This window comes from Penicillium manginii, assembly GCF_028828005.1.
Source record: "Penicillium manginii strain IBT 31320 chromosome Unknown utg000008l:1.0-3226943.0:1.0-3228205.0, whole genome shotgun sequence".
NCBI classification, from domain to species: Eukaryota; Fungi; Ascomycota; class Eurotiomycetes; order Eurotiales; family Aspergillaceae; genus Penicillium; species Penicillium manginii.
The window spans coordinates 1,784,182-1,895,179 of NW_026643109.1; the positions used below are offsets into that span (position 1 = coordinate 1,784,182).

Sequence of the window (110,998 nt, forward strand, 5' to 3'; positions counted from 1 at the left end):
GCCTCGCCCTCTTTCAACATTGCCATTCACGCGTGACCACGTCTTCTTATGTCGTGACATACTTCTTCGCTAGATACGCAAGAAAAGCTCCATCCCGGGGTCGATTAAGTACGAGTCCCACCATCTCGTAGCTATCCGCTCGCAAGTAGAAGAAAATCGCAACTTGCCATCGATTATTTGTATTGAATCTGCTCCTAATCACCTGAAACATAGTCTTTTTGTATTTATGCGAGTAATAAAGCCCGGCTCGAGCAAAGCTTCTGGGACATCGGGGGCTAGGTTAGGATCCCAGGCAATCAGTATCTAAAGGTCAACAGATCCAGATAAACCGAGAATTGGCTACGAGACCACAATAATGGGAAACGAATTTGTTTTCTAGATGAGTTCCATGATGACGAGTTCCTTTGTTCACCTTCGATGGCAGAGAAAGGAGCTGCAACCACCGAGTCAATGAACATCTTGACAAAACCACCAGTAGAATACTTTCCCAGAAGAGGGAATGGGTCTTTCATTATCACAACTCAGAAAAAAGAGATTGCGTTGAAAATGGTAGATCAAAAGAGCCCTATTGAAGTGAAGATCGAGGTTGGCGCCCACCACCACTGCAAAGCTGACTGTTGTATGGGCATACCAAGCGATGCTGAATCGGTCTCAAGTCATGATCTGAGCTCTTATGGCAAAGTTGTTAGGGAAATTATTAACCTCCAGAAAGCTACTTTATTAATAAGATGTTAATTTTAATAGTTAGAGTCCGAAGGCCTAGTCTCTAATCATGATAGTTCTTGAATATTACTAATATGAGATTTTAAAGATTGTTTTGAAAAACCTGTGATTTAATATTGATATTCAAGATAACCGAGGATATGGCGTAATTTATATGGCTGTGATATACGATGACCCTCTTGCAATGTAAATTCTCTTGGATCACAAATATATTGACGTTCATTGAAATTGGTCGATGGATTTCGCTCCATAACGGGTTGCCAGGAATTAAAGCGTGTATGTCTGAGGGGGTATCTATTTTCGACTTCTACTGTATGACCTTAAAGATAAGGTATGGCAAAGGAGGGCTAGGGCATGAGATTTCATTTGGCTTTGTCCAGCGGGGGCGACGGGAGCGGTGATTACACCTCTTCAGTAGGCGAACCTACTGGATGAACTGAGTGATTAATGCAGGATTTCCTTGAATTATGCATGTCAGCCTCGTAGTTGCATGTCACATGGCCAGGTTGCGTCCAGCTACATCATGGATTCCCATGTTCACACCGCCCGAAGGTCACCGTCTTTACTAGGCACTAGTGCAAACTTGCTGCGTTGAGCCGCATTAGGTGGAGCAGACCAGCTGCCAAGAAACTATAGCCTTGCCTCCAGCACACTAGCCTCCGGCGTGCTCCTACTCGGCCCTCCAAGATGTCTATCGTGGCATTTAGACATTGGCCGTTACTGCAAGTACTAAGCCTTTTTTGTCAGATGCGGCAATCGAGATAAAGCGGGGTATCTTTTTGCTTTTTCAACCTTTACATGTTAAAAGTCGTGTCCTCTCAAGATTGGTAGAATTTCTGCTCTAGTTCATCGGTTGACCCCCGGATTTTGTTTTCAATCAGCCACACTAGACAGTCAAGAGTAATTGCGATGGACAAAAAAGGTGAGATAAGGCAATACCCTACAGAATGTTGGGGCTTAGCCGCGGTGATTCAGCCCAGATCGAAACTAGTAGCTATCTCTTTGGCTCCACCCTTTGTCTATCTAATAGCCTGTTTTGATGACAAGCGTGGGTGGAATTCAAAATTTTCGCTTTTTCCATAATCTCCAGCGGTCTCTGTGCCTCTCCAACGGTTCTAAAGACCGCGCAAGCACGAGCTGGCAAAATGGCGGACGTGGTCTCCCCTATTGGCAGAGATCTCATCAAGCTTGGGAGGAAGTTGAAAAGGCTCCTTCAGCAAATCCGCAATGCGAAAAATGATCTATCCAATGTGATCAAGAGAACAAGATCAGTGGCCCGAACGTACGACTTTTTCAAGGACACCATCAAGGTTGCGGGGGGGATTCAGGAGCTAGCGCCCATGTTCAACCGCCATAAACAGCTGATTGAGAGTGTTGATGAGGAATCAAACCGAACTATTGAAAGACTGAAGCGTCTCACCGGCAGATTTCGCTCTCTCATAGATGGTAAACCTGTCAATACAGTTCAAAGATGGATCGCACAGTTTGAATGGTCTAGAGAGAGCAAGAAAACTGTCCCCTCACTTTTCCAAGATATGAAGGTACTAGAGAGGTCTATGAGAACAATTGGAACCCTAATAAACATTCAGTTGTTATCTCAAACCTACCGAAGAGATGGATCAGATGTAGTTCTGGCACAATTGTAAATCTTACATATTCCCCCAATTGATAGATGAGTGGAATTTTGTACTGATCATTTGCTGGCAGTGAATCTTTGAAGAAAATGCTGAACATCGAATTCGATAAGCTTCGGCAAGCTCAAAGGATACAAAAGAAGCTCCTGGCGCGGCAAATAATCTCGCCGAGTCAACATCTTGAGGCCAGCGAGTTTGCCCAAAAGATAATGCAGATTTTGAAAAAGGAGATTCCTCAACTAAAAAATCACCCAGCTGCTGAGAATCAGTCCACGTCTGATTCGAGTTCTCCACCAACCTCACCAATATCAAACAAGACTTCGCCCATTACAAGCCCCTCGCCCTCTCCCCCTAGCAACCCTGGAAGCCAGACGTCTGTCATCAATCTACAGGAGCAGTATGAGGATGCCTCATCACCTAGGAGGCGGATTTCGCGAAAAAGAAGAACCCATTCAGCCCCTTCCGTGAGTCAGACAGTCCTGAAAAGCTTCCCAGCGCAAACTCATCGTGTGGGTAGAGAATTCCTTCGAGATCGTCGCCCCATTCGCTATCTTCAAGTGACGGAGAACCTGTAAACCATGATGGTCGAGTTTCTGGGCCAGGAATGCAAAATCAAAATGCAGGTCAAGATCAGGGAGGCACATATGTGCAGATGCCACCTTTTGGACCCCTAGAATTGGTTTCTCACACATCCACTAGACGACCCTCTCCTGATCGTCCCGATTCATTCAGTAGTGCATTTGACCAGCAACGAACAACGAATCGTGGTGGCTCACATCCGGCTCGAAGAAGGCGAAACAGCAGCAAAATATCTGAATATGGCGATGAAGGTGAGGTCACTGCTACTCATAAAACTGGCAGTATCGGGCTACGATCAGGGAGGAAGGGAAAACTCTAGGTCGCAGGTCCGGTCCGATCCAAGAACCGAGCCTTAAAAAATGTATGGTCGTTGAGATATCGAATTATAATTTATCGCTTTTTAGTATGGTGTTCTTGAGTGGCCGGCTTACACGGGTAGCCGGATTACCCATGAAAAACGTTAGTAGGGCTGCCCACAGTAGAAAATATCTATTTCCCACATTATACAATATAATCTCTTTAGTACACTATCTCCCAAACTACAAGATTGAAAACAAGATGGAATCTAAAGGTAAAGTAATCTTTCTAGCTGAAATAACTGATATACGAGATAATTTGATATAATTTCATCAACAGGTTGGATCGAAATTAGTTTCACCACTTACACACAGGCATTCTTTCTCGTACCTTGTTTCGAAACCATTAGTTTCAAGTATTAAATCGTATTGAAAATATTTATCACGTGATATGGATATGATAAATTATTTGTATTTTGAGCGTCGCTCGGGCGTCGCCCTGCGAGCTCCGTAGAGATCACCCATGAAGAAGCACCACGACACGCGCCAAGCCCCTTCGAGCACACGTCCTCACGTCCTCACATGAGGGGAAGGATTTGTTGGATAGTTAACACGTAAAGCAAAATTGCTAGGTAAACATCTGATATTGAAGTATCTAGCTTTCTAGGCATGCATGCTCAGGCCCTCCATTTCCCATTCCAACATTATCTTAGAATTAGATAAGGTAGTTGGATGGTTGATGCCTATTTTTTGCTTTTGCTTGGTCAAGCAATCTCGTAGCAAATGAATGGCATCAGCATCGCGACCTGAAGATTTCCAGGTGAAAGCAAGATTAGCCATACTGGTTAGCGTGGAGGGATGGTCCTCGCCGAGTTTCGTGAAACTCATCACCATCACCTGCGCCTGGAGCTGCTCGGCTTCATCCCGCCGGCCTTGGTTCCAAAACGTCGACGCTAGGTTGCCGATACTCGTAAGTGTGGAGGGATGGTCGTCACCGAGCTGAGCCTTGCGAGCCTCCATTACCTGCACCTCAAGCCTTTCGGCTTCATCATATAGGCCCTGACATTTGCATGTCAACGCCAGGTTAGCTATACTGGTCAGTGTGGAGGGATGCTCCTTGCCAAGCTTCATCTTGCTTGTCTCCATCACCTGCACTTCGAGCTGCTTGGCCTCGTCCCACCGGCCCTGGTTCCTGTATGTTGACGCGAGGTTGCTCATACTGGTCAATGTGTTAGGATGGTTACTGCCAAGATTGGCCTTGCTCCTCTCCATCACCTGAACAAAGAGCTGCTCAGCTTTCTCCCACCGACCTTGGCTCCAAAATGTCGCCGCCAAGTTTGTCATACTCACCAACGTGTCGGGATGGTTGTCACCGAGCTTTGTCTTGCGAGTCTCCATCACCTGCACGTCGAGGTGCTCGGCCTCCTCCCACCTGCCCTGACACCAAAAAGTCGATGCTAGATTGCCCATACTCACCAACGTGTCGGGATGGTTGTCACCGAGCTTTGTCTTGCGAGTCTCCATCACCTGCAAATCGAGGTGCTCGGCCTCCTTCCACTGGCCCTGATACTTGTATGTTGTCGCGAGGCTGGCCATGCTGGTCAATGTAGAGGGATGGTCGTCACCAAGCCTTATCTTGCGAGCCTCCATCACCTGCGCCTGGAGCCTCTCAGCCTCCTCCCACCGGCCCTGGCTCCAAAACGTCGCCGCCAGGTTGGCCATGCTTGTAAGAGTGTCGGGATGCTCCCCACCAAGCTTCATCTTGCGAGCCTCCATCACCTGTAGCTCAAGCCTCTTGGCCTCCTCCCACCCGGCCCTGGTTTCTGTATGTCGATGCCAGGTTGGCCATACTGATCAGGGTGGAGAGATTATCATTGCCGAGCTTCGCCTTGTGCGCCTCCATTACCTCCACTTCAAGCCTCTCAGCCTCTTCCCACCGGCCCTGGCTTCCAAATGTCGCCGCCAAGTTGGCCATACTTATCAGCGTGTTAGGATGGTTATTGCCGAGTTCCATAAGACTCATCATTATCACCTGCACCTGGACCTGCTCGGCTTCATCCCACCGACTCTGGCTATTGTATGTCACCGCTAGGTTGTTCATGCTGGTCAACGTAGAGGGATTTCCGTCGCCAAGCTTCATCTTACGAGCCTCCATCACCTGTATCTCGAGCCTCTCAGCCTCCTCCCACCGGCCCTGGTTCCGATATGTCGATGCCAGGTTGGCCATACTGGTCAAGGTAGAGAGATTGTCATTGCCGAACTTTATCTTGCGAGCCTCCATTACCTCCACCTCCAGCCTTTCAGCTTCCTTCCAGTTTCCTTCAAGAGACCATGCTGTTGCTAGCATCGCAGTACTATCAAGGGTCTCTTCATCATCTGGACCCAGCAGTTTTATCCTCTCTTTCCTTGATTTTGACGCCATGTCCCTCAAGTCTGTGGGAATACCGCTACGTGACGCGTACCATGCACCGTTATAAAGCAGCGTAGCCCAATTCCGTAGGGATTCATCTGATTCTGGCCGCTGCAACATCGCTGCTTTCACATGAGGAAATAATGGTCGGCATATATCCCAGTTTTCGTATTGGCCAGTGGGGAAGTTGTGGTAGAGGGTACTGATAAACTTCTCCTTCCATTGTTCTATTTGACCATGAACTTTCAGCCATGAACGTGTAGTCAGTTGCACTAGCCGATGCATCGTGAAGACCCCGTTCTTGCTAGCACAGATGAACGAAAAAGCCCTGAGAGTTGCAATATCATGTTCAAAATCGTCGATCGTATCGGATTCGGAAATTTCCCCATCATCACTAGAGTCATTCAAACTCTCTGAGCTTTGTTTTTTTAATGAATGGCTGCTCTTAGGCTGTACCTGAAGAAGTTCTTCTGGAATCCCTTGCTGGTCGAAAAAGCTCATGAGAGAAAGCAAATTTGCTGCTGACCGTCTTGTTCGGCGAATGTAATCGAATGATATTTGCCATGTTGCTAATATTGAGTTCTTTGCCTCCCAGTCCCGGTATAGGTGACCCGCCTCGGTTTTAAGAAGCTTTATTGCTTCACGGTCACTCTTTTGGAAGTATCTCAGATACTGGGATACCGAACAACGAGGTGCTCGATTCTTAATGTAGCTTGCTGCCTGTAAGATCGCAAGTGGCATAAAATCAAGCTCTTCCACTAAATGCTGACTCTCTTGGATTTCTCCTGGTTGCTCAAGCTTTCTTTGGAGAAGCTCTAGCGCCTCGGACTTTTCCATTGGTGTAACTTCAATAAGGTTCTTGTGATCGACCAATTTCATCATAATTTCTCGGGTCCGGCTTGTAATAATGATAGATCCATTTAAGCTTCTAGGGAGGTATTCCGATAGTGGCTTTGTGGAGATGTTCATTAGACTGTTCTTCAAGTCTCCCTGTCCTATCACTGGAGACGTGCGAAGGAACTCATCCTCATCAAGATTATCAAGAATAAGAATCCATTTTCTTCTCTTTTCATCCCGGAGCCAGTTTTCGACTAGTTTGAATATATTGGCTTGCGGATCTTGACGCCCCGTGATTTTAACCTGGTCTGCTATGTCCCGGAAACTTTCTTCGAACCGGACTTTATTGCTCGCATGGACCCAGAAAACCCATGTTGCTGGAGATTTGGATCGAACCTGGTACGAGTATTCGATGGCAAGTTGCGATTTCCTTTTGAGTCAATGAGTAATGAGCCAGGTACCTACTGGTCAGGCTACACTCACCCGACACCACCGAGGCCAACTAACGCTATCCGCGACCCTGGCACTGAGCATTTCTCCTGGATCTGGTTGAGTAGCGTGTTACGACTGACAAAGTCTAGATCACGCGGGAATGGGACAGTAGATAGAGGACTAGGCGGGGTTTCCGGTCGCTCTGGGAGGCGGACATCAGTAAGTCAACCTTGTCGATGATCTCTGGTTCCTGACTTACCCGGCGGCAGATGGAATTCCGCGTTGATCGGGCCATGGCTAACTCCGACCTGGAGCGCATGATTACTGCCGCTAAATGATATCGATGCCATGTTCAAGTAAATTTGCAGTGTATGGAGTCTATTCAAAGCGCCGTGGGGCTTCGCCCCAGCTCAAGGAGGGGCGTGTTGCGACCTCCAAGATCAGGTGACCTTGTGGCGCCAAAATCCAGAAAAAGATATCAAAAAAAATTTTAAAAAATTTCAAGACAGCGGATCAAACTCAAAGTAAGATTAGCAGGCCCAGTGGAGTGGGATTAGCACCTTCCTTGGAAGCGGATCAACCCGAGCTAGCAACCCAGATCAAGCACAGCACGGATAGCCAGCAAGCTTCCTCGGGGGGGGTTGGTATTTTTCACCAGTTCACATTATGACATTTCCCTCTGCCAAGCGACGCCAGTGAAGTCTTTCGATAGCCCATGCATCTCCGAGAGTATCTTCACCACGAAGGTAAGTATAATGTCTAATATAAATATACTTACAATTGATCCTAGCTATAAAACAATTTAAAATAGAAAAAAGAGAGATTAACTACATAGCTGGGGGTTAATCATGGATCTTTATCGCCGTAGTTGCCAGCAGAATCGTTCTTTATCTCGATAAATATACAAACACCGGGAGCAGAAATTTCTTGAAGTGACAGTCCAATCCATAACTTGAAGTTGAATCCGGTTCCAAATTTTTGCTCTACATATCAAACTTTCTAAAGAGACAGAATCTTCTCCTTATCAACCTTCCCCTCAGCACGAATCTGACGGCGTCGATCGCGCACAATAACCAAAGCATACAATAAACTCAGCACCACTCCAGCCAGCGTGATACCCATCAGAATCCAATAGCCGCGTCGATACAATGGGGCATCATCTTTGGTAAAGCAAAAGACAGCGACGATACCACCGGCATTACCAACACCAATCACGAAGCCAGATCCAATACTCCGCTCTTTGTGACCTCGCATATTCATCAGGACCCAACAGACGATGACGGCTCCGGAACTAAATGCACCCATGGTGATGAAGCAGATGCCGAGATACTCGGCGGAAAAGTGACCCTTTCCGTGCGTTGTCAACATGATGGCTAAGCCAATTATGATGAGTAGTTGACCAAGTAGAATGAACGGAAGCCGAATATTAAAGCGGTCCGAGAAATATGCTACTACAATGCAGAGTCCGAGGGCAGAAGCAAAAGGCGGCACACTGTGCAATTGGGTTTGAATCGTTCCGTATCCCAGGGCTTTGATAATGGTCGGGGCGAAGTAAGAGAAAGCGTAAATCGGGACCACGATCGCTGTTCACTTCAGTTAGATCATGAAAAAACAGATAACCCGACAACAATAACTCACTGAAGTACATAAACCCCGCCAGGTACATCTTAAGGTCCTTGGAAGACGCAACCAAATCAGCCTTTGTAACCGAGACATCATCGTCTTCAAAATTACGCGTCTTCGCAATGACCGCGACCTTTTCATCTTCCGTCAACCAAGATGCCTGCTGCGGAAAATCTGCGCAGAAAAACAGCGCGAAAATGCCGACTAGAATGGACGCAATGCCCTCTAGCAAGAAAATCCATCGCCAGTTTTCTAGACCGCGCATGCCGTCCATTTTGGCAATGCCGGAGGCAAGAAGGCCGCCGAAGGCGCCGGCGAAAATTACTGATGACCAGTACATGGTGAAACGCTTCTGGGCTTCGGCGCGTTTGTACCAGAAACTGATTAGGTAGAAACTGCCGGGGAAGATTCCGCACTCGGCGAGACCGAGGAAGAAACGGGTTGCTATTAGGCCGCCGTAGCTTTTGACGAATGCTTGGCCGAGCATGACGATGCCGAAGGCAATTATACAGCCTGAAAGCCAGATGTGCGGTTTGAGTTTCTTCATCACGATGTTTGAGGGGATCTCGAAAATGATGTATGGGATGTAGAAGATTAGAAGTGCGATGTTTGCCCGGTCACCGTACAAATTTAAATCAGTCGGCATGCTCATAGTAAGTGCGTTCGATATGTTTACTCTGAGGCGAAATCAGCGAGATCAGCATGGATGAAGGCATGAATTACAGAAGTCCAATTGACATACCTGTCCAGAAACGCGACGAAATAAATGATAAATAGCATTGGCAAGACACGCATGTCGATTTTTCGGACAAGGGCGGCATCATCAACGTTTGGCGGAGGAATAAGGCCATCCTCGTGGCCATCCTCATGGTTTTGCTGGCTCAGAATCGGTTCCGGCTTGGTATTATCATTATTATACTCTATCAATGATGAGCGGTTAGCCTATGGAATAGCAAGAAGAAGCGGCGTAAATACCAGGAGTAGAACTCATTATTGCGATGTAGTCGGATGCGTTGAAAGAGGCAAACCGACCGCAATGCGGTCGAGAGGAGGGAAAAAAGGGATAAACAGGGGGGGCCAGATCAGCCGAGCGCCAGGTTAGTAACTAAGTCAGGAAGCACTTAAGCAGCAGCTGGAACTCCTGTGGTTATAATCCTACTTATGCGCCTCACAACCTAATTTTTAAGAAATATCAGCAACAAGTGCGACTTGCTGCGTTTTAAAGGGGGCCTGACCCATGTCGATCAGTGTCTGAGTTTGAACTCTGCGTCGACTCACGTATGCACATTGCGAAATTATGCAGCCCGTGCAGCCCGTGCGACCCGTGGAGGCTCCCTGTTGGCACTGGCTGCGCGCTTGTTTCCCCGTCGGGCCTTAGCTTGAGCCCTAAGATGCTAAGCATTAGTCCCCGAGGTCAGCTAGCCGAGATGCCCACTCTGCCCGGGCTGAAAGATGATATTTAATTCTTCGGTTTCAGTTCATGCAGGGACTTTATCTTCAGGTATACTCCCATCGGAGCTGGGGTTTTTGTGAATAAGAGCGTCTTGTTATGCCTTTCCGGGCCACATCCATGCGGGAATGGGTGGCACCCCACTAGAGCTATTGTTTTCGTGGGTCTTACATACAGTACTAGTTTCTCGCTCTGGATTGACAACGCGCGATCCGTGCCGTCCGGGCGATCTTCTATCTGCGACCGACCAATTCCACACAGGGATCAATCATTAGCCCGTTGCTTGGTAATTGTGGACCAGTGTTTATTCATCCCGTCTGTACGGAGTACTCCGTCGGTACAGACTATGCTCTCAAAGCAGTAACAAAACGCGCTAGCCCATTTTGTATATCAAGTGGCCAAGGATTGCATTGGGCAGCTCGTGGAGACTGCGGCCCACTCCCCACCTCCCAAGCAGATCGATGTGGAGACAGCCTTTCAGCTGTTGATGACATCCAGGCTAGTATAAGCGAGCGAAACCAGCAGATGGCAGGACTACCATTGAACTAATGTTACGAACAGCTGTAGGCTTTGGGTGAACTATCTATACTCTTTAATGCCCCTTTCCGAGCAGCAGAATTCAAGGAATTATTCTGATTGAAGTTTAATACATCCCAAAGTCCGAGTCCACAGGTCATACTAAGCAGCCAACATTTACTATGTGTGCTTATCGAGACCAATGCACACTATAAGAGCGCATCCGAAAAATAGATAAATAAAGAACTTTGGAACACCGAACTTGACTCGGAAAAGCCGACGATATACTACTAGTATACTTTTCCCTGGGCCCGTCTCTCAAGAGAGCCACAACTTGGACTTGAAGTCCGAGTCTACTACTAGTGCCGGTCTTTCAAGGTTGGATGAATGCTGTCAGAAGACAAAATACGCCAACGGATTGAAGGAACTTTCCTGAATGGATGGCGCCGGGCCATCATCTAATGCGCGGACGAATCAGGGCGAGTTCAATTCCGCCATAATTATGCGGGGCGTGGACTAGTATCAGGCCCGGGCCGGGGCCTTCAAGTTCTCGACTTTTTGCGCCGGTCGGCCAATACTGCCTTGGGTACTTCGGCGATACTCTCAAATTCGGTATACCAAGATTCTGATAGAAGTGTTCATGTTATACCATAGTGGTAATAGCCAGCGGCTCCGAGCCCGATCAAGCTCCCAGTGTCCGGCATCAATGTGAGACGATCTCGGGATATATAGAGTGCCCAGGTGGACAGTGGACGTGGTGCCCAGGTGACCAATTTCAAGTTTTAAGTTTCCATCCATGGATCTTGAAGGTTCAAGCCTGAGTTCAAGTTGTTTAATGAAGTTAGGGCCTCGCATTGGAACTTGAACTTTTCTCAATCTTCCGAGTCAAATTCTAAAGGTCATCTAAGGTCCGTCTCAAATGTTCACAGTTCAAGTTCCCCGCGTGACGATAAAACCACGTGATATAATGATGACTAAGGTCTTGGCAACCTTAGAAAATGAAGCCTTATGGCTACCTTTGACACTAGTGAATATACCGTCAGAAGGTTAGGCTGTATATTTAAAATAAATTTCTACTAAAGTTCCTGATAGAATCCATTACCCAGTTTTACTAGTGCATGGGAGTTCCTGCTATATTATGTAGGTGTATACAACTTGGCAGTAGAAGCATAGCCCTAAGCTCATTGATTGGAGTATCTATTTGAGCATAAGATATAATATAGTATAGTTTACTGTAGAATACGAAGTATTAAAGTGATAGACAATATCAAGTCATAGGCTATACCAAGACATAGAGCTACCTTAAGGTACACTGTGTAGTCTTCTATGTCCAGCTTATCTTATCTTAGCGCGAAAATTCCACACACAAAGACGGAGTTGGTTGCCTCAGGCTCACATCGAGGAAAATTGTCCCTCCGAAAGAGATCTTCCAGTTCGGCTTCGAGACTCCCTCCACCATCCACCACCTATACACCTCACCAAAATGGCCGATTCTTTCCTCCACCTCGCCCGTCCTTTGGGCCCTATCTCTGCGGGAGTTGCCCCGACCACCGCCCCTTTGAACGTGGTCATCCAGCCCCAGGTATGTGACATGTGGAGGGGCATTCAATAACACCCAATCTCCAGCACCCAACATCCAAAACCCGGTCGCTGTCAGCCAGCTCGCTGACACAACCCTCCCCCCTAGGCCGTTTTCTCTATCCTCGATCACTCGCTGCGCCGCAATGCCGACCAGAACCGTGTCATCGGTACCCTTCTCGGAACACGCTCGGAAGATGGAGGTGAGGTCGAAGTGCGCTCCGCCTTCGCCGTCGGTCACTCCGAAGCTGAGGACCAGGTCGAGGTCGATATGGAGTATCACAAGCAGATGCTGGCCCTACACCTCAAGGCCAACCCCCGCGAGGTGCTGGTCGGCTGGTACGCCACTGCCTCGGAGCTCAACACCTTCTCCGCCTTGATCCAGAACTTCTACAGCGGCCAGGGCGATGGCACATGGCCCCACCCCGCCGTTCACCTTACCGTGTCCACCGAGGCCGGCAAGGACCTCGAGACCCGCGCCTACATCTCCGCCCCCGTCGGTGTCACCGCCGAGCGTGCTGCCGACAGCGCCGCCTTCATCCCCGTCCCTTACGAGCTCCGATACGGCGAGGCCGACAAGAGTGGTCTCGAGGCCATTGCCAACGCCAAGGACACCGAGGAGCGCTCGACCAGCATCGCCACCGATGTCGAGGCTCTGGAGCGTGCCATTGAGGAGGTTCTGTCTATGATCGACCGTGTTTCGCGCTACGTTGAGTCCGTGATCGACGAGGAGGCTCCCGCTTCCACCGCTATGGGTCAATTCCTGCTTAACGCCCTCGCCTTGGCCCCTAAGGTCGAGCCCGCTGATATTGAGAAGGACTTGTATGTGCCACCGCATTCCATTGAGCTAGGTTGAACTTGCTTACTGACTTTTTGATTTCTTCAGCAACAACCACATCCAGGATGTCCTTGTCGTCTCTTACCTCGCCAACACCATCCGCACACAGATGGAGCTGTCCAACCGACTAGCAACCGCTCAACTGACCCTGGGTGGCGGCGAGTCCACTGGTGCCGGTCAGGGTGGTGAGGGCCAGCGCAACAACCAGCGCGGCGGCAAGGGTGGTAACCGTCCTCGTCAGGACCGCGCCCAGGCCGAGGAGGCTCGCGCATGAACAGCTACGGAGAAATGATGCATGATGTGAATTCCTGTGAAGCTATACCTGCCCGATGATGTTTCTTTATGTCTCCCCTTTCCACCTCTTTTCGACATTTATTGGGTCCGTCCTTTGTTTGTTCTACCTACCATTTTTCCTTTTTTTTTTATTCCAGTTTTTCTCTCCTCTTTTACCCCCCTTTGCGAGACAACATCTATACTCGGGCATATTCTTCTTTCCTGTCCTCCGCATTCTTGTCTCCGGACTGTCCTTGTGCGGATGACCTTTTGAAAAGCAATTGGCGCATCGGAGTCGATCTCGCTTGCTCTGGAGGATAGATGGAGGTGATGGAGCAATGTGATCAGCAAAGCAGGAGCAGGAGCAGAGAAGATCAGAGCAGAGCAGAAGCAGACCCCAAAAGTATCAAGTCTGCCGACTGTGTAGTCACCGGGTCCGACTCGGTTTATGAAGTCGCATCTACTGGGCGCGGCGTTAGTTATGATGAATGGACATAAAATGTTAGACGTTTGTCAGTTTAAGTTATGCATGTAGTGCGAGTATTCCAGTAGCAAGTTTCAGACTTTACCAAGTGCAGTCCAGCTGTAACCGTGGGTGTTGGTCTCATTTTTGGGTCAACCCAAACTCCAAGTTTACCCCGGAGGATGAGATAGTCACTGGTCGTGTAAATATAATACGGCAATACCCGAAAAGTGGGCGGTGATATGGTGTCTATTACCATACGAATGGTAATACAGAAACCATGCCTAAGATATGCCGAGGTGTCCCTATTAGGAATGAGTGTGGTGTCAATAGCAATCCTTTCCTCCCACCAATTCACCAACTGACCAACTCCTCAATTCCACGTCTCTCCCCGCATTGACATCACTCAGATCAAACCCGGCCACTAATTTAGGTCGAGCACCAATTTTTCTGACGTCTCCACTACCTTCCCACATCGTCTCACCCCCATCGTGAAACCGCTCTATACACTCTATGGAAGGATGCCAAGGGTTACAGCTGGGTGGAGCAAATAAGGTTGATCTATCAAAAGGGCATGCACACCAACCTACTCTCCTCCACCAAGGTTGACTTTTGGAATGGAGGGCACAAAACCTCCGGACGACGACAGATTCCCAACATCAAGTGCGCATAACGCAACGCGCAACACGACGTGCCTGGCTGCCCCCACCCCGGCATTGGACGAGGCTTGAATTAAGAATAAGGGTCTGACCCACATCTCTGCACAGTTCACAGGCAAGACCTGCTCGAAGAAAATGGAATATCTTGACAGAAAGAACCAACCACCTGCCATGACGAACAATCATGACGGCAGATTTATTTACAGAAGCATTCCGGCACATTCTTGCCCGCTTCTCGATCGCCGATCTTTGCTCCGAACGCGCAAGAAAACTCTCGCTGTCCACGGGCCCGCGGCATGCGAAGAACCCCTTGTGGGTCCAGCGCGCCAACGAGAGTGTCTGCAGATGAGCTGAATTTCAGGACCTGTATCACAAGGCGGATTAAGGGATGGATCTTGCCGCAGGGGAAAATCGTAATTGAGTCCGGACGCGCTCGTCATACATAGACAGCTCAACACCCCCCTCTCTGCTACGATGATGGCTCGTGTTCTCGATGACCACCACAATACCGCGCCAATGCCGTTGCATACGTTCTTGGATCCGCCGGACGAGGAGGATCTCGAGTTGCAGCGTTTCGACTCGCATCGGCAGGACTACGACCACTTAGACTACGACACGAAACCGATCTTAGCGGAGGAGCCTATCTCGCCCGATTCTCCAAACCCCACTACAGCCCACGGCAAATCTACCGAGCAAGTCTCCTATACGAAGCTAGTACCCTTAACGATCTGTTTATGTCTGGCTACCTTTTGTTTATCCTTGGTGAGTTATCTCTGCTGTTCACTCCTTTCCTGAGGTCGATGTAGTCACAGGTGTCCCCGGCGCGCGCGCGGCGCATCACATCAAATCACATCCGCATATTACCCCTTCCTCCACGCGCAACACGCGACATCTAACACGCCTGCAGGACGCAACCATTTTAGCAACAGCGATTCCGAAAATCACCAATTCTTTCAACTCCCTTGATGATGTGGGTTGGTACGGTAGTTCGTTCCTGTTCACGAATTGTACCGTGCAGCTCTTTTTCGGCAAGCTGTACACCTTCTACTCGGCGAAATGGGTGTTTCTGAGCGGACTGGGCATCTTCGAAATTGGCTCTTTAGTCTGTGCCATTGCGCCTAACTCGGTCTCGCTCATTATTGGCCGTGCAATTGCTGGTATTGGTGCTGCGGGTTTATTCTCCGGTGCTATCATTATCATCGCCAATACGGTTCCGCTGCGCATTCGCCCTATCTATATCGGTATCTTGTCTAGCATGCACTCTATCGCCAGTGTGGCTGGCCCGATTCTGGGCGGCGCTTTTACTGATCATCTGAGCTGGCGATGGTGCTTTTGGATTAATCTACCACTTGGTGGTTTGACTGCTATTGGAATCTTCTTCCTTATGCCGACTCGGGCTGGTGATGTGCAACCACTCCCTTGGAAAGAGCAGGTCAAACAGTTCGACCTCCCTGGTACTCTCACCATGATCCCTTCAATTATCTGTCTACTGCTCGCCTTGCAGTGGGGTGGTTCAAAGTACGAGTGGAAAAGCGCCCGGATTATCGTATTGATGATCCTATTCGGTCTCCTCTTCGCGGCCTTTGTGGGTATCCAAATCTGGCAGAAGGACAGAGCTACCGTGCCTGTCCGCCTGATGAAGAATAGAAGTGTCTTCGGCGCTTCCTGGTACGCATGCTGTATCTCAGCACCAATGTTCGTTGTCGCATACTACGTTCGTCCTCCCCATTTCCACCCCAGCAAACCCCAACTAACCATTCACAGCTCCCAATCTGGTTCCAAGCCATAAAAGGCGTATCGGCAACAACTTCCGGAATCGACAATCTCCCCAGCCTAATCGGCATCGTCGTCTTCGCAATCATAGCCGGCGTCCTCGCCTCAGTAATAGGCTACTACACCCCCTTCGTCCTAATCTCCTCCGCTCTCACGGCCATCGCAGCAGGAATGTTGACAACCCTCACCGTCAACTCCGGCATGCCAGAATGGTTCGGCTACCAGGTCCTCCTAGCCGCGGGCGTTGGCTTCGGCGTGCAAAACGTCATGCTAGTCTCACAGGTCGCCGTCGACGCAGCGGACATGGCGATCACAACCTCAATCCTAACCTTCGTGCAAACTCTTGGCGGAACGATCTGTCTCTCCGTCGCGCAGAGCGTGTTCCAGAACAGACTTATACAAAACCTTCTCCGTTCGCTGTCGAGCGAGAACGCCGCGCTCGTTTTGTCCGGAGGCGCGACGGGCTTTAGAAATAACATGCCGAAGACTTTGTTACCGCCTATCATGGCGGCGTATAATGATGCCGTTATGCAGGCGCTTTATGTGGCTGTTGCGACGGGGAGTATTTCTATTCTTGGGCCGATTTGTATGGAGTGGCTTTCTTTTAAGGAGAAGGCTGGAACTGAGAATGTTGAGAAGGAGGGTAAGGTGCAAACGCGTGCTGAGGCTGTTAAGGCTGATGCTGAGATCGCGAGGAGGAGGACTATTCGGATGAGTTCTCTTGGTGCGGGTGGGAGGTTGAGTACCCTTGGTCCTTCGGCTGCTGGTCATCGGCCTGGTGAAGGGGGTGGGTGGGTTTAGGTAGGGTTGATTGGATGAGCTCAATGCTCTACTACCTCATCCTCGTCCTCATCTTCATGGCGGCGGCTACGGCTGCTGCTGGTCTGGTACCTTTTTAACGGCCTAAAGTTTTCCTTGTACGTATATTGTATGATTATGATATTAGATTTAGATTTCCGGGAAATTGGAGCTTTGTTTCCGTGACTTTATTCATTAGATGCTTCGTGTGTACATGTTGTGTACTGTATGCAGATCCGGCTCCAAGTTACTCACATGACTTATGTAAAGCCTCTTCTCTTCCTCCAGTCCATTCTGCCCAGTCCAGGTTTATCTTATGTCCGGCTAGCCTAGCCTGCTAGTAAGCTAGAGGTATCCTTCCTAATCCAAACTCTCCCTGGCTAACCGCCTACTTAGTTCATCCTGCACCCACGCCTCGATCAAGCTAACCGTCTCGCCTACAAGAGGATCATAGTGCGCGCCGGATGGAATGAACATCGACTGATGGGCTTCCACCTCGTCGATATCCTGCATTACGACGGCGGTCCAGTGCGCGTTGTCGTGGTATTTCCAGTGGTTCTTCGGTAGGAGGATGAATTTCCGCAGTTTTTGCGTGGCATCCGAGGTGGGGGTTGAGTTTGTGCTGGATGTTGTTGTTATGCTTGCGCCGCTTGCGCCGCTTGTGCTGCTGGTGGTTTCTGAGAGGTGCAGGCTGGCTTGTCGGAGGGTTTCTGTTGGGGAGAGGGTTGTTGTTGTCTGTTCCGGGGATTGTGTTTCTGGGGTTGTTTCGGGGATGTGATCGGTTTCGGGGATGGGCTCGGCGTCCATTACTGCTAGTGTTGAAGTTGATGAGGATTTGGAGTGTGATGATTCTCCGGCGTCAATTTTGGGCTCGACTTTAGAATTGGGGATGACTGATTCCGATATGCTCAGATTATCTAGTGATTGGTTGAGAGTGGGCGTTTGCGTAGGAGTGGACTTGTCATGGTCGATTATTTCGTTGTCTTTGTCTTTGTCGGCGTCAAGAGATGGACTTTCTTGCGCGGAGTCTGTCTGAGTAGTACTTGAACTGGAACCGGAATCTTCCTTCTTCGACTTCTTGCGACCCGTGCTGGCTGTGTAGTAGTTGATGAATTTGATCGAGTGCGGCGGCACACGATTCGAAGCCTCTAGCTCCATCAAATCGCGATATCGCCTCCGAAGCTCAGAATAATTATTCACGCAGCCGGCGAACTTCGCGGACGAAACGACGCGGTCAAAGACCGATCGCGCAAGATTATCGGTATTCTTATTGACAAAGTGCATCACGCCTTTCAGGAATCCCCGATTCGGGAGTCTGATATCGTTTCGCCACGGCCGGTCGAAGTTCGGATCCGGCACTGGCACTGGTGATCTGGGCGGTAGGGCTGGTTTATAGGCTGGATGCATGCCTAAAGATTCTTGCTCGTCTGCGAGAGTTTCTTCTGGGGCGAGGTCTTTCTTTGGCATTGAGCTGAGGATACCTGTTGGTACGACACGCGGATGGAGGCCCAGGAAGGGTACGTCGAAATTGATTAGACCTAGGATTTGATGCTTTTGCAAAAGGGCCACGTCTGCGGCTACGATTCCGCCCAGACTGTGGCCCAGGAGGATTATGTCCAGATCATCTGCCTCGTGAGGGGCCAGCCTGGGTTATAGATCTATATCAGCCAAGGTACGGGGGCTTCAGGACGAATGCGGCGGCCGGTGCAACTTCGCTTTCTTTCACATGGGCAAACTTGAATTGAAAGGACCTACCAGGCGCTGAATTGGGCTGCTGCAGACTGTATCTCCCCGTGCGATTTATACCGAGGGTAGATGCGCGTGTACACGATGTGGGACTCACTCAGTAACGCGGTCAACATGTCATGAATATGAGCGGGGAAGTCCTGGAAGCTAGCCTCCGAGCCCATGAATCCATGGATATAAATCAACAAGAGCCTTCTCTTGTCATTTTGCTCGAAAGCGCCCGGCTGGGGCAGCGACAGCGAGAGGCTATCGCAGGAGTGGTTGGCGCCATTGCGGATCGCGCCGTTCATCGCGAAGAGGACGGTGGGTTGGGGATAATAGACATGCGGTCATAATTGAAGCAGGTTTCCACCTCGTCTCATGAGGTCCGCACAGCCACAATTCGTGGAGAGGGGAAAGATGGGGATCGTCGTTGAGCACGGCCCGGTTGCCACTGACGATTGCCCTGGACTTTAACCTTAGTGGACAAGGGGGCACTGGATTAAGTGGGAAATGACCCGCTAATCTAATTTTAGCCGCCGTAATTGGTTGTTTGTTAGTGCTTTGTGGCTGGAGTCTGCGATATTAAGCAAAGCTAACGCCAAAGCCAAAGCTCGTTGGGACATCGCGGGGCATGAGATTCGCCACCGTCAACAAGTTGCACGAGACGTTTCTTGAGACTGTGGAACCTGGCATTATTCTTGAAGCTATTTTCTGTCTGGTCTGCACTTGTTGATTATTTTTTTTTGTTACATGCAAATTTCCCCCTCACTCTGACCAAAATGGAGAAACCTCCACTGCCCGACCGCACAGGCACGAGCAGAGAGTCCAGCCCCCCCACCGTACACTCCATATGTTGACCCTCAAGTGACCGCCGAATCAGGCGATGTCAAGAGTAAGTGGGAGAATATGAAGCTATTCGGATATTGGGTCTCACTGCTAACTTCAGAACAGCCGATGGTCGTATCGACGTCAACCTGAACTCCAAACTCGCCAAATCACTAGCCCAAATCGCAAGAAAGGAACTGAATGAGCTAAAAGACAACTATCCACTGCCTCAACCAACAGAACCTCAAGCATCACCAGTCTGCGACGTAAAGCTAAACATCGTTATTCAAATAGTCGGCAGTCGCGGCGACGTCCAGCCCTTCATCGCACTAGGAAATGCCTTACAACGACACGGCCATCGAGTCCGCATCGCCACACACGGCGTCTTCGAGAAATTCGTCAAGGACTCATTCCTGGAATTTTTCCCTATTGGCGGCGACCCCGCACAGCTCATGGCATACATGGTCAAGAATCCCGGACTAATACCGCAAATGCAAACACTTCGCGATGGCGAGATCAAGAAGAAGCAGCGAATGGTGGCGGAAATGTTGGACGGGTGTTGGAGATCTTGTATCGCGGATGATCCTACCAGCCAGGAACCCTTTGTCGCTGATGCCATTATTGCCAATCCACCGAGTTTTGCCCATGTGCATTGTGCGCAGGCGTTGGGTATTCCGGTTCATTTGATGTTTACTATGCCTTGGAGTACGACGCGGGCGTTTCCTCATCCGTTGGCGAACTTGAGTCAGAGTTTGAATCCGGAGATTATGAATACGACTACGGCTAATTGGGTTTCTTATGGGATTGTCGAGTGGTTGACGTGGCAAGGGTATGTTTGAGTCTGCGTTTCCGCGGATATTGCGATGATATTTGAAAAGGGGAGATGAACCTTTTAGCTGACAGAGTGGCAGGTTGGGCGATGTTATCAATCGGTTCAGGTCCTCTATTGACCTCGCATCGGTTCCTGCTACAGAGGGCCCTTGTTTGGCGGAAGCTCTGGAAATTCCATTCACCTACTGTTGGTCGCCGGCATTAGTTCCACGCCCAACTGATTGGCCATCATATATCGGTATTTTATGAAATCGAAGAGCCTACATGTGATCGGCAGCTAATTCAGACAGATGTTGTCGGATTCTTCTTCGCTGATACCCCTGACTATACACCCCCTCCAGATTTGCAGGAATTTCTTCAAGCAGGGCCACCTCCTGTGTATATCGGCTTTGGCAGTATCGTTGTTGATGATCCTCAAAAACTGATCAATACAGTTGTTGAAGCAGTTAAGCTAGCCGGCGTACGAGCCATTGTTTCGAAGGGCTGGAGTGAACTAGCTGGAACCTCTGATGAGAGCATCTACTATATCGGCGACTGCCCGCACGGATGGCTTTTCCAACAAGTCGCTGCAGTAGTCCACCACGGCGGCGCTGGAACGACGGCCTGCGGACTCCAAAACGGAAAGCCTACTACTATTGTTCCATTTTTTCGGCGAGTACGTTTAATTTCTGCTCCATTCATTGGATTTCCATACACGATGCCTGAAATATCGCTAACTCTACCAACCCAGTCAACCCTTCTGGGGCGATATGGTTGCCAAAGCCGGCGCTGGCCCTGAGCCTATCCCACATAAAGACCTTGAGCCCGAACTTCTTGCCGTTGCAATCCAATTTTGCCTTACGCCAGAAGCATCAGCAGCCGCACAGGAAATTGCTATCAAGATGCAGGCGGACTCGGGCGTATCCGCAGCAGTGGACTCATTCCATCGCAATCTACCGCTCGACCGAATGCGATGTAGCATCATGCCCGACCAAGTCGCTGTGTGGAAGTATAAGAATGAGAAACACCGTTTAATTTTGTCGAAGACAGCAGCAGAGATCCTAATCGAGCACAACAAAATCAATTCCGAAAATATCAAATGGTCAGTGAAATCCTACTCCCCCGCCCACCAGAAACGAAAACGAATACTGACGACGTGAAAAATAGTTACCCAGTCAACCCAATTCTCATAGTTAATCGACGCTGGGACCCTCTAACCGGCGTCCTATCCGCAGCAACAGCAACAGGCGCAAACATGGCAAAATCAACAGGCGAGATGTTCTACAACCCATACAAAGAATTCAAACGTAGTCGCACAAACGCGACTGGCGAGCCATCCGAGTCTCGATCGCTCGAGGGCCGTCAGAATTCCTTCGGGACTGCGGGCAGAATGGCCGGTGCAGGCCTGCAAGGCTTTGGAAAGTTCTCCGGCACGTATCTGCGCGGCGTGATCGTTGACATTCCACACGCGGCGGCCGAGGGATTCCGACGTGCGCCGCAACTTTACGGCGAGAAGCCGAAGGAATATGGGCATGTCTCGGATTGGAAATCGGGTATTGCTGTTGGCGGGAAGAATTTCGTTGGCGGTATGGCTGGGGGTGTGGCCGGCATGATTACGGAGCCGTTGAAGGGTGCCTTGGATGGAGGGAAGGATGGTGCCATCAAGGGCCTTACGAGGGGGGCGCTGGGGATGGCGACGAAAATGCCTTCTGGTGAGTTGAATTGCTTTGCTCGTGGAAATGCACTGCTAATATTCTTTTTTTTTTCGTTGAAGCTGGTATTGGGTTGATGGCTTACCCGTTCCATGGTATTTCGAAGAGCATCGAGTCTGCGTTTAGAACGAAGACTCCTAAGGCTATTGTTGCGGCGAGATTGAGAGAGGGTTATGCGCATGCACAGCGATTGAATTTATCGAAGGAAGAGCAGCAAGAGGTTGTCCAGATTTTTGAAATTTTGTTGAGCTCAATGCATGCATGAGTCGTCGAAGACGCATTAATGAATACTCAAATAATGACTATATATCGGAAATCCATCAGCGAAGCAATGCTTTTAGCTGTGGCCTTTGGGCCATGGAGGTCTATACGTATTGATGTGGGAGCCACGCACGATTCTAAACTACTTTAGGTTCAGAATGGTACTTTTGAGACAACCTCTAGCTTTCATTGGCTGGCTCATCCTTTCGGTCTTCCTCCGGTTCTATCCTCTTCAGATTCGGCCCAGCAACCTTGGAAACAGTCTCGGCACTAAACCATCTCTGAATTCTGGAATTACCTCATCCAATATGAAGATCTTAATCACTGGTGCCGCCGGCTTCATTGGCCAACAACTTGCCAGAGAGCTCCTCAAGAATCCAGAGAACAAACTGATTCTGACCGACATATCGTACTTCTCTACCCCGCCTTCGTCAATCCACCCCGAAAACGCAATATGCATCCAAGCAGACCTAGTGAAAGAGCCCCAAGCTGTTCTTATTGAGAAAGTGGATGCCGTATACATTCTGCATGGGATCATGTCATCCGGCGCAGAAGCAAACCTCGATCTGGGGCTAAAGGTCAATGTCGACGCAACACGCAACTTGCTGGATTGTATCAGGAAGAAAGGACCGCATACACGAGTTATTTATGGCTCGAGTATTGCCGTATATGGCCGTCCTTTTCCTGAAATAATTACGGAAAATGTGTATCCTACGCCCGAGGGGTCCTATGGCTGTGAAAAGGTAATATGCGAAACGCTCATCAATGACTACACTAGACGCGGGTATATTGATGGGGTTTCGATTCGCTTACCTGGAGTGATTATCCGACCGGGACCACCTGCTCAAGCTGCAAGTGGATTTCTTAGCGGAATTATCAGGGAGCCTCTAGCAGGCAAGAAATGCATCGTGCCCACGAAAGATCGGTCAAAGGCATTCTGGGTCTGCTCGATTAATGATATAGTATCGAATTTAGCTTATATTCTTGGCTTTCCTGTTGATATATTACCTTTGCATAGGCGGGTTTTGAATGCACCGGGTATTTTGGTCACGATTCAAGAGATGAGAGACACGTTGGCGAAGGCCGCTGGCCAGGAAATGTTGGATTTTATAGAGGAGGTCGAGGATACCACCTTTGCGGATTTGGTTCAATCGTGGCCTTGTAATTTTGATGTTTCCTTGGCCGTCGGCATTGGCCTCTCGACGACGGGGAGTTTTGAGGATGCGGTGGAACAATATATGCGAGGCCATTGAACTTAAGGGCTAGCTTTGATAATTCTATTGATCTATGGTACTTCATAAAAGATGATTCATGACGTTGTAAATGCTTTCACAGGCTGCCTTTGGCAAATATCAAAGTCTCTTACGCCTCGCGAATATCTGCGTTTGGAGTCTTTGGATCTCTTTTCACTCCCCCACATGAAGACCTCTCATTATCATCGGCTGTAGCGATAACAGAGACCTGGGATTGCTCATTGAAAGTGTAATCGTCCGGCCTTTTGTAGCGCCGCTGCCACCACAGCATACCAAGTTGGACCAGGACCGATGAAAATATGAAAGCAGTTGCAAGAGGAAATCCAATCGGATACCTTGGAGAGTCTTTGGTTTGCCAGGCCCTGAGCGGAATGGTTGCATGGCCAATATAGACAATCGTGACGGTAATAGCCACGAGAATCGCACGAGCTTCCGGTTCCTTTCTTAGTATCTCGGCTAGCCAGGCTAAAAACGCCGGACTTCCTGCATTTGTCGCATAAGTGAGGAAATAAAAGGCCAGCACAACTTTGTAGTCAGAAGGCCAGGCACACAAAACACACAGCACAATCCCGAACAGGGTACATGGACCCACGCTGATTTGCCAGCGCCAGTGCTTCCGGTCCGATATTGCGTTCAGCACCAGGTTACTGACAATCTCTAGAGCATAGCCTCCGATAGGTATGATGTTGACCTGATATGTGCTGAAACGAAGATTCCCAGCCGAGTCTTTCAATCCCTCGAGATAAAGAGGGAAATATGAATTTGCGCGGCTGGCCCAGGCCTGCAAAGCAAAGGCTAAAAGAAAAAAGTAGGACACCGGGTGAGATACCAATTTACGTAACTTTTCTCTGAGGACGGCAGCAGGAATGATTTTGGATGTGTCGGCACCGAAGCTGGCCATACGCTCCTTTGCAATTCGTTTCTCTGCAGCTGTGAGCCAGATAGCGCGGCTGATAGCTGGGGTATCCGGTATGATAGCGAGTCCGAGCAGTCCCTGGCCAATCGTGACAGTGCCCGATATAATAAACAGCCATTGCCACCCGGAGATTCCATGCACACCATTCATATTTTTGTAAAGAGCGGCTTGCAATGCACTTATAAACATTCCTCCGGCCGCATCGGAGACATTGAAAAATGCAACCCTTTTGGCTAATTCGGCCGGTTTGTACCAATTGAAAATCAAGGAGACCGCAGTAGGCCAGAAGACGGCGGAGAAAAGACCGAGTAATATGCGCAATCCATATACTGTTTGAGCATTAGGAGCTTGAGCGATACTGTTAAGGATGTTAGCCAGTGAGCGAACTAGGTAAATTTATCAAAACCACCAACCAAGTAACCAAAATACCCCACACTATTTCACAAAACGGCAGGAAGAGGGAAGGGCGAATCTGGAACAATTAGCTCATATTTACTCGGTCGGATCTTTCTGATACACTCACTTTAGTCTGAATCAGCTGGGCTGGAATAAGACCAATTGCATATCCCACTGAAAAGAAGGTGTTGAAGTTGACAAGCTCGTTGCCATATAAACCTAAGGACTCTTTCATGCCCGAGACGTATGCTTGGGTAGTCGCACTTTGATCCATTTGCTTTAAAATTCCGGCGATAAATGTCCATGTCAATAATAGACAGTCCAGTTTGAAGAGAAGGACATTTTCTGGTTTCCTGAAGTACGGGATATAGCTCCATAGCCCCGTGGAAATAGAGTATGGTACCTCATCTGAACTTAAATGTGCCTTGGTCTTGGACGTGCTCGACATTTTTGCACGTCGCTTGGAAGAGGGGCAACTCCAAAGTGCTCGGGGATTCCCGAGAAGCTTTATAGTTTTTGTAACACAGGGCCAGATCCTTCGTGCCGTCGTAATCTTGGAGACCGATCACGAAATCTACAAGCTGCAGCTTGAATCTTGGCATGCCAAGCTTCACGTTTCGGGGCTGACTCTCTTTGTAAATTCGGTTCGACCCTTGCAATATTCATGCAAATTTTGAATATACTTGGAAAATACTGCCAAGCAGATTGATATTCAGATTCTGGCATTTACAAAGTGCTTCTTTAATGCCCGGGTGGGTGACTACACTCACCCACCCGCACACGGAATAATAATGAGCTTTAAAGTTTAATAAGATTTTTGACATGTTCTGTGAACCTGAAGAGTAATTCAAATTCGACATTTTGCACGGTCTACTACTTGGGACTACTTGTTAATGAATTAACGTCAACTTCTCGCCCGATATGACATGCGAAGGCATCATAGAGTACCGTGTCGCCATTCAAAATACCAGCTGCGTACGGGCCCTCGCGGACTATGTCTGATTAAATGGTATAATTTCATTTTCACGAAAATAATCTATTGATAATATGATTTATTCAGTACCAGGGTAGCCGACATCTCGAGTACTGGATGATCCGATGCCAAAATATTGATCGACTTACCGGTCGCTCCTAATGCACAGGAACATCCGGAAGAGCCCAATACTAGTATCCCCAGCCGAGCACGATCAAACCTTAATCCCTAAACTTGAACATGTTGGTCACTCTACATTGAATGGAGCTACAATGTGGTCTACTCGATAATTTTCTTTCAACATACATCACGAGCGTGACTATGCTAAGCAAGCCCAATACTTTCAATAAAGGGTAACTGTGCTAGGAAAGCTGCGGCCATCGTTCGAAGGATATACGTCTCATGGATGCATAGGATCAGATCAGTTACTCTAGTTCATAAATCAATGCCAAGCGAACTTCAACTTTTATTAATGAAATCTCTATTTGCCTCAATGATTTGAGCGGCCAGTAGATAGACGATATTAGTTGACAGTTTTGGCGTGTTTTTTCACACAAGAAAAAAAAAGCCTCCACGAGTGCGTGGCTATACCACAAGTAGGGCAACTTGAAGGAACAGGAGACTCTTCTGCGGCAAGATTATCGGTGGTATAACCCGTATGTGTCCGTCGAACATGATCCATGAGTTTGTCTTTCCTGTGCGCAGTCACTGTGCAGCCTGGTTTGGGACATTCGAAATTTCCAATTCTTTTTCCAAAATGTATTTCCCCAATATGACGTTTCAACGCTGCGAAGACCAAATAAGGCGGCCTTTCAACACAAAATGGGCATTTCCAAACAGTTCTTGGCTGCTTTCCAAAGGATCGAGCGGCTTCAGAATTATCCCAGGAGATTGATGCATCATTTCGACAGAGGTTGCTTAAAGCCATGTCTCTCTCAATCCCTTCCGGGTAGAGCCACAGTCCTTTCGACGGGTTTTCTTGGAGAAGCTTTGTAGTCTCGACATGGCCATATTGGAGGGCGAAATCAAGAGCTGTTCTGCCATCTCTATCTTTAATATCTGCATTAGCCCCTGCTTTCAGCAGAATATCTATCACGGCAACATAGCCATTTTCCGCCGCCTCGCAAAGAGCAGTCCTGCTATTTATGTCAAGAGAATCAGGATCACACCCCCACTGTAGTAGCAGGTCCACTATTTCAGGCCAATTCGATGAGACTGCCCACCAAAGGGGGGTTTGGCCATATTTATCTTTAGCATATGGATCGGCACCCTTTTCCAGCAAAAGTTGCACAGCTTCTCTGTTTCCTTCAGAGGCGGCCCAAGATATCGGAGTTCGATCGTGTACACAACGAGATTCGATTTCAACACCACTGCCGAGAAGTAAGTTGATAGTTTTGATCCATCCTCCAGAGGCCGCTAATGATATTGGCGATCGACACCCAATGCCCCGTTGATTTGCATCGAATCCTCTGTCTAGGAGAAGTTTAATGACCTTATCATGTCCACTATAGGCCGCCCATTCGAAGGGAGTTCGGCCCAATGAGTCCGTTTTTGACCACATATCACATCGCTCAAGTAGAGCCACTGCTGTATTTTCGAGGCCAAAATAGGCAGCAAGATGTAATCCCGTCGCGCCCAGAGGTACGTCAGTGCTGTAAGCCCCGTGGGATTTGAACCCCTTCTGAGCAAACAGAACTTGTCCACATGCGTCTGTCTTGTGATTATCTTGCAAAAAGACCATGAGAAATGGATGGATAGTAGGCTGATCGTGAACATGGTGTCCCCAATTTTTAGCTGCGTATGCGTAGAGAGGATAAGTTTCAAGTCTCGTTTCGAACTCAGCATCCGCCGAGCAGCTCCCTGTTGCAAAGGTCTCATATGAAATGTATGTGATGCAAGCTGTAGCAATAGTTTGCTGAAGGCCAGGAAGCCATGAAATCAACTTCTGCTCAAAGTATTCTTGAGCGGTATGATGAATCAATCGAACAACATTTCTTGAGCCATCGACAGTGATCGTGACTAGACCGGCACACACCGAAATCAGGTCATCGATATCAGCTATATTATCCCCATCAAACTCTAGCTCGCCTAGTTCCACAGCAAGTGCATGTTGCAGCTCAATGGCTGTCAGAGGTCTCTTGGCATACGTTATCCATGCAAGAACACCCAGAGCCGTGGTCCGAATATCGGATCTTTGATCAGTAATTCTTTCCATGGTCTTGTCATAAACATCATCGTACGTTTGAGAGCCACCTGTGAACTTTCTCAATTCTGTTCGAATGGCCTTTGGTGTCAGTTTTCCAGACAAAGAGTTCAAATACAGTCGAGCTAAAAGGAACCTGTTTCTCATAAGACATTTTCAAGATATGATAGATTGGGGTATCACTTACATGCCGTCCACTGCATCGCATATTTCTTTTATGATCTCTGGGTGAAGTCTCGGTTGTTTTGAAAGGTAAGGCATGTCCTTCAGACTAGTGCTGAGATAATTTGTCACGTCCTCTCGGGATGCTTGAATCTCTAGTAGAGGCATGCCTTCGAATCGGGTTACTATTTCCGGCATGAATCTTGAAGTTGCTAGAAAGCTCACTTTCTCGGTTCGTTGGAGGCCAAATATCTGGTCCAGGAATTTGTTCGGATCATCGAGCTCATCTAATGCATCGACGATAAGAAATACTCGCTGGAGTTTGTCTATTATAGATAAAAAGACTTCAAAAAGTTCACTGGTAGATGGACGTGTTCCTTTGCTCCTATGAGTATTGAACATCTTGAGGATGCCTGGAGGCATTTTTTGCATGCTTTGCAATAACTGCCTGGCAATGGATGCCATCAGGTAGTTGATCTTCTGTCTGTCATCATGGAGGTACTGGAAATTTGAATAGATGTATGCAATTCCGACTTCCGGGTTGTCCTTGTAAATGTTGTTCACCTCATCGATCACTGCAGAGACAATAATTGTTTTGCCTGCTCCTGGTATACCAGGGCAGAAGAGTGTTTGCTGTTGCACTCTAATCCACTCCATAAACATTTGAGAATCAAGGAGCCATTTTCCACTTCCAGGCTGTCGTAGGTCGCCGTACTTTTCTTGTTGAATTGCATGGCTTGTCGATGACAACCAATCAAGACATAGCTGGTCATGCTCATCGGACATATTCATCAGAACATCGGAAATCTGAATTCGAGCCAACCTTCCATTGAACGCATTAAGATTTCCGATATTGACGCAAACCCGATCCCGAAGACGACCAAGCTCGTCAGAGTCCCAAGTGACTCGCCTCCAAATTCTTCCGATGCGATTGGATTCTTTCGCGGAGTATTGGTTGACCACTTTTTCGATGTCGTCCAGAGTATTGCGACAGCTCTTTGCAATCGCCGTTAGATCATTTTTTTGGTTTCCATCGAGTTCAACGTCGGACAATGAGGCATCGACATCGTGTACCACGGCCTGTAGCGCTCTTAATCTTGAAAGACACATGTTAGCGAAGAGCTCAGTCATGATGCACCGTATTAAGAGTACATACTCATCTGAAAGCTCCTTAAATTGAGGAGGGGCTCCAACGACGGCCTTTCTCAGCTTGCTGACCTCGTTTATCACGGCAATGAAATCGCCGACTCCAAAACCAAAACTCATAACGGATTATGATTTTCAATGTAGTCAGATGCAAGACTAGATATTGAGGAAGTGACGGGTAGACGTCGCTGCGTGTCTCCTTGTAATGAGTCGAGTCTGCGGCCGCGGGGTTCGAAAAATCAACTGAGAACCCCCAAGGAAGGTGGTCTAATTACAATGCCTGATCTACATTTGGGCTCAAATACACCGCCTCGTTTCAGCCCCCTGCACTCCTCCCCTGTTGCCCTCTCTGGGGGTGATGACTGGATCATTCTTCCCAGATCTATCAAAGTGGCCAAGAACAATATCAAAAAATCGAGAGAAAAGGAGGAAATAGTATAAAAATCGCGATGAGAACTATCCGAGACATCTAAAGGGTCGTTGATACCTTATTGCCTGAGGCAACAAGCCTGCGGGTAACGTAAATTCCAAGCGAACCGCGCACCCAAAAACACATAGTAAATGCGATAAATTACAACTGTCTATCTTAACAACCACAGATTAGTATTATATGACTATTAAGGTATGGATTTTCATTGGCATAGAAAACAACATTTTTATAAATTCTAAGCGTTTTGAACGGCTAATTTACAACGTTACCATAAAATACACTGTAATTTAGACCTTTCAGATCTGATGATATACCTAATATCTCGACCACGCAGAATCTTCCTTTTTAAATATTTCACCAGTGCACTAATATTATTACCCTGAACACACTACTTCAATATGGCTACTAAATTAGACATGGTTGTCAGGATAGACAGTTGTAATTTATCGCATTTACTATGTGTATTCAGCTGCGCGGCTCGTTTAGAAATTACGTTATATGATCGATCCGATCAACAAACGAGGCCTATGACTCAAAGTGATCACTTTTAGAACAAATATCCTCCTTTTAAATAGAACATTTTGTTTCATACCATTGAGACTTAGATAATAGGTTGATCGAGAAATAAATGGGCAGGCAAATAGAAGTCGTATCTGTGTGGGCTGAAATTACTAGTATTATAACACCAATAAACTTGCGAACAGGCTCAATAATATGATGCTCGGAGTATCTCTGCTCAAAATTTTCTGGATATTTGCATAAGCAGCAATCAATACAATTACTCATAAGTGAAATGGCTGTAACAATTGAAGACGCCAGCTCCACCCTGTGTCGCCCGCCATTCCAGACTAGGGTTTAGTGATTCCCTTTCTAGTCAGAGGCAGTGGTTCTCTTTTTCACTCTATCTTCAAGATGAATTATCGAGTGCAATCCCTGGCAATTTCTACCGATCACCTCAGGTGGTTCCATTAGCCAAGGGAAGAAGTGTTCGTGATGGCTTGCGGATATGCTCCCTTTTCGGCAACTTTAAGCACCCGCTAACTAGCCGCCGACCCGCCAGTGTAGCTATCCTCATCACAGCCCTATTTGATAAGAAAGCGACCATAGGTAACAGTATCGGAGATGCGTACTCCGTATAGCTCTAACAGGCTCCGGTTTTTTACTTCTTTCATTAAGCCGAGGCTCTCTCAGCTCAAATAGCTGCCCGGAAGAAGTACACGCAGTGATAAAGGGGCAACGGAGCAATATCTATTAACATAAGTACTTTGTATGCGGCAGGCACGTTTATTTATCATAGGTCGAGATTTACGGATTCTCTGCTTTCTAGATCGGCGCCCATTGAAACAAAGGGTGCCTGGCAAGATTCTACTAGTGGTGTTCTAGACCAAACGGAAGAGGACAAGTTTCAGCGTGACAGCTCTGCATTTCCGAATGATTCGTAATCCTCCAGCCAAATGATCTGTCGATTAATGTAAGCTTATTTCTGGAAAAATCTGAAGTCCATGTGACGACTAGAGATATCCACAAGGAATGGATACAGTGGAGACATAGCTCTGCAGCGCATCGATGATCATGCAGTTGCTGCCCCTGAAAGTGGATACACATGGAATTCCTGTTGGTGGAATCAATTCAACAAATTGACCGCTATAAGCGTAGCTGCGTGTCAATGCCCAATTGTCTTTTTTTTTCATAACTTCGAGTGTTATTTTAGTGATCCACACCAAAAATAGTGTAACGCCAAATTCGAGCGCCCGCTGCACAAAATGTTGGGGTGGCTGGTTTGGAGGGTTAAAGATTCTAAATCAGGACAAGACGACCGGATTTGCATAAGTAAGCCGAGGGACCTGCCGAGGAGAATTCCGAGGAGGCTGTGTGGATCGATCTTCGTGAATTATCAAAAAAAAGAGTACATCCTCGTGACACAGCACGACAGAAGGAGTGGACTGATGTTTACGTGGAATCCCTTGGTATGGAGACATTGGCGGCTGAATCGCAGCAAGGAAATTCAGAAAGGAGAAACCAGTTTTGGTCGATCCTACGAAGATCAACCTTGCTTCCGGTTGGGTCCTTGACATGGACCCCCGCATGCACGATCCCGCGGCCCTTGCGCAGTGCAAAGTGGATCAGGATTCTATATCTGTGGGGTAGCAACAAGGAGAACAAGAATGGAGTTGCTTCTGATACTCGGAAAACCTTCCTAGACAGTTGTCGTATGATAGGAGGAATCGGTGGCGTGGGTGGAAAAGTGTCACCTGAGTGAAAAAAAAGCGGGTATCCACTCCCCAGCGGAAAAGCCGTGTGCATCCACCAGGACCAGGGCTCCGAACTGATTTGATGTTGAGGTCTGTGCACTACTGGGCGTGGCTACACCAAGAAATTCCAGACCAGGATCACTCATGAGTCTGCGGGGGCCATTCACTTGCGGGGTTGGCCGGAGGATCGCAAGGTATTCCGAGCATGCGTGGCACGGTATAAAGAGGGGGGGAAAGACCCTGGGCGAAAGGGGGTTCAGTCGTGTTACTTCCAATTCCCCTCTTCTTTCAAGTCCAAAACTTGTCAATCTTGATACTTTCAAGTCAATAGTTGCCGATATGAAGTCCAAGGCCTTTTTCAGTGATCCCACTCGGATTGTCGACCACATGTGTGGCTCGTTGGCCGCTCAGAACCCGTCCCTGCGATATGACGATGAAAATAAAGGTCAGTCAACTTAGACATGGTCAATTGTCTGAATGGGTTGATTGATACAGATTTACTATATAGTTCTCTTCCGCCCAATTGAACAAAACGAAAAGAAGGTCAGCTTGATCAGTGGCGGTGGCTCTGGACATGAGCCTGCCCACGCTGGGTATGTTGGCAAGGGAATGCTAGACGCGGCTGTCTGCGGAAAGGTGTTTGCTTCCCCCAACTTCGATCAGATTATTTCAGCATTCGATCGCGTTGCAACACCACGAGGAATCCTCGTCATTGTCAAGAACTATACTGGCGACAAGCTCAACTTCGGCCTTGCCTCAGAGACATATCAGGCCCAAACCGGAATTCCCACCAAAATTGTCACAATTGCAGACGACGTCTCAGTACCATACTCGCGTGGAAAGCTGGTTGGTCGTCGAGGCTTAGCCGGTGCAGTCATTGTTCATAAGATTGCTGGAGCTGCCGCATTCCGCGGTCTGGATCTCTCCCAAGTGTCCAAAATTGCCCAGCATGTCTCCGATAACATGGCCACCATTGGATGCTCATTGGACTATGCCAACCTCCCAGGTGGCCACGATCAACCTTCTATTCCCGAAAATGCCATTGAACTCGGAATGGGTATCCACAATGAACCTGGTGCCCAGCGTATCTCCCCGCAGCCCACGATTGAACAACTCGTCGCCAACATGCTGAAGCTACTATTGACGGAAAGTGACCCAGAGCACGGTTTCCTGAAGTTCCAAGGAATTCCTCAAGACCAGTCCGAGCTTGTATTGATGGTTAACAACCTCGGAGGTTTGTCCGTCCTGGAGCTGCAGGCCATTGCAAATGTTGTTCTGGAAGATCTGAAGAACCAGTACAACATCGTGCCAATCCGTATCTATGTCAACACTTACTTGACTGCTTTGGATGCGCCAGGCTTCAGCATCACGCTTGCCAATCTCACTCCTAAAATATTCCCCGATACCAACCTGCTCTCGTTGCTCGACGAGCCTGTCAAAATGGCTAGCTGGGCTACCTGCCATCCCTTGCCTAACCCGGCCGAGAGATCCAACTCCCCACAACACGGAGAGCGCGCCCGTTCTCCGGCCGTGAAGCAAAATATCTCTTGTAAGTGGCGGCTCTTATTCCGAACAAAAGTATTCATTCGCTAACTCAATGGCTTGATAGGTGATAAAATTCTTTTCGCTGCTGTTCTCCAAAAGATCCTTGCTCAAGTGACGATAGACGAGCCAAAGCTCACAGAATACGATACTCTCATGGGAGATGGAGATTGTGGCACTACACTTCTTGCAGGCGCCAAGGCTGCATTCGGTATCGCTGAAGAGAATGACGAAAACCTCTCCAACCTCGCCAAGGGCTTGATGAAGATCGCTTCTTCCGTCCGGAGCGGCATGGGTGGAACATCCGGTGCTCTCTATGGAATCTTCCTCAACTCGTTCGTGTCTGCTGTCCAGCGGAACTTCGAAGACATCAAGGAGGTCAATATTCAACTATTTGCAAAGAGCGCGGCTGAGGCCCTGGAGACCCTGAAGGGATATACCAACGCTCGGGAGAATAGCCGAACTTTGATGGATGCCTTGATTCCTTTCGTGAATGAGCTGTCAAAGGCTGTGTTCACTGATAATGCCACTACTTCGGATGCACTGCAAAGAGCTCTGAAGGCTGCCAGTGATGGTGCAGAGGCTACCAAGTGGATGGAATCTTCATTTGGTCGATCGACCTATGTCGGTGCCAATGATGATGAAGACCCTACCAAGGGTATTCCTGATCCAGGAGCCTGCGGAATTGTCTCGATCATCACAGCTATTAAAAGCGGGCTTCAATCCCCCAACTAAGTGAATGGCCCTCCTTGTATAATCTGCCGGAGTCACAGTCTCTGCAATTCTCTGCGGAACAGCTTCGTGACTACCACGAAGAGACCTTATGACCTTGACGAACCCTCTGAATTGGTATCTTATTTTGATAGCTGGGATCTTAATTATTATATTTATTCTTTCGAAGATAAGACAAAATGTTAAACTTTCTTCTAATTTTCAATATCGAAGGCTTTCTGAATAGTCGTAACATTATGAGTCTCAAAAGGTATTTCAAGTTATTGGGATAGACTTCTTTCAAGTTTTTTCAAGGTTCTATCCGCCAGTACTCAACTTAGATCACCGGAGGAGAGTCATCCGGCAATATGAGAGGCACATCCAATCACCACCATATGTAATTTCTCATGCAAAAATAATTAATCCTGTTGAGGGGTATCCTGCCGCCTTGTCTGCCACCTCTGCTCGTTCCCAGGTCAAACTATCATTTAGAAAAGCTCGGAACACCCCCGCAACTCCCGCGACCCCGCAATTCATTCCAGGGAATCACTAGCGCATTCCAACTCAAAGGTTCGGGACATTTTCCAAGGTCGAAATCTCGACTTCTAAAATAGAAAAATTACCCGAAGTGGAGACGGATATGTGTGCGAGCAAACTTGAAAGGGGGGGGGGGGGTAAAAAGATACATAGCATCGAACAAAGGTACCTTCCTACGTACCACTGACTCGATTGTAACCATGGCACTCAGGTACCTCAAGAGCAGTTATTCCCTTGAGTTCAGCGTTGTTGCTATTCCTATCCCGGATGACACATTCTCAATTTTCTTCAGGGCTTGAAGTACTGAATACTAGTACAGGTGCCGCGGATAATACTTAACTTGAATTCGCTTGTAGGTACCTACTCGGATCGCAGAGGTTACGTTGGTCGATATTGATGCCGAGAAATTAGCGTATTCGAAAGACAGGCTCTTGCATGCGCTAAGCCCTCAGGCTGGAGATATCAACCTCGGCAGCTGGATTTCCAGCCGGATACCTCAATCTGTACTAGCCAACCTTCAAGTTGGAAGCGGATTGAGGTTTCGTTACTGAAGGCAACGCAAGGGATATGTTAATGAGGTAGTCAAAGCGTTTCAGAGGCTCGATTTTGCGATCCATTTTGTGGAAATTTCATACTCGTCTACAAGCACAACATTCTCAAAATGAGTATTGATCTATGTGAAAAATTAATGCAAGTGAATTGTCAATGTGTTATGTCTCAGCGTTACTAATGTCATCCGTCGCTTGAATCATCGAAAGGGTATTTGACCTCAACTCACACATAGACGATAATATTTCTTGCCCATCGTTCGCTCTATTTGAGTCTTTCCAACCATCTGTGTAGTTTTCCTTTCTCTTTAGTGTTGTTTTTCTTCAGAGTTGGGTCTTTTCGTATGGGTCTGGCTGCTATATCCTTATTTGGGCGAATCATTTCTTCCAGCTCCTTCACATCCCACGGGGTAGTGAGTCTTCTGACTCTAGGCGCTAGAAGTTGAAATTGTTCAGTTTCGACGTGTCCGTTTTTGCAAAGGCATCGCAAGATACTGACGACGGTCGATGTATCGTATAATTCCAGCCCAGTAAATATCTTGTTAAATGGAATTTTCGTCAAAGGTTGCCTGTCCGCCAGAAGGAGGACCATGTTGAGGGGACTTGCAACTACTTCTATCTTTGGGTCCGGGTCGTGCAAAACATCTGCACTTAGATCTCTCGTCGTGTCGAAGATTTTCCGAAGACATCTCAATCTCTCCACCTTGCTGAGATTGCCTGTCTCAAGGAGATGCGAGATATACCCGGTCAGGTTGCTCATGACGGCGTACATGGTGAAGCTTCTAACTTCCAACTCCTCCCAGAGGGACATCCCTGAACCATAGCCCTCAATTGTACGGTCAAGATGTTCAAGCACGTTGTTGAGCGACTTCTGGTGATATTTCTCGAATTGCTGTGCAGAGTAAAATATACCCTCCGTTAGCCGCTTCAAAGTGTCCAAATCAGCAAGTTTCGGATGCAGCTCTTTCGCCTCGGCGAGCTGAATATGGCAAATTGCAGAGTGGGCATCAAAGCCGGCAGGTGTCCATTCTTTTAATACTCGCTGGCAGTCTTCCGTAATGAGAAAGTCTCGCATCGTCCGATGGAGGAATTCGACCATGATGTCCGAAGGAGCTTCCCACTTGGGCCTCTTCACAATCTCTAGAAGTCCTTTGAACCGTCCATTAAGCCGTGCCTCCATTTTCCGACTCTCATCTTTCCAAAAACTTTCCAGTCTGAGTTTTTTCACCGCCGGCTCATCAATCTTCTTGACGATGGCAATTTGAGAATCCAGCTCCAGTTCATCAAGGTACCAGAAACTGACGATTGAAAGCGGTTCCTTCGCTGCCAATGCCACAGAGAACCCGGTCGCTATCTGGGCCTGGTAGAATGGGTCTAGCGATTCCATTATATGTTTGAAAAAGTCGTTGAGGTCGGCCGGGTAGGCACTCACGCGACGCTTCAGATCCACGAGCCTATCCTCATTGAGTAGGCCTTGTTTCACTAGAAGTACGACTAGATATACCCAAAGAAATACGCCATTGGATCGTTGAACAATGTCTGAGACTAGCTCTATGGCATATGGATCAGACAATGCCAAGGCTTGAAAGTCAGGGCGGTCCAGCAATTTGTTTTTCACGTAGAGCTCGATGTCGGGCCTATTCAGGTTCTCCAAGTAAAGTTTGCGGGTCAGATCGGCACCTAAAGCCTTTTCAAAAACATTCCAAGGCCGACTTGCGACGCAGATCTTGATGGGTGACGTATGTGCCATCTTGGAAAGTATGTTGATCAAGTCCTCGTGCTCGCCCTCATATTCATCGAGCCCATTAATAAAAATGCAAAAGGCATTCGACAAGGAAGTCTGCTTGGTGATATTTTGCAAGCCATTTAATAACTCCTGGCGATTCCAGGATATCATGGATCTCTTGAGATCAAGACTGAGGTTTTCAGCTTCATTCCATCGTTCCGGAAATGCTTTTTGAATGAGGCCGAGGCACTTTTGAAAGATGTCAAATAGCAAGGATCGGAGTAGACCCTCCTGTGAGCGATTAATATCAGAACCATTGATCCAAAAGAAGTAGTCTATGATAACCAGCTTCTTTTTCCCTGCCCATTTCCGTAGATAAGCGGATGTTTCGGGGCTATTGACTAGGTACTTCATCAAGGTACTTTTGCCTGATCCAGGCTTCCCGCTTATCCAAAACAGAGGGTCCTCAGAAACCATCCATTCGGAGAAATTAGACATGTAAGCCCAACTGTACGTGCGCTTGTGAGCCTCTGAAACCTGAGACCGACGCAACTCCATACCGTGGAAGCGAAGATTTCGCATGATGAATAATTCGGTTGCTAGACAAGTAGTGGCAAGAGCAGTGCTCTGTATTTTCTGGGTAATTGCGTTGATATCGACCGGCTGGAGCGCTCCCAGTTGTTGGATTTCTTGCTGTCGATCCAACTGCAGCTGAGGCTTGGTTTTCTCGTTTCTATCTTCCTCTAGAGCAAGCGTAAAAAGTTTGCTTTGCCTTTCGAAGTCTGCTCTCAGTGTCTCCATCGAATCCATCATTGTCATTCTCAGGTCTTCGATAGATGGTGCCAATCCAGCCCGGATGAGGTGATTTATTTCAAGCAATTTGTTCATCACGCGTAAATTGCTGCCACTGGAGCTGTTGTCATTTCAGTATAATTGGAGCGCTGGTTTGGTGAAGTAGATGACTTACCTCTGCATTATTGTCAAACGGAGGATAAGCTGTGATCGATATGACTCAAGCTTCCTAGCCATTCCATCGATGCGATCTTGTGCCCACACTGTTCTCAGCGCTGCTCGAAAACTGCTCCATCTTGAAGTTTTGCTGTCCTGCAGATCATTCAGAACCAGAAGAAGCTCGTCGGCAGTTTGTTTGCATTTGTCGCCAAGATCGGCGAGCTCGGTTTCTTCGGCGGGTAGAGACTTCGAATCGATGGGTATCTCCAATTTCTCTGTCAAAGACCGCAGATCCTTGGTGATTCCAAATAAAGAATCGGTGTCTTCGTCATATCCTGTGGCGCTTTTATAGATTTTGTGAGACTTGGAGAACAGTGTGCCGGAGAATTCAAGAAACTGGCACACTGTACATGCCAGAGACAGTGAGCTGAGTGGATCAAGGACCATTGTCGCAACACACTTGCGAGCAGCAGATGTTATTGTGGAGAGATAACTGGCCCCTGCGCTACCAAGACATTTGCTTAATTACCCCTCCACGCTAGATGCTTAGCGCGTGGGTCAAATCGGTTATACACGCCATAGTTTAGGAGTATGATAAAGAGTCTTATAAAGAACTAAGCGGGTGTGAATTCAATATCGCCTCCAGGGATAAGATTTATTATTCGAATGATTAATTGACCCCCAGACAAGCATCATGTCTAGTTAAGGTGCCTTGCCTTAGTGGTAGCTAAGATGCCGCGCATATAATTTTATAGAAGTGTCTAACATTGAAGAATTCAAATTCATTACTTATTGGCCATTGCATTTATACAAAATTTTCTAAATTATAGTAAGTATACAGAAAATAGTAGAGGTTATATACAAGTAAAACAAGTCGCGATGTTCACGCGAAGATTATTTTACTGAGCCTTCTTTGCATCGCGGTTCTTGGTCATTCTGTCTTTCCGTTTCTGCGTTTGTCGCTCCAATGGATGCTCCGAGCGGCTAATCTTGCGCAGTCCTTTGATGATCTGATCACAGATTTTGATACCCTCATCGAATTTTTCCTGCTTCTCATAGCACTCCGCAAGCTCAATCATTGTACCGATGCGGTCGGGGTGGTTCTCACCTACTTTCAATGAAAGGGCCGCTTGCCCCTTCATTGTCGCCTTCAATGTCTTTTCTGCTGCTTTGAAATGTCCCTGTTTGGTGTAGATGACGCCCAAAATGACCCTCCCCATGAGCGTTCCTATGTGCTTCTTGCCGAGATTGCGATCAGCAATTTCTAGCCCGCTGCAGACAGTCTCTTCGGCCTTGCTGAGCTCCCCCAACCAAATGTAGACTCTTGCCAGACTGGCCATTGTGAAAAGTGTAAAAGGATGCTCTTTACCCAAAGTAGCCTTTCGGTCCTCAAGAACTTCTAGGATGCTCTTCAGCACTAATTGTTTGTCACCTTCCATCTGCATCTGAAGATTTGCTAGGTCTTCCTTTGCTTCCAGTGTATGGACATGGGTACGACCCAGTTTGGGATTATTCATCATGCCCTCCAAGCCGTCTTCATAAAGCGTTTCGGCATCTTTGAGGTTCTCGTAGAATTTGGCTAAAGTTCGGCCGAGATTAACCTTTGCGACGAGAAGGGGTTCGTCGTCTTCCAGATTGAGATCCTCGAGCCCCTTCACGGCGTCCTTTTGTAGCTCCTTCGCTTCGGTGTATCTTCCTTGTTGCCACCTCGATCGGCCAAGGGTGTCCATAGTCGTTAACGTTTCACGGCTGGTAGGGCCAAGATATGCCTGACACGCTTTCAAAACATCTTCTTGTAATTTGGCTGCTTCGTCACCCCGACCCAGATACCAGTAAGTTTGAGAGAGAAACATGGTGACGCGTCGGGCGGCAACATGCTCCAGGCCCCGGATTCTATCTGTCCATGCTTTGACATTCTCTTGGAGTATTCGAGCTTGTTCCCAATCACCGGTCTCTGTAAATACCAAGCTGAACTTGGCTAATTGGCGAGCGTGGTCGGGTCCGCGAACTTGGTCTTGTTCAAAGTTTGACGTGAAGCCGAGCCATTTGGAAATCCACCATCCGCGATTGTCCATCCTTTTGTCAATTTCTTGTCGTCTTGCGCGGACATGCATAATATGAGGAACGAGTTCCCTTCGGAATAGTGCGCTGTCTGTTATATTGGTGTGAGGCGGAAGAGGGAGGAGAATTGAGTGAGTAAGTGTTGTAGCTGCAGCTTTTGACCAGAAGTCCTGCTCCAATATAGACATCTCAGGCCTCTCGCGAACCCATTGGTGGACCAAGGAGTGTATCGAGTAGCGTTGAATGCCGTGTTTCTCATTAAGAGTGACGATAGACAGGTTGATGAGCTCTCCTAACGCGTATCCTAATCTTAAAGCAATGACCCCCCGGGGCCCAGACCCACGACCGTCGATTATCAATTGAGGCAACGCAGGAGGACTGCGGTCCGCCAGGATAAAAGCCAAGAAGGCGAACCATAGCTCGTTTCGCTTTTCAGCCCATGTGAGCGGACGTTTTCCTTCATCTGGACTTTTGAATTGTCCCTGCTCCATCTCAAGCTTGCAGTTTTCTATCGCCTTTTCCAGCACGTCACGGCGGATATTCTCACAATGAAAGAATGAAAACATCTTCAATAATTCAATCGCGTCTCTTGAGGACTGGGTGTTTTGACTTTCGATGCCTTTGTACATTATTTCAAATGTTGCGTGTGCTTTCATATGTCCTTCATCAAAAGTTGCAATGGCTGCGTTAGCTGATGTGCGCTGAAGCCGCAAGCGCAGCAAGTCGTCGTCGAAGAATGTCAAATAATTTCGTAGTGTGCATATTGAAGATCGGATGGCGGCACCAGCATGAATCACGGCAAGCGCAAGGGAGCCAAGTTTTTCGATGATTCTCGTCACCCAGGATTTAGTGTCGGCATCCGGCGGTACCGTTATATCAAAAGCGGCCGAGCGTAGAAGAAGCGTACTGGCGTCCTCTTCATCCATGCCTTTGAACTTAAAAGAGCCAGCGTTTCCGTAGACTTTATTGCCGGGTACTCGGGTCGTTATCAGGATGTGACCTCTCTTGGCCTTTGGGAAATATTCGTCCAAGTTAAGATTCTTGTCATCGGCATTGTCGATGATTAATAACCATGGTTTCTCGATGGTAGTAAGCCAGTGCATCGCAGCAGCATGATTAGGCTCCACTCCTCCATATTTGCCGATTTCGGCGTACGACTGTTTAATCAGTTCAATAGATCTACCGTCAACCCAGAAGACAGCCCAGAATCTGCCACATGTTGGATTAGCGACATTTCTCCCGCCGAGGTTCTATTTCGATTGCCTTTACACACCTTGATCGATTGTCGTCTGCAAACTTGCAACAGAACTGAGTTTTCCCTGATCCGGGCATACCGTGAATAACGAAACGCATCTGCTGCTGTGCCGGGATTTCCTTGAAGAACACATGTTGTAATTTCCTCAGGTCTTGAGCACGACCAGTGTAGAAGGTGCTGACCGGTTGGGGGGGTGTAGAAATGCCTAGTCTTGAATGCTGTGGTAACGAACTCCTGCAACTTGCGTAGTCGGTGTAAATAATCCTCCCATTCGTATTGTTGTTTCATATCCAAGTCGTGATTGTCCTGTTCGATACGACTTTGTAATTCCTCTTGAGATTTGAAGAAGGTGTCAAATTCCTTGAGTTTGTCGAATATTGTGTCGAGCTTGTCGTGGGATGCTCCTTGAGATTCTCTACCAGAGAGATATCATTAGCAACTGGAGAAAGCAAGTCAGAGTAATACCCACACGGTGATTGTAAGGAGCAAGGTTGATAAAAGATTATGATCCTTGGCCAGACCCGCACGCAGCCGCTGTAGCTCCGAATCCTTATTACTTTTGCGAATCAATATCTTCAAAGCCGTCCATCTTGCGGTGATTTCATGGCGATTATTCTTATGAATATGATCGAACAGTTTGTCGAGTTCCACTGCTTTCTCCTTGCATGCTTCAAGACTCTGCTTACAAAATTCCCACTGGCCAGCCAGAGGTATATCTTCTTTTTTTGACTGGCCTGCTGATTTGGCTCTTACCATTGCTTTTTTGTAGACATCTTCAACAGATTGAGTGACCCCATTCAGCGAGGTCAACTCAGCGATCAGCGTATGGAGGTCATCATTCGCATCTTCAACAGCATTCGAGATTTCTCTCACAAACTTGACCAGTTTCCCGGACACCTCGATCAGAGCGAGAGTTCCCACCACGACCGAGAAAGGATCCATCTTGTGAGAGGGCCTTCGAAGGGGCTTCAGGATATCACGGCGCTAAGCATATGGTTAAAAGCAGTGGGTAAATGCAAGGAAAAGTGTTCGTCCCGGCATCCATCCTTCGGCCCTAGGATCAATACGAGATCATTTCGCCGCCCTCTGCACGTTGTCTCTTCATAGGCCACTTTCTGCCTCCTCATTTGCAGCTTGTGGATTGAGGAAACGCCTCGAGGCACCTACAGCTACCAATGCAATCACTGATAAGAAACGAGGTGGTGGGGCGGACATTGCATATCAGTCCGAGGCTTATACGAAAGGAGGATCGCCCCGGCGGGGCGGACCGCTTTGGGAATTGATACCCCCGTCACTTTGCACGAGTCAGCACTGTAATGGATCCGTGCATTAGCCGATGGACGAATAGATGAGCGTGAAGTCTTGAGCTGAAGATGTAGCTGAATGCAAAGGGGGCTGAGCGTAAGTCATCGGGTACATTTTCATTGGCCCTTGATTTCTCACTGCATAAGCTACGCGCCAGCAGCACTCTAGTGAGCGCCACTTCGGATGCTTTAGGGTTAGCCGTTTGTTGAGGGGTATTTCGCCGCCATTATCCCGGTTCCCACGGTTTGAGAGAGAGGTGATACGGTAAAAGACAGTAAATAACAGTGCAGAGCCTCCTTGTAAATTCACATTGTGTGATGTGACGTCTCTCGGCGAGTAGCAGCTTGGGATTTGAATTGCTGGAATGTCAGGGGTCAGTTATTGATACCAATCTGGCTCCAATTCTCTTCTTTGATATATCCACACACAATGGTTCTTTCAGGTCAGACTCTCAGTATTGCTATCGGCGCTCTATCCCTGGTCCTGGTTTATAAGTATATCGCATCGCGGAGACAAAGCCAAGTATGTTAACCGTCTCTCCTTCCACCGCGGTAAACACTGACCTAGTAGATCGACGCCCAATTCGCTGCCGAGAAAGGATGCCAGCCGCTCAAGCCTTGGAGTGCGAAATGGCCACTAGGCCTTGATCTATTGATCAGAGCTTTCCGTTATGATGCGAGGAAACAGATCCTCCGGCTGTTCGTTGAAATTTGTGGCGAGTCAGGCACGACATTCGAGCAGCATCTTCTGTTTGCGCGGGGAGTCAATACCATAGAGCCTCGGAATCTCGAGGCGGTCCTATCATCTCAGTTTAATGGTGAGTTGCATACGGCCTGCTTCTAGTAATTCCATTCCTAATGAGCAGTCACAGACTTCAATCTGGGCCTCCGACCCATCCATTTCGATCCTTTGATGGGCAGCGGTATCTTCACTCAAGATGGTGCTCAGTGGCGCCACTCTCGCGAACTTCTCCGTCCCCAATTCATGAGCAATCGCTTCGACAATTTCGAGCAGATCAAGGACGCAGTGAATGATCTCATTGCAAACGTCCCTGAGAATGGTGTGGTAGACCTACAGCCCCTGTTCTTCCGCCTCACTTTTGAAACCACGCTCTTCCTGCTCTTCGGTCAACATCTCCCATCTCTCAAGTCCGAAGGCATCTCTAACCAGGAAGGAGAGTTCTCGGATGCCTTTAACACGGGCCAGGATTATCTTGCCCAACGAGGTCGTCTGGGCGAGTTTTATTGGATCTTCTCTGGTCCCAAGTTTCGACAAGCCTGCCGGATTTGCCATGACTTTGTTGACAGTGCGGTGAAAAAGGCACTGGAATATTCAACCGAGAAGACAGTTGACTCCGAAAAATCATCGTACACGTTCATCGATGCGCTTATCCAAGAGACGCGGGATCCAAAAGCATTGCGAGATCAGTGTCTGAATATATTGCTCGCGGGAAGAGACACAACCGCCTGCTGCCTCACATGGACTATGTAAGACAATCAGCACCTTCAAGTTGGAAGCGAACTTGAATAGAATGAGACCAGTTCATTCAAGACTGACAATTCTAGCCGCCTTCTTGTCCGTCACCCTGAAGTTCTTGCGAAACTCCGCCGCGAGATCGAAGAATCCGTCGGCGTGGGCCCAGATGCATCCGACCCCGTCATCTCCCAAGTGAAAAAGCTCCCTTACCTTTCACTAGTCATCAAAGAAGGTATTAATTAATCACTTCTTTCCCCGTTTTCGATCCGTCTAACCAGACCCCCCCAGTCCTGCGCCTCTACCCTTCCGTCCCGGTAAATTCACGCGCGGCCGAAAAAACAACCACACTGCCAACAGGCGGTGGTCCAGACGGCACAGCACCAGTCCTGATTCGAAAGGGCGAAGCTGTCGGTTACTGCGTTTACGTGATGCATCGCCGCAAAGATCTATACGGACCTGACGCGGAGGAGTTCCGTCCTGAGCGGTGGGAGAACGGCGCTCTGAAGAATATCGGATATGGGTATTTGCCATTTAATGGTGGTCCGAGGGTTTGTCTGGGACAAGAATTTGCGTTGCTTGAAGCGGCGTATACGGTCGTTAGGTTGTTGCAGACGTATGAGAGTATTGAGATGGTTGAGGGTAAAGAGTTTGATATGTCTGTTGGGCATGAGAGGCAGCTTTTGACTTTGGTTGTGTCGAGTGCGGATGGGTGTTGGGTCAGGATGAAGAAGTATAGTTAGTTCAGGGTTTATAAGTTTTAAGGATGTACCTGAGCAGCATCCGGGAGTCTTTGTTATAAAAATAGTAGCAGAGGCGAGCTCACATTTTTACTTTCGCCTGATCAATTGCTCGTAAACTTGATATCTGAAATTGTAAAAAAAAAAAAGCCCATGGGTATTCTGATCCGTGAAATGTCATATCCCCAGCCCAAAACGCCAGAATTGCCTGCCAGGTATTATGTGCGTAAAAGCAATCATGAAAAAAAAACCTCTCCCAAACGCCAACAATGAAGTTCCGCAACGAAAAGAAAACCAGAAGAAAAATGAGGAGATTAAGCAGCCGAGAGAATATGTAGGCCAGAATGAAGGGTTTCAATCAACCAATAGTCTTCCTCTTCTTCAGCATCGGCACCGATGAGTCCTCCGTAGCATCAGACTCCCGTCTGGCAGCCCTCTTCCCTTTACCCTTGCTCTTCTTCCCGCCAGCAGTACCAGTGGCGGAAGGCGGAGGCGCCGTATCAGCAGCAGCAGCAGCATCGGCGTCATCTGTCGCAGCAGGGCCCTTCTTCCCCGCGTCCTTGGCAACCTGGTCATCATTCTGATCGAAGGCCTTTCGCGCCTCTTTGAGTTCGCGCTCCATGCGCAGCAATTCCTGTACACGGCCCAGCTTGTTCGGGTCTCGGCGTAGTGCGAAGCGGAAGTCGTCGACTTTGATCTTCTGGCGACGGGCGTGGTGGGCGACTTGCGCTGCGCCGTGGCAGAGTTCTAGGATGAAGTCTGTGACTATTTCATCTAGGACACGGATTGTTTCGGGGAGCGGTTCTTGCGGGTAGGAGTGGTGGGGGGCCGGGTCTCCGTAGGCTAGGAGAAGGAGGCGGACTGAACAATTGGTATGTTAGTCGGGAGAAATGTGCTTGACTTTTTGGATAATGTTGCGGAGAATTGAGAGAAGGATTGTGGGAGAGATATGGGTAATTGGACGTACGCTCTGAGGAGAAGTTCATTTGCCCCTTGTGTCTTGCGACACGGGCACGGGGCTCTGCCATTTTGGAGGGTTTTCTCTTGTGACTTCTTTCTCCTGGTTCTTGTTCGATGGGAGCTGGAGCTGGCAGCGGCGGTAGCTCGAAGGCAGTTTGATAGCCTGCTCTGATCAGAGATGCGTCTTGTGGGTTGTCTCGCAAGTATTGGTAATATCTCTGGTGGACGGTGACGGGATCGACCTCTTGTAGTGTAGGCGCGACAAAGATTGAAGGATCAAGTGAACGGTGGGGAAGCGATGGAGATGGAGATGGAGACGGCGATAATGTTGCCGATGGCGTAGCACGCGGTGTGTAGGCGGACATGACTGGCAGAATTGCGGGATTGCGGACAGCTGTGCTGGTCTTCTACCTTGCTAGAGGCTCTTGATCTTCTTCGGTATTTCTTCCTTTGAAATTCGTGTGGGTGCGGTGGTCATTCAAGATGGTGAGTTAATGCTGCTCTTCTTATGCTCGAGATCTGCGTGAGAGGCGCGCCTTCCAGGCTACACTTACCGTAGCTGTGCGCGCACTGGAGACATCTCAGCATACTGTGTACTGTTGTGACGACGTCAGTACTAACAATTTGGCACTCACTTAGACGGCCCTCTTCAACTTCCAATCACTTCTTCTGGTGATCCTCTTGATCATCTGCACGAGTACCTATGCACACTCGATCATGCCCGGTATCATGGACCGGAATCAGAATGGGTATGGCCCCTCAATCGCGCCGGAGGAAGATGATGAAGAGTCCAGACTGACCAAGATAGACTATTCGGGATATTCTGGAAATGTGCTCGTGTGGGAGAACGACTGAGTCCATATGTCAGCATATGCTGTTTCCTGATGGCGGTATGTTGCCTCAACCCAGAGATCGAAGAGCGAAGACCGGAGCAGCAGAGCGTGAGTCGAATGTTGATGCTAATGACAAGTTTGTTGCAGTGCTCTATCTTCTTTGGTGGCTAGAGGGATACTTTAACGTCAAGGACGACGAGTCATTACGAAACGAGGGAAAGAACGGTATATTGTTCAGAGGAGGAGGTCGCAGCCCTCAGGTGTTACGGATCGGTTCACTTCAAAGCGATGGCTATTAAGCGCATGGGAAAATTCATGATTCAATGTATAGTACAGGAGATTGAGTAAATTTTACACAAATCGAAACACCAACGCTTGCTCCGAACCCAACCTGCGGGGTCCTAGTATGCAATGATCTATAATATAAACACAATAAGGTGAAGATGAAGTGAAGAAGAGCAGGGCATCAGGTCTCACAGCTTGGGCTTCATCTTGCTGCCCAATTTTCCAAGACCCTCGTCAAGCTCCTTTTCACGCTGCTCCTCAGTAGAGAGCTCAGGTTCGGGTTCCGAGGCTGTCTCGATTTTTGCTGACTGGCCGTCCTGGGCCTGGGCCTGGGCTGCGGCCGGGGCAACCTCGTCCAATTCATCAATCGCAACCCAAAGGCGCTCTGGATCGCGCAGGTAGCGTAGACTTTTCATGGTGTAGGGATCGATGGAAAAGCCTTGCTGTTCCATGGCTTTGATGGAGGCAGCTGTCTGCGGGATATTCTGCGCATTGGCGTAGCCATTGATGATGACATTCCAGGTCACGTCATTGTATTTGACATTGTGCTTGGCCATCATTTCCTTGATCTTGTCCGCTGCACGAGGCTGTCTGTTGAAAATGAAGGCACTGAGAAGTATGGTCCAAGTGCGCATGGACGGCTTCACATGATTGGGAGTCTTGTCCTTTTGTTTCGCAGACGAACTATGCAACATGTCTTCCACGAGTTGGACACATAATCTGAGTCCACGCGGGTTGCTTCGAAGGGCGATTAAAAATTCATTATAGGTATGATCGGTCTTTGCCAAAGGAGATATCAATGGATGTCCCTGCGCCACGAGCTGGCGAAACTGGCCATAAATGCGTTGCACATTGGAAAAGCGGTTCTGGCAGCGGAAAAATGTCGCAATCATGATATAGAGCGCGATGGGGGAAGGGGGGAGGTTGGACCCTTCGCGCGGTGTATAGTGAGGCGGAATGATCAGAAGCTCCTTGAGTGGTGTAATGTCGTGGAGTTGGTTGTATAGGTCGAGCATCGCATAGAAAACACGCGAAGGGTCGGCGTCGGCGTCCATGTATTTGGTAGTGAAAATATAATGGGAATGGAAGATCTTGCTGGCAAGGTAGGGATTCTCGCGAAGTTCTTCCTTCGTAGCGATGTCGTGGATCAGGGAGTCGACTTTGGCTCGATCCCCACGCGAAACTGCATCTTTCATGAGTGTGGTATAGGTGTATGCGTCGAAGGTATGATCATGGCTCTTCATAAATTCCAGAATGTCAGTTCCAAGCTGGGGATCACCAGTCTTGAACGCGTTGGATAGGACGACGTTCATCATATCACGATCTGGCCGAACACCCATCTTCAACAGTCGTGGAAGAATATTGAAATTGCGCCCAGCTGAGCCATCCTGCACTGTGTCCAGTGTCAAAAGCTTGCAACAGTGTCGCATGACTTCATCCGAGTCTATCTTCAAGCCTTCGCCTTCCGTTTGTGGGATGAATTCCAAAGCCTGAAGCGCCCGCTCCACGTCCGCCAGTTCCGTAAATCGCCACATGAAGCACAATGCCGTTTCTGCACTTATCCGGATGGACCTTTCCTTGACAATCCGGAGGGCCGATACTACTGCATCATGGCCAGCCCTTCGAATGTAAAGTCGAGGAGCTTTCTGGCTTAGAGAAACGAGAGGCCAATCTCGCGGGTCCAGACACGTCTCGACCAGGGACTGGTAATTGTGGTTGCCGCTTTGCCAGTCTTTCAACCAAGCATCACAGTGAAAGTTATCCAAGTAACGAAGACAATCATAGACCATGGTAAAATTGGGTTTGTCCTTGCATTCGGTTGTGACGATCAAGAAATCCGGAAGTTTCTCGGGTTCATGCTGCAACAGCCAGATGGCCAAGCGCTGCCAATGCGATGCTTTCTCGGTGCGGTGCATCGCGTCCCAGGTTTCTTGAAAGCTACCACCACAGTCCGTGCGGATCTTCTCAAGTATTTCCTTTCCGGCATCTCTCAATGCTGGCAGTACACTTTTATTCTGAATCTCACGTTGGTATCGTTTGGCCAGGTAAATTTCCTTGTACGCAGCTCTCCATTGCTGGAGTCCCAATTCCCGCGAGTAGAGTGAATTGCCTTGGATAACAGTTGCAAGATACACTTCTCGACTACTCAATGGTTTATGTCGGAGTCGGATTTGAGCATTGAGACGGCGCGTGACGGAGTTTGCGAGTTTGGGCGAGACTCCTTGTGAATGGAGGATCTTTCGGGTCGCCCTCTTGGATATGGACCAGGCACTCGGCCTCTGGGGGGTTCGCGAAGGATTACTCGAATTGTGCGCGACAAGGTCATGTTGATCGGTCGTCGTGTTGGTTGTCTTGACCTCCCCGGGATTTTGTACTTCTCCGTCACCCGTGAGGACCGTGGTCTTGTGCGAAGTGGGATAGTTGTTCGATTGTGACTGAGCGGTTGCTAGTCTGTGAATTTCGGGGCTAAAATCTTGGTTCAATGGCGCAGATGTCGAGGCATGGAGTAGGTTAGCTATGCGAGATGACCGCGAGTCCCGGTGCAAGCAATAACCTGGACCACCGCTCAAGTGCGGCCACAGTAGACCATGAGCCCGCGACCGGGCAAGCCTTTGCGCACACAGTAACATTCAGGAGCCTGTTGTCACGCGCATGAGGGGTATGCGCGGATGGTTTAAAGGTTTCAAAAAAGAGAGGACGGAGCCGGCAAGCGGAGAGGAGAGCGGAGGCCGATTTTGCAACGCCGCGCCGCCCTCCATCGTTATCGTTCTTTGCTCCCCGACCTCACCAATAACTTTTTTTTTGCCTGGCGCGGAGGACTTTGGGGTTCACTCAAGATCTATTCCACTTCTCACTTCGTCCATATTCCCATTCAGACTGGCATCATGTCATCCAACCACGCCTCGCTAGATGCGGCGTCCAACGACCGCAAAGCTCGCCTGGCGAAGCTCGCAGCATTGAAGCGCAAGCAACCCGAAACCGACGACACATTGCCAGACGCCGATGCCGATGGTGATACGAATATCGAGGACTCCGGAGCCTCGGAAGAGACGACTAAATATCTTTCCGGTCGCAACTACGACGCCGAGACTCGCGGCCCCAAGCTTGGTTTCGAGCAAGGCCCTCAAGAAGGCCAAGTGACTGTCGAAAAGCAAGCAGCTGAAATTGCCGAGGCGGTAAAACAACAAGCACAAAAGGACGAATCGGCAGATCAACCTATCGACTTGTTCAAGCTACAACCGAAGAAACCGAACTGGGATCTGCGCCGAGATCTCGACGAGAAGCTTAAGATTCTCGATGTGAGGACTGAGAATGCTATTGCCAAGCTTGTTCGACAACGGATAGAAGGTGCTCAGCGTGCGGCGAAGGAACGAGGTGCTGGATCCAATGGTGGTGATCAAGGGGAGGAAGTGGGGATTGAGGGCGAAGCGCTGGTTGAAGGAATTCATTTGCGTGAGCAGGAGGGGAATAAGGATGAGGATACGATTTGAAGTGATACCCGATATTGCAGGACGATAGGCACCGGTTGAATCTTCCGCTCTTATGATTTCTTATTTTTTTCTTTCTTTTCGTGTGTGTTCTAGGCCATGTCCACCTGGGCGTCTAGGATCTATATCTTGTCTTACTATTGGGCACCTCTGTTTAGGTCCCAGGCCATTCTACAGACATGAAAAGTGGCGTTGAAAAAGGCTTGCACATTGGGATGTATGAATATGCTATAGTAATACAATTGTTCCAACTAATTGGAACGGTGAAACACGAAATGAGGCATTATGTGTTCAGCAAGAATGAAAAGTCATGCGCCGTATGAAAGACCTTCCCAAATATCCAGCCTTGAAACTCCAGTTTTTGTACTTCCGCTCATATCTTACCGTCTAACATTCATCGACTGGGTTAATGCCAGACGCTTACTGTATGGACTCATGCTGCGTTGACGAGGTGGATCCGGCCGCCCTCGAGGTTCCTGTCTGGGTCGTCCTCCTTGTGTTTGGGTGGGTGGGTTTTCTCGATCTCGGTAGGAGCGTCGACCAGAGCGGTCTTGCTTAGCCTCTGGAGTCATTGAACGGCGCTCCTTTGCGGGCCGAGGACTTTCCACGCTTTGGCTGCGCCTCTCTCGTCGAGAGTCTTGGGCCTCTGAGTCCCGCTTTCTCCCACGCTGCTCCGGGCTGCTTTCCCGGCGTCGTCGGCGAATATTCCGGTCCTCAGTCCACTCTCTGGACCTGGATCGGTGCCTTGCACCCGATGAGTAAGAAGAAGCAGAATAGCTATCTGCCGAGTCACTATATCTTCTCTTTCGAGACTTGGATGCGGCTGGGGACGCTGAGTTTCCTTTGTCGCCTCCGCCGCGTGAGCTTCGAGGAGCAGGTGAGCGTGAAGCGGAGCGATTCGTCGATACGGTTGAGATTGAGTCAACCGAGTGTGTAGAAAGCGATCTTGCGCGCCTGGGCGACTGTCCAGAAGCACCTTCTCCATTGATATCTCTCTTTCGACCGCGCTCCTCATCCCGCTTTGCAAGGATACCATCCGCTACACCGTTGCTGTTATAGGTTAGTTGAGAGGTTGAGGGGTATATAGCCGTGTTTTCGGCTAAGCGAGGACGTACGATTCAAGTAGTGTATTGGGGTTTTCAGTTGAAAGCTTTTGCATCAGCTTGGGATTAAGCAATTGCTGAGTGCGCGAAGGCCGAGGCTTATATGGGCGGTCTTGCGCGGTCCCTTTGCATTCATAACTGTAGTGCCGTGCATATCATGTCAGTATATCAGCAATACGAGGCTAGGCAGGTCGGGGTCACATATCTCGTTGTAGGCATTTCTGGCATTGTGTCGTCGGCGAGGCTTTACTGGGGCCTCGCATGCCCGGCGCATTTCGATAACGGTTCATAGCGGTTGGTCCAGTCGCGATCGGTGAACAAAGCAAATCCCAAATCTCCTAACGAATCTGATCAATTGCGACAAATCAAATCGAATATCAGTGATGACAGCAGAGAGAGATGAAGGTTAACTAATTCCATTCGCCCCGCGGCTGTTCCACTGGGAAATTGTCAGGCGCGCGGTAAAGGCGGGCAGGCGCGGCAAAATGGCCCACGAACCTTCGGGCGTTTGAAGAATAAGAAATCCGATCTTCCAACGCTCCTTCTCTACAAGAATCCATTTGCTCCTGGTTGTCTCCAGTTGCAAGTGTCATCTTCATCGGATTCTCTTGCGGTGTGTTGTACGATTATTCTCTCTCCCGAGCCCGAGTCGGACACCCACCCCCCATTCCATTTCAAGGTCTATCGCCCCAGACCATGAGCCAACTTTGATATGTAAGACCCGCTTGTTTCCCCCAGATCTGCCCTTTTTATCAGGCCTGTGTCAATTCAGCAGTCCTGGGTCTATATGGCATCTCACTGGTATCGATTCTAACGATATATTTCTTACAGCTTTCCCTCATGGCGAAGGCCCTTTACCAGAGACATGTCTTTCTTTTTGAGCTTGTGTGAAGCGGGATACACCAGTGACTTCATTACCATTCAATCGTCCGTTTCTGTTTGCCTGAAATCGGCCATTTACTGAAGTAGACGGCGTCTCGGTCTCATTTTCCACTATCTCCGTGGAATCCTTTCAAGAAATTGTGACATCCCGCCAGGTCTGCGTTGATATGGCACCAAACACTACATCAGGAGAAGACGCCCATTTCTCCTTTGCAAACGTATGTTATTTGCAAACGCCCAGTCTATGGTGATGGAGTTGAAGGCTAATCTATATCCGTCTTTATCAGATTTCTGCCATGCCGGTTCCCCTCCACTCCCAGTCGTCCCCGGCTTACGGCGACAGCATCAATTCTCAGCCTGCAATCGACTCCGCCAGTCTAGAAAACCACCATGATGGTGTTCCTTTGCCCCAACCCCACCTTCCACATACCATGAAGCAGGCGAGCTCCCTGAGTGACCCTTGCATTGACGGCCTCAGCCGAGCAGTCCAGGATATCGATATAACTCTGCGGAAAGACCAAATCGGTTCCGGTTTATCACTGGATAGCCAAGAAAATGGCATTCTCAAGCGAGAAAACTCCTTTGATGATGACCGCACTCATCTTTCGAATTCATCGACGAAAATGACGAACTTCGACTCAAAGAGCCTAGCCTCTGTCACAACATTTGCTATGGATGAGAAGGACTCGGTTCGGCCTGATGATAGTGCCAGTGTACAAGCTATTGATGATGAGGAATCTTTCTCGGGCCCCGCATCTGGCGCTCCAAACTCCACTACGGGGTCTGAGGCTGGAGGGCGAGGATTTCGAGATCAGTTCCGCGAAGGGAGTGCATTGCGTCCTCGTGGTATTCTTACAGTCCCGGGGCCTCTTTTCAACGGTGGTGGTCAGAGGGGGGGTGGAAGCTATTCCCCCAGACTCTGTTTCAAATAACTTCATTGTTCCGGTCAATTCTGGAAGCAATTCGGATGGCTCCAGCCTGCATGGCCTTGCAAAAGAACCCGACGAAAAGCTTGTTGAAGCTATGAAGTCCCCCAAGGACCGCCTTCTAATTCTTCAACTTGAGGAGAAGATCTGCAGTTTCATAAAAGATTCCGAGTACGTATTCAACCCCCCCTCCCTGAATGCCATCGAATTGAAGCTGACCTTATACCTAGGGAGCAATCTTTGGAACTGCCACCCTCAAATGCATTTGGTCGCCTTCTTGCACATAAACTTGGAGATTATTACCATTTGACACACTTTGTGGATAACAATGTGACGTCCGTTCGACTTCATCGAACCCCTTACTGCAGACTGTGAGTTTTTTAAACATGAGTGTGTTCCTGCGATATGTAGTGCTGACTTTCTTTCAGACCCACACCTCTATCTGAGATACATGCCTCCAGTAACACCACCCCACCCCCAGCCGTTCCTGCTATGAAGATCATGCGCCGAGCAGACTTGGAGCGCGCTTTAGGCGAAGGCAGTGTTGCGGCGAGCTCGTCTGCCCCATCCAAGGCTACATCCGAAACTGATGACAGTGGCTTTGACGGCGATCGTGCGGGTTCTGCTGGTGCGACTCCTGCTAAGGACCGGATGGCACTCACTAGGGAGGAACGTGAAGCCAAATACCAAGAAGTGCGCGAAAGAATCTTCCGCGATTTTCCAGAAAGCGCCAAGTCAGACACTGGCGACTCAAACCCCAATATGTCACGATCGAGCTCTACGACAGGACGCAAAAAGAATCAAAGGCAGCGGAATCCGAATGATGACGGTTTTGAAGCCCGTTCCCAGTTCAATGCCTACTACCCGGGAGCCCAGTACACGAATGGCTCGATGCCATACAATGGTACTATGGGTGATGGATATCCCGCCAATCCAGTTCCTTACCTGGTTGGGCCAGGTGTACAACCACCTCCTGGTGGCTATGTGGCTGCAGGCCAGAACAATACGATGCACCCCGGACAAATGGGTATGAACAACATGCCTCAGTACCCGATGGCTGGGTCTCCGCAAATGGGCTCAAATGGCTCGTGGCAAGCAGGGAACATGCCGCAGCAGCAGCAGTATTCCGGATATGCGTCCATGAGCCCATCCAACATGATGAACCAACAGCCTTCGAGCAAGCCGTCCCCGACAATGAACAATTACGCCATGCCCCAATCCCAACAGTACCAACAATCTCCCAATTGGAATTCCGCTACCTACCCTGGCAGTGTTCAGCAATCCCCGCTTCAGCGAAATCAACCACCTGTCCATTGGCCCAACTACCCCCAACAATCCATGACACCCAACATGGCTGCCAATCCTTACGCCCAGTTCCCTGGTCAGCATTTAAATAATGCCATGCAGAACCAAGCCGGTAGACCGGGGATGCCAGGAGCATACGAGCGGTCCCAATCCCATTTCAACCCGCAGACCCGAGCATTCATTCCGGGCGGTGCACCACTACCCCGGCATGCAAATGCAAGCAGGGGAGTGCAGCAGCCCATGCCATACGGCAATATCCAAACAAATTTATCCGCCCAGCCGCAATGGAATGGATTCTCAGACCCGATGCAAGCCCGAGGCCAAGGCCAAAGCCAAGACCACCCATCTGTCAACGCAGTTCGCACCGCAAGCGTAAGCTCCCGGGATTCCATCGCGAAATGGGGCACCCCCTCACATCTTCCCCCCCAAACCTCCCCCTTCCGAAATCCCCTCCGAATTTGACCTCGGTGGTCGAGCCGGCCCGGGCCCATCCTCGTACCAGAGCAATGGAATTCCTGTACCAGCCGGTATGAACGGACCTCTTGTTGTTTCCGGTGGAGCCAGCGCTCCTAAACTGAATTAAGGCATCTCGTGCATAGTTTCCTTCCTTTCCTTCTTGCTCTCATCCCTCCCCCTTCCTTTCTCTCTCTCTCTCTCCTAAGTTGTTATGCATCGTGTCGGTGTGCGCGCGCGCGTGTGTGTGTGGTGATACAGGCTTTCAGACGGTAGTAAACGGTAGTCAAGTCATGATTTTATGCATGTCGCCTCGATAGCTTGTACAGTTAGGACAATGCATGGCGATTCGATGCCTGAGCTATTATTCGTAGTAATAGTAGTATTTAAATTCTGGTTCTACAAGCCTTGTCATCGTCGTTTGTTATTTTTATTCGTAATAAATCGATGGCAGAGCTCGATTTGGAAGACAAAGAAAAGCTAACAATCAATCATGGGGCTGTAGCAGATATCCGCCTTTGTGGGGTCATCATTGATCAAAAGATACCATGTTTTGTACGAATATCACCCTCTAAAGCACCTCAGCCCGCAGTACATCCCTAGAAGGTCCTGTCACTAACTAGCAGATCTCTTACAACGCTCGCAAGAGGTAATGAAGGTGAATATCTGAAATATCTGAAGATAATTAATATAATACCTAGGTATCTATATTCCCATAATTACATTAAGTAAAAGTGTATCCATGACGAACATACACGCCCAGGATCTAAAAGAAGAGAATTCTAAGCCTCGAAGCGCCACTGGTAGCCGTGGCCGAATTAGCCGGAGCAGTAGTACTCGTCACGGCCGCAGTCGAGGTCGGAGTCGAAGTCGCAGAACCAGTAAGTTGGCTATTACTTAGACTGGTTGAAGATGAAAGGACAGAATCGGTCTTGGACGAGCTTGCGCTCGAACTGACGGAGCTTGCATCGCTTCCACCCAGTCCGCATTTGACAACAGTCTTCCAGCCACCCGCAAAGACGTCCTCCCAGTATGAAGACTGGGTTGTAAGGGTCTCGTAGAAGAACCAGTATGCGGAACCAGGATTCTCGTGAGCGTTTTGCATGAACTTCACTGCGCAGTTGTCGCTGCATGCGAAATCCTTGCTGGCCCAGCTGTGGCTCTCAGAAAAGGTTAGGTAGCAGTAATCAGTTCTGCGGTTGGAAAAGAATGGTAAGCACATACACCAAAAGTACTAGTCAATAAGTTTATTTCGGAATAAACTCACCCATTCTTGGCACAAGCTTCGCCATAAATGTACTGGAAGACCTCGCCAGGAGTGGAGACGGGGACTGTGAAGTTGAGAGATCTCCCCGCGTCGAGGCCGGCTAGATCGCCGTCCTGGTCACAGGCAGCCTTGACGTTCTTGACATAATCGTCCAGTGAGTCCTTGCAGGTTTTGGTACAGGTTTGCCCCAAGTCCGAACTATCCGGGTGGAAGTCAGGGTCCAGAGACGCCACGAGCTTGACGAGAGTTTCGTCACAGTTTATGCTGGCGCTGTAGGCGTCCTTGCAGGCTTGGGAAGTGCTGTCTGCCAAGTCCTTGGTGGTATAGTCCCAGCTAGGACCGCCTGTATTAAGGCTGAAAGAAGCAACAGCCTGGTCTAAAGCCGCGGATAATGCGAAGAGGCGAAACATCTTGGTGGCGGGGGGCATTTTGCTGGATTTCCAAGTTGGGAACGATTTATAGTGGAAAGATTGATGGAGAGAACCTTCAAGTTGGATGAATATCCCCGATAACTTCAACGAAACGAAAGACGAGGGTCGGAAATAGAATATATCTGCAGGCGTTATAAATAAAAAAGCTCTCGTCCAGAGTTCGCTGGCGGGTTTTAGAGGGAATGGCCATTCCGGTCTCCATCGCTGTTAGCGAGGGTTTAGTCCCAAATTGGAGGCGCCACTTGATAGCCCCCAACTTTTCAGGGGCCAGTCCCTGGAATTTAAGCCTCAAGACCCACATTATAAAAAGTGATGATGCGAAACACCAAATTGAATTTGCATCACAAATGGAAGAGTGGGGAGTGCAAGATGATTTCTCGAACTACTGGTTTGAAAACCCAATCAGTTCCCATCCTACACTCCACAATTCTACCCGGCAGCAAGAAAATAGGCAGAATACCGGAATATACGGCACTAGGCTAAAGGGAGGCAAAAAGTGCGTACACAGATGTTCTGGAAAGTGGATGATAGCTGTCTGTGGCTCGCATCGACTTTTCCCCCGTACTTTATCAATTATTCACCTGTACTCTATAGAGCAGTGCAGCCAATTCCATCTTTCTTTGCCTTCCTGATTTTACATGAGTTAGAGGTGAAAAGTCGAAGTGTACTAGATGACTGCCCGAGTGTATGTACAATTATTCTAGTATGAGAAGAGGCGGTATTAAAATTTGAGGTCAGCTTCATGAAATCTTAGAACTCTTGACTCACTTAGCCCGGTCTAAGTATATGGGGAAATTTGGTACTAATCAGGTGCCTAGGCGGCTCAATGAATGCCAAGAAACAGTCTAGATGCATATCAAAAATCTCGGTATTCCTTACTCTGTATAATATAATCGATAAGAGGGCTTGGTAGCCAAGATCATGTTAGACATTAACTGATCGATACAAAAACACTTGGTGAGAAAGAGCTATTTGTTTGGCATCCTCTTTTTAGCTGCTCCGTTTGCTCCTTCGTTTGCTTCTCCGTCTGCTGTCCTCCTTGTTGCCTCAGGCATCAAAGTTTCCCTAACCACCTAGTTCACTACTTCCAAGGTTATAGATACTTCGCTCCTTTCTCTGTTTCACCTCCTTTCCTCCTTCTCGCCCCTCTCATCGTTTTCAATATAAGTTCCATCTTCGATCACTACTATTACTCGACCTAAACATCCGTATGGTTCTATATATTTTTACTATCTTATCAGATATTCAGATGGCCCGAGACATGATCTGTGAGGACGGATACCTTCCAAGGTTTCCATGACCACAATGTGAATGGCCAGTCCATAAGCGTGGTCTCTGTTCAAATTGTACTTTACGCCAAGTACTATACCAACCTTGGAATAAGACCCGCATTGGAGATGGGGTTCCTCTCCACGCCAGAGAAGAGCCCCCTACTAGTACGCGTCCCGACAGAAGACTTCAAGTTCAAGTTCCAAGTACTAGTATCAATCATGATTCGACAAAACCTACTAAGATATACCTAGGTACCTATTAGTAGTACCTAGGTAAGTATTGGTACAACTTGAAGCCAAAGTATGCCGGCAATTCGGACCGACAAGGACAAATTACCACTACCCCCTCCTCCCGCAAAAGAAAAAGAAGGTGAAGTCCCTCGGGACTTTTACCTGTACACCGGACGGTGTTGAGGGCTGGTGCCTACCTACCTAGGTAGGTAGACCCCAGCGCCTCAGACATCCCAGGCCGCCCCTTCCATGTCTAGATAACTTCTCTTCTCTCTCTCTCTTCATCTAATCACCAGTTTCGTGCCGCAGCTTCCTCCTCAGTAGCACCCTCCGACAGGCGGGAGCGCGAATCGCTCCTGACAGCCGACCCTGGCGAGGATACTGTCTGGGAGCCGTCATCAAAGATCCATTTCAATCGAACGTTGAGGCTGCAATCATGGAGAGATCCGGGAGAAGAAAGAAGAAAGCGTCATCTGCATCCACATCAGTACCGACACCCATATCCACGAAGTCAACATCATCATCGAAGCTCGCATCAGGCAAATCGAAGGTTTCCACGCCAGCCTCACCCACAAATTTGAAAGTGTCAAAGTACCCTGCACCCGTCTTGAAGAGCGTTCCAAAGTCTACTATGAAAAAGACGACTACAAAACCATCAACCAAGAAGAAGACAACTTTCATCGACCCAGACGAGAAACCGGCGGCGTGTGGCAAACAAATCCCGGTCTCCCCGCGCCAAATGAAGGACGTGATAGCGGCAGACGCTTAAAGCTGAGCGAAGATAACAGATGCCGATGACCTATCCCAGATGTCGGTCATCTTCGAGAACAATAACCGGGACGGCACGATGCTAACCATGGAAAGACATCAACTTGAACGAGCCTCGGAATGCAATAGGATTATCCGAACTGATCCATTTTGCCTTCAGGTTCTATTTTGGCCTCCGTCGTACCCAAAATCCAGATGGACAGATTCAATATGTGACTGGGTCCGAGATATCTTGGAAGAAGATGCTTCCGAGGCCGTCATTTTCCGGCAAGACTGCCTAGGTAGCTTCAGGTACCTGGTGGCTCTGATAACCATTGCTGGTAGACCAGAGAACCATCCGCTATACTTCCAACTTTTACGCCAGAGGTGTAGACGGTGAAGTCGACAAGGAAGACTAGACTACACAGGGAATCCGATGGATTCGAATGAAGTCTTACGATACGCTTCTACAGTCGGGAAATTGGGGGGGCATGGAGTTGAAAACCCGTCCAGATACCTTCTTCGACAAGACGCCGATCTTGTGGAGATCGCGACAACAATCAACCGTGTCGAAATCGTAACGAGCGCGGAGTTTGAAGAGCTGTCGGATGCTGTCGACGAGGGCAAGTGGATGCGCAGGCTTGCTTCCGGGCTCGATTTATGCGAGAGGACGACAACTTCATCCTCATGACGGACAACAATTTGAAACTGATCGTTCGACCATTTGAATGGATCTTTGCCGAGGGTGATGTATGCTGTCAAGAATGGGCAAGGTCTCGATCTCTTAGAAGACCAGGTGCTGGTTCAACAACTACGGTCCTATGTATAGGCAAACCAAAGCTAACAGGATATACTTCAAGAACCATTTGGGTAGGTGTTGGTATTGCACCACATGGACTTATCATATTACTGGAATAGCCAGTAATGCTCAACCCCTCTCGGCTACAGTACATGAGCCAGATACATTTGGCTACTCACTGGCATCTTCCCAACCAACCAACACGACTCCAACCAAATCCTCCACGCAGAATCCCAATCTTCGAAAAATCAGTTTACCATCTGCCGTTGAGTTAGGCGTGATGGGCATATATATGACCCCTGCGTGTATCTTGTCTGCTCATCGGGTCGAACAAGCTCAGGTGCCTTACTCATGCTCCAATGGAGCCTTCAAGGTTCTGAGTCCATTGGAAGGGTTCCAACTGGCATTGGATCGCCAAGTCTTCACCAAGTACCAACAACCTTGGAACGAACATGCCCATGAATAGATCATCGGAAAACAACTTGAAGGAACAATGTTGTTCGTATTAAGTCAATCTCTTGAAAACATCTCACTTGATAATATACGCTCTCCGAGTCTGCTTCAGGGTTGTAATACTCCAGGGCTACTAGTAGTATACTAGTACTGGAAATAAGTATATACCTAGGTAGTTACTTGGCCTGCCCACAAACGATCGTGGCCCTAGATCTTACTACTAGTGCAGTCTGAAGTTATAGTACCTAGTACATAGTAGGTATTTTACAACGGTATCAAGTTAGATGAAAGGTATCGAATACTTTATACTGTACACGGGCTATGTCACATGAGCGCAGACGCAACAGAACAAGATGCCAAAGCGAAACTCCTATAAAAACAGTGTAAAAAGGTATCAAAGGGGGAGCCAGACAATATCCAAGCGGCTTTCACACCCCTCGACAAGAGAGGAAAAATCCAATTCAAGCCTTGGAAGACGATAGACCAAGGGAGGTCTGAGAGGTCTGGTCTCCACCTAAACCTTTAAATTCTCAACCTTCTTCGCCAACTCAGCAGCCTGCTTCTCCGACCGCAGAGCCTCCTCGGCCGCAGCCTTATCCTCACTCTCCGCCAACTCCTCCTGCTCCTGAACGATCTTCGCAGCACCCTTCTTATCCCCAACCTGCAGTTTCCGAATAGCCTCCTCGAGGGCCTCGGCACCGCCCTTCCGGAACCGGGTCACTTTCTCCACGTTCAGCTTGGTGATGTTGTTCAGTTGGCCGGACCAGCCTTCGCGCTGGCGGAGGACTGTGCGCGCTGTCATTGCGAAGCGCATGTCCTTGGGTCCGTCGACGAGTTCTAGGATTGCGGACGGCGCTTGGTCGCAGGGTTTGCGTTCTGGGATCGCGGACTTGTCGCCCTGGGGTACGGAGTAGTATTCGAATTTCTGCTTTGGCTCGATGCGTAGGACGCGGGTGTAGCCGCCTGGTCGGTCGGCGTAGCGTTCGCGAAGGGGTCCGAAGAGTTTGGGGATGATTTGGTGTGGTTTCTGGGGTTTGTTAGTATTGGGTAGGTTCCTCTTTTTTTTTGTCCCAGGGGGGGAGGAGGGTTGGGTTGGGGTGTAGCTTTTCTGGGAGCGTTTGGGATGCCCACTGCTAGGGAAGGTGATTTCTGGCAATGCAATGCAGTGCAGCAGTGGGTATAGGTATATCCGCTTGTTGCACTCCTATCATTCCGGTGGCACGTACGTAGAAAATCTCCAGGGCTCGTCGTCGGGAGGCTTCCGAGTTCTTCTTGCCCAGGGTGATCAGCTTGTCAGCCAATCGCTGGGCTTCCTTGGCCTTGTGCCATGTCGTTGTGATGGATTCGTTTTCGAAGAGCGAGGTCACCAGGTTGCGCAGCAGGGCCTGACGATGTGAAGACTTGCGGCCCAGGTGCCGGTATTTTCCTCCGCCGCCGGCCATTGTGTGGGGAGGGAGTGAAGGTGAAGAGAGGGTGGATCAATTCAATTCAATTAATATCGAGACGAGAACTCGACAGTGTCCTGACGGGAGTGGCGTGGCGGTCAAATCAATAGAAAAGCAGAAGATCGCAAGTCGTTCGGAACGCGAAGGTCTAAAAGATTCGAGTTGTCCTCGGCCAATCGGAGAGCTGCCACCGCCTTTGCCCGCCTTCACCGGACTTGACTTTGATATTTGCCATTTACTTTAACTTTTACATTAACATTAAACACGGACATTTCACTGCTTTCCATACCCTGTCAGATAGAGAGTATTCAAACTCTTTGCTCTCTTCATATCTCTTCCGCGACTTTCCACTATTCCCCATCGCCAATCCCGGCCACCACTCACCCGCGACTGCCATGGGCTTCTTTACGGGCTTTGTATGTCCAGTCCAAACTTTACCGACTTCCCTCGAAACTATATAGAAGCTAACTCATATTTCTTGCGCGATAGATTGGCGGATTCGCCCTCACCACTTCCGCGCTCTACATAACAATCACCATCCACCGCACAAACCGCCTCGAACAACGGCGCGTCATTCGCGAACAAGTCGACCAAATAAATTGGCTCGCGAGGTCGACCGGTGCCTATGATCGTCGGAATCTCCCTGAAGATATCCCCCGCACCCTGGAAGATCGCTTCCCGCCGCGAGAAGGCCCGATCACCGTCAAGGAGGTTCTCAAGCATCGGTGGAATACAGAGGTTGAGAAGTTGGCGAGGAAGGCGCATGAGACGAGGTGGGAGGATGTGAGGGATGCCACTGCTGAAAGCTGGAGGGGCATTATGAACTTGGTGAAGAAGGAGTAATAGATGGTTACTCTGAGTCAAGGTCTCTCGATTCCTCATCTCAACTCTTGACGATGTATATTATGGATGCGCCTTTTTGTTTGGAGCAATGGAGTTTGGATACCCTGGCGTTTTGCGGACCATTATTTTGATTGTATAATTTACCGGAACCTCTTTGTTAACAAGTATATACAGTATGTCTATTAGTGCGGCCACGGTGATACTAAGCCATGGCTACGGGTTGAGAAATCAATTCAATGGTGTAAAGGTTAAAAGGGCGTCCAGCGCAAGTCGTAGCGGCATCAGGTTCAGCCAGAATCACATCACCCAGCATTAGTTGACGGCGGCGCAGTAGTCAAACTCTCCGAATCACTCCATATATCCTTACTCTCGCGCTCAACCGTCCGCATAGCCTGCGAAACTTCCTCAAGCTTCGCAACAACGTCCAAAACGCCCTGATTGACGCGATCAAAGTACCGATCATTTGCGTCGCGGCGCTTCCGCGCTAGAATGATGTCCTTCTCCGTCTCCTCGTCTAATGTGCGGTGCGAGACGCGATCTCTCGCGGGGACAGATTCACCGGCTCCTACTCCGGTAGTGTCTTTCGTGGTAGTTGCTTCTGATGAGCCCCGGCGCTGCGCACTCTCCCCGTCGGCGGTGTTGCGACTCGAGTCCACTACCTCGTCATCTGCTTCGCTGCGGGCCCACGCTTGGGCGAGGTTTAGTTGTTTTGTTCGCAGGTCTTCTAGGGCCTCGGCGTGCTTTTCTCCAAATACGTGTTCGCTGGTTACGGCGCTTAGTTCGACTTCGGAGAGGGCACTTTGCATTTCTTGCCAGATGGCGTCTGAGCCGTCGACGTCATTCTTGGATGGTCGGCGCGATATAAAGGGGGAAAGGAGGCTGCGATTGTCGCCTTTGGTGCCGGGGCTGAGGGCACGGTTTAGAGGTGGAGGTTGGCTGCGTGATGGTGTTGTGAGGGTTGGGTTGGTTTGGGGGACGGCGAGTGAGACGTTGGATGCATTGTGTGAGGGTGGGCCTTGGAAGAGAGCGGGTGGTGGTAGCCGCTGTGAGTTGGTTGGTTTTCGAGAGAGGTCCATGGGGGAACGAGTCGAGGCTGCCAAGTATACTTAGGTATGTACTGAAGTATGTATGAGATTCGGGATATGTCGCCTACCTTAATGGCCCCGGGCGTAATGCCAAGACTGATAACAGATAAAGATGGAGCTATATATGACATAAGCAATAAGTGGGGTTACTATTATCAGGTGACTCGCTTAGGGCAAAAGCGCACACAAGTCACGGGATTAGGAAAAAGCGTCCCAAGCAAGCGAGTCCGCCCCGGTCAAAGTGCTATCCGAACCCTTCGTCGACCACAACCCTTCAGCGACAACACCCATTTTCAGTCGGTACGTATTCGAACACCCCACGAGGTGGGAGAATACCCCTCTGGAAATTCCTGTGCGTGTCTGCCGATTTTCGATTTGCGGTTTCCTGGCGATACCTCGACATTGTCAATCCAACCCGATCTCGAATCTCGACTTGCACGCACAAAAATTCCCAGATCTCCCACCATCGAAGCCACCCACCCCTCCACCCACTCTACGACACTCGCATTCGCACTACGATCGAAACCCCTCCTTCTCAACACAACCGATTCTCAACTCCGCGCTCCCAGAATATCACTAACGAAGTCATCACTCCAGACGTTCAATCATCCGCCAACATGGGTAAGGGACAACCTCGTGGTCTTAACGCCGCTCGCAAGCTCCAGGCGCACCGCAAGGAGCAGAAGTGGGCCGACCTCAACTTCAAGAAGCGTCTCCTCGGAACCGCCTACAAGTCCTCCCCCTTCGGTGGTGCTTCCCACGCCAAGGGTATCGTCCTTGAGAAGGTCGGTGTTGAGGCCAAGCAGCCCAACTCCGCCATTCGCAAGTGTGTCAAGGTCCAGCTGATCAAGAACGGCAAGAAGGTCGCTGCTTTCGGTGGGTTTCCTCTCTCTCCAACAAACGTCGCAAACGACGTCATGCCATGCCATGTCGGATCCGACAAAATCAACCACGGCATGCTTCCCGACACAATCGCTAACATCTTCCTTCCCTTTAGTCCCCAATGACGGTTGCCTGAACTTCATCGACGAGAACGACGAGGTTCTCCTGGCCGGTTTCGGTCGCAAGGGCAAGGCCAAGGGTGATATTCCCGGTGTCCGTTTCAAGGTCGTCAAGGTCTCCGGTGTCGGTCTCGCCGCTCTGTGGAAGGAGAAGAAGGAGAAGCCCCGTTCTTAAGGGAGTTGCGCAAAAGCAACAACCAAAATCAATGCTTCCGAGGAGGATCTCTCTCTGTGTGTGTGGATGTGTGTGTATGGCTAGACTGGAAGTCCCCGCTCCATGTTAGCGCCTGGATTTCATGAGAATTTTTTTTTTGGGAATTACCCCTCTGGGGCGGGCTTCCGGTCTGGTTCTGTTCTGGTTTGATGTGAATTAACCACGATTTTCGATACAATTCCAAAAATTTGGCGCTACGACCTTTCAAATGTTTCTTCTTGGCCTTCGAGATGGTTGGGACTTGCTGCCCCCCCCCCCCCGCGTTTCTATGTTGGGGTGTATGCTCAGGTCTTGGTTGTATACTGGTACTCTTACCCGTCGATTTGTAGACTTGTATTTGCAGTGATGCGGAGTCCCCGCACGACTTTGAGACAACGGTTCGGTCACCCCGGTTTGTATACTACTAGTACTCGTATCTGTGGGTACTTGCTAGAGTCATGAGAGTGACGTATTGTTTGTTTCCGACTCCGCCAATTGTTCCTCGGGTGCTAGTGGTCAATTGCAATGCGATACTTTTGAGTTGTGGAGACTGTTAGCGGTTCTTCAGATCCGAGTCAGTAGCCAGGGCTTAGATATATAGATCTTCTGCCGAGGTAATAACAATCAACAAATGGAACCTTCCAAAGTCACGGTTGGATAGACTTGAAGCTTCAAGTTGTTGCCGCATCTCTGAGTTATCTAGATTAATTAGATCTCATAAACCTGTCAATTTGAAACATCAAATCAAGTTTCAACCTTGTACCTCGAGAATTGATTATCTCAACTCCTTCCAGCCCGTCCTATAGTAATCTACTGGTAGTAGAATACAATGAAAATACAGTTGTCCCGACCATATTTTTGAGAATACAATGTTTTTTGAGAACATGGTCAGAGTGCCCAAACTTGAAGTTCATTGAATATTATATCCTCCCAAATACTATATTCTACTACCAGTATTAGTAACTAGTATATATTCTAGGTCTAGATTGACCCCACTACGACACCGAAGACTGGATTGGTATCGTTATAACGACCATTTTTCATCAAAATTCAGCATTACCATCTTACTAGTATTTTGGTGCTCTCTAATCATTCAATATACAATTCTCTTGCCTGGGCGGATGGTTGGAACCAAGCTGCGGCTGGCCTCATCGACCAACCATTGAGGCTGAAGATGGTTTCAGGGCTACTCTAACTACGCTTTACATAGTACAGTCCAATTCGAATTACCGCAAACAATAAAGTCTCTAAAATGCAATTTAAAATGCAAAAGCTCATAAGACTCTAGCTCATATGTCTTTCGTTAACCTGGTCACTTTTTGTCTCTATCCTACGTAACAATTCGTAATCGCTCAGAAGCTGATATCCTCCTTCCGGTAATGGTCAGAGACAATCCTGTAGAGATATGATGGGGCATGGCCACCACTGCAAAGTTGTTAGAAATAATGCCAAAAAGGGGGGGGGATGAAAGTAAAGGATACTAACAGATTGGTGATGTAAAGATCCACCAGCTCCGCGGGAACATAATCGTAGAGCGGGTTCTGAACGTCAATCTTCTCGACAAGGTCGCCGTCCTCGTAGGGGAGGACCTTGCTCGCATCGCCGTATTCGATCAGAGAGTCGAAGTCGAATGGATACACGGGACTCAGTTTGTAGACTCCGCTGACTACTACGACGGGGGTTTGGTGGACCTTTGCTGCGCGCGCGATGACGCGGGTTCCGGCCGCTGCGACGAGACCGCCGTTAGCGAGGACGGAGTGCGTGCCCAGGATGACCTTGTTGACTCGGGACATGAGGGCGAAGACGGCGGAGTCGGGAATCAGAATGACCGTGATGCCGTGGGCAATGAGGGGTTTCTGGAAAGACTCGAAGCTCAGCAGCTCGTCATCGTCCGGGCGGGTGCCGCTGACGGTGGCGTGTGTGACCTCGTGGTTGTTTGGGTATGACTCTGCGTGGACGACGGTGAACTTGCGCTTGGTTGCGGCTCGGAGGAGGAATTTTTGCACCGTTGTGGAGGATGTGTGGGTTAGGATGATCTCGTTGGAGTGGATGTGCTCGAGGGCGTAGTTGGAGATCTGCTCGTCGACTTGGCCGAGCTCGTCGATAATCTCGTTGATGCCCTCCAGTACCTCGGCGCGGAGATCCTTTGTGAAGTTGTTGCCGGAGTAGTGGCCGCCCGGAGATTGAGAGCCTGGTGTGCTGGGCAGGGAGGCTTCGGGTTCGGGGTGAGAGAGAAGACTGAACATGGATGTCAGTGGGGGACGAGTGGATCGCTCTGCGCCTAAGGCGAGGGAATCGCGATCCAAGGGCAATGATGCATCTATTCAGTCTGAGTTAGCGGGGTCGGAAATCTCCAAGCGTGTATTTATAGCGAATGCGAATATCAAGGATTTGAGGCACGCTCACCATCGAAAGCCCGAGGGGTTTGAGGTTGACTCTCCGATTCACTGAGGGCAAACTCCGCATCGCGATCGTCCTCTGCTTCGTCGCGAATGAGACCGAGGACTCGTCGCACAATATTCCCCACTACCATCTCGCGCGGCTGCGCGGCCATGAGGCGGCGGCCCACACTCTGCACTCGCTCGATGAGCTTAGACGACTCGGATGTCCGACATAGAGAGACTACACTGCGGAGTAAGTAGGCGGTTGCGGTAGCGCATGATCGTGAATGGCAGATTTGGCGGCGTTTGAGGAGTCTGGCGTTGAGTCATTAGTGGGGGAATCGTAGGATAGCGCATAGCGCACAGCGCACAGCGCATGACACGTTGAGAGGTATAAGACGCACGAGATGAGATTCTCAATCGAAGTGTCAATAGGATTGGATTTGAGAGATTTGAGGAAAGACGACAGGCCTGGTGTCAGGGCCGGCGACGTGGACGGCATGTGGGATGGTAGAGGAGCTGAAGAAGATGTTAGCAGGGGATTAGATTCGATGGTAAACATGGCAAACCGATCATGAATTGACAACATACTGTTTCTCTCTGTCCTCTACAGTGAAGGGGCAATTCCAGAGTATCTCCAAGTATACCAGGGTATGTCAGGGAAGTATCAAAGAAAGCAAAGAGCAAAGAGCAAAGAAGGTCAAGATGATTTTCTGCCGTTCGAACTTTGTCCGCTTCCCCACACTTGCGAACCTCTCCTCTTCACTTCTCCTCTTCATTTTCCATTTCTTTTCTCTTTTTCTTTTTAGACCATCAAACCTTTCTTTGTTTCTTTGATTACCTTTGGGAGTCTACTGCATTTCCGCCCCCTCCGTAGATATCGGACTGGGCATAGCGGAAGTAGATCCGGGCTCGGGTGACAGGCGCATCGAGGTTGGTTCCTAACACTCACCTTGCTCACTTGCACTAGCTTCCTCTTCCTCTCTTCTTCTTCTTCTTCTTCCTCCTCGTCTCTTCTTCTCTCTCCCCCCTTTGTGATCCACGACCCTTGACGACTTCATATTGGCCCATGGCCTACCTTATGCGGTGACGATTCGCTCACGATCATCTTCTATTAGATCTCCTTGTCTATCTCCCCGTGGGCCTTGTTGGAAGATGAACTCGCTGAATATCCTTTCCTCGCGAGTCATCGGCCAGTCTTCCAGCTCACCGCGTCCGCGATCACAATCCCAGGGCGAGAAAAGGCGCGAGACCTTGCCCACCGACTTCGCAAAGCATCGATCTTATAGCACCGACAACTTCCGGTCCACTGTTGCTTTAGACAAGAGTTACGACGGTGTCGCATCAGCCAATGACCGAGATGATGACGACGATAATCACCACTCATATGACGAGAAATCGACTTTACTCCACGGAATTCAAAAGGATGGAACTCTGGTAACTAAAAGTACCTGGCGACTTTTCACCCACCGAATCTTCGACGCGATCACGGAAACGATACACTTCATTCTATCTACGCTAGCGGCACCAGGCATCTATTTAGCCCAATGCTTCCAAAACGATGACGGGCACTATTCGCTCTTAGCTCCAGTGAGGAAAATTTGGCGCCACCCTTCTGCCGACCCCAGGATCCGGTCGGATAAAGGGGCCTCTCCTCCTCGGGTAGAAGGTCGGCGGCGCAGTGGCTCCACCCGCAAGGTGAAACCGCAAACATCACGAGATTCCATCATATCGACAACCTCGGAATCGGATACAGAAAAACGGAGTATCAAAGGCCTTACAAGCGCGAAACCTCGACATAGCAGAACCTCGAGCAGGACACCGAGCGTTGACATCGAACCTTTCCCCGAGACCAACCCAGATGATAATACCCCGCGTCGATCGATACGTATCAAGCTACATAACGAGGAGGTTTCTAAACGACAGAGGCAGCGCCGGACTCAGAGTACCGACCTTGGCCATCCAATGCCCGAGGGTGTGACCCGCGTCCAGGGCGCCGATAGCTTGAAATCTCCCACCTCTTCCTCCGTTCACCGCATCACCAAATACCCGCATTCCTCCCCCGATCCGCCGCGGCCTCTCCTCCCCCGCGACTACCTTCATATACCGCTGCTCCGCGCAATGCCCGACTCCCACAGAAGACGCTGGTACTGGACCTCGACGAGACGCTCATCCATTCGCTTGCCAAGGGCGGCCGTATGTCAAGTGGCCATATGGTCGAGGTCAAGCTCTCCATGCCCATGACCACCGCCTTGACACCGGGTGGGCCACAGGCCACTCTGGGTCCTCAACATCCCATCTTGTACTATGTCCATAAGCGGCCGCATTGTGACGAGTTCTTGCGCAAGGTTTCCAAGTGGTACAAACTGGTAATCTTCACTGCCAGTGTCCAGGAGTATGCCGACCCCGTGATCGACTGGCTCGAGCAGGAGCGCAAGTACTTCCAGGGCCGCTATTACCGACAGCACTGTACGTTCCGCCAGGGTGCGTATATCAAAGATCTCAGCTCTGTGGAACCCGACTTGAGCAAGGTCATGATCTTGGACAACAGCCCGTTGAGCTACATTTTCCACGAGGGTATGCATCTATTCTTATAGTTTTCCTCATAGCCTTCCGCCAAACTAACACATCTCTTATAGACAATGCTGTCCCGATTGAGGGCTGGATCAACGACCCAACGGATAACGATCTGCTGCACTTGGTTCCTATGTTCGAGGCACTGCAATATGTCACCGACGTCCGGGCATTGCTAGCGTTGCGCCGCGGCGAAGCCAAAGCATGAACATGAGCATGGCTTGTTTCTCCACAATTTTTGTAACTATGGGAGTGGCTTGTAGGTGTAAAGGGAGTTTTGTTTTTGATGAGAGCTTTGTGTTTTTCTTTCCCCCCTTTGGCTGCTCCTTTTAGAAGCGAAGGTGTCATGTGTCACACCATTCCCCTTATTCTTAATCAGGGAGATAGTCACCAGTGAATCTTCACTTCTCCCACCTGGAATTGCCACAGCAGCATCTGCTATCGAAGGGTCAATTTCTTGCAAGTGGAAAACCAAGAAACATAATTGGTTCATGGTGGACATAGGGAACGACGAATGAGATGAGATGAGGATACACTACATTTACCCCCCCCCCCCCCCCTCTAACGGTTTATTCATAATGGCATTCTTGTCTTGTTTATCGGAGAATCGGAATGGAATGAACGTACATATATTGCGTCTAATATTATTTTGTGTTCCAAACTTGAACGTTGGGAATCGGGGTGGCCTTGGAAAATTATAAACTTGAACCCGAACTGATACAGTTCAATTATACCCGTGGACTATGCCGTATGCTTGATGGAAATCGGAAGCAGTGACCACTGGCATTGTGAAGAGATCGAACTTAAAGTGTACCAGAAAACGAGAGAGACCCGGCCGGCTGCAATCATACTACTAGTAGTATTTCTTTTGATTGCTGCCACCTGCCCAGGTGGGTAGCGCGACCAGGTAGTTCAAAGACCTGATTCCAAGCCAAATTCACCCCAAACGATCTTGCCAGGTAGGAGTCAACAACAATTGGCATGAATAGCAAGACTGTTGCAGCACCCCAGGGTTTGCAATCGACCACAAGATAATACCCGGACGTCTGGTTGAATAATTATCCCAAGATATAGGATATCGAGAAAGCTATCCCGGGCCTCAAGACTTTGGCCGCAGCGCATACGATTTAACCGGAAGCAACTTAAACTGCTTCGGAAACCCCGTCTGAATCTCCGACTTGATAACAACCATGCCGGCCGCCTCAAAAATCTGCCTGAACTTCTCATCAGTCCGAGTCACACTGCTATCCTCCTCATCAAACATATCCAGCCCCAGCCGATCCGTCGACAAATTCTCCTTCAAAACAACCAACCCATTCTCAGCAAGCGAGCCCCGGCACCGCACAATATAATCAATCAATTGCGCATCCGTTAAGTGACCCACACACCACTGCGTCCAAATGAGATCGTATTTCTTCTCGGGATACCAATTCTCCAAGCCAACAGTGTATATATCGCCAACAACACCGTCAGTCTTGAGCTGAGAGTTCGCCAAAACGTCCGTGAATTTGCGGACTGGTTCGACCGCATCGACGACGTCGCAGACATGTGATAGAAAGCCCTCTGTAACGCGTCCCACGCCGGCGCCACAGTCCGCGCCGAGAGCGAACTTCCCGCTTGCCGGGAGACCAGGTAGTAATCGCCGCACTTTTGTGAGGAAGTTCTTTGATCCTTGGAGTTCAATTCGTGTATACCATGGATATGTGCCCAGCATGCCTAGCATGTTACTGTTTGTGCTTGCTAAGCTGCTCCAGTATTTGATGGAGGCTTCGTGGTTGATTTTGGAGTCGGCGGGGACGAATGATGTCCCGGGCGCTTGGCCTGGTTTGTCTGTGTTTGATGACATATTATGTAGTAGTAATCTGATTGTTTTTTTCAAGAGTTAGGATTAAAGTGAATTGATATGCGAAATTTTTGGTGAATGCTAGACACGTGATGAGGGGAACGAGCTTATCGTGCTTATCACTCTAGCACTTCCTATTTCAGACCCTGAACATCTATCAACAACATGCTTTGGTGTCATTAACTAACAAGTTCATGTGGGTGTGAATTCAAATTCACAGCGCACCCAAGGCCGGTACAATCCAAAATTGAAAATGAGGCGTTTAACACGGAAATTCTCTCGGATCTTCAAGCGTAGAGAAGATGACTCACCAGAAACCAAACAAGTGAGCAAGCAGTGAAAATGACCTTGATAACATGAAGATTATTCGAATTAATGAATTCACCTAGTAGAACGAAACTGAAAACGAACTTCATGAAACTGGCTTGAAATTGCTTTATAGCGGATCCAATGCTAATGTGGAGTAGGGCAATCCTTCTCAAGACATTGGGACATTATTTCAATGCTAATGTAATTTGACAGTATTGTTGCAGTCCACGGATTGAATGGGCACCGCGAGAGATCATGGACTGCTTCGAATGGAGTGAACTGGCTCGAAAGTCTCTTACCGTTGGATCTACCAGATTCAAGGATCTATACTTGGGGCTACGAAACGCATACCACCAATGTCGGCTCTCAAGTACCGGCCTTGCAAACGGTTTCAGAAATATTAGTTGAGGAGCTTTGCAAAGTGAGAGGCCTAGATGAAGTATGTTCGCAAAAATGATCTACAGACTTGTAGGTACTGGTAGTGCAACGCTAAATCATATCACAGACACATTCGCGCCCTATAGTATTCATTGCCCATAGCCAAGGCGGCACTGTAGTTAAAAGTGTATGTGGACCACGAAAATTTTGGTTCCAGAAGTATTGTATTAACAATGATCTATTACCAGGCAATATTATATTCAGGGTCGAAAGAGCCAATCGATTCAAGGCCCTCAACCCCAAATCTAGGCAGCATAAAGCTTTCGACACGTGGGACTATTTTCATGGGAACACCCGAGTTAGACTCCAGACTCGAGGGTTTGAAGAAGTATATCAATCTCCTTGAAAAATCACCAGAACAGCAGAATGCAGACTTTGAAGAAGCGCGCTGGATGCTGTCCGTGCTTGAAGGGTATTCTTTGATTGCGGATACGTTTAGGACTTGTTTCGCATATGAAACTGCCCAGTTACAAAATTCTTCTGATAGAATTAATCCGGTATGATTCTCCAGAGTTCTTCAGAAACATGATTGTGGTTTTTCCGTCGCTGATATTTTACGCTGTGGATATAGCCCTCCTTCCAACGGCTTTTGCCGCACATATTGATCAATAGTAGCCACGGCGACATGATAAAATATGGATCATCGTACGATGATGCTTACGTGAAGATTAAATCGGTTTTGCTTGATATGGTTCAGGGAGACCCACTACAAACCAGTGCGTCACAAACTTGATCGAGACCGGTATCGGTGTCTCTGGCCGAGCATTAAGTTTGAATTGTCATTGCGCCGCTACCGAAGAAATAATATGATTAAAATGAATACGGGGGGTGAAAGCACATAAGCCCGAGAAAAGAAATGATGATTATCACCTGTTCTTGAGCCCTTGGGGTGAACTTTTCCACGGGGAGCATCGCCCTGGTAGAACTATAGCGGGCCCCACGCCGACCCCTCATGCTTTGAAATCAACCTCGTATTTTTGTAGACTCATACTTGAGTCTTTGCCATGACGTAGAAAAAAAAAACAATTCCAAGCCCTGGTATACTATAAATCAATGCCCAGGACAATCTCCAGAGTCGTCCGATAAAAATTTACTCATAAAAATGGAGCCCCTTGCCACCCAGAACACCCTCATCAATGGGAACCGCATCGCCTATGGCATATTCGGAGACGGCGAACCGGTCGTTTTACTTCATGGAACGCCCTTCTCTTCACTTGTATGGCACGGAATTGTCCCCAATCTCGTGAAAGCCGGCTACAAAGTCCACCTCTTTGATCTTCTCGGATACGGACTATCCGAGCGTCCGTGGGATCAATCAATCGACACGTCTCCAACAGCGCAGGTCCCAATCTTCGAGGGCCTTCTTTCTTTCTGGAACATAGACAAGGCTCATATTGTAGCGCACGATTTCGGCGGTGCCATTGCGCAACGGTTCGGTATTCGTTCACCTGAGCGTGTTAAGTCTTTGACGCTGCTCGACACGGTCTCTTTTGACAGCTATCCGTCCCCGAGAACGCGGCAATTGATGGAAAATGGCCTTGAGAACATGATAAATGCTTCGGATGAGAATCACCGGGCGCTTTTTAAAGAATGGATCTTGTCGGGGGTGTATGAGAAAAATAAGTTCGAGCAGGATGGCGGTTTGGACACTTTCTTGGAATACATTTCTGGCCCTGTTGGTCAGGCCAGTTATTTCCAGCACCAGATTCGACACTATGATCCGAAACATACGATGGAGATTGTTGAGAAACTTCCGACATTGGGTCAATTGCCAGTCCACCTTATCTGGGGTGCAAATGATGCTTGGCAGGTCGTGGATTGGGCATATAAGTTGAATGAGGCGATTCCTGGATCGACGCTTGATATTGTGGATGGTGCTGGGCATTTCTCGCAGCATGATAAGCCGGAAAAGATTTCGGCACTTATTATTAGTTTTCTGAGGGAGGATTGATTAGTTAAAGTATCCTTTACTCTACCTCTTCCGTCGTTTTGTTAGTGCAGTCATAGTCGCATAATTACGGATATCAAATGGGCTTCAAAATTATACGCGTCGGGTTTGCAGGTCAAGTGTATAAAGTCAATCAAAATATCGTCTTAGAGACGTGGAAGATCTACAAACCTCCTTCATGGAATGGTACTAGTACCTCAAGAGCACTGTAGGAGTAAAAATCAGAAACTGTACATTTTACTTTAACCTTTGAAAGATAAGAGGTTCATATTACATCCGAGTCTACTTATCGAGAACGGAATTGTATGATCAAATCCTATCTTAGCGAATCAGATAACATGGTATCGTTTTTATTCTGCGAAGGTCACTCGTCAGATCTACTAAATCTGTTCTTAGTAGGTTATGTACTCTATTCTTGGTCAACGGAGCGACAACTTCATATTCTAGCAGAACGTTAGCTGGCAATCTTGATAACAAGACACATTTTTCAAGCTGAAGTGTAGAGAATATCGAGGGATATAGTATAAGTTCAATATTCAAATAAGGATTGATCTAACTCAACTGATTTTGTTCTCTGATTGGACTCTCTCGATTGGGAATCTCGGTTGATGATCAGCCGTGGCCGTAGGTAGACCCCACAGCGAGTGGGTCAAATATTCACCCGAATCCACCCTGAACCGCAACATGATTGGTTTGATTATTGATCATGGAGATTCGGGATAATTTTGGCGACGGGAAGTGTGTGTTAATCCCGCAACTTGGCTGAATCCGAGGAAATGCGGGCACGGCAACGGGGAAAAATGCGAAAATATCATACAAATCAGGGGCTCTTTCAACAAAGCGCACGGATTGAACTGTGGGTCCATTCAAGGCTATAAAGACTTGTGTAGTTCTCATTCGTAGCATGTAAAGAAAACCGGCTCAATATTTTGGCCCCATCATTATTCCATCATGCCGCCTAAAGAAACGAAGGTGATCATTGCGGGGGGAAGCATCGCTGGTTTATCTCTAGCATTGATGCTGGAGAAGAACGGGGTTGACTTTCTGGTATTGGAGGCCTATCGCGACATTGCGCCTCAAGTCGGAGCAAGTATTGGTGTTCTGCCCAATGGTCTTCGAATTCTTGATCAACTAGGTTGCTACGAAAAAGTTCTCGCCGAAGCTGAGTTTCCGGTGGAGAAGGTGTTCTTTCGCGATTCGAATGGAAAGCCGTTCTGGTCCTTTGAGGATTTCAATGAAAGAATCTCTGAAAGGTTTGTCATTCCATCCTAGCCACCGAGAAATATATGATATTCGAGGATTCTAACTAAAACTCCAAAGACATGGTTATCCATGCGTATTTTTCGACCGGCGCATGTTGATTCAAATCCTGTATGATAAGATTCAACAAAAGAACAAGATCCTGACTTCTGAGAGAGTGGTTACTGTGACAAATCACCTGACTCATGCGGCGGTTACTACGCAATCTGGAAAGGAATTCACGGGAACATTCGTTGTTGGAGCAGATGGAATTCATTCAGCTGTTCGCCAGCAGATGTGGAAGAGCGCGCAAAAGTTAGATCCAACATGGATCGATCCGTCCGAGCAAGATGGTAGGAAAGCCCCTTTGTGACCACTGAGACATTGAAGCTGACTTGGATAAAAGCCCTTCCAGCAACATACGCTTGCATCTTCGGTATATCGGAAGGGGGTCCAGGCGTTGAAAAGGGAACCATGAGCTCAGTTTTCAACGAGCATTTCTCTTACCTGGTTCCAAGTGGCCCGGGAGACAGGACTTACTGGTTCCTAGTGAGAAACATGGGCAAAACGCTCCATGGCTCTGAGATCCCGCGTTACACGAAAGAAGAGGAGGAAAAGCTTGCCAAAGAGCACTGGGACGACTACATCACCCCGACATTGCAGTTCTCAGACTTGTACAAGCACAAGATAAGTTCTGTGTATACAGCTCTGCCAGAGTATGTTTACAAGAAATGGTATTTTCAAAGAATTATGACTATTGGTGACGCAGCACACAAAGTACGTTTTGCGACCTTTCGGAATTTTGGACAGTATCTAATTATAACTTGAATTTAGTTCGAACCATTGACTGGACAAGGAGGCAATAATGCAATTGAAACTGCGGCATCCTTGGCCAACCATTTGATCTCGTCTTTGAAGAAAAATGGCTCAAATGACTTATCAACAACGGAAATTGCATCTATTTTCGAGAAAACCCAGCGAGAACGTGAGGACCGTGCTTGGTCTCTTGTCAAGCAGTCGCATGCCAGACAGCGCATGGAATGCATGGAGACTCCTGTGTTGAAATTTGTCGCCAGATACGTCGTCCCGTATATCCCGAAAAGCGTGTTGACAGATCGATGGGTCGACACATATGCTTCGGGTATGTCCTTGAACATGCTTCCAGCTCCCGAGAAGGCCCATAAAATTCCATTCTTCGACGAATTGCTCAGAGCCCCATCTGCTCGTGGATCGTTTGTATACCTCTTGTACACCATCTTTGCGGCCTTGGCAGTAGTTGCATTTCAACTACTGTTCGCAGCTGGTAAGGTGAATGGTACTTGGTCTTTGGTCCGAGCAGCAGTCGTCAATCGTTCAATTGACGACCTGAGTGGAAGCTTGCGTGAGTCCTATACAGGTGTAGCATCCATTGACAAAATTCTCACCACACTTGTGTCGATATTTCACCCGGCGATTACCAGCCCGCACCAGGAGCAGCCATTGCAGCTGCTATATTTCTTGTCGTCGATGCTGCCTCTCATTGCAATTTTTACCATCGAGGGATATCGACAGAAGAACAGGTGGTCGATGATAGCAAGGTAAGAAAGCTCCAATGTAGAACTTGAACTTGAACTTGGCTAATTCCCGCATAGTCCAAGCATTTGGGGTATTTTGTACCAACTGCGCGGAATTGGATTCATCGCGCCACTATACTTCGCTGCCGGCGTTTTTGTCTCGCGGAAAACCGCATTCCTCCTGCTACCGGGCCGAGAAGTACCCGCGGCCAAGTTCATTCTCCCAGCGCTCATACTTGGATTCGTAGTGCCCACCATTCTGCTCTTCTTTCCTTTCAATGACCCCAAGAGCCTACAAGTCGTTATTGCGGCCTGGCAGCCGGCACCTGCACTGGTCTCTTGCTTCACCTATGTCTTCGCAAAGATTGCCAACATGGTAAAGAGATCAAGTGAGCACAGCCAAAAGTCGCAGGGGGATGACATATTTCACTTGCGTGCGATTTATCAAACAACTGGAACTATCGCAGCCTGCATCCATCTAAGTGTCGTCATTGGCTGTGTCATTTCAAGGGAAACTTCGTTGATGCAGATATTCATTCCTAAAGACTCATTCGCTCAAGTGGAAACGTTGGCCGATGGTGTTTTTGTGTTCTTCCAGAATGACTTCCTTCTCGTGACAGCAGCTAGCTTCATCTGGAGTTTGGTGAATATTGCCGATCTCCACAGATCAGGACTATCAAATGTTCATTGGAAAGTTGGACTCGGCTACTTGTTGGCCGGGTTTGTGTTCATTGGACCAGGTGCCAGTGCTGCGGCCTTGTGGTTCTGGCGCGAAGAAGTGATGAGCCGGAGAAAGGCAAACAAATGATTTGGTGGAATCGATCAGTTTGATTTAGAATCAAAATTGACGAGAAAGTTCTGGAAAAGGCTTCATGTCTCGATAGAGTCGAGGCTCGTATCTGGGATTTGTTGAACACTGTGGGAGACTAGAGCCTCCACGTCTCGTCGACGAAATGCAGCGGCGCATCCGATACAAATGCAAAGCCGGCTGAGTTCTGCTTTGATGTCAGCTTGGAAAATTTAGATACTAGAAGCTTTGTACCTACCTCCAATAATGGAAGTTTCATCAACACTCATAATCGGGGTTATTGATAAGTCTTCATCGAAGGAAAGGCAATCTCCTTCCATAGTTTGTTCAAGAAAGGATTGTGAGGATCCATGCGATATGAATCGTGTGCCAGATAGTTCTGAATTTGTCGGAAGCGACCGGTTGGATTTCAGTAAAATTCCTCGGCTTGACAAGAAGCCTTCGACGTCATGAACGTCGAACCATTCTTCGTCGGAAGGCAGTTCTTTAATTCCATTTGTCGTTTGGAATGGAAGTAGATTATGTAGCCCAGATGCACCGATAGAAATTTGTCTCGTGCGGGGAAAGTGTGTACCTGCACCACCGAGGCTGATGAACGGGAACCGAAAGTCTTCAATGGGGTTACAGGGTGTTGCTGCTAGGACTCGTTTGAAGTACAACGTGACCTCGACCCTCGGGACCTTTTGCAGCATGAGACCAAATTCACGCCACATTTCATGATCAGTAACAGTATCGTTCATAAGATAGCGATGGCCACTTTCAGCACACGCTCGAAAGAGCTTCTGTGTGAAGGGAGTAGTTGCGTAGGGAATCGGCGGGCCGTGGAGATCCAGCGGACCTGTAGAAGTATCACAAGATGCATTATACAGTGTCGGTGGAACACCCGGAATAAGCAGATGAGATGTTTGAAGAAATGAGGTCCAAAATGGAGAATCGGATTGCTTCACGACCGGGGTGGGCGGATAAACCGTCTTCGCCAGATCCAAAGAGGGTTGAACGAGCAGATGCTGCATCTTTTCCTGGAACATTGGCAAATTTGCATAGTGTTGAGAATTTTGTTGAGAATTTTCTCTTAGAGAAGGGGCTTCAGCTCGTTTCAGTTGAAGTGTAATCTCGTCTTCGAGCAGATCAACTGCCTTTGGAAGGTTTGATAGTGGCAGGTGCGGGCTCGCTTTGGTTTGATGAAATGAGTGCATGATCTGAGAGAGCTGGCCCACAACATCCTCCAGGTGCGCGTTTCTTTCCTTGAGAGATTCAAGTAGGCTTTGTTGACGCGATCTATAGGCTCTTTGAGCATCGCGGATCTGTCTCCTTCGTTCCTGTAGATCCGGTAAGTGGCGGACGAAAAAAAGGGGGAGAGATGTACGTACTGAGTTGTCTGTGCCGGTAGAAGATTTACAAGGGCGACCTCTAGGTCTGACCGTGTCCCTGTGAGGGCTTGCAGTAGACATTGTCGATTCAAGCCAGATGTAAGTAGTATGTCTCTGATAAAATTGAAGGTGAGAACAGGTAAGATGAGTGGAGGAAGGCAAACGGGTTGATGTCTTGGCGCCCAGACCGGTACAAACGGATGGGGAAATTGATAAATTGATACATCTCCCAGCCACGGTCGTTTGCTCGAGAATTTCTAGGTTGATATTGAATCGATCATTCTTTTCCAGTTTTATTTCCTTATCGATACTTTCAACTTTGCAGAATACCACTTTGACGTACGATCTGAAACGCTGGATATGTACCTCGCCATCCAAACTATACCCAATCCAGAGCGCCCCCAAACAGTCTGACATTGCCCCGCCCCTTAACCTATCACATTTCACTTCTTTCGTCTTCGTATATCACACGATGGATGAACTCGAGCGAATGCCCACGGAGGTTCTTATCATGATCATCGATCATGTAGATGATTTCTATGGACTTGATAGTCTGCTCCAGTGCTCACCTCGAGCGGTAATGATCTTCCAAGCCGGCAGTGTCAGGATAACAGAGAAGGTTCTCTGTAATTGTTCAATAACAAAACCTTTACCTAGAGTCGACGTGGAAGACCATCATATCCGTCTATACGGCAGCATGGGACAAGAACTTCCAGCGAACATACCCAACACTTTCAACTGTGACATATATCGATTCTTTCGTGAAAGTGTCTTTATCCGCACTCCTTCATTTCGCTCAAAATTCCCAGCAATGAGTATTTCCACTACCATGTCTATTCCATCTGAAAATTCTCTCAGTTTTCACTTCCGGGGGAGGAGTCAGTTCGAGGCATATAAGGTGCTACGTGGAATAATCAAGGTCGCTGCCCAAATACAACGCTTAGCTTGTGCTTGCATATGCCTCATGTTGAGAAACCTCGAGGATGCGACCAGAAAAGCTCCAGACATCCATGTCCGTCGTGCTCACGCTGCTTTCGGTCCATCCTCTTGGATAGAAGAAGTCCGTGTCTACAGGGCGCTATGGGTTTTGCAAGTATATTCGGATATATACGAAGCAGTTCGTTCAACACGGTGGAACACGGAGTACAAATGGGCACTTGAAGGATACGCATATAAAAGAGGTCTTTCGTTGGCCATGGTCGACGAAGTCGTGACTGTCTATGAAGTTTTGAAAAAAGTCGTCGTTTCGTCGCCTCCAACGATCCCTCCGAGATTTCAATACAGTGAATGGGACTACCTTCCATTCCTCTTGAGCCTCGAGCTAAAGGAGGGTATCGAGTTCCCTGTATGGGCTCCACCACCAATCCCACCACTGGATGATCAGGTCGGCGACTCTTGGTATTTGAGCCCAAGATATCGGCATCTTACTACAGAGCGAATCAATGATTTCAAGAAACTTCCAAGACCAGACACTACCCATACAATTTACACTTCTGACGATGACTTGAATTCTTTCAAGCCTCTTGGTATCTCTATTTGGGACCCTTGGCGGTATTATTCCGCGGGATTGATGGAACCTCCAATTGAGAAAAGGTTGACCCCAGATGGAGACTACTCAACCTATTCCGATGAAGCATCCAATCAGCAGATAAGAAGGAGGGCTTTGCTTGAGTTGATTGGTTAGCAAGAAATCGGGATTGCGTCCACTCTCTGGGTCCATCTAGAGGTCCACATGGGCGTTGTACCTAGGGAAGGATTTTGTATCCATTCGGGTCGAACTTAGACCGTATCAAGTTAATTGAACTTTGAACTGACTTTAATCACCTATCATTTCTGAATCTTTCTCTCTCTCCGTGACACCCACTGGATTTTCTCGTTATATAGGCCCTGCATAGTATCTGAAGAACTTGGATATCAGATCACTTTCTTATCAAAGCTACTTCTCATGAACACCACCACTCCTAGAACATCAAGCCCACAGATAATATGCTGTCGCACAGCTGACACAGATGATAGCAAGATTTCGGGCCGCGCGAATCATGCTTTTTTTGGTGAAGGCTGCAACAATATCTTTGACAGCATCACCCTCGTTGACATTTGGAAATGGAACCTTCGGTATTTCTGTGCCAAGAAATGCACAAAGAGGCTCCCAGCCGTCTTTAAGGTTGAAGAGAAGCAAGTTCTTCGTAGGAGTGTGAGATATAACCAGGGCATTGTGCTTTCTATAGATCTTGAGAGCATTTTCCTCTACCTGCTCCTTTGTCGTGCCTTCTAAAAAGCCGTCTTTTGAGGCCAAAAGGCGACTCCATAGGAAATGGAGCGGTCGCATTAGCTCGCGATCGAAGAGGGATATCGAAGCCGTGATGAGTGAGTTGTCGAAATAGGTATCTATCACCGCTGTTTTGAAGCTGCGAAGCCAGGCTTTCTCATCCCGTTGAACAAGGACAACCTTTGCTTCTGGATAGGCGTCAATGAGCTCCTTTGCAAAACAAACAGCTGGCATATCCGTCACAGCGGTGTATCCTGCTAGGATCTTGTCCCAGTAATGGCGATCCAGTGTCTCACCGAGGCCCTTTGCCTTTGCATCCCAAGCAGCAAGCCATTGTCGACATTGCTCGGGATGGCTGTAAAGCTCATATGCATGGTGGACTTGTTCGTGTCCAAGAATGCGAAGAGCCTCTTTCATCGCTGATAAATTGGTTAAGAATGAGTGCAGATATGTTGTGCTGAGTTTGACTTACAAGCTGTTCCGGTCCTTGACATGCCCAAGGACAATACTTGAAGGCCTTCCATAATGGCGAAGTGCCTCCTGGCACGCTCACTGGATATTGGATTTGTGGAAAATGGTGGTGGAAATAATTTGATCAGAATGAAAAGAAAAGGAGTCTCAAATGCTGACAGGAAGTTGGGGGCCAATAACTAGTGGGGGCCTGAATAGGACTGGCGCGCCGCACGATGGGACTTACTTAGTGTTATTGACTTGGAGCTTCTGGTGTTGACATGTTCCAAGATTGTCCATCTCACTTACCTTGGATACTACTGTTTAGTGATATATTTAATTTTCGAGAACATTGACTGTCTGCGGAGCCGCAAGAAGTGCATTTTCACTATGCAAATAAAGAAATGCGCGACACTAAAATATTTCCAGGGCATAATTATTCGTGTCTCGCCCGGTGTGTCGTCGTTCATTCAAATTAATCCAGCAATAACATATCGACATGTCGCCTTACCCTCGGATAAACATCTTCATATGCAGTTGATCCCATCCAATGATCCAAGTGGCCTCGTCCCTGAAAGACCTCTCGTTCATACCATTTTCTTCCATGTGTGTTGCAAAGAGTGGTATAAGAATTATCCGTGTTCTCTGGGACAAACACCACATTTTCGGACCCCGAGAGGAACAGGATAGGAATACCCTTCAGACGTTTAAGATTTCCTGGTGTGACAAGTTCCGTGAATGCAGGTCCATTTGTGGTCACGGAACCCACAGATCCGCTCTTCGTGAGCCAGTCTAAAGTGGTCATGGAAATGCCTCCCAAAAACCGCTCAAGTTGCGAATGTGTCTCCTCGTTCAACTTCTCATGGGGCCAAAGGCTATAATATTCTTAGTCAATGTCTGTTTTAGCAAAATAATAGTATGTCGTGATCTAGACCTTACCGGCCAAATACAAATTCACTTCGATGACACACAACCGACCGACACGATTCGCGGGCATCGCCTGCCGGGTAGAATCGCAAGGCTTGGTTTAAGAACTTTTGTATGAGATTGTCATTTTTACTACTGGAGCAGTCCCAGTATGAGCCGATGATACCACTGTACATCGACGTGGGAATTCGTGACAGCAAGCTGTTGACCTTCCCAAATTTTGGGGTCATGAAGACCTGAGAGGCTGTGATTCCCTTTATCCAATCGGCAGGAATCGTGCCATCGAGTAAGCCACATGCGAGCGCGGCCGACCCCGCACAATGTGCTATCACATAAGTCTTTGCGACGTTCTCTGAGTCGGAAGTGGCGCTCAGCTTGCGAATATGAGCCAGAGCCGCATGGACATCCCGTCGTGTGTCATAAGGAGTGTACCCCTTTTTGGCGACAGGAGTCCGACCGATACGATGGATGACACAATAAACACGGTATCCTGCTTCACGGAAATATTCAATGGCATTCTTCTTGATCGTAGGAAGGGCGAAGATGGTATGATCGACAGCTGCCCCAGGAATGAAGAGAATTGTTGGTGCTTTCCCGACAATCTCTTTATTATTCGCAATGGGATTCCACATCAACATTGTCGATTTGACTCCATCGGACGCAACGGTCTGAATTGTTGACGAGTAGCGCGTTTCTCCCCGAGTAATATTGACGCCCGTTGACGGCCACTGAAGCTTACCGAGAGGCGAAAAGAACGCAACACTGAGGGCCTTTGTGAAGTACCCAAGAAATCCAAGTCCTGATCCGATCTGACTCAAAATGTTCCGACCAGTTGGCTCAAAAGTGTGCAGTTCTTGAGAGAAGTCTGATGGTTGTATATGAAGAGTACCTCTACCAACAACCTCGTGGGCTCTATCTGTGATTGTCACGTATAGTGTGGTTGTCTGTCTCCAGGTCTCGACGGGGTTTAAATATGCAGCACTGTTGACAACTTTGAAACCATTGAAATGTAATATTCTTCCCGCGGGAGATATCATGTCAAAGTCGTATGTCAGGTTCGCCGTCTCAGGCTGACGCGGATCTTGATTGAACAATCGGAAAGTTCCGCGAAGAACCATAAAGATACCCCCTAGTGCGCTTGATGAGAAGGTACCAGTCAAAGTAGCCGAATGTTGATCATCATTTAGCACTGTTCATTTAGTATTCCATTATCTAGAGACATTTGTCCACTTTTAGTTCACTTACGTTGATTAGTATCCCAAGATCTTGTACTGAGAAGGAACCGCGCCGATTCGCATCGCCCTCGAGCGCGTTTTGCAGCAACATCAAAGTCACCGACATCAGCACCTGCGTATATGAAACCCGACATTACCTCGGAGAAAATCAAGCCAGGAGTGCTGTTTTCGGCAGCCTGTGCAATTCTACTCTCGAGGTCCTCTATATCTGGGCTCTTCGGGAACGGGTGTGCGGGCTTTCCAAACATATCCAAAAGGCCTTTTGTAAACTGTCAGCAAATAGATGGCACGGACATACTAGTAGAAAGCAAAAGAAATCGGGTTTCCGGATTCATAATTACCATTTTTCGTTTCGAGATCCACGCTGATGCCGTGGTCCCGGGCAACAAGCTCCACTGATCTTTCTGCAAAAGCTGTGATTGTGGCAAAGGGATTGACACCGACAGCTGCAGGAATGGCAGATCCATCACAAACGATGAGCCCGCGATGCTTATTTTCTGTGTTACCTTGGAAGATCTCTCCCATATGATTCACGACCCCATTATTACCGCTGTTGTCTTTGCTGATGCGTGCTCCACCACTGAAATGTCTCAGCAAGTAACCCTCTACATTTAGGACGACTGAATCCACTGCTTACTCACATAGGATGTACGGTAATCTCCTGCTTTCCAAGCAGTAACCATGCAGGGTTCTCGACAAATCTTCCGCCAACAGAGGTGGTCATTGCATTCAATATCTCATGTATCCGGGAAACCGACTTGGACCTGCCGACGCCGGAGTAAGTCAACACTGGTTTGTCGTTCTTCAGTTCCATCCTCCCTTGACTACCTAAGTATAGTTAGATCCCGAACTATCATCTCCTGGATCATAAATGACAGTTGAAAGGCTCGAAACTTACTATCATGCGACATGATCAAATAAACAGCGGTCTTCTGCACGCTCCCGTCGACAAAATATGGCCCGAGTAGCTTCCCTTTTATTCGACTAGGAGCTTTGGTGATTCTTTCGAGTATATTATCGGTTGAAAATCGAGATGTAGGCAAATGCTCCATCATGGAAAACATGATTGGAGATAGAGCCTGAGGAATCGCACAGTCTTCAACCACAAAGCCATCGAGGGGATTTGCCTGGTCTCGAAGATCCAGAACTGATGTTATACATGGTCCGACTGGCCTATCTGGTGAAGGGATAGAACGAGCGATAGTATTAGCTTCAAAGTCGGTGTTGTATCTATTTGAAGAGCTTTAGCATGTGTCTGAATAAGATGGACGCTGGACCTCACCCGAACCCCAACATGTCACCGTTCCCACTCATTTCAGACCCGAGGTCATCGCTGATATCGAGGCCCATCTGTTTACTCCGTAGCAGGATTTCTGTTGTTCCAATGCTCCCAGCGCCAAAAAATACAAGCTTCTTCGCGTGAACCCACATGAGATCATCAAAGAATGTCGTAAATCGATCTCGGTTGCAAGAATGCCACGCGAAATACACGATGTAGCCTCCCCGATCTTCTGGTGCCTTTGTGACGTATCGAATTTCGCAGTTGCAGAATATCTCAGCTCCCCAGTTCCATGCATCACTCATGTAATTCACCAGGGTAGTGGATTTACTTCCATCATTGATTCCAGTGGCGTCCATTCCTGTCAGCTGTGAGGCTCGCATGTAAACTCCTGTTGAATTTGGGCCGTCTTCGAACCGGGTTGTCTGTGGCACGCGATAATACTTATCGCTCCATCCCATCAGCTCCGCTTGCTTTTTCAATAAATTCGCTTTTGCGAGTTCAGGAAAGCTGATTGGATATTCGACTGGTTCCAAAACCTGCCTCGCACGTTCGTAATCTAGGCCATGTCAGTCAAAAGAAAATAAGTCGAGGGCACAATTCTTGAACTGACATTTCTCCCATGAGCTCTTTCCTCTCAACTCTTCCGGCCAGATTTCCATGTTCAGTACATCCGGATGGCTTTTCAAGAAGACGTTTGCGTTTAACAAACTCGTCCCACCTAGCCCATTTCCCAGAAATACATTCTGTCCCTCTCCAACCACAAATTGGTAGAGACCATTTGGCTTTCCTTTGTCGACCAATTTTCCAGGTATGCCTCTCCGATCCCCCGGCGCAAACTCACCGCTGACGTGGAGTTCTTTGAGCGTATCTACTGTGGTCTCGGGAAATTCACCAGGCCACCTCTCTTTGCCTCGCTCCAGGACGCAAACGCTCTGCCTTCCACGTGCCATCCTGCTCGCAGCAACACCACCCCCATAGCCCGATCCTATCACCACAACATCGTAGGAGCTTCGCATGAGCTCCACAGGCAGAGAGATTCGTGGGAAAGCTTCATACTTGTCTCTGATCCTGCTCTTTCCGTTTTTTTCTTGTGTGGATGCCCTAACTGAGGAAAGTTGAGGGCCATTTTCATAGGCCGTGTCATATGTGGGGCTCGCATTGGCTTTTGGAATAGCATTCGAATCTTGTTTATTCACTCCATTCACTCCATTATTGCTGTTACGGGTCGAGTCATCGTCTTTCGGAAGTAGCGGCATGTTATTCACCCGTCGAGACGTGAATGCGATCAGTGGAAGAGAAGCCAGGAAGGTTCTGGGGATGGATTGTAACCAGAATTAAGATGGCTACCAGATGCACATTCCAATAGATGCTTTAAGTATTCTTGAAGATGTCAAATGCATTCGATAGTCGCCCGGGAAGTGGCCGATTATGACGGTGCATCATATCTGGCGAGGATCTAGGCCCCCCCCCATCTTTTATCAGTGAACCTTGGAACAACGCCATAGATTTCTTGGAAACCCACATAACCCGTAAGACAGCGCCACATACCTAAATACTATACTGTACTTACTTCAGGCCAACAATCATTGATCGGCTTAGCTTGATAAGGTGATTGGGCTTAATGAACTATGAGAAACACAGTTAGTTTTGGTCCAGAACCGGTGCCATGAAACGCCTTGGCATGGTAGCCAGATAGTTCAAGTATCAGTAAAATTCCCGCAAATGGTCTACATTCAATGGGAAAAAAATTGAGCGGTTCAAGTAATATATATGTATTATGTATTATGTATCTATGCTATCTAGAAGTTAAACTATATTTGAACAGTCTGGAATTTACCGGGCCCATATAAAACGATGTTTGGTCGTTGCGTGAGGCCAGGTAAATATCGCATATATAACAAGTAATGCAGCACCGCATTCTAATAGACTTGGCCTTACCTGCAGCTTACGGGGTACCGCAAATCTACGATTCAGCTGGTTTATGACATGTGAGCGTACCCTCATTTTCAATTATGCCAATTTGCTACTCTGAGTGGGCGGCCTAATTATGCAATCTTGGCATCGCTGCTCGTAGGAAGAATGTCGCAGTACGAGGAGAGACAAATAGTGGCGCAGCCATATACGAAGTCCGAGATCTTGGCAGCTGAGAGACTCACACTCACTGTTTATCTAAGACGACTTATTCATGTGAAAATCAGCGGGATGTCACGAAACAAATTCTCGGATGCACAGTTATGGCACAGGGCCACCATTCTCATTGAAGCCTTGCTCGCCTGATAATTCCCGAATCTATTTTCTAACGTGTCAAGGCGTCATCGATTAAGTTGCGCTTTGTCCCAAAGTGCCACATTCTTGGGTAAATTTCCCCGATTACCTTGCTCACTACCACAGACCTGATTAGATCGCGTTCCAGACACTTGTCCTTATTGTCGAGCATATAAAGTACATACAAAAGAAGTTAAATCCCTCCAAGATTAATTCAATGGTATTTTGAAGGCGTGGATCGCTCTCATAAAATTCAACATGCCTGGTCGACCTATTGAGATTCTCACCAGGTCTTTTGATGAGACTTCGGAGCATATTCCAACATATACTGGATCGCCCTGGCAATTGTTTACCTCTGATCTTCGCCTCTTTTTTCGCAACATTCTGTATCTGCCCTTCATATTTCTACCTTTGACCCCTTGGGCATCGGGTCCATTATGTGAACTTTATCCATCTCTGCCGAATATCTTAGATATTCTTCTTCATTGCGTACTTTTTGTGCTGCAGATTGCGTTCTTGGTTTCCTTGCTCTTTTCACTTTACCTCCCAGTCTTAGTTTTCTTTTCTTATATTTCAATATTCCTCGTTGTGAACTATATCATATGCGAATTTTTGAATCGAGGTATCCCTAAAGAAGGTCTCAAATCAACCAATGATGAACAGTCAAGAGGTTGGGCAAGATACGATGATGAGTACTGGATTTTTCTGAACGGGATCTGTGTTGGGTAAGGCTACATTACATGTACTTCTAAACTGATTCCAGAATTAACCATGAAGACAGAAAAAACTGGCTACAGAATAATGTCGATCGTCTTGCTCGAACGTTTCATCGTCCCATTGTGGGTGTTCATAACAAGACGTATGTTTCATCTTTCCCATCTCATAAACCATCGAACTAACTTGAAGAAGTTCTGGTGTCGTCTTCGATATCATTCAGTGTCTTATTCAAAGATCTATGCTATATGCAACTTCAGATGTTCGCGAATGCTACGCACTGGTCAAAAAGGCTCTCTACCGCAAAGGGGTTAAAAAAGTAGTTTTCATCCTCCACTCTCAGGGTGGTATAGAGGGTGGAATGATCTTGGACTGGCTTCTCAACGAAGTTCCTCAGGACCTCTTGCAATACCTTGAGATATACACATTTGGCTCCATAGCCAACCATTTTAACAATCCATATCGACAAGTCATCTCGCACGGTGTGAACTCTGAGTCGACAGAAAATATGATACAGATAACGCCAGGACACGACCGTGCAATTCGGCATATAGAGCATTATGCGAACAGATACGACTTTGCGAGCCGATTTGGAGTGCTTAACTTTACGAAGAAGGCACCCGAAAATCACCTCGAGAACCGCTTTATGGGTAAGGTATTCGTGAATCCAAGGTCAGGACATCAGTTAAACCAACACTATCTTGACACGATATTTCCTCTTGATAAAACCAACAGTTTTACGAGAGACCCTCGAGAAGGTGATTTTATGGATTTGAATGCGGTTTTGAAGGAGCCTGGTCAATACGAAACGAAAGCAGAATCAAGGGTACCGCACCTTATTCTCAACAACCTTGATTCAGACCAAAAGGAGACGCAGATACTCAATTTTAGCCCAGTGTTGACATCACGTGTGAATACAGAATGGGAAGGGGATATAGGTATCAACGGGGCGGATCTACAGGCCAAGTTGAAAACTCGCGATCTTAGTAGGCTATGGCAGTATCGAAACGGGGGTCGGCCCCGGTTCTCGTGTTAATAACCTTCAAAAATTTGCTGTATTTAGCAGAAACAAAATAAAAATATTTTTCGTCATCATGAATTTGATCAATATCGTTTTCCCATTTCCACAGTCACATCCTCCCGCACAATAATGCCATCGCGGGTGATTCCATTCTCACCCACCAAAACCTCTTCGTCACTCCTATTATCATTGCGGGTGATATATGACTCTGTTTGTCCCTCATGTGTCATGCTGAACAAACTATTGTCTTTCATCAAGTTTCGCATGCGGAACCGTGACGAATGATCTGATCCGGGTTGCTGGTTATATCTTTCATCCGAGCTTTCCGGTTTCGATCCATGGACGATGACACGATAGAGGGGCCGGACTGTGGGAATACCAACACAGATAAGGGTGACTGCCAACTCGACGGCCGACCAAACAATAAGACCAACAGTAGCTTCTAGTTAAGAGGAAAGTAAATAATAATCAGCATGATGAGATCAAAATCGATAGCGGAAAGAGTTACTAACCAGTGTAATTGCTACTGTTCATACCCACAATATCGATTGATCGAATAATTCCGCAAGCACAGGCTCTATGAACAAAGATTAGTCAATATCCTCGCAATTGGTAATTTCAAGGCAACACACATGAAACCTAGGCTCAAACTTATCGCAATCGACATCTTCTCCTTAAATTTCATGTTTAAATTCCAAATAAATATCCATGGAAGAACGGCAAGGTAGAAGTCCACAACAGCACACCAAACTAGATCAAAATAACATCGTTCGTCAGCCGATATTTATACCATCGGATATTTTATCCGCAGAATAAGGTCACTTACTCCCAAGTGCAAGTGCAAAAGGCGTGATAGACAATAAAGTGCGGCCTGGCACGCGCGGATCGTAAATAGACTCAGCCGGGAAGCGTTGAAGCCAGAAAGTAATACTTGTCGTTACTGAGATAGCAGCCAAAGTCATCATGCAGAACCAGATGGAGATTCGATGCCACTGCTTTACGACAATGCGAAGGAGGAAAAGGCCGAGTGAAATCTTCGCAATAGCCATCCCCCATACTGCAAATGTCTGGCCAATCATCTCCCAGTACACAGCTTTGGCAGCCGAATCAATCTGTAAGTCCGTTATAGGCTGTCCGAATCCAAAAAGTGCTGAATTTGTCATGAATATCGTGTACAACAACAAGAAAACCTATAGATAATTCAGTACCTAGGAATTGTATCTTCAAGTTGCCTTTTACTCCATGTTAAGGGGAGGAATAACATACCCAAGCCAGGTTGAAGACATGATCGTCTATCCCGACTGCTTTGACAACATAGACTCTTGTATACAGCCTGAGCAGGACTAAAACCAAAGAGAGGAATGTCATCACCCACATGACCGCGATCGAACGAGGTCCTTTACCACCCATCATTTTGAATTTTATGACTCCGGCAAGACTTGAAGCCCTTGAGGAAATGGAAGAAAAACAAAGGTCAGAGTTTCTCAGGGATCGCTGCTACGAAATCTACCTACGCGAAAAGTGGTTGCATCATCTAGATATAAGGGCAGTATGATGTTGCTCTGGTGTTTCTGAAAGAAGAAAATCAGGAAGAGGTTTAAGCACAGATTGTGATGGGTCGGCGACATAAGTACAAGTGAGGACATTAATGATGTTACAAGTAACAGTCATCGGAAGCAAATGATTGGTCATAAACGAAGTACATGAGGATCGGCCTAAAGCCGCATGTAAATGTACTTGTGCGAGGGCAAAATCATTGGCGTAGGCAACTGTTGCCGGAATGAGATGAAATTCAGGTCCGACTCCAGAGCGCCACAACGCCTCACTTTTGCACTAGGCTTAACTTTATTGTCTAAGCTAAGCTTAATTCAAGAGGTGGAAGAGTTTCACTGTAGAACACATCATTTTTGGGGAGAGGGGTCCACACCGTGGCTTAGTTTTCGAAGACTTATGTAGTACAATTTTGTCGATCAGTGTCTGTGCAGTCGACATATCACCTGTCAAAACGGCGGAGTCTCGTAGGAAAGCTTCGTGTTCTCCCGGCTCGCTTGATGAGAACTTCCGCTTCTTCTCGTTGGCTCGGGTATCCCGCTGTCACAGTGCTAGTCTAATGCATGGGGAGACTAGCGCCACTCATGGTACTTTCTCATCGTGATCCTAGGCCCATGATGGATCTAGCCCACCTAGAGAAAAAAAAGGGCAGCCCCTGGGCGTTCAAGTTGTTACCAATTAGAGTTTTATGGGGTACTTTGGACATATTATAGAGATGATATCGCTGAAGATTGACTGCACCAAAAGGAAGTTAAACCTATGCCTGCACTTCTATATAAGCGACCGCACAGACGGGGGCTATATTTAAGTTCATTGCATTTTTTCGAGGCTGTCAAGTTCCCCCGAAACCTCTCTCACCGGATGGAGGCTCCGTGCTTAGGAATTATTGTTTTTCAACCCGATCTGGAATATTCCCACCGCAAAGCTAGACTTTAGTATCGAACATCGCGTGTACAGAATGCTTTTATGAGCATTTTTGACGGTTGCCACTGGTGTTCGGTATTGACCCAGATAACACACGAATTCTGAAGTACACCTGCAATACTCTCTCAGGCCTCGAGACCCGCGCTTGCTTTGAAATTTTGCAAGCTTCTGCAGAAACGGATCCTGAGCCACTTCCATACAGGGACCTCCAGATTGGAGACCAAAGCTCGGCCAAGGCATTTTTACGGCGTGGTGATCATTCCAAATAAATGGAAAGTATCCGACTGGAGCTCACAGAAGCACGCAAATATGCCATCACAGCTAATAAAGAGGTAGCACTTTCCTATCTTATTGATTTCTTCCGCACTGTGGACTACAAAGTTACATTTCGAAATGCCCTAAAGCATGGGCAAAAGGTAAAGCACCTCGAATTAAGCATGCTTCGGGTTTCATGTTCATCTACCGTGACCCTGGTGGTGCAAGAACTGACTGGCTAGCCGCAGTCGGTATCGCAGACGCTGATGAATCAAAGAAGATGAGCCAGCTGATTACTCGATTCACAGAGTTTCTCCAAATTCTCCCATAGGCTATACCAGGTGAAGATAATGGAAAGGGGCCATTTGAGTATAGCGAATTACAGGTTCCAGATTTCGCAATTCTTCACTGTAGGTATTAAAGCCTCTGTCTCTACTTATAAGTACATATTAACGATATCTAGCTCTTGCCTCGGTGGCTTTTGATATCTAGGAAGCCTTTAACATCAACGTCGTCAGCCATTCTGGTGTGAAAATGATATTAAATGGGATTGATAACTAAATATTCAGAATTTTGATGATGGGAAAAACTACGGAGTGAAAAACATCATTTATGGCAACAGATTGACGCTTAACAGTAGCCCTGGCCATCCATGCTATTACGTGCACCCCTCAGAGGCAGATTCATACATGAAACACGCCCATACAATTCGTTTCACCCTCACATTGATACACGAACTCCTGGGGCATGGAAGTGGGAAAATACTCGCTGAAACTGCCCCAGGAGAGTTCAATTTCAACCATGTGAATCCTCCGATTAGTCCCGTAACAGAGAAAGCTATTCAACGTTGGTACAAGCGAAAGGAGACCTGGGGAACAGTGTTCGGAAATTTAGCTCCATCGGTTGAAGAGTGCAGAGCCTTTCTTTTTTCGTACTACTTCATCGACAACAAGGATATTCTGCCTATCTTTGGTTATACTGAAAACAGTTTGCCAACAGCAGATGATCGTGAGTATTCCCACTATCAGCTCAAAAAGAATAGCGAAGATTGAAAGAGCTAATGAATGTCATTTACTATCCCTATCTTCTCATTGGAGTTGAAGGGCTACGTGAGATTCGTAGTTACGATGTTGGGCATCAAACTTGGAGAGGTGATCCTGATCAGGTGAGATATTGATGTGTCAACAGTAATGGAACATTGGCTTTCTGAGTCTAACTGACGGTCTTACCCTTCCAAGGCACTGTTCACGATATTGAATGACATCTTACATAACGGGGATGAAGTCCTCACAGTTGAGCACGACGTGGTGAATAAGAAGCTGTCTCTTCATGTCGCTCGCTCCAAAATCATCCCCCATGGCAGACCAGTGATAGGCCAGATACTCTGCAAGATTCATATATGGCGCTCTACGGCTGACTTTGATGCATGCCGCCCTTTCTATGAGGGCCTGAGCGTCGTAGATGAAGTCTTGGAGTCTTGGAGGAAAATTGTAGCTTCCAACCCCGAGCCAAAGTGGAAGTACGTGCAACCTAACACTTCCGCACGAGATGACGGTGTAATCAAACTGCGGGAGCATGTGGCTAGTAATGTTGGGATTATTCAGACCTTCTTGGAATGAGGTATTTAACATGGTTAGACATGTGCATGCGTTTTGTGGGATCATTTTGCACAGCTTCCAGATGTCCAAAATTGCTAATTGTCTGACTTTCCATATTAAAATATCATTTTTCCAAATCAATGGATCAGTGCGAGGGGCTGTCTTCAAGACGAAGCAATTTAGGTAGGTTGCCTTCTACTAGTAGGTAGATGAAACTCTTTTGAAGCTGCATCGCATATTTGACTTTTTTGAAGAAAGAACTTTGGAAAATGATGATCATCTTCCATCCTTTTCAGTTTTTTGAAAATATTCCTATTAGCAAAGTCGAGTTGAATTAGATAGTATGATTGTTCTGCGTCCGAAATCCAACTCTCAAAACTCAAATTTTAACCGACATACCACCTTGATCGGTTGAGGCAGTTTAATATGAACGTCTCCAACATGAATCCAGTCCTTTTGAGGGTCCTCAGACACTCGTCCTAGCAATTCATCGACACAATTCGGCATCACAGTATTATTCCGTAATCGCATTATCAAAGTGGAAAGTCTTCTCTCCGGTAAAGATGGTAGTTCCGCCTGATCCTCCAGGCATCGGTGGGTATCTGTCAAAAGAGCAACGCAGTCTTTATCCGCTATGATAGCTGTTACATTCATCTCTACCACCTTGTCACGTAGTGGGGTATACATTTCATCGATCGCGTTCATATATCTTTCCTTGGGAAATTCGGTCGAAGAAATGAGCGTATGTTTTGCCGGGGACAAGACATTTTTTTGGACCTGGAAGTCCAGCCCCAGCCCATAGAAATCAATGACACCTTGTAGACGAGCTGTTTGCTCATTGTCCAAGGTCAGGCTCACTGAGGCTGGATATTTGCTGCGGATTGTCATTGGTGTCCCAATTTGGTTGGCATGAATGAATCCAACTTGCTTTTGATCGAGGACATTGATAAACCCTTCCGCCCCGGTCTTGCGTTTTAACAAAATGGTCAGGTAAAATGGCATACCTGCCACATCCCCAATTTGTGCTTTTCCAAGTTTTGATATAGGAGTATCTCCGTGAACGATGAAGGTATTGGTATCGTCATCCTTGTAGGAGATCACAAACTGGTCGCTAGTCACAGTCACGCAGACGGAGAGATTCTGGTCGTTCAATGGCTTTCCGTGGTAGAACCAGGAGATTGGTTCGTTTGCTCGCTTTTTTGCCGCAGTTCCAGTCACACCATTTCGAATCAATATGGTATCGTTTTTCTTACCAACAACGTCGACTCCCCGCTTGTTCGAAAGTATCACGGAGAAGACAACACCTGGATGCAGGTTTCGTAGGTCTAGGGCTGTTGACCAGGACTGTTCATTTTGGAGATCTTGAAGATAGATTGGTTGGCTGACATACTTGTCATCGGCTTGGAAATGGAGGGAATCAAGTGGAGTTTCATTGTCGAGTCGTGTGAAAATGAATGGCATGGCTGCGACTGAGACAGCGTGAATCATGGGTATAGTAGGAAGATGAGGGAAACGATTTTTGTACGACCGATAAGTGTCATGTACGGTCTTTTTTATTTCATTGAGCTTATCCATAGTAACGAACTCTGGCTTATCGGGGCCATAAGTCTGGGGCACTCGCTGTGTCACCAAAGCTTGCATCAGACTTGCAAACAGACAGGATATTGTGTAATCATTTTCCCAGGTACCTCCCCTGGATTTACTCGATAGAATGTCAAAGCACATCGTGCTGTGGTTGTCGTTGGTGAGGTGGGATCGATAGACATCAACATTGTATCGCAGAGTACGAGTGAAAAGGTGAAGTACAGGAGGGCAGTCCGGGTAATCTTCGGGGATGATAAGTTCGCCGATCAGAGGGAGATGCGAAAGTGCGCCGTCATTGGGGAACATGACAAAATTCCATTTAGATTTGTTTCGTGTATTTCTTAAAACAGTTCGGAGAGAATGGAAATCGGCGTTGACATCTTCGATCTCCTTGTGGACTCGGAGCAGGTCACGTAGCGCCATTTTGGAGAGTGGAGCATTCACTGGCCCCGGCGTAACAAGAAATGCTACGTTTTTGATCTCGAACTTGGAAACAATCTGCGTCGCGTTTCTTCTTCTACGCTTACTTCAGAAACAAGCAGCATTTTATAAACAAGAAAGAAAGAGTCTGACTCATACTCGGCTTATAGTGGGAGTCTATGCGCGGCGTCCCGAAACGGAATAGGCTCTTCTTGCTTAGATGAGGCGGGGACCGTTTTTAATCACCAAATTTTATGGGAAAAGTGTTTTTTTAATTTACCGATGGTGTCACCATGACTTTATGAATAGCTTTTGCTATCCTCTCTAAGGAGGGGTTTAAGCATTCGTTTCCAGTGAGTAACAAAAGGCCGAGGGTTTCAATATGAACATCGCCGGAATCATTATCAGGAACAAAGACGGAAAGTCAAAAGCAGAAATCGTATATGTTGCTTCCTTCTTCAAACTCAAGACTTTATGAAATCCAGTAAATCTTTGTTCATCTCATCAACGTTGATGTTGTGAATAGCATGAGAACCTCCAGGATAGATCTTAAGTTTTCCTTGCGGTAGAAGTTTTGCCGACTTCAGCCCAGCTGCACCAATAGGCACGACTTGGTCGTCATCGCCATGAAGAACAAGAACAGGAACATCGATGCTCTTCAGGTCATTGGTGAAATCTGTTTCCGAAAAGTCCTTGATGGAATCATATGCGGCCTTGAAGCTCGTTCTCATCCCTTGCTCCCACCAGCTTCGAATTTGACCCTCGCTCTTCGGCGCATTAGGTCGGTTAAAACCAAAGAAAGGCCCAGTCGGAACGTCCAAGAAGAATTGGGCACGATCTTTACTCATCGCCTCTCTGAACGAATCAAAGACAGACTTTTCGGTTCCCTCTGGGTTGGCTGATGTCTTCAACATCAGAGGTGGCACTGCTCCAACGAGGACAGCTTTCTTCACTCGGCTTGTGCCGTGTTTCCCGAGAAAGCGAGTGACTTCGCCTCCTCCGTGCGAGTGTCCGACGATCATAGCATTCTTGATGTCAAGATGCTTGTAAAGCTCTTGAAGATCATCCACGTATATCTCCATGTTATGTTCAGTCCAATTCTGAGTTGAACGTCCATGGCCACGCCGGTCGTGGGCAATCACACGATATCCGTGATTAACTAAGAAAACCATCTGACTCTCCCAGTTGTCGCTGCTGAGAGGCCATCCGTGTGAAAAAGTGACAATTTCTCCCTTGGGGTTGCCCCAGTCCTTGTAGAAGAGTTCGGCACCGTCTCGAAGTTTCAGATAAGGCATATTGGTTGTTTCGAAATGATCAAGATAGAGATTGGAATTAATCAGTGTTGAAAGTTTTTTGGCCATCAATCGACCTTTTAACCTCTCTTACTTTATTTTCATGAAGTCAATGAGAAATATGTATGATGTCATGTCTATTACGACACCATTTAGTCTGGCCAGACCTCATTTTCCTAAAACGGGGCAGACAGCTAGATTTATCCGGTATTATTCAAATCATTTGACAGGCTATAAGAGTTCTTTTATGAAATGAAAGCATAGCAGCGGGTCAATGGCTGTTGGATGTCAATTTTGTCGGCGAGATTGTTGAGCCGCGACCGCGACACGCTTAGATGCCTCGGCTCACTCGCAAGTGGCCTCCGTTGACAGAACAGACTAAATTACTTCAATTACTGGTTTATCGCAAAAACTTAAATTCTTTTGGGCATTGCTGTACACAATTAATTGAATTGAATAAATCGAAGTGAACAAAATTTGTTCGGTGTCTCGTCTATGGCCTAGATGTTCGGCCCTAACGTCATATTTTGAAAAGTTGTCTGAATTGCTGGGAGCTACTAAGTGGACACCCCATTTGGCTATCTGAACTCTCTATCCTACCTATTTAGAAAAGTGGCTGTATGTGTCTTAATACAGAGAGGTTACAGTAGGAGACCAGGATTCTACTTTCTCACCGCCAGGTAGTTAGGTAAACGAGTATGTACCAGTACTATCTCAGTACCAGAATAAGTAGGCATCCAATGGTCCTACTAGCAGAAGCCACAAGACCAGCTATTTCTACTATATTATATACCTTCTGCCCAAAAAGTGTGTATAATTTACTACTACAATATTTTGATTAGAACTGACCCCCGTGGTAATACATATACAGTACCTTTCCTAAATGGACAGGATAGGATGTTCAGGTAGCCAAACGGGACTTAGTAGTGCCTGAATTGCTGGTTATTAAATTGCGCAAAAGGGTATGTTCAGTTGGGTTTACAAGTCTATTCTTTGTTAAGTACATTGAGATGCAATCAGCTCCAAGGCTAGCTGGGAGTCGGGTAATCGATCAGAGATTGACTTTGCTGAGTTCGGCTTCAGTCCAATCCCACAACTCCTTTCCCATTTTCTCACTCCGGACATACTTGTTATGCGGTTTGTGAATACCCACAGGGACATAGTAAGCTCCATTGACCAGTTCCTCTTTCTTGGCACCTGCTGCTGCCCATAGTTCATTGTAGGCCCCCTCAGCGATTGATGACCCGAAAAAGTTCAACGTCTTGGAGCCAAGAGCAACAATAGAAGAGCGCTGGCTGATAGAGCCATATAGATCCGTCAAAATTATTCCAGGATGAACGGATACCGAGGTGATCGACGGATGGCGCCGGCTAAGTTCGGCCGCGAACAGAATGTTGGCTGCCTTTGAAGCACCATATCGGGCAGAGGTATCGACTTTTTTGAGCTTTTCTTGGTTGAGAATTGTTTCGAAGCAAGGCGCATAGTTGTGTCCGACTGAAGCGAGCGACACGACACGGACGTCTGAATTTGGTTCCTCTGCTGTCTTCAGCAATGCTGGTAGCAAAAGCTTGGTCAACAGAAAATGCCCGGTGTGGTTGGTTCCCAGTTGGATTTCATGGCCCAATTCGGTTTCCCCAGGGGGAAGAGCCATGACTCCAGCATTGAGGACGAGGATGTCAAGTCTTTCGGACTGGGAGTTGAATTGTTTGGCCGCATTCTGAACTGATTCACAAGATGCCAAGTCTAACGGGAGCCAGATTATTTCGACATCAGCGGATATGGAGGATTTAATGGACTTGATAGCCTCTGTGGCTTTTGATTCCGATCGTGCGCCCAGAAAGATCTTGCTTGGCTTGTGTTTTGAAAGTTGAAGGATGGTTTCTTTGCCGAGCCCAGCGTTTCCTGGAACTCGTTAGAAATTTCTTTTGCAAAGATTTTGTCCTTTTTTGGTGATACAGAGTGGATTTCAAGAATTTTAAAACAAACATACCACCTGTAACCAGCGCGACCTTCCCAGATAAGTCGTGAATATCCTTTTCGGGGTTGAAACTCACACCACCGATATAGTTGAATGGGTTCGCAAATGCTGCAACAAAGCTTGCCATGATTGCAGTTGTTCTGGCCGGGAGGCTTAGCTGCCTTTACTAAACTGGGTAATGAGTGACGGCCGGGTAGTGCGCCAGCGGCATTGTTCATATACCTTTGATCGGATCAATTAACTCTCCGATGATCGCCAATTTAAAGTGGAGCAAACTCAAATTTGAATGCTTACCTCTTTCACATGCAGCAAAAGTATCCACAGAAGAATTGGTCCCGGTGATAATTAAATAATCATACTGTACTAGAATTTTCAGTAATAATCAGGCGTCGTTTTCCAGCTAGGTTAGATAAAGATCCAGCGTTCATTCTCACCTGGATTTTCGCGCCAGCTGGCTATCCCTTGTCAAGCCTTGGTGTGTTGCACACTCGGTTAACAAAGTCCAAATTTAAAAATCATATTGTGTCACAATGGACGTACGGACACTAGCAAAATACTGCTCGTGGCTCTGGAGCTGGTCATGGTGACTATTATAGATGATATTGTACAGACTGTACGGAGAAGTGGAGATGAAGCAATATGAATATTTTGGTGCCTAAGGCCTATATTAGTGCCCGATTTGTCAGGCAACGAACGGACGAAAGTGGGTTTAGCACCAGGCTTCAGGCAACAAGGACATCTATCGAGTAACTAAACAAACACTATAGTTACTATCCTACTAATTCAATAATGTTCAAAAGAATAGTATAATCGATAGACTTGGAATATCTCGGTTAATAAGCTATTACCGACACTTAGATGGTCTTACCAGATTGTTGTGCTAGGAAAGGAGAGAACCTGGAGCAGATTCAAGTTTAAACGTGCAGTACGAATAACCCTACCCAGGTATCATTAATGTCAGACTTGAATCATGTGGAGAATGAATAATTCAAAAGTCCCAGTTTTATGTACTAGTACACTTTTGGAAAAAAAATAACTTTGAAATACAGTTTCCATATCTGATGTCGGGGGTCGATCCATGGGTTTTAAATTATTTTCGCTCGATAAAAGGACAAGGTGTGAAAATTCTTTCGTGTGTATATTTTTACTATTCCCTATTTCTCTATGAATACTTCTTTGTATCTCTCAACAATTTCATCTACTTCTATGTACACCCCCTTTTTCTAATACTACAATGCAGAACGACTATGGCCCAAGAAGGTACAAAGAGACTCCAGCCTTCACGATATACTATTTCATTTGTTAAAAATCTATATGGATTTATAGGCGAAGTCTGTATTGAATTGTCTCTATATACGGCCTCTTCAAGCGAAAATTCCAATGAGGGGGGTACGATTCTCCCCTGCTACTCCAGACCTCCTTCACATAGATCGATAGATCAATAGATGACCACGCTAGCTCTATACTCTCCTTAGCTACGACTCAAGGTGTTATAGAAAGCTCATCTTTCAAGGCAAGAAATCACTGAAACAAATTTCAAAGTGGTTTCCATGAACCGGTTCATACGATCTCACGGGTGTGGTTAGAATTCTGGAAAGTTCTTTGGTCATCCTCATACTCTTTGTGAGGACCTGCGGGTCTGTAGACGGTGGAGGTAAAAGGTGAACTTCTATTCTTTCTGAGAAGGAAGGAGATATGCTCGTCACCTACACGTGACGCTAGACCAAAAGGTGTAGGTCAACTAGACTAACAAACTAATGTCGTGACATCACCCCGTAGACTTTCGCTTTCTTCCAACGTCTTCTGTAATATCCTGTTATCCTAGCGACATGGTCCTGTTCTATGGAGTATTATGAAATTCCGAACGGCAACGGCAGAGTCGCCATCGTTCAGAGTTACGTTGACCTTTCCCTTGAAGGATTTTGGAAGATTTGAAATCGTTTCTAGCACATTTGTCATATCGCCTCACTCTATGACCACTTCGTCAGTTGCTGTGAGTGAAACATCAGGAACGGACAGGAAGTATCCTCTCATGTGCTGGCCATCTGTATGTTGTCCGACACCGTAAGCCAAGCCTGCTCCGGTGCGATCATCCCCATTAGGTGAAGCCTATAGGCATAACGTAGATAGTCTGTGCCCTCGAAACCTTCTTCAATACTCCTGTACTCATCGTCGAGTTGCAGGTTCTTGAAGGTTTTCCAGATGGTTGGCGTCTTTTTCTGCGCCAGTGTCGTGATCTTCCCGGTATGTAATTAGGGCAGTGGTAGCAGCGTACCCATTATTGCGGGCGTTGATGGCAGAGAGAACTTTCTCCTTCAGTTGTGGAAAGAAAATCTTTGAAATCTGAATAGAGGAGGCTGAGGATGGCGGTGTTGGGGGTGGAGAGGTTGTCAGTGGAGATGTGGGAGACATGGGGGGTCGGGAATGTGCTGATATTTGGAGGCTTGGAAGGCTTGGATGGATCCATCTTAATGAAGTGCGCTAGAAAAAGGCGTTCGTTTTAAGTCAGGGGAATACCCCTTGGTCTTTTTCCGGTAGACACTTTCCATCTCAGCCAGGTCGCCGTCCGGGAGCCGGTCCTGGGACTGGTTGGTTGTCTGTTGGGAGGTCTTGAGGGTCTTCTTTATAGCAGAAGGAGGCCTGTAAAAGGCATTCACTAGAGCGGCGGGCACTGGAGTAGAGCTTGACGTCTTTTTTGTAGGTTTAGCTGGAGACTTGGCTGATATCTTTGTTTCAATCTCCCATTTCATCGCACCAGAGCAAAGGTCGATTCGTCCGCTTCCACAAGGCGACCGCTCGCTTTGAACACCCATAGCATACACGAGACTAGAGGGTTGCTTTCGGGATGCTGATCAATCGGGGCCTTCAGTTGACAGGTAAATGGATCGGTCAGGCCAATCTCAACGTCCTCGATACTTGCTTGTCCGGTGGAGCGTCTTGAGCTAGTTCTCTGTTGCAGTTCAGTGTTATGGGGCCTGGTTTCAGAAATCTGGTCAACTGGGGCCTCTGCTAGAAAGACCATTAGGGTGCTGTAAACGACTGATGTTTGAAGCTCTTTGATTGAATGAGGGCCTGGATCTGGTTCTGAACTTCATCGCTGGAACGCGGTGGTTGTTGTAGTCTTCTTGGAAATTGCATCTGTACGCAATATTCACGATCTCCCTGCGTCGGTCGCCAAGAATGAGAACTCCCGATCCTATTGACGGGACCGTATAGTATTTAAAATGATGATTCACCAGGGCACACACAGTGGACGAAGAGATAGATGCATTGCTAAGGTTCTTCCCCTAACGGGAAGGTAGAACTAAAACTAAAACTCTGCCATGTGACGAGTTGCTAACGACACCTTAATAATAAGTATGAAAACTCCTTCAAAACCCGCCACACCATACCACACATGGGGCCCGAGCCCGTAGAATCACAGATGTGATTCGATGCGTAAGCCTGGTTGTGTAACAAAAAACAGCAGAACGAGAATAACGGTGGCCGCAACATCCCTTGGGTATCAGTAATGAATTCTCGCCACGAGAAAATGTCGAATGAAAAGAAGAACGAAAATGAATAACGCCCGACACAAAAACTTCCAGAAACTTATTCCCTCTCACAGATCATCCATCGTGTCCTCCTTCTCATCCTCAGATCGAGCTCTGTCTGGAACATCGTTGTCACCTTCAATATCCTTGTTGTCTTTCTCAGGCAGGGCCGTAACTTCTTGTCGATGGAAAGGATTGAATGGAACTTCATTTCCATGCTTGATGAGTTCCAATGCAAGTGCATCACTCCATCTTTTCTCGCTGGCCAGACACTCCTTGAGCATCGCAACTTCTTTCTTCAACGCCAGGACAAGTTTAGTTGTTTGTTTTTCAAGACGGTCCTTCTCCACGACTGCTTCCGCAACCCTGAGAGCATGAGTTTCTTTCAATCCCAGCTTGCGCTTCTTGCCTCCACTGGATTCTGCTTCGAGAACTTCAATAGCGGTGGCCATTCTCTGAGCTTCAGTTGGACGAGGAAGAGGGGTTTTCTCATCACGCTTGGCGAACTTTCCTCGATTCCCTGTCACATCAGTCGCAGGGGCATTCCTGAGATCAAGCCGAGCTTGAAGCAGGATTCCAGCGATTGATTGACTTTCTTGCTGTCCTTTCTGGATTCTAAGCACCTCGAGTCTAACATCTATCGGTGGATGTTTGACAAATGCACGCTGCTTATTACACTTCGCTATTCAACTGGTCGATGCTCGAACTCGGGCTCTCGCGTCTGCGGCGAGGATGTCTTTAGTCGATCTGACTATGTATTCAACTGCATGATTGCGCACATTAGTTTTCGCCTTATTGAGGTCAATGGTAGGATTACTGTCTTTGGCGAGTTCTCATCTATGGATGCGCTGTATCGAGCCTTCAAACGGCTTTCTTGGTGAGATCGGGACGAAAGTCTCGACGGATCGAGGGCGCGAATTCCACCAAATGCTTCGCCTTAATGGAACTTTCCCTTTCACAGTAGCTCCATGGCTGTAGTGACTTCTTGTCACTATTTTCTCTGAGATATTTGCCGCGATTTAGGCGTCTCGCATCCGAGTTAAACATTGGAAAGGTGACATCGGGATATAGCAAGATTCGTGAACAGCGCATACGTGGTCTGGGGAATCAGAGGAGCGAGACAAGTTCCACTCGGGTCTTGCAAAGAAAGGTCCGGATTCTGTCAATGGATTGATTGCAGGCTCTTGAGTGCGTCGAAAACATGTTGTTGGGCTGGATTCGTTGATCTGGTCGGGGCCTTCGAACTAGATCGTATCTCGGGCTTTCTCAAAGGTCGGGCAATGAAATAGATATTTTGGACTTGAGGAAGACTCTGGATGATTTGAGCTTGAGTAGATTACAAGGGATAGTAGTTCCATCTCTCCTGGAAAGATCCATTCGTACCCTTTGTGATCATGTGGTCAATTTGGCAGGTGCGGTTTGATATCGGAAAATACGGCAACCGTAAAAACGGAGTTGTATTATACTAGTATGAAATAGTGCGATAGCATACTAGCAAAATAAATATACCTAGGTACCTAGATAATATATAGTTACTGCGATCTCTATATTAGTCTGGCTCTTCCGTGGCTCTTCTGGATATTGGTAGTTCTGAAAGCATTGTTCTTGTGTGGCTGGAATATTACCTCAAAACTCCAGTTGGACAGCGCCAACTTCAAGAGGGAAGCCCACATTATCATAACTTATACTAGTATCATTATCATAGAAGCGGCTCATTCAGTAGGCTTTCAATGTGATAGAGGACTAATTTCCTTCAAGTTTGGGTCATTACTGTGCATAGGGTTGCTTGTCAACAATACATCTGTAACCTAACCTGCCAGTGCATGTGATGAGCCCTCCTTGTTTTCTAGTTTTCTTTGCCAAAAATAATCCTGATTGCAATTCAGAGCAAAATGTTAACCGACAGCTGGCGGATTTGAACCGCCGCCTCCGAAGAGAATTGATTTCTAGTCAATCGCCTTAGACCACTCGGCCAAACTGCCTTAGATAATATTCGAATCACAGAATAAACACCTAAGACCTAAATATTAAAAAAGTAGGAGATGCAGTCATTCTTGAAATCGGCTTGACCGATATACACTCAATCACTTTTTTCTGGCCGCACTGCCAAGACCTTAGTGTAGACAATTAGGTGGGCGGGCCGCAGTAAGTTGAGGGCCACCCTAAAACGATGTCTATATAGTATTGTAAAGCGCTAGTAAGTTTCCTTAAGATGAACGAAATGTTCGTAGAATGCTGTGAAAACTTAGATTATATCTGCACATTTGCACAAATAATACCAGCCGACAGCACTATCAGGCACTCCTGATTAGTAATTTATCTTACTACAATATTATGCCTTAGCTGGGTAACTTTGAGGGCCAGGTACCTACGTTGGAGAGAGAAACTCGGCGACGGTCGGTAAATACAAGAAAGTTCTATTGGAATTGGGGTTCTTCCTAATAAATTAATGCACTTGATATTTTGCCAGCAGTATGATAACTTGTCTTTCATTCTCTGGTAGTCGTATAAAAAGATGGCACGGTGAGCTCGCTCCACAAACAAAATTTACTGAAAAAGTTTCTTACGTTCACGGCTCCATGGTGCAACGCTGGCCTTTGTGGCGGCGTTCAAACTCATCATTCGGCGCGGTGTGTTACCAAAGTTATCTTCGTGGTCGACATCTGCTCCATAGTCGATCAAAAGCTTCACGACACCTCCATGATTCTTTTCAGATGCAAACAATAGTGGAGTAACACCGTCTGCATCTTGAGCGTTCGCATCGGCTCCTCTGCTGAGAAGTATGTTGACAACAGCTTCATGGCCTCTTTTAGAAGCCTCTGCCAGTGGATGTCCTGTATTTATATCTGCACCACACTCGATGAGTATTTCCACCACATTTTCATGGCCTCCACTGGACGCAAGTCTTAGCGGACAGCCTTTATCCACATTGGCTCCATTGTTGATCAAAAGTCTCACAACTGCCTCGTGGCCCCACCGAGCAGCTTCCGCCAGTGGAGATCCGTGAAGAATATCTGCTCCCTTTTCTAAGAGAAATTTCACTATATCCCCATGGCCTGTTTGAGAGGCATGGGTTAGTGGGTGACGATGGTTGACGTCTGCTCCACTTTCCACAAGAAGTCTCGCAATATCTGTATGGCCACTTCTGCTGGCTTCTACGAGTGCGGGGTTTTCTTCATTCTGGTCATCATTGACAGGCACTGTTTTGTCCGAAAGTAGCAGCTCGACAATTTCGAATCTACCACATCTGGCAGCCCAGGAAAGTGGTGTTCCTGTCATGCTATCTTCTCCGGCCAGAAAAGAACGGATAGGAGACTTGGAGTCTTCCCGACGTATAATATCCACTCCTTTATATATGCTGCTGGAAAGATTCAGAAGGGCAGCAACTGTGTCGGCATGGCCCTTGCTGAGAGCCGCAAAAAGTGGGTGCTTGATGTTCCCCCCCCAAAGCATGAACATTTATATCTCTCCTGCGCCATGTTCGAATGAGCTCAGAAAGTCCATATGTAGCGAATATGTGAAAAAGACCATCCTTCAGGCCAATGGGCAAAGACTCAGCGCCCCAACCTCCGTGGTAGAAGGCTCTTGTTTCTTTCCAGTAAAGAAGAGGAAACGAAGATAAGAAATCATCTTGTAGTACCAATTTCGCTGCACCCTCTGCATGAGATAGGACATATTCAGTTGCATAATCTAGGAAAGCATATCCTCGTGGGATCGTGTCTATTCCCTTGTTCACACTGGCTTTTGACCTAAGCCAGGGATTTTTTTGGGTTTGACCAATACCGGATTTCGGGCCCGGTCTCCGATCTGGCTCACCAGGCCATGTCTTCCTTAGTTCGTGGTCCATGTAGAATCTGCAACATTGTTTGAGCACGTCATGAGCCATGGCCTCATCACTAAGATTGAGATCAGGCCACAGATCGTTTAGTCCTTTATCTTTGATAAGGAAGTCTCGAACAGACTCGTGGATAAACTGAACTCTCCTGCCATGATCACTGTCATTCTCATTTTGCTGAAACAACCCATGCATTGGCGTCGTATATGCGGTCCTATGTATTTGCCTCGGTACCTGGGCCATCTTAGGATATGTGGTCCTGTGCATTGGCATCGTATATTCGGTCCTATGTTTTGGTCTCGGTACCTGGGCCATCTTAGGATATGTGGTCCTATGCACTGGCAACGGCACCTGGGCCATATTAGGATATGTGGTTCTCTGTTTCGTCGACTGGACAGGCCTTGTTACCTCAGCAAGACCCTTCGAAGAACTGATGACATATATCGTAACCTTATCGGGTTCTTCCGAGCTGAGGGCGTTTGAATCAGAGGTATCCGACGATGAAGACAACAACTCAGGAATCGCGTTGTCTACCAGATTCTGTTGTTTCATAGCCAAGCCGGACCACAATGCATGGTAGAATTCCTCGGGTCTTAAAGGGCGCTTTGCGTAAAGTATCCATAAGATACAAAGCAAGAGATCTTCTGGATTCTCTGTGTCTCGAAGCAAGATAGCTTTAAACAATTGACTCAAATCGCTTGGCAGTTCTCCTAGTCTCCTTTCCAAGTTGAAGCCGGCTCGACGGTATTCCTGGTTGAGGATGCGGACAACCAGCACAACCCATAGAAAAACACCAGCAGCTTTATCTAACAGCCTTGACTTTAGCTTTTGATGAAGATCAGCATCCTTGATCTTCAGTCGGGTCGAAATGTAGAGCTCTAGGTCTCTGGAGTGACCTGGCTGACTCTCAAGTGTTAACCGTATGCCATGATTAAGAGTAATATGTGGGTAATGCCGACTGGAAAAGCAAATCCGAAAGGAGCTATTCTGGCTGAGGGCTTGCTCCGTGAGATCCTCGAGATGATCAACCATATCGGCTATATCATTCTCGTCGCACTCATCAAGTGCATCAATGAAACAAGTAAGGGCGCGCTGACCGAGAAGAGTAATGGCATTATAGAGGAGGTCCTTTAACGCATTCAGAGGAGGACACCTAATAGTTTCATCTCGGTCTACCGGAGGGATAATATCTTTATCATCCAGTACCACCTGGAGGTCAGGAAAGCCTTGAAGTAGTTGGATGAGCAAAGATCGATATAGCCCTTGGACGGATTTCTCCAAGTCCTCGCCACGAGCGTTGAAGAAAAATGAAGCAATGACAGGATTATCATGACGCCCACTTTTTTTATTGATCTGGCATCGATCCTGCATATCCAAGTATGCAAATTTCATGATAGTGGACTTTCCAGCACCAGGCTTCCCACTGATCCAGAAGAATCCATGGTGTTGAGGTAGTTCCTCCTCGTCGAGCCAGGTTTTGTAATCCTTATGGACTAGAAGCCATTCACATGTTTCCTTCAGGGATGCTGTGATTTCTAACTTCCGTGAATCAATTTCTTTGAATTTCAAGGATGCAAGCGCCTTATCGCGGTGGGTTCGATGATCGGACCCTTCAGGCGAGTTTGCTGTAGTTATGGTCCCGTAGTTATTTCCAACCTGCAGCGATGAATTTCGATCCCCAAAGTTTATGTTCCCAGCCATATCTGTTCGACTCAATGATTTTGCTTCGAGCCGAATATCGCGAGCCTTCTAGGGTCAGATGTTTTGAGAGCTGCGGGGCATGTCCTGTCGGATTTCAGGCCTCCCAGCGAAGCCACACCACTGGTTTTGCTATTTCACCGCCCATATGCACGCAGAAAAAGTCAAAATTCATGACTCTAAACATGACTTCCGTCTGTTTCTTGTAGACACTGACTGGGGTTTCCAGTGACTGACCAGTATGTATAAATTCTCTGATGATGAGAATAGACGTGTGAGCAGTTTGACATCGTTCGGTTGATCGAGTGGTATCTCGTGATAGAATCAGCATTTTTCTTTCTTCAAACCGATTTGGGATCCTCCTGGAAGGTTTTGAAGCCCGATTCGGAATGAACTTCTAAGAGTGTATTGGTAACTCTGATTTCGCATACTACTGTATATTGAGTGGTCTGCACTGTCTCAAGTAACTCCTTGGCAAATCCGCAACAGTCGCTGCCGCATACCATTGCCATATTGTATTTCTAGCAACTCGTGTAGTTCGAGATCTCTCAAATAACACGGCAAGGGAAGAATTGATCAGCCCTATAGATCCCTTTCCGATGCTTTATAAAGACTTCAGAAGCGTGATAGTACATGTACATGTATGAACAGCAAGTCGGTGGCGGCAACGGAAATATGGACAGGCTGAGGAGGAATTTTGGAAAACTGAAGTTACCTAGCTTGTCTACGAATTCGTCTTCCTTGGAGTTCAATCCAAACCTCTTACACGTTGCGAAATTTTACTAGCACTATACAATACCATGCACATAAGTTTTCAGAGATACTGCTACCCGCCCAATGAATTTTCTACGCTAATGTCTTGGCAGTGGGAATACAATGAGGTCAGAAAGGAGTGATTGAGTGTGTGTCGGTCAAGCCGATTCGAGAAAGACTGTAGAGAATGAAAAAGATATATAAAATATATATGTTATATACATAAAAAATATAAAAAAAAAAACTATCCGACAGCTGGCGGATTTGAACCGCCGCCTCCGAAGAGAATTGATTTCTAGTCAATCGCCTTAGACCACTCGGCCAAACTGCCTTAGATGAAATTTAGTTGCAACATTATGACTACAAGACCCTACACTTTACTACCGCAGAGCTGTCCTAGATCCACCTAATCAATACAAGGCACCCTGCCTATATACCCAGGTACTAGTACTAATAATATATACTAGTACCTAGTAACTACTACTAGATAGCATAGTTGTAAGTGACAAAGTAGTAGCAGCATTTCTGAGGATACTACCTACTAGTAGATACTTAGGAGGGCGTAAGAGAAAGAAGAAGATAATTGACAATTTGAAGATGCTATATCACAAGATAAATATATTGTCATGGTGTATGCATACACAGTCATTCCTGTCTGAATCCCAAATCCTCATTATGTATACCCAGTCATGTGAGCAGTGTAGAGCCCGATGATTCTAAATCCTCCCAAGATTGTCTTTTACCTGTGGCACAGCGGTTAAGTGTCTCCAACTTGAACCTTGGAACCTTGAGTGCTCTTGGAGGCGCACCGTGACCTCTAGGCTATAGGTATTTACCTCCAGGACAATCTGACAAGCAATTTTTAGAAACCCCAGGAATTTATCGAATTAACCATAGAAGATATTTTTAATCAGTTGCCCAGGCGAATTTCGATGGTATTTGAGATCAAATAAATCTTTATATAACAGTCCTTTAATTTTGTAATCAATGTATGCCTGCGGTGAGAGGCGGAAGTTTTTGATAAGATAAAAACAACTTTATATAGCATTATTAATCATGGAGATTATATAATAAGGCAGTTTGGCCGAGTGGTCTAAGGCGATTGACTAGAAATCAATTCTCTTCGGAGGCGGCGGTTCAAATCCGCCAGCTGTCGTTTTATTTTTGTTGGAGCTTCTTCCTGAGGAGGAAGCTGAGGCACGAAACAGGTGATCAGATAAAAGAGAGAGAAGAGAAGTTGTCTAGACATGGAAGGGGTGGCCTGGGATGCATGAGGCACCCGCCGGCTAGGCACTAGCCCTCAACAATTTTTTATTCAGATTGATTGTAATTCACCTGTTACTCAGGTATAATGTGAATCTGAGGCGGATATACCTAATGTGTAGATAGCGCAGGGTCGAGCGACAGAGTAGTGGTATTCTCGAAGATTTGAAGCTAGGGAAAAACAAGAAGAGAAAGCTTCTGTGTCCGATACTAGATACAGTATAAGCTCTAGGCATCTAGACATTCAGGTATCAGCACGTGTTCGTCACAGAAACTTGAAGCCCTGGAGCATAGTTAATGCCAGTGCTTACCTAGTAGTAAGTACTCTTTAAGCTCAACTTGAATTTCAAGTTGGACTTGGAAATATTAGTACCAACCTTGGAACCTTTAAATATCCATGGATTCCAACCAAATTAAAAGTCAGAACCGTGTACCAATTAAGTACTAGTGTTAAGTATCAAAACCTCCGACTCGGAGTCCCAGATTGAACTCCCAACTTGAAGGTTCAAGCCTTACTTGGAAGACTCCAGCCCTACCAGTAGCTTGTCTACCTAGATACCTGGTGAAGTTCAGGGCATATGGAACTTGAACAATGGAGGTTCACACCCGCCCGGTGGACATCTAGTACGAGTAAGTTGGCCCTGGCTCTTTTGCCCAACGCCTGCCCGAACATTTCCTTTTGACTGGCACCTAGATTGATAGTCATACCTAATAGTAGATACTAGTAGTTGTACTTTAGTAGTATACCCCAAAATTCGTGTACCTACATAGAGACAGAAGGAACTAGACACAAAGATAAATGGGATGGGAGATTAGGTCAAGTGGTTTGTCACCTAGTATGCAACATGGGTCTTCTTTTGCCCTTTAAAGGTCACAACATACTATCCAT

General features: G+C 47.6%; 42 protein-coding genes across 42 annotated transcripts; 17 read left to right on the forward strand and 25 right to left on the reverse strand.

Moving 5' to 3' along the window:
- Positions 1-1,868: 1,868 nt before the first annotated feature.
- N7533_011315 (uncharacterized protein) lies at positions 1,869-2,352 on the forward strand (the record flags this gene model as incomplete). The annotated part of the gene is made up of 2 exons (XM_057107965.1): positions 1,869-2,275; positions 2,313-2,352. The coding sequence occupies 2 exons, from the start codon at positions 1,869-1,871 to the stop codon at positions 2,350-2,352; spliced, it is 447 nt and encodes a 148-aa protein (XP_056955343.1).
- Positions 2,353-7,910: 5,558 nt separating this feature from the next.
- On the reverse strand, positions 7,911-9,525 carry N7533_011316 (uncharacterized protein; the record flags this gene model as incomplete). The annotated part of the gene is made up of 4 exons (XM_057107966.1): positions 7,911-8,494; positions 8,550-9,211; positions 9,277-9,454; positions 9,510-9,525. 4 exons carry the CDS (start codon positions 9,523-9,525, stop codon positions 7,911-7,913), a joined length of 1,440 nt encoding a protein of 479 aa, XP_056955344.1.
- A 2,458-nt stretch (positions 9,526-11,983) lies between these two features.
- On the forward strand, positions 11,984-13,190 carry N7533_011317 (eukaryotic translation initiation factor 3 subunit F; the record flags this gene model as incomplete). Its single annotated transcript, XM_057107967.1, has 3 exons — positions 11,984-12,082; positions 12,188-12,900; positions 12,965-13,190. 3 exons carry the CDS (start codon positions 11,984-11,986, stop codon positions 13,188-13,190), a joined length of 1,038 nt encoding a protein of 345 aa, XP_056955345.1.
- Positions 13,191-14,788: 1,598 nt separating this feature from the next.
- On the forward strand, positions 14,789-16,885 carry N7533_011318 (MDR family MFS transporter; the record flags this gene model as incomplete). The annotated part of the gene is made up of 3 exons (XM_057107968.1): positions 14,789-15,073; positions 15,108-16,025; positions 16,076-16,885. 3 exons carry the CDS (start codon positions 14,789-14,791, stop codon positions 16,883-16,885), a joined length of 2,013 nt encoding a protein of 670 aa, XP_056955346.1.
- Positions 16,886-17,242: 357 nt separating this feature from the next.
- Positions 17,243-18,918, reverse strand: N7533_011319 (alpha/beta hydrolase; the record flags this gene model as incomplete). Its single annotated transcript, XM_057107969.1, has 2 exons — positions 17,243-18,527; positions 18,638-18,918. 2 exons carry the CDS (start codon positions 18,916-18,918, stop codon positions 17,243-17,245), a joined length of 1,566 nt encoding a protein of 521 aa, XP_056955347.1.
- Positions 18,919-19,241: 323 nt separating this feature from the next.
- Positions 19,242-23,471, forward strand: N7533_011320 (Sterol 3-beta-glucosyltransferase; the record flags this gene model as incomplete). The annotated part of the gene is made up of 9 exons (XM_057107970.1): positions 19,242-19,328; positions 19,421-19,502; positions 19,562-20,264; positions 20,347-20,504; positions 20,557-20,726; positions 20,842-20,921; positions 20,997-21,347; positions 21,413-21,957; positions 22,402-23,471. 9 exons carry the CDS (start codon positions 19,242-19,244, stop codon positions 23,469-23,471), a joined length of 3,246 nt encoding a protein of 1,081 aa, XP_056955348.1.
- Positions 23,472-23,580: 109 nt separating this feature from the next.
- On the reverse strand, positions 23,581-25,231 carry N7533_011321 (uncharacterized protein; the record flags this gene model as incomplete). The annotated part of the gene is made up of 3 exons (XM_057107971.1): positions 23,581-24,745; positions 24,801-24,859; positions 24,911-25,231. The coding sequence occupies 3 exons, from the start codon at positions 25,229-25,231 to the stop codon at positions 23,581-23,583; spliced, it is 1,545 nt and encodes a 514-aa protein (XP_056955349.1).
- Positions 25,232-26,279: 1,048 nt separating this feature from the next.
- On the reverse strand, positions 26,280-29,387 carry N7533_011322 (uncharacterized protein; the record flags this gene model as incomplete). The annotated part of the gene is made up of 3 exons (XM_057107972.1): positions 26,280-28,095; positions 28,147-29,217; positions 29,278-29,387. The coding sequence occupies 3 exons, from the start codon at positions 29,385-29,387 to the stop codon at positions 26,280-26,282; spliced, it is 2,997 nt and encodes a 998-aa protein (XP_056955350.1).
- A 2,901-nt stretch (positions 29,388-32,288) lies between these two features.
- On the forward strand, positions 32,289-34,226 carry N7533_011323 (dihydroxyacetone kinase; the record flags this gene model as incomplete). Its single annotated transcript, XM_057107973.1, has 3 exons — positions 32,289-32,394; positions 32,458-33,498; positions 33,559-34,226. 3 exons carry the CDS (start codon positions 32,289-32,291, stop codon positions 34,224-34,226), a joined length of 1,815 nt encoding a protein of 604 aa, XP_056955351.1.
- Positions 34,227-35,683: 1,457 nt separating this feature from the next.
- Positions 35,684-38,411, reverse strand: N7533_011324 (uncharacterized protein; the record flags this gene model as incomplete). The annotated part of the gene is made up of 3 exons (XM_057107974.1): positions 35,684-35,722; positions 35,787-37,920; positions 37,981-38,411. The coding sequence occupies 3 exons, from the start codon at positions 38,409-38,411 to the stop codon at positions 35,684-35,686; spliced, it is 2,604 nt and encodes an 867-aa protein (XP_056955352.1).
- A 452-nt stretch (positions 38,412-38,863) lies between these two features.
- N7533_011325 (tetratricopeptide repeat protein) lies at positions 38,864-42,222 on the reverse strand (the record flags this gene model as incomplete). Its single annotated transcript, XM_057107975.1, has 5 exons — positions 38,864-41,234; positions 41,299-41,457; positions 41,513-41,695; positions 41,750-41,958; positions 42,034-42,222. The coding sequence occupies 5 exons, from the start codon at positions 42,220-42,222 to the stop codon at positions 38,864-38,866; spliced, it is 3,111 nt and encodes a 1,036-aa protein (XP_056955353.1).
- A 792-nt stretch (positions 42,223-43,014) lies between these two features.
- On the forward strand, positions 43,015-44,801 carry N7533_011326 (cytochrome P450; the record flags this gene model as incomplete). Its single annotated transcript, XM_057107976.1, has 5 exons — positions 43,015-43,107; positions 43,156-43,402; positions 43,457-44,072; positions 44,151-44,293; positions 44,350-44,801. 5 exons carry the CDS (start codon positions 43,015-43,017, stop codon positions 44,799-44,801), a joined length of 1,551 nt encoding a protein of 516 aa, XP_056955354.1.
- Positions 44,802-45,156: 355 nt separating this feature from the next.
- N7533_011327 (putative transcription initiation factor TFIID subunit 13) lies at positions 45,157-46,123 on the reverse strand (the record flags this gene model as incomplete). Its single annotated transcript, XM_057107977.1, has 2 exons — positions 45,157-45,659; positions 45,766-46,123. 2 exons carry the CDS (start codon positions 46,121-46,123, stop codon positions 45,157-45,159), a joined length of 861 nt encoding a protein of 286 aa, XP_056955355.1.
- Positions 46,124-46,397: 274 nt separating this feature from the next.
- N7533_011328 (protein kish) lies at positions 46,398-46,890 on the forward strand (the record flags this gene model as incomplete). The annotated part of the gene is made up of 2 exons (XM_057107978.1): positions 46,398-46,597; positions 46,668-46,890. Coding segments are annotated over 2 exons (423 nt in total), but the record flags the coding sequence as incomplete, so codon positions are not given.
- Positions 46,891-47,064: 174 nt separating this feature from the next.
- N7533_011329 (pentatricopeptide repeat protein) lies at positions 47,065-49,506 on the reverse strand (the record flags this gene model as incomplete). Its single annotated transcript, XM_057107979.1, has 1 exon — positions 47,065-49,506. The coding sequence occupies one exon, from the start codon at positions 49,504-49,506 to the stop codon at positions 47,065-47,067; it is 2,442 nt and encodes an 813-aa protein (XP_056955357.1).
- A 255-nt stretch (positions 49,507-49,761) lies between these two features.
- Positions 49,762-50,367, forward strand: N7533_011330 (CCDC12/cwf18 family protein; the record flags this gene model as incomplete). The annotated part of the gene is made up of 1 exon (XM_057107980.1): positions 49,762-50,367. One exon carries the CDS (start codon positions 49,762-49,764, stop codon positions 50,365-50,367), a length of 606 nt encoding a protein of 201 aa, XP_056955358.1.
- A 377-nt stretch (positions 50,368-50,744) lies between these two features.
- N7533_011331 (uncharacterized protein) lies at positions 50,745-51,741 on the reverse strand (the record flags this gene model as incomplete). The annotated part of the gene is made up of 3 exons (XM_057107981.1): positions 50,745-51,414; positions 51,480-51,591; positions 51,669-51,741. The coding sequence occupies 3 exons, from the start codon at positions 51,739-51,741 to the stop codon at positions 50,745-50,747; spliced, it is 855 nt and encodes a 284-aa protein (XP_056955359.1).
- Positions 51,742-52,516: 775 nt separating this feature from the next.
- Positions 52,517-55,163, forward strand: N7533_011332 (putative R3H domain protein; the record flags this gene model as incomplete). Its single annotated transcript, XM_057107982.1, has 6 exons — positions 52,517-52,567; positions 52,637-53,234; positions 53,266-53,446; positions 53,506-53,646; positions 53,704-54,952; positions 55,083-55,163. The coding sequence occupies 6 exons, from the start codon at positions 52,517-52,519 to the stop codon at positions 55,161-55,163; spliced, it is 2,301 nt and encodes a 766-aa protein (XP_056955360.1).
- A 636-nt stretch (positions 55,164-55,799) lies between these two features.
- On the reverse strand, positions 55,800-56,728 carry N7533_011333 (uncharacterized protein; the record flags this gene model as incomplete). The annotated part of the gene is made up of 2 exons (XM_057107983.1): positions 55,800-56,226; positions 56,301-56,728. 2 exons carry the CDS (start codon positions 56,726-56,728, stop codon positions 55,800-55,802), a joined length of 855 nt encoding a protein of 284 aa, XP_056955361.1.
- A 1,941-nt stretch (positions 56,729-58,669) lies between these two features.
- On the forward strand, positions 58,670-59,002 carry N7533_011334 (uncharacterized protein; the record flags this gene model as incomplete). Its single annotated transcript, XM_057107984.1, has 1 exon — positions 58,670-59,002. One exon carries the CDS (start codon positions 58,670-58,672, stop codon positions 59,000-59,002), a length of 333 nt encoding a protein of 110 aa, XP_056955362.1.
- A 1,744-nt stretch (positions 59,003-60,746) lies between these two features.
- Positions 60,747-61,674, reverse strand: N7533_011335 (mitochondrial 54S ribosomal protein bL17m; the record flags this gene model as incomplete). The annotated part of the gene is made up of 2 exons (XM_057107985.1): positions 60,747-61,259; positions 61,459-61,674. 2 exons carry the CDS (start codon positions 61,672-61,674, stop codon positions 60,747-60,749), a joined length of 729 nt encoding a protein of 242 aa, XP_056955363.1.
- Positions 61,675-62,072: 398 nt separating this feature from the next.
- On the forward strand, positions 62,073-62,520 carry N7533_011336 (MICOS complex subunit Mic12 family protein; the record flags this gene model as incomplete). Its single annotated transcript, XM_057107986.1, has 2 exons — positions 62,073-62,093; positions 62,167-62,520. The coding sequence occupies 2 exons, from the start codon at positions 62,073-62,075 to the stop codon at positions 62,518-62,520; spliced, it is 375 nt and encodes a 124-aa protein (XP_056955364.1).
- Positions 62,521-62,822: 302 nt separating this feature from the next.
- N7533_011337 (DUF5315 domain-containing protein) lies at positions 62,823-63,596 on the reverse strand (the record flags this gene model as incomplete). Its single annotated transcript, XM_057107987.1, has 1 exon — positions 62,823-63,596. One exon carries the CDS (start codon positions 63,594-63,596, stop codon positions 62,823-62,825), a length of 774 nt encoding a protein of 257 aa, XP_056955365.1.
- A 626-nt stretch (positions 63,597-64,222) lies between these two features.
- Positions 64,223-64,781, forward strand: rps23 (40S ribosomal protein uS12; the record flags this gene model as incomplete). Its single annotated transcript, XM_057107988.1, has 2 exons — positions 64,223-64,481; positions 64,603-64,781. 2 exons carry the CDS (start codon positions 64,223-64,225, stop codon positions 64,779-64,781), a joined length of 438 nt encoding a protein of 145 aa, XP_056955366.1.
- A 1,370-nt stretch (positions 64,782-66,151) lies between these two features.
- On the reverse strand, positions 66,152-67,682 carry N7533_011339 (translation initiation factor eIF2B subunit beta; the record flags this gene model as incomplete). The annotated part of the gene is made up of 4 exons (XM_057107989.1): positions 66,152-66,224; positions 66,285-67,119; positions 67,206-67,495; positions 67,585-67,682. 4 exons carry the CDS (start codon positions 67,680-67,682, stop codon positions 66,152-66,154), a joined length of 1,296 nt encoding a protein of 431 aa, XP_056955367.1.
- A 653-nt stretch (positions 67,683-68,335) lies between these two features.
- nemA (Nem1-Spo7 phosphatase catalytic subunit NEM1) lies at positions 68,336-69,962 on the forward strand (the record flags this gene model as incomplete). The annotated part of the gene is made up of 3 exons (XM_057107990.1): positions 68,336-69,208; positions 69,322-69,757; positions 69,820-69,962. 3 exons carry the CDS (start codon positions 68,336-68,338, stop codon positions 69,960-69,962), a joined length of 1,452 nt encoding a protein of 483 aa, XP_056955368.1.
- An 891-nt stretch (positions 69,963-70,853) lies between these two features.
- Positions 70,854-71,600, reverse strand: N7533_011341 (N-terminal protein methyltransferase; the record flags this gene model as incomplete). Its single annotated transcript, XM_057107991.1, has 1 exon — positions 70,854-71,600. The coding sequence occupies one exon, from the start codon at positions 71,598-71,600 to the stop codon at positions 70,854-70,856; it is 747 nt and encodes a 248-aa protein (XP_056955369.1).
- A 1,846-nt stretch (positions 71,601-73,446) lies between these two features.
- N7533_011342 (alpha/beta fold hydrolase) lies at positions 73,447-74,295 on the forward strand (the record flags this gene model as incomplete). Its single annotated transcript, XM_057107992.1, has 1 exon — positions 73,447-74,295. The coding sequence occupies one exon, from the start codon at positions 73,447-73,449 to the stop codon at positions 74,293-74,295; it is 849 nt and encodes a 282-aa protein (XP_056955370.1).
- A 948-nt stretch (positions 74,296-75,243) lies between these two features.
- On the forward strand, positions 75,244-77,892 carry N7533_011343 (FAD-dependent oxidoreductase; the record flags this gene model as incomplete). Its single annotated transcript, XM_057107993.1, has 5 exons — positions 75,244-75,545; positions 75,613-75,884; positions 75,938-76,308; positions 76,366-77,108; positions 77,163-77,892. 5 exons carry the CDS (start codon positions 75,244-75,246, stop codon positions 77,890-77,892), a joined length of 2,418 nt encoding a protein of 805 aa, XP_056955371.1.
- A 212-nt stretch (positions 77,893-78,104) lies between these two features.
- N7533_011344 (bZIP transcription factor) lies at positions 78,105-79,343 on the reverse strand (the record flags this gene model as incomplete). The annotated part of the gene is made up of 1 exon (XM_057107994.1): positions 78,105-79,343. One exon carries the CDS (start codon positions 79,341-79,343, stop codon positions 78,105-78,107), a length of 1,239 nt encoding a protein of 412 aa, XP_056955372.1.
- A 391-nt stretch (positions 79,344-79,734) lies between these two features.
- On the forward strand, positions 79,735-80,946 carry N7533_011345 (uncharacterized protein; the record flags this gene model as incomplete). Its single annotated transcript, XM_057107995.1, has 1 exon — positions 79,735-80,946. The coding sequence occupies one exon, from the start codon at positions 79,735-79,737 to the stop codon at positions 80,944-80,946; it is 1,212 nt and encodes a 403-aa protein (XP_056955373.1).
- A 285-nt stretch (positions 80,947-81,231) lies between these two features.
- On the reverse strand, positions 81,232-81,948 carry N7533_011346 (sulfotransferase family protein; the record flags this gene model as incomplete). Its single annotated transcript, XM_057107996.1, has 1 exon — positions 81,232-81,948. One exon carries the CDS (start codon positions 81,946-81,948, stop codon positions 81,232-81,234), a length of 717 nt encoding a protein of 238 aa, XP_056955374.1.
- Positions 81,949-82,456: 508 nt separating this feature from the next.
- Positions 82,457-87,012, reverse strand: N7533_011347 (FAD/NAD(P)-binding domain-containing protein; the record flags this gene model as incomplete). The annotated part of the gene is made up of 9 exons (XM_057107997.1): positions 82,457-82,856; positions 82,921-84,097; positions 84,154-84,402; positions 84,485-84,723; positions 84,785-84,971; positions 85,042-85,373; positions 85,426-85,981; positions 86,036-86,736; positions 86,996-87,012. The coding sequence occupies 9 exons, from the start codon at positions 87,010-87,012 to the stop codon at positions 82,457-82,459; spliced, it is 3,858 nt and encodes a 1,285-aa protein (XP_056955375.1).
- Positions 87,013-87,948: 936 nt separating this feature from the next.
- On the forward strand, positions 87,949-89,440 carry N7533_011348 (uncharacterized protein; the record flags this gene model as incomplete). Its single annotated transcript, XM_057107998.1, has 3 exons — positions 87,949-88,415; positions 88,472-88,549; positions 88,597-89,440. 3 exons carry the CDS (start codon positions 87,949-87,951, stop codon positions 89,438-89,440), a joined length of 1,389 nt encoding a protein of 462 aa, XP_056955376.1.
- A 492-nt stretch (positions 89,441-89,932) lies between these two features.
- N7533_011349 (uncharacterized protein) lies at positions 89,933-90,838 on the reverse strand (the record flags this gene model as incomplete). The annotated part of the gene is made up of 4 exons (XM_057107999.1): positions 89,933-90,002; positions 90,058-90,175; positions 90,252-90,537; positions 90,692-90,838. 4 exons carry the CDS (start codon positions 90,836-90,838, stop codon positions 89,933-89,935), a joined length of 621 nt encoding a protein of 206 aa, XP_056955377.1.
- A 3,287-nt stretch (positions 90,839-94,125) lies between these two features.
- On the reverse strand, positions 94,126-95,760 carry N7533_011350 (ubiquitin-conjugating enzyme E2 variant; the record flags this gene model as incomplete). Its single annotated transcript, XM_057108000.1, has 1 exon — positions 94,126-95,760. The coding sequence occupies one exon, from the start codon at positions 95,758-95,760 to the stop codon at positions 94,126-94,128; it is 1,635 nt and encodes a 544-aa protein (XP_056955378.1).
- A 461-nt stretch (positions 95,761-96,221) lies between these two features.
- Positions 96,222-97,052, reverse strand: N7533_011351 (alpha/beta fold hydrolase; the record flags this gene model as incomplete). Its single annotated transcript, XM_057108001.1, has 1 exon — positions 96,222-97,052. One exon carries the CDS (start codon positions 97,050-97,052, stop codon positions 96,222-96,224), a length of 831 nt encoding a protein of 276 aa, XP_056955379.1.
- A 1,048-nt stretch (positions 97,053-98,100) lies between these two features.
- Positions 98,101-99,154, reverse strand: N7533_011352 (uncharacterized protein; the record flags this gene model as incomplete). Its single annotated transcript, XM_057108002.1, has 2 exons — positions 98,101-98,951; positions 99,040-99,154. 2 exons carry the CDS (start codon positions 99,152-99,154, stop codon positions 98,101-98,103), a joined length of 966 nt encoding a protein of 321 aa, XP_056955380.1.
- A 2,039-nt stretch (positions 99,155-101,193) lies between these two features.
- On the reverse strand, positions 101,194-102,049 carry N7533_011353 (uncharacterized protein; the record flags this gene model as incomplete). Its single annotated transcript, XM_057108003.1, has 3 exons — positions 101,194-101,479; positions 101,545-101,717; positions 101,783-102,049. The coding sequence occupies 3 exons, from the start codon at positions 102,047-102,049 to the stop codon at positions 101,194-101,196; spliced, it is 726 nt and encodes a 241-aa protein (XP_056955381.1).
- A 579-nt stretch (positions 102,050-102,628) lies between these two features.
- Positions 102,629-103,012, reverse strand: N7533_011354 (uncharacterized protein; the record flags this gene model as incomplete). Its single annotated transcript, XM_057108004.1, has 1 exon — positions 102,629-103,012. The coding sequence occupies one exon, from the start codon at positions 103,010-103,012 to the stop codon at positions 102,629-102,631; it is 384 nt and encodes a 127-aa protein (XP_056955382.1).
- Positions 103,013-105,107: 2,095 nt separating this feature from the next.
- On the reverse strand, positions 105,108-105,839 carry N7533_011355 (ankyrin repeat domain-containing protein; the record flags this gene model as incomplete). Its single annotated transcript, XM_057108005.1, has 1 exon — positions 105,108-105,839. The coding sequence occupies one exon, from the start codon at positions 105,837-105,839 to the stop codon at positions 105,108-105,110; it is 732 nt and encodes a 243-aa protein (XP_056955383.1).
- Positions 105,840-105,909: 70 nt separating this feature from the next.
- On the reverse strand, positions 105,910-108,096 carry N7533_011356 (Pfs NACHT and ankyrin domain protein; the record flags this gene model as incomplete). Its single annotated transcript, XM_057108006.1, has 1 exon — positions 105,910-108,096. The coding sequence occupies one exon, from the start codon at positions 108,094-108,096 to the stop codon at positions 105,910-105,912; it is 2,187 nt and encodes a 728-aa protein (XP_056955384.1).
- Positions 108,097-110,998: the final 2,902 nt, after the last annotated feature.